Source organism: Nelumbo lutea, chromosome 5 (assembly GCF_056320005.1).
Source record: "Nelumbo lutea isolate HS-2025 chromosome 5, American lotus-T2T, whole genome shotgun sequence".
In the NCBI taxonomy this organism is placed as follows: domain Eukaryota; kingdom Viridiplantae; phylum Streptophyta; class Magnoliopsida; order Proteales; family Nelumbonaceae; genus Nelumbo; species Nelumbo lutea.
The window spans coordinates 32,373,002-32,490,480 of record NC_142688.1 but is presented as its reverse complement, the minus strand read 5'-3'; the positions used below and the strand labels follow the sequence as shown (position 1 = coordinate 32,490,480).

The 117,479-nt window shown below is 36.3% G+C and overlaps 4 protein-coding genes, 3 long non-coding RNA genes and 3 pseudogenes across 11 annotated transcripts; 6 read left to right on the top strand and 4 right to left on the bottom strand.

The window, feature by feature from the left end:
* Nucleotides 1-17,204: 17,204 nt before the first annotated feature.
* LOC148851515 (protein DETOXIFICATION 24-like) lies at nucleotides 17,205-24,517 on the top strand (annotated as a pseudogene).
* A 5,190-nt stretch (nucleotides 24,518-29,707) lies between these two features.
* LOC148851514 (uncharacterized) lies at nucleotides 29,708-32,091 on the top strand. Its single transcript, XR_016098817.1, has 3 exons — nucleotides 29,708-30,014; nucleotides 31,352-31,512; nucleotides 31,593-32,091. It is a non-coding gene; the product is annotated as an uncharacterized LOC148851514 (long non-coding RNA).
* Nucleotides 32,092-32,817: 726 nt separating this feature from the next.
* On the bottom strand, nucleotides 32,818-39,519 carry LOC148851513 (protein FAR1-RELATED SEQUENCE 5-like; annotated as a pseudogene).
* A 445-nt stretch (nucleotides 39,520-39,964) lies between these two features.
* Nucleotides 39,965-40,732, top strand: LOC148851512 (zinc finger A20 and AN1 domain-containing stress-associated protein 6-like). The gene has a single exon (XM_088943704.1). The coding sequence runs from the start codon at nucleotides 40,103-40,105 to the stop codon at nucleotides 40,592-40,594; it is 492 nt and encodes a 163-aa protein (XP_088799830.1). The 5' UTR covers nucleotides 39,965-40,102; the 3' UTR covers nucleotides 40,595-40,732.
* Nucleotides 40,733-47,084: 6,352 nt separating this feature from the next.
* On the top strand, nucleotides 47,085-96,042 carry SOL1 (carboxypeptidase D). Of its 4 annotated transcripts, none has more exons than XM_088943699.1 (15): nucleotides 47,085-47,383; nucleotides 47,651-47,717; nucleotides 47,821-47,916; nucleotides 50,710-50,740; nucleotides 50,861-50,917; nucleotides 68,331-68,426; nucleotides 68,853-68,975; nucleotides 69,127-69,231; nucleotides 80,868-80,914; nucleotides 83,318-83,443; nucleotides 83,746-83,848; nucleotides 88,191-88,253; nucleotides 88,680-88,763; nucleotides 89,296-89,359; nucleotides 91,043-91,471. In XM_088943699.1, exons 1-15 carry the CDS (start codon nucleotides 47,272-47,274, stop codon nucleotides 91,324-91,326), a joined length of 1,458 nt encoding a protein of 485 aa, XP_088799825.1. In that variant the 5' UTR covers nucleotides 47,085-47,271; the 3' UTR covers nucleotides 91,327-91,471. The 4 variants fall into 4 exon arrangements, with proteins under 4 accessions (XP_088799825.1, XP_088799828.1, XP_088799826.1 ...); XM_088943702.1 differs by lacking the exon at nucleotides 91,043-91,471 and adding an exon at nucleotides 95,785-96,042 and having other exon boundaries at nucleotides 47,208-47,383; XM_088943701.1 differs by having other exon boundaries at nucleotides 47,235-47,383; nucleotides 47,826-47,916.
* LOC148851510 (tryptophan aminotransferase-related protein 3-like) lies at nucleotides 93,000-101,627 on the bottom strand. Its single transcript, XM_088943703.1, has 5 exons — nucleotides 101,296-101,627; nucleotides 98,251-98,542; nucleotides 93,940-94,232; nucleotides 93,548-93,828; nucleotides 93,000-93,429 (listed from the first exon to the last, which is right to left on the bottom strand). Exons 3-5 carry the CDS (start codon nucleotides 93,987-93,989, stop codon nucleotides 93,218-93,220), a joined length of 543 nt encoding a protein of 180 aa, XP_088799829.1. The 5' UTR covers nucleotides 93,990-94,232; nucleotides 98,251-98,542; nucleotides 101,296-101,627; the 3' UTR covers nucleotides 93,000-93,217.
* LOC148851509 (tryptophan aminotransferase-related protein 4-like) lies at nucleotides 97,703-101,742 on the bottom strand. Its single transcript, XM_088945690.1, has 4 exons — nucleotides 101,738-101,742; nucleotides 101,296-101,508; nucleotides 98,251-98,542; nucleotides 97,703-97,825 (listed from the first exon to the last, which is right to left on the bottom strand). Exons 1-4 carry the CDS (start codon nucleotides 101,740-101,742, stop codon nucleotides 97,703-97,705), a joined length of 633 nt encoding a protein of 210 aa, XP_088801816.1.
* A 421-nt stretch (nucleotides 101,743-102,163) lies between these two features.
* On the top strand, nucleotides 102,164-103,423 carry LOC148851508 (geranylgeranyl pyrophosphate synthase, chloroplastic-like; annotated as a pseudogene).
* A 9,680-nt stretch (nucleotides 103,424-113,103) lies between these two features.
* Nucleotides 113,104-115,159, bottom strand: LOC148851507 (uncharacterized). Its single transcript, XR_016099032.1, has 2 exons — nucleotides 113,928-115,159; nucleotides 113,104-113,824 (listed from the first exon to the last, which is right to left on the bottom strand). It is a non-coding gene; the product is annotated as an uncharacterized LOC148851507 (long non-coding RNA).
* On the top strand, nucleotides 114,211-115,305 carry LOC148851506 (uncharacterized). Of its 2 annotated transcripts, none has more exons than XR_016099031.1 (3): nucleotides 114,211-114,349; nucleotides 114,517-114,679; nucleotides 114,854-115,305. It is a non-coding gene; the product is annotated as an uncharacterized LOC148851506 (long non-coding RNA). The 2 variants fall into 2 exon arrangements; XR_016099030.1 differs by having other exon boundaries at nucleotides 114,753-115,305.
* The last annotated feature ends 2,174 nt before the right edge of the window (nucleotides 115,306-117,479 follow it).

Sequence of the window (117,479 nt, the reverse complement as noted above, 5' to 3'; positions counted from 1 at the left end):
TCTGTTTCTTCTTAGTCCTAGAAACCTGACATGGGATGGATGGTTATCATGATCTCTTTGGATTTTAACTCTTAGCCCATCCTAGTAATCCCAACTCTATTCATTCTTCTCATGCTCAATGGGCCTCTTCTACAAGCAAACTCTAGCATATTTGTGTTGCTTGTGGGTTTCCCTTCACTAACAAGTTCAGGTGCAAGGAGCAAGGTAGCTAAGAGTCCCCACAATATGGGTTCTTTGATGATTGATGGCATGATCGTTTGCTCGGGTGAAGCCAAAGTCCCCAACTTTAACATTGAGGTCTGCATCTATGAGGACATTGCTTGGCTTCATATCCTCATGGACTACCATGTGGATGTATTCTTGCATAGAACATATGGGCTTGGGTGATGCCAACCGGGATTCTACATTTTAGTTCCTAATTGAATTGTCAATGTTTCCATTTGGGCCATAATTATCATTAACATGTTCATTATTCTTTCTCGGTCAGCCATGCAATTGCACCAAATTCCGATGTCTAAGCATTCCTACGTTTTGTTATTTCTTCAACTAATTTCATCAATACCTGCTTTGTATCCTGAGCTAACCATTTGATTTCCACTTTAAGACCCCTATTTGGGGATAATCCTCATTTCCCAATAAGATTCTCTCACCAATCCGCTTTTGGTAGCTAAGACCAAGAGCTAGGAGTATTCAAATCTGCTTGACTTGAACTTTCAAATCTTCCTGAACATTGTTGTGATGCTTTTCTTTTTTAATTGATTGGTGTTTTTCCATGTACTTTTTCCATTGCTCCAGCTGAAATGCACCTGAAATCACAAAGAAAATCAGAACCAGACTTCAACTGATGGAAAAATGATCTCCATCGTGGAGCCTTTCTTATGTACCACTTCTCTGTGATTATTATTTTGACAGTGTTCAAATCCTGCAGGAAGTTCTGCATACAAGACCCTCAAGACTAATGGAAAGTGGCAATGTCCTTTACACATAGTCAGACAAGCTAATCCAATCACATGGTCTCCTTGTTTACCACTTGATGTAGGACCAGCTCAGTTCTAATCCTTAAGAATGTTAAATGGTCTTTTTTATCAGAGTTTTATGGTTGTAATGGCTCCTCGAAGGAATAAGAAAGAAAGTAGGGAGAAAAAGAAGAGAGAAAATACCTGGAATCACTCACAGGGTGCCTAGAATCACTCTAGGGCATGGGAATCACTCACCATAACTAGCATAAGCTGACGAAAACTCAATATAATTCATTGCTTTTGTGAAAAACCTCCATACATATTTGTAGAGTATAAACTCGTAATAATCCTAGTAGTCAAACTGTTAGACTTAATAATCCTAGTAAGACTTAAACTAAGTTGTCATATCCTATTTCAATTCAAAGAAGACTCAATAACTCTAATCCTACTTATGCAATGACTCTGAAATTTTAAACATAAACAAACTATAACAAGACAATCAAACCATATTATTGGATTCTACAGAAAAAATATAAAATGGCAAAAATACCCTTACTATTCAATTTAATCCTAATCCTCAGTACCATCATTATGCCATATCAAGACCTGTTGTAAAGCCTTCTTCTTTCCAGAACAAGTCTTCAAGGGTGCTAATCGATTCCTATCATCTCTCCTCGGCTTAAAAGAACTCAACCCCGATGAGTTAAAAGCATGGTACCTTTCATAAAGATCTAGGTTGAGACGATGAATGCCTTCAATAGTGATCCAAGAACTCTCAGACATAGGCTTGCCTTTCCGCTTGACAAGGAAATTCTAATACCTTCCTATAGCACTAGATATTATTTCCTCATCTAAAACATCTTCTAGAATGTCATTTGGAGTTGCAATAGTTGGCAATTTAGGTATAGGAGTCTTAAAAGAATCCACATGTCCATGGTAACGAGTCAAAGTCCTCAACATTGAAGATAAGACTAATTCCCATGTCATCTAGCAACTCTAGAACATAGGCATTAGAAATTATCTTCTTGATGATTTTGTAAGGACCGGCAATCTTTGAGTGGAGCTTCTTGTATACACCATTAGGAAGACGTTCTAGTTGCATACGTACCATAACCATGTCACCCTCTTGATAATTTGCCAACCGTCGATGAATATCAGCTCTAGCCTTGTATAAATCATTACTCAATGCAATTTTTTTCTTAATATCATCATGTAACTCTCTTATGTGCCTAACAAATGCTTCTGCTTCAATGCTAGTACATGTATTTGGTGGTAAGGTAACTGATCACCAACTAGACACCATAAAAGATCTCCCAACCTTCTATTTACTACCTCAGTCTGACCATCTGTTTGGGGGTGAAACAATGTAGAGAATTTCAGTTGAGTATTGAGTAGTTTCCGAAGTGCCTTCCAAAAATAACTCATAAACTTGGTGTCCCAATTTGATATAATAGTAGAAGGTACTCCATGAAGTCAAACCACTACTTTGAAAAATATAGTAGCAATATGTGAAGCATCATGCATTTTGTTACAAGGTAAGAAATGAGCCATCTTAGAGAAACAATCCACCACAACATAGATTGTATCGTGACACCTAGCAATCTTGGGCAATCCAAGGACAAAATCCATGGATAGATCTTGCCATGGTTCATGAGGAATAGTAGTGGTGTATATAGCACACTATTCTACTTTTGTCCTTTGGCGAATTGGCATGTGTTGCATTGCTTTATTATACAAATAATATCATTCTTCAAACTAGGCTAATAAAACTTATCTTCCACCATAGCAATCGACTTATCTCTACCAAAATGACTTGCTACACCTCTAGCATGTAACTCTCAAATAACAAATTCCCGTAAAGAGGTATTTGGTAGACATAAGCGAGTATCATAAAACAGATAACCATATGCAAAGAAAAAGAAGGATACTCATCTTGCTTCCCAGATTATAAGTTAGTAGAGATGATGCTAAAATCCTTACAACGAGCATTATCTTGCTTCAATTGATCAAAACCAATGGCTTGGCCATTCATGGAATGAAGTATGTAAGCCATCTGACTTGGTGCTTAAGAACAAAGGTTTATTCTTAAAGGAACGAAACCCACTTCCCATGCCTATAGTTTAGTTTCTTTTGAGAATTCAAGTACTTTAAAGCTTCATGATTTGAATAGAGAAGAAACTCCATGAATATTAAGTAGTGTCACCAATGTCGTAGAACTTGCACTACTGCATATTGTCATAAGTTGAATATTTCTGCTTGGCTTCATTTAGTTTATGAAATGCAATGGAATGGATTTCTTGCATGAGAATCCTTCCAATTCTTACATCGGATGCATTACATGACACTTCAAAGACTTTAGAGAAGTTTGGAGATTGTAAAATAGGTGCCTTTGTCATTTTCTTCTTGATAGTTTCAAATGCCTTTATTGCTACCTTATTCCAATTAAATTCACCTATTTTCATTGCATCTGTAATTAAAGCCATGATAGTGTTGATCCCTCTAATAAATCTTCTATAAAAAGTTGCTAAGCCGTAGAAGCTTCTAACTTTTTTGAAGATTGGTAGGTAAAGGCCATTCTAAGATAGGCTTTACTTTCTCGGGATCAACACTTATGCCTTCAACAAAAACAACAAACCCCAAAAATATAACTTTGGGTGACATGAAAGAGAATTTCTCTAAGTTGATGTAGAGTCTCTTGGCATAACTCTCATCACTTGACATAGATGATCAATATGCTCTTCTGGACTATGGCTATATATATAAGAATATCACCAAAATAAACAACTAGGAAATGACCAATAAGGATCAAAGTACCTAGGTCATCATACTTATGAAAGTATTAGGGGCATTGGTTAGTCCAAATGGCACAACTAACCATTCATATAAGCCACATTTTGTCTTAAATGTTGTCTTCCACTCATCACCAAGCTTAACCCATATGTTGTCTTCAGCTAAGTCATCACTCGGGTCACCTACCGCTTATGCTTTCTTCATAAATGTTATTAAGGCTTTTGGTGGGACATTGGTAAGCTATATGGACCTTTCCTCTACATCGAAAGAAACTAGAATCAAGCTGTTTATTTTTTTTTTTAGTAACGCCTCTAGCAACTAATTTACTCTTATAGTCAGCCCCTTGATAAGGTCTAGACCCACTAGGGTTATTAAAGTTGGCATTAGAATATGATGGCCTAGAAGACTTTTCCCCATCAGCTTGCTTACGAGCTACGTACTCTTCGGCTTGTGATACAAATTGTCTTATATTTGTTTGCTTTAAACTCTTTTCAATTTTGATAGCAACTTGATAGATATCCTCTGAGTCAAAGACTCAAGTAGTTACCATCTCTTTCTTGATTTCAAACCTTAGTCCATTCTTGAATCGAGCCAAATTTTGCCTCTCACTTTTAGTAGTATCACATCTAATAGATAATTCATCAAACTTACACATGTACTCAACTACAAATAGCGCACCTTGCTTAAGGTTTTTCAATTCCTCATATAACTCATCTTGGAATTCCATTAGGAAGTACTTGTCTCTCAAATGTTTTTTTTGTTTCTGCCAAGTAGATAAGACCATCACCTCTATTCTCCAATCGTTGCCCCATGCTTCACCATACTTTAGCATGATCTCCAAGCTTCATATGTGCAAATCTAATCCTTCAATCATCAATCATGTCATACTAGTCAAAATATTCATCTAGTGCAACCAATCAATCTAAAAAAGGTTAAGGCTCTAAATCTCCATTGAAATAAAAAGTATCCACCTTTACCGTCTTGGTTATATCATCTACATAACCACCATGCTCAGCTTGTTCCATCATCTCATCAAATAGATTTGTGAGCGATGCTTCTTAATCAATCCCTTGATGGGTATTTCGAGTTCAATTAGCTTGTGCAGGTGGTACCCTTGTGCTGAGTGCAACTCTTTGTCTTCCTCTAAGATTAACAAATCCTTCATCTTCACCATTATCATCTTCATAAACAGTTCCCTTGTTTTTTCCTCCATCCCTTTCATTGATTAAATGTGCCTCTTGTTGGATTTCTCCTTCTTTATCTTCTTGAAATTCTTTTACTTGTGCTTCAAGGGTTTCAACTCTACTGCAAATGGTAGAAAATCAATGAATCTCTTTGTGTATCAGTCAGTCGACCCTTGTGCTACTTGCCACTACGTGTAGCCATGATGATAACAGCCTATAACATTGGCTCTAATACCAAACTGATGTAAGATTAGCTTAATTCTAGTCCTTAGAGAATGTTGAATGGTCTTCTTGATCAAAGTTTTATGACTATTGATGACTGTAATGGCTTCTTGAAGGAATAAGAAAGAAAATAGGGAGAGAAAAAAGAAAGAAAATACCTGGAATCACTCACAAGGTGCCTAGAATCACTCTAGGGCATGGGAATCACTTACCATAGCAAGCATAAGCTAAAGAAAACTCAATATAATTCATTACCTTTGTGGAAAACATCCATACCTATTTATAGACTCTAAACTCGTAATAATCGTAGGTTAAACTGTTAGACTCATAATAGTTTTTGGAATCAAATTGTTAAACTCAATAATTCTAATAGGACTCAAACTAAGTTGTCATACCCTATTTCAATTCAAAGAAGACTCAATAACTCTAATCCTACTTATGCAATGACTGAAATTTTGACACAAACAAACTATAACTAGACAATCAAACTGAAAAATTATAAAATGACAAAAATATCCTTGGTATTCAATTTAGTCCAAATCCCAAGTATCATCACTATGTCATATTAGGACTTGTTGTAAGGCCTTCTTTCTAGAATAAGTCTTCAAGGGTGTTGATTGATTCCTATCACCACCTCTCCTAATTTTAATTTTAACTTGAAACGTTATAGATTGAAAAATTTTAAGCCCCTTTTATGTTGAAAGAAATAGCACAAAGAACTAACACGTTTGAATTGCAAGAGTCCTTGACTTGAACATGCATGAATTATTCAAAGGCCTTAAAATCTCTAATATTATGTTTGATTTCGTAGAAAAATAAGAGGAAAATAGAAATTTGGGGGAAAGTTCTTCATAGTTTTTGTAGAATTCCTTAAAGAACTTTCCCTCAACTTTCTGTTTCACTCTTGTTTCTCTCAAACCAAACACAGCTTTAGGAGATGGTAAAACAGCCATTTCGTGGTCATGAGAAATAGCTTGCTAACTTGAGTTTCTAATTTAGCTTCGCAAGGTTAGGAGTGGAGTTAACAATCATATTGTTCTCGATGAGTCATAAATTAGACGTTTACAATACTTAATAAGTTCCTCATTTATTTAAGATTTACATAGAAAATATGAAAAATTAGATAAATGCATTACATTATTATTCATATTATTTTTTCAAACTCAATACATGACATCAATGAAAGTTAGAAATAAGAAACAAAGAAATTTGATTGAAATAGAGAAATTTATTTTGAAGAAGTCTATTAATTGACTCAGAAGAGTCAAATGACTCGGGCCATGGTCTTCTCTCTCTCTCTCTCTCTCTCTCTCTCTCTCTCTTAGTTATATATGAATGACATAATTTTAAATTGTCTAGACGTTTTTCATTAATTCACATTGTCAAGAGTCAAATGACTCGGGCCATGGTCTTCTCTCTCTCTCTCTCTCTCTCTCTCTCTCTCTCTCTCTTAGTTATATATGAATGACATAATTTTAAATTGTCTAGACGTTTTTCATTAATTCACATTGTCCCTTGGTTTAAATTCAAATAATCCATTAACTGAAGTCATAATTAACTATTGTAATTATTTATCAATTAAGTATGCATTAACTTATAATTAATCTCTGATAATAATTTTTAATTCAAACTTCTAATACCTAGAAGTAGCATTAATTCAACCAGAGTATAGGTAGTAACGGTTGGCTTTGGCACAAATATAGTTCAATCCATTTCCATTTACTTTTATTTAAATAGATAATTAATGGATTGGCAAATTAGAGGAATTTTCTTTCCCACTCTCTTCTTCTCTTACAAAAGAGGATACCAACATAAGTGTCTAGAATGCCAAGAGACAAAAGTAAAGCTTGTAGAGAAAGCTAAAGGACATTGGAGAGTGGGTCTCACCATCCACTAGAACTAAAGCAAGATAATTTATCTCATTCTCACTAATGAGATAATACCAAAAGTCTCAATTATATTTTTCTTTCTTAAGTCACTCACATATTGGCCAAGGCAGTCTAGCACATGAGTGAGTCCCACACCCACATGAGGAGGGAAACCCAACATGAATAACAACACACAAATACAAGAGATGCTTTGGTGTGTGACTGAGATGTATTGTGGTGTCTTGGGAACTCATGCCTAATGTCATGATTTCTACAATAGTCCTTAAATGGACCAATGTATTTATCTGTATAAATACATTTAAGAGGCTTTCCCATCTCCCTTTCAATCGACACAGGCCGATACGTTGTTCTTGCTTTTTATGTTTTATTTTTGTTTTTCAAAACTGGTTCAAATGGGTCAGTTTAAGTCTCGATTACCCTTTGAACCATGGTCTGACCCAATACAACCCCTATAGGGACGTATCGAGTATAAGACATCATCTTTACGTTTCATTGTGTACACCCACACTTTTCTAGATGCATCATCTATGAAAGTGAAAAAATAAAAGGCACCACCAATAATTTTGACTTTCATAGGACCACACACATCGAAATGAATTAGTTCTAACACTAATTTTTTTTTTGAAAGAATTTTTCTAAAATAAAGCATTATGTTGTTTTTCAACTAAACAATTAACAGACTTGGGCCATGTTTGAGAGTGCTTATGTTAAAAATAAATGCTTAAAAATAAGTGCTTATTCGAATAAGCACTTATTTGCATTTGGCACCCAACTTTTTCAAGTGCATATTTTTTAAAATAAGCACTTATTTCATATTGGGCATTTGGTAGTCTTTTTCTCCAATAAGCACTTAGATAAGCATTTGTGATTATTTTGTCTTTCATTTTCTTTCAAACTTTACAAAAGTTTACAAAAATACTTTTATGAAAACACATTTGTGAAAGTACTTTTATAAAAATAATTTAATAAAAGCATTTTTATGAAAGAACTTTATAAAAGTACCTTTGCGAAAGCACTTTTATGAAAGTACTTTTATGAAAACACTTTTGTGAAAGTACTTGTATAACAATATAAGTGGTATTTTAAAATTCAACTAGGGATAATTTTGGAAGACAAAAATTGAATAAGTGCTTATATAATAAGCACTTAAAAAAGCTAGAAATTTGGGCTTGAAAAATAATCCCTTATTTTTAATATAAGCACTTATTTTGGGCTTATTTCCCAAACACCAATAAGTGCTTAATGGTGTGGTCCTAACCCAATTAAGAATTTATTTGCAAGCACTCCCAAACATGGCCTTAGTAAAAGGTGTATCTATCATGCCGGGGAGGAGTTCAGTTTATGCTATAAATCTATTGACACATCGTTCATCTCACTACTATAAACATGTATTTGAGTCTTGTAGAAAGTACAATACCTTTTTCCTCTTCCTTTTACAACACTTGTTACCACTTCATCTATTTTTTCTAATAAAATTAGGTTAAGTCAAAGGTCTGGAACATGTCTCACCTCCTTGGGTTGCATTTGGAATCAGTGTAAAACATCACCAGTGTAAAAATACACTAATGGCGTTTTATGCTGAACCGACCATTGCTTTTTTGAAAATAATGATGGGCGGAACTTTACAGTTGATGAGGTTTTACATCGATTATCGATGTAAAACTACACTCCATGCAAACGCATGCAAAACTGAATCGGAGTGTAGTTTTACATCAACAAAAATTACACCCTCTTTCCAAATGCATACAAAACCAAACCAATGTAAAATTTACATCAGTTCTTGATTTACATCGCATCCAAATGCAGCCTTGAGAATCAATTTGCAACTAGAGTTTGTCTTCAATTGTACATCACCTTTCCCAACAATTTTTAATATACAATTGTTTCTCATCTTTACCATACCTAAATTAACGGATTTGAATGAAATATCTAAATCATTCATTGACGTAGCATGGTAGGTGGCATCGGTATCAATTACCCAATTCATATCATGACATGTGAAACTAATACAAGATTCTTCACAACTCAAGGAAATGATTAACTCTCCATCAGAAGAAACTGTAGTGGTTTCTTTTTCTTCACCTTTTTCATTTTGTTCATTCTTGAATTTTCTATAATCCTTTTTCATATGTCCTAGTTTCTTGCAATAGTAACATATAATCTCCTTTTTCAACTTAGACATTCCCTTAGATTTATCATTGTGTTGTGGATATCTATTCTTACTTCTCCCCCGATTTTCTATAACAAGTATCAAGCGCTTCACCTTGGGTTGAACTGGATGTCTTTCTTCTTGTTTCTTCATTCAACAAATTTGTTGTAACTTGACTCATTATAAAAACTCCATTAAATACAAAGTTACTTAGAGACACCACCAATGTCTCCCAACTATCTAGCAAATAACTAAGCAACAACAATGCTTTCAATTCATCATTTAGCACTATTTTCATAGAGGAGAGTTGATTCACAATACTTTGCATTTCATTTAAATGTTATGTAATTGATGTACCTTCCTTGAACTTTAAGTTCACAAGCTTTATAATTAATAAGGCTTTGTTTCCCGTTGTTCTTCTCATACAAAATTTTCAACTTTTTTGAATAGAGTTTGCTAAAATTTCTATAGAAACTTGGTGAAAAACACTATCTTCAATCCATTGCCTAATGACACCTACAACTTTTCTGTCAATTTTCTTTCATTTCTAAACGGACATCCCTTTTAGCTTGGCTTCTTCTCCTTCAATAGGTCTATAGAAATTCCTACAATTCAACAAATCTTCATTCTTGATTTTCAAATGGTCTAGTTTTTCTTACTCAGCACAACCATACAATTTGTACCAACATCTATAATTTACACACCCAAATTACTCCAACCAAAGCTTTGATACCACTTTCTTGGGATTAAAATCCCTTATTAATAGTGTGCAAATCAGCAATGTGAATGACAATGAAGAAATAACAAGTAATATCCAATGATAAAAATAATCAAAAACCACAAGAGAAATAACATAATAGAATTTTTTAACGTGGAAAACCTCACCAACGTGAAGAGGAAAAACCACGGTGCACTAACCCAGAAATCTTTCACTATTGCAAGAATATGAGAATTACAACTTCTCTAGTTCCAACTAGAGGATAGCAATTTCAAGAGACAAGAACCTCTCTTGATTGTAGAAAAATAGTCATCAAACAAAAAGTATTTCAATTAAAAATATGAGAAAAATATCATTAAACAAAGGTACCCAAGCCCTCTCCAAAACCATTATTGAAGAGCCAAGAAAACTCACCAAAAGCTTGATGGAATAAATGTAAGACATCAGTCAAAACATTTTATTGAAGTGCTCTTGTTCATATAGCAAGAAGCTTGAATATCTTCTTCTCTTGTAAAAGAGGAATTTTCTTTTCTACTCTCTTCTCTTTTTTCTCACAAAAGAGGATACCAACGTAAGTGTCTAGAATGCCAAGAGACTCTTCTCACCAAGACAAAAGTGAAACTTGTAGAGAAAGCTAAAGGATAGTGGAAAGTGAGTCCCATCATCCACTAACATGGAACAAAGATAAAATAATTTGTCTTATTCTCATTAATGAAAGAATACCAAGACTCTCACAACTGTATTTTTCTTTCTTAAGTCACTCTTGATTTGGCAAAGGCAACCGGACACATGCATGAGGTTGAGACATATTGTGAGATTGGTGTGAGGAGTATCCTGTGAAGAGCAAATGCGAACTACAATTTGAGAGGATGGCAATGAAGACATCTCATAACTTTCAAAAAGGATAAGACAACAGGTACTTTTATTGACAAATTGCAAGTGTATGGTTCTCTTGTAGATGAACTTAGATTCAGTCCTCACAAAATGATGCTCACACCATACTCATAGCCACTTGCAACTATACGTGCATTAGGAATATTTTCATACTTGTATGTTTTTATTCATGGGGAGATATTTCCAACGCATAGATACAAGTGGTTGTGAGTATCGTGTGAGTACACTGTGTCTAAATCCAGTCTGGTTAATGATGCATGGATGAAATGTCCCTCGCATGGGCAGTCATCCACTTTCATTAGCATTAGGGGTGGAAATTTCTCACCAAACTCGTTGAACCCACCCAATTATTTGGAGGGTTGGAAATGGGTTAATCATTCATTGGATCAATTTAAATGGGCTGGGTCAGGTTGGGTTGTGGATAACCATTGGGTTAACCACTAAAGATACAAGTATTAATTCCTTATCCTTTTTTTAATTATCTTCATTTTAGTGAAATAATTTATAATTAATGCATTAATTTTCTATTAATTATTGACTAAAATTATTTTTGCCTTAAATCAACACACTTCACTCAAATCAACATAAATCCAAATCAACCTGACCCGAGTCTAGGCCAGTTCAACTCGATCTAAATATGAACAAACCCAATCTAAATATGAACAAACCCAATCTAAATATGAACAAACCCAATTACCTTGATTTGGTTCGTTTGGGTCAACCAGTCCAGTTCGAACACAACCCAATCCAGATCAGACCGATTTGGGTCAACCCAAATCTTAAACGGTCCTAGACAGACTGGTTTTTTCCCTAACATGGCACCCAAATTCTAGTCGCTTGCTTGGATTCGATTCTGATCGCACAACCCCACCTGAATTTGGACCAGTCCGATTTGCTTCCCTTCACCCTCTTTGGGCCAGTTGGTTTGGTCCCAAACCCATGCACAACCTTAATGTGATTTAAACCACTCTTGATGTGATTAGTTCGAAGACAATCCAATTAGATAGTTCAAGTTGGTCTTACCGGTTTGAACCTAAGTAGTTCGACCAAACATGAAACCCGAACATAGTCAAATGGCTTTGCCACTTGTAAAAATAGCATGCATGTAATGTTATTTAAACTAGAGATGGAAATTTTCCCCATCCCCGACGAGGACCTGACTTCCCTGACACGATGGGGTCGGGGATGGGGATTAATAGGAATCCCTGATCGGGGATGGGGATTGAGGTCCCGGACCCCAATTATATATGTGTGTGTTATTTATATATTTACTTTAAGTAAACTTATTTAAAAAAAATAACTATTATCTAAAAAAATTTCAAGGATCGGGCATAGAGGACAAATTTTATCCTCGACGGGGATCGGGGATGGGGATGGAGGTTACTTTTAGAATTGGGGGCGGGGTGGGGATCAATGGGGGTTAATTTCAGAATTGGGGGTGGGGATGAGGAATCCCCATCCCTGCTGTCACTCCTAATTTAAACATTTACCACTTGTGTAAATAACAACTATTGTTGCTACCAAGCTTTGACCAATTTATTTGTCAAATAGGAATTAGGTTTTTGTTTTAAATGCATAAGTATAAGATTAATGGGTTAGGATAGATTGGATTGAGTCGATAAGGATTTGGGTTGAACTCAACCCATTTAATTTTATATAACTGGGTCATTAATGAATTAGCGGGTTAGATGAATTGGGTTGAATATCAATCCAAATCAAACCCAACATAATCTACCCAATTACCATCGTTAATTAACATTTCCGTTTTGAGACTTCGAATCTCCTGCCGACAAGAATTCCACCCACATTTAAACGTGAACAGAATTATTATGTTCTGTCACTATCTGCCTTAACTTTCGGATTTCTATCACTATCTGCCTTGAGTTTATATTATAGGTCCAGCGTAATCCTTGTCTGAATCAATTGTCAATGTCAAACGATTAATATGGAGCATTCAATGTTCTTTTATATATATATTATAATTTGTCATTGAAAGCCGATCATTCATTCTTCTTTTATATATACATAATTGTCTCAATCAGTTGTCAATGTCAAACGATTAATATGGAGCATTCAATGTTGTTTCATATATATATATATATATATATATATATATATATATATAACGTTCAAGAATGTTTATTCCTTCATTTTGGTCTTCTTTCCTTTGTTTTCACGTTCACTTTGTTCACGAAAGGGGAGAAGTTGTTGGTTATGATGCCATATGCAATGGTTAATTGGATTTAGCATTCTTGAACCAGAGAATTGAAACTTTAGGTAGGGTTTTGTGTTTTAGGTCATAATTTATATTTATTTATTTATTTTTCAATTAAAATAATTCTTTACTTATTTTAGATTCTCACTTGAGATGGAAACAAGCCAAGCGGAGTTGAATATTAGACCATTCAAGGTCGTCTTGGTAAAAGAGCATAAGGCTCAAGTTTCACATCAATATAGCTCAAATGTAGTCAGAAATAATGAAATGTTTGCTTAAATTTGGTTTGACCCAAAAACCCATATCTTCATATAAAAAATTAAAAATTATACATTACAAAAATTGTTTTTTATTATATATACAAAAATTAAATACATTATATATAAGAAAAATAATTTGTAGCATCGTAAGCCAAAGCTTTATATTATTTGAGTTTGGCTCAATTAGCAATTGAACGTATATATTGGACATAAGCTCGGTTCAAAGCTTGATTTAGAGAGAACCTAATTGAACTTTTTTGTAAGTTGAGCTTGAATGGGTTATGAATAGATCCGCCTCTAAAAGTAGGCAAAGTTTTGTATTTGGTGTGGATTTTTTCTTGAAGGATGCCAAGTATATATTTTTAACCTTCCATGTGTATAACACAACTAAAGAGAACTCTGAGCATCATCTTGTCATCAAAATACAACGATTCATTAATCCGGATCTAGAGGTCTCAAAAACTGTTCAAAATGCCAACAAAACATATTCCAGCCCTCTACCAATTCAATCTAACACCACACATCTCATCATGAGATTGGGATACACCACAAAAGTGGGATCTGTTATGTATAAGATATACCCTGTAAGATGATATTGATAGAGGGTTGGAATGTATTTTAATAACAGATGATCTAGACTCAAAAGTCCGCTTTATCAAGGAACATCTTACCTAACAGAAAAAAGCGATGCTTCAAACCCAAATATATTAAAATAACGTAAAAAGCTATACTGTATTTAAAACATATACTAAAATAACTGGAAGGTCCACTTTATGCACATATACAACCAACCCACCGACATTAATTGCGCTGATAGGTTTGTCTCACCGTCAACGGTTTAAGAATAGGCGGACCAAGTGACAAACCATCAGTCTTTGGATTTGGGCGCCATCTCTGCCGTTGATTGTGAAATTACTTAAAAATACGGCTGCAAATTTGGTTCATTTACGATTTCGAATTCAATGGACCCGGGTCAGAGCGACAATTCCCCCCTTTAACTTTGCCACAAATACTTTTGGGCTGTTAAGTCAATGGATGGAATGCATTAAATTATTAAAATATCTATTTGAATTCTTTTTATTTTTTTCTTATCTTTTTTTATTAAATCCTATTTTTTTCTTGTTTCACTTCATTGACATGACGATGTCTCTCTTTCATCTTAAAACGTAAAAACTATGTACTCCTTAAATAGGGTGGTTGTGATAAATTCATAATACCACGCCATCAATACTTTACCAAACTGATAACGTCAAAGGTAGGGCTGTTCATAAATAAACTCAAACTCATCAAACTGATCAATCCAGTCTAATCCAATCTGAGTTGGTTATTTTTTCTTTACCATCGGTCGGTTTTGGGTTGTAAAGATAAACAAATTGATAATTTGGTTCAGTTTCGGTTTTCATATGTGAAAAACTGAATCGAACCGAATTATGTGAAAAATATATATTCTGAAAAAATATCTGTTAAATATAGATATTTTAGTTTTAAATAATAAATATATATTTTGAAAGATATCAGATATATATTTCCAAAAATTAGAAAATATATATTTCGATATATCTGTATACATGTTTTGGTTTTAAATATATATTTCCAGAAAATATATTTTGAAATATTATATATAATATTAGCACTTTGACTTCATGTACATTGTGCAAGCTTGGCGTTGGTTGTAATCCAAACCGACTCAAATCGACCAAGTCGGTTTTACTTAATAGAGGGTCGGTTTCGGTTTGATCTATAGGTAACCCGATCAGGTCGGGCCGGTTGAAAAAGCACTAGTAAACTGACCCAACCTAACTCGTGAACAACCCTAGTCACAGGTTCAAAGAGATAACAAATCTATTCTACTTGAACTCTAACTTTGTATGTACTTTATGCCTATATATATTTTTTAAAATAATGGCTCAATACAATCATCGGAGCTTTCTCTTGAATTTTGTCTTATTAACTTTTATACTAGCTTTAAGGCCCCGTTCGCTTTTCGGTAAGTTATTTACCCGGGTAAATACGCTTACCCAAGTAAGTCTTTCCCAGGAAAGATTTACTCGGGTAATTGCATTTACCCATGTTCTTTCATTTCCCATGTAAATAAGGCAATGACCATTTTATCCATAAAATTCAATTATTAAAAGGGGCATTTTTCTCCCATTCAAGTGTTGGCAACTTTCCCCAGGTGGGAAAGTTATTTACCCACCTAGGAGATGGGGGTAAGTGATACCTAGGAAAATGAACTTTCCCTGATCCCCACATAAATCTGAAAAAAGAACATGAGTTTCTTGGTCAATAGGAATCAAAATCCCATTGACCAACTTCCCCCCTCTCAAAATCCCAAAAATGAATGCCCCCTAAGAGACAACTCAAAAGGCTAAGGACATCAAGATTTTGATCAAGTATTCAACTTAAGAAACCAAACGTGGGAATGATCTAAAATTCATGGATCTCCATGCTTGGAATATTCTAAGGCTTCATTTGGCATTCCTTATTTTAAGCACTTACCTCCTTTTTGCTGTTAAAAATTTAATGCTTATAGGGACATTTTAACAAGAAGGAATGCCAAATTTCAGTTTTCATAAGGAATTATTTTAATAAATCCTTAAAATAAGGAATGCCAAATGCAGCCTATTCCTTATTTTAAGGACTTATATCCTCTTTTTGCAATTAAAATGCATGCCCTTATGAACACTGAGTTTTTAACCATAAGGAGACAATTCTTTAAAATAAGGAATGCCAAGTGCAGCCTAAGTCTTGCTATTTGCAAATGACTTTTTATATTATTTTAGAAGGTGTATAAATACAAATATGTAGAGTATGAAACCTTATTTTTTATATTATTCTATATGTATTTACACTGAACATATTTGTATTTGTACACCTTTCAAACTGAGCTTAAAGTAACATGAAGATGAAGGGACATACATGGCCTTGTAATAACTATGAAGTTGTATTTGACATTCTTTCTTTTCTTTGCTCAATGGGAAAGATGGGAAAGGGTGACATTGGGTTTTAAAAGTTTTTTAGTCACATTAACGTCACAACTTGAGAATATTGTACTCTTTGTCAGCTATTAACTTGCTAATTAAATTCGAGTTTGGAGGGTATTCCTTTTGAGTAGGTATGATGTATTTGGTGAATCATATTCTCTTTTTGGCTGTAAAATTGTCTGTAACTTTTTAGACTCAAGAATCTGATAGCCCATGAGTTAGCTTGTCGGGCCAAGTCTTTTGTGAGAAGGTGGATTGTTGGATCGGTGCGTAGTCCTTTTGTTTTCATAATTTTATTTTATTTTTATTTTAGGGGTTGTTTGACAAGTTTTTTTTGGAAGATCTTTTGATAACTTTGACAATTAAAAGGCATAGTAAGCTTTTGCATTAATATCCTGATAACCTGAAGGTCATTTGGTTTAGGTGTGTCTTTACATGTAGAGACGAATAAAAAAATACTGAAAAGTTTCATTTGGAGCTTCCTGAAATCAGTCTAAAATGGGCTTCTCGTGTCTTTTTGGAACACGATCTTTCGGCAACTAAACCTACATAAAACCAAATAGAAAAGACTTAAATTGTTATCTGCCAGGCTTGTAAATAGCTGACAGACCATATGGAAAGACATGCCAAACAAGGCCTTATTTTTCAGTTGAATTAGTGAATGAAAATTATTTTCTTTTATAAAAAACAAATACTTTGACAAATGTGCAAAGGAAGTGAGGTCTTTGTCCATTCTGTAAAGAGGGGAAATTTTGAGAAATATCAAAGGAGGTTTAAGTCTTTTACCATTAAATAATAAAGAAACATGTCACATAGAGATGGTGGACTATAAAATTTTCCCTTAAGGCTGTGTATGGTTGCAGTGCAATTATATTTGTATTAATACAAATGTATGGGAGTGCAAATGAAATTATTAATTTAGTTTTGTAATGCAACCACACAATCATTTATGGGACATATTGGTCAAACTGAACTTGCTTCATATGCAGTGGTCCAAACTACTCTTATACGATTAGTAACTGGATTTCTGGTATGCTTTATTTAATTTCCATCACATTCCTTTTGATTTTGCTCTTCAACTGGCTTTGTTTGCAGCCAATCAGAACTTCTATTGTTATCATTTGTACTAGTACAAATAAAATTACATTGCAAACTATCTCTTTCTTGATCGTTGGTTTGGTTCTATTTCCATTACACAGTTTGGAATGTCAAGTGCCCTTGAAACTTTATGTGGTCAAGCATTTGGAGCAAAGCATTAACCACATGATGGGTATCTACTTACAGCGGTCATGGATTATTATGTTTATCACCACACTCATTTTGTGCCCTATTTTCGTCTTCACAACTCCTATTATGAGACTTCTACGTCAAGAGGAGAAGCTGTCACAAGAATCAGGCAAATTTGCTCTATGGTTCCTTCCTATCATGTACTATTACCTCTTTACCATGTCAATACAAAAGTATTTACAAGCCCAATTGAGGAACAGTATAATTGGATGGCTATCTACTGCATCATTTGTAATTCACTTGATCGTGTCCTGGCTTTTTGTGGACAAACTGAACTTGGGGGTGCCTGGAGCCATGGTTGCCTTGATCATCTCTTCTTGGTTTCTGGTTATTGGAGAATTAGTCTATATTTTTGGTGGTTGGTGCCCTCAAACATGGAAGGGATTCTCTAAACATGCATTTTCTGAACTTTGGCCAGTTGCCAAACTCTCTTTTTCATCTGGTGTGATGCTCTGGTAAGTTTTATCTCTAGCTAGTCCTCCCTTGATCAGAACTTATAACTACATAAAACAAAACATCATAAATGCTATACCATGCAACCTTGTGGTTCATGCATCCACCTTCATGATCACAGTAGATTTTTCTTTCTTTCTTTCTTTTCTTTTTTTTTTTTTTTCTCTTTTGTCCAAACATGATCTGATTAAGTTCGATTTTTGGTTGGACCAAGTTGCTTAAACAAGACTATGTTGGTAAGGTCTAATATGATTAGAAGGAAATTTTTTATTATGGGGTATCAATATGTTGGAACGCATAGGTGCAAATGGATGCATTCCACTTTGGAAAGGGATAAAAGAGAAGAAATTTACAAGGGATTTATATATAAAGATAGGCCCACAACCTTAATATGTTAAACTTTTGGGTTAAAGGTGGTGTTCTAGATACTGAGAGTGTTTCCGAGCATTTTAAGATTAATGATGTTATTAAAAACATGGTGAAGGATTTTTCCTTATGCTTAACTGATCGTGAAGATGGCTTATTTGAAAAAGTATTGCAAACGGGCTACACAGTGTAGCCTGGGACATGGTAAGAAGGAGAGTTGAAAACGTCCCCTGGTTTAAATTCACATGGTCAGGTTTGCCTTCAAAGGAGTCTATATCACCTGCCAACAAAATACGTTTCAATACCCTCACAACATGATCTTACAATGCACATCTCATTCATGGCAGGTTTCACTTTTATGATGAGTCCCATTCTCAAGGTGAGGTGTGTGGTGTCAGCTCATGTTGGGAGGGTGTTGGAACATGTTTTGTTGGTAGGTGATCATGTTGAGATTCTTTCATAAATCTATAAAATATAAATGTGGGTGGTGCTATAAAAATGAAAGGAATTTATTTGGTTGGTAGGGATCTACCAAAAAAACACTCCTAACATTCTCCCATTAAGTCAATCCAGTGCAGCCATACATTGAGAACATCTCCCTTGTCATTCATGGAGAGATATGGACCAAATACTATGGGTGCACGTATTAATTCTTGGATTGTGGACCTTAATGTGTTGTTGATTTTTTCAAAATCCATGATCCTACTAATTGTTGAAGAATGTATATATGTTTTATTTATTTATTTATTTTGCTCCAAGGGGCTACACATTGGAGTAGCAAGGGTGTAAACGGATTGAATTCAAATCAAATCAGGCAATACTCGAATTTGAATCCGATTAGAAAATTTGATATCCGAAAGATATTAAAAATTAATATCGAATTCAATTAAATATTTGAATATTCAATTCAATTCGAATTCAACCAATTAATTATTTTAGGTAATTAATAAATATATAGAATAAATATTTATTTATATAAAGTATATAAGTTATTAATATAATTTAACTATTCTATATATTATATAAAACATTTAAATATCTTACATATTATATATAAGAATTAAATAATCAATGAACTTCAGATATTCATTGAATCAAATCAGGTCATGTCCAAATTCGAATCCAATTAGTTAATCGATATGAATAAGATATCCAAATTCAACCAATTAAATATTCAAATTATTTGAATTCGATTCGGTTTATATCAAATCTCGAATTTAAAATCAAATTTTTGAATACCATTGACACCCCTATGGATAGCCCATCCTCCAAACTCATAAACCCCTCCGACCCAGGTGCAGGTGGGATTTGATCCCAAGTCAGCAGGAGACCTTACCAACCAGGTTGGCACCTTGCGCCAAAGAATATCTATATTGGACAATCTGACAATTCCCCTATGATAAAATAGAGAAAAGGCCCACTTGTCAAAGCACCCATGGGCCAAGATAACGGGACTGACCCAACCCATACATTAACATGGTGGACATTTTAAACAGTAAGAGCAACAGCATTCCTTGCAAAGTCTTCTACCTCGTTGCAAGAATAAAGTAATCTATCCAGTTTCTAATCTATTGTTCCAATTAAATGTATAATTCATTATAATTGGATCCATCAGGTCATACCCGATTGTCCAAAGAATCAATCAATTCACTTCCGGTTCTGGGTCTAAGATTATATATCGTATAGAGTTCATTGATAAGATTATAAGGACCGTCTCTCCATTTAGAATAAATTTTGAGGTTAAAAAACCGATGGTGTTCACTGCTCTTAGGTGGCTATCCATCCATCCACACTTGGAGTAAATTTTGGAGTTAAAAATAAGGGAGTGTTCAAATCTTATTTATGACTATGTCTTTTGTATTTGAATGGATGTGACAATTAACTGTTCACTTGGTAACTTAACAATCTTATTATTTTTTGCTTAAAATTTCTTCTCTTAAACTAGCGTAGAGATATGGTACACCGGAGTGCTTGTCTTGGTGGCTGGTTACATGAAAAATGCTGAAGTTGAAATATCTGCTTTCTCGATTTGGTAAGATTACTCTATTTGCTAAGAATCTTTCTTCTCCTTCGTTAAAAACTTGACTTAATGGCAATACTTGGGAGCTTATGATGTCGTATGGTTTCTATCCGGGAACTAGGTATGGATCATGGATTTCGTTTGTGTCTCAAAGCCAAATGTTCTTTTTTCCCCAAAATTACTATGGCCTGTTTCTTTGCAACGCAATTTCGTTGTTACTGGACTGGTGCACAAAGTTAGGGAATGCAAATGATTTGATTCAAATTCCTTATTTTTATTTCAGCTCTTACCCTATTTTGTTTGATTGTAGTGTAAATTAAACCAAGTAGTATAAAATATATAGCAGAATAAAGTAAAATCGAAGTTGAAAGTCGACCAGAATTTAGGGTCTGTGTGGTTCATGGGAATAGAGGTCTAGTATGAATGGTTCATCCCGATTTCAATTGTTTCATTGGTCAGAATCGGAATTTCATTTCTATTTTTTGGTGGAATGGCATCCTCTCATTTGAGCAAATGACCATTCCCTCCCAATGCTTTTAACCCACCATTGACCCAATTAATTGAACCGCTCGAACCATTATCTGGTCAAGATTTTGGGTCCAATTTTAGGAAAATCTAATAGATGGTTAAAAATCATTTGATCCAACGATTGGACCGTTGATTCATTCGACCTGGTAGCTGAGTCATGGATTGCACACTAAATGTGTATGTAAACTTTGAGAGGCCATAATTTTGCACTCCAATGTTCAATTGAGGTGTTTTTTTTTTTATATATTTTGGGTAGCTTTTTGACATTTATGCGTCCCAAGGGACATGGGCACCTTGCCCTGCTATTTTTGTCAAAGAGACAACCTTTTTTTTGGCCTCAAATTACAAAAATTAAAAACAGAACTAAAAAGTATAAGATAATATATATTACATGTATAATATAATTATATATTATTTATTAATAAAATACATGTTTATAAATACATACATACATATATATATATATATATATAATTGTATTATTGACGTAGCACAGTCTGAACCATCCAACTTGGATAGTCGAACAAATGATCAGTGAGCTAGAGGCAAAAACGATTCGATCTCCGGGTTGATTTTTAAAACACTGTTCCCCCCCTCTCCCTTCAAGAATAAGAATTCATTCCAGGTGATTCAAATTCCAATTTCAATTCCCATCTGAAGCAAACAGGCAAAAAGAATAAGACCATTCAATTGAATTTTGATTCCGATTTCAATTATAAACCAAAGAGGCCCTTACATTATCTTTATTTGTTCTCTCATGCATTTGTATCATTGCAAATGAATTGCATTATCACATCTATTTGTCCATTCTATTGCAGTGTACGCGTTGCAAATGAGTTGGGTAGAGGAGACTCAGAAGCGGTAAAGTTCGCTGTCAAAAACAGTGTAATTATTTCATTGTCGATTGGTACTATATTCTGGATTCTCGCTTTGGCCCTTGGTCATATCCTATCCTACGCATTTACAAGTAGTGTGGAGGTTGCGAAAGCCGTGTCAAGCCTTTCCCCCCCTTTGGCTTTCTCCATCTTGCTCAACAGCGTTCAACCAGTCTTATCAGGCAAGCATCTCATTTTCTTTATTTCCTATTTTGAAGGGCTATAAAGACTATGGTAGATTAAAAATGGGACTTGGGTTGAAATAATAAAAAATAATTTAATAATGGACATGACTTTAAATAGAAAAGTACGACGAAAACAGGACTCATATGGCCGACTCCATAGTCAGAACAAGGTTTGGATGATAAAAGATGATTGATGAGATGATGAACGACACAAAACTGAAATATCTACTTCTTTCTGTGTACAGTAGTGGCTGTGGGTGCAGGTCGTCAAGCCATAGTAGCATATGTCAACATCATCTGCTACTATTTTGTGGGATTTTGCTTGCTTATATTGCTGGTCTCAAAGTTGAGGTAAGAATTAAAGTCCTATTTGATTCGTGAGAATAGGGGTTTGGAGGTTTGGAATTGAAATTCCATTTGAGAGAACAGTCATTTCCTTTCCCTTTCTTAAAAACAAAATCCCATTCTAATTGATTCTAATTCCCATTTAAATTCACGTTTAGACCAAATACCAAATAAATTATGGAAATAGACCATTCCCATTCTGAATCCCATCGCAAACCGAATGGACTCTAAACCATTTACAATTTGATTGCCAAATAACAGTAATATGAAATTATGACTGCAGTGATGTGAACTTATCGATCGGTACCGTTGTTAGACTCGGACCGCACCAAATAGTCCAGTGACCGAAAACTCATTCCGCGTCGTGGTTAAATAAGAGTTTTTACAGTTTGAACAGACTATTAATTTATTGGCTTATTTACTCAGTATCTGGATTGGAATGGTATGCGGAATAGGAGTACAAACACTTGCGCTTATCTATATCACCTGGAAAACTAACTGGGATGATCAGGTAAGTAAACAAAATATTTCAACATTTAGGTCATGTATGGAATACTTATGTTAAAAGTAAATGTTTATTGAATAAGTGCTTAAAAATAAGTGTATATTTACATAAGCACTTATTTATATTTGGCATCCAACTTTTTCAAGTGTTTATTTTTTAAAATAATTATTTATTTTATATTAGGTATTTGGTAGCATTTTTCTCTAATAAGCATTTGTGACTATTTTGTCCTTCTTTTTCTTTCAAATTTTATAAAACCATTTTTATAAAAGTACTTTTGTAAAAGCATCTTTACGAAAGTACTTTTATGAAAGCATTTTTATAAAAGTACTTTCACAAAAGCACTTTTACTAAAGTACTTTTATGAAAGCACTTTTACAAAAATACTTTTATAAAAACACTTTTACAGAAGTACTTTTATAAAAGCACTTCAATAAAAACACTTTTACGAAAATACTTTTATAAAATTCAACTAGGGATAGTTTTATAAGTGGTATTTTAAATTTTAACTAGGGATAATTTTGGAAGAAAAAAATTGAATAAATGCTTATTGTATAAGCACTTAAAAAAAACTGAAAATTTGGACTTAAAAAATTAGTCCTTATTTTTAAAATAAAAACTTATCACGGGCTTTTTCCCAAACCCCAATAAGTGCTTAATGGTGTCGTCTCGGCCCAAATATGCATTTATTTTTAAGCACTCCCAAAGTCCCAAACATGGCCATGGGAATAGTATGAATAAGAAAAGGAATTCGTCACTAATTTAAGGAAAGTCTACTAAAATTAAAATGCAATTGTTCATGTCAGCTTATTCTCTCTCCTCCTCATATGCTTTCCAACCCTCTTAGAATTTTTTTCTAAATTAAAAAAAAAAAATGAACATAAGGCTATTTAAATTCACCAAACAACCATGCATCTAACTGTTGTGAAAGATGTTGATGCTCTATATGAGAGTGATTACATTCAGTTCACTCATATTCATATTGAAGGAGATGCGCAGAAGATAACAAATATCCTATTAGATGCCTCTCTAAACGGCTCTTGACAACTTCACACAATTTACTGCTGATTGTAGAAATTTTCTGCAAGATTTTCAAAGTGTTTTAATCTCCTTCATCCCTTGTTCAGGAAATAAGGTTGTCCATGAAACTGCAAAATTTGCTCGTCATATTAGTAGGATCACTACTTGGTCCTTGCCTCCTAATTTTCTTATTCCTATACTAGAAGATGACTTGTTGCCATGAATTTAGCCTAAGGGCTGTTTCAAAAAAAAAATGGTTGTGGGTGAGTTTAAATGGTCCCATATATGGTTTTTTTTTTTTATGTTTTACAGTTTCATAATAAAAAACCGCAAATTTCTAAGAGGACTTGGGAGCAATAAGAGGATAGAGAATAAACTGACATAGACAACTGCATTTTAAGTATATAGATATATAGATGAGATATTTGCTTCACCAAATTGGATTATGTCATTTCATTCCCAACATAGGTTTACATTTGAGTCGTTATCAATTTTCATCATTTTCAATATCTTTAGTGTATTTATGTTTAAATTCCCATTGGTTCTTTTAGATGACTGGTATATGTTGCAAACTTATAGGTGAAAAAGGCATCCGAGCGTCTCAACCGATGGTTATTCGAACCTTCTCATGAGTCTAATGGGAATACACAAGCCCTACAGTCTTCGTGATTAAAGGAGATCGTTTGTTATTTAATTGATGAATGAATAATGAAATTCACTTATATAAAGTGAATCACCTTTCAGGGGATTAGTAAGTGTGAACGTGATGATGATGATGATGATGATGGTAGAAATAATATATCCAAAATTATCTATAAATTTTATATATTTTTTTGTTTTTTATTATTAATTGGATGCAGATTGAAAAATCTAAATCTAATTATATAAACATCTCATCTAAATATGTGATAATCAAATTGAGTTGTGAAGTTTGAAATATTATTGACAGGCCTACCTACTTGGCTAGACTCTTCTTTTTGTAATGTTTATCTTTTTTTCTTTAGTTCATTTATTAAAAAATATATATACGTAAGAATTAAATAGAGTGACTAAACTCAAAAATGGGTATTTTAGTTAAAAGAAAGTTCTACAATTTTATTCATATTTTTAATAGTAACAAAGATATAGAATTATAGATGTATTCAGTTTTTTCTATAGTTTTTTTTTTTTTGTTCTTTTGAGTGTAAAAGTAATTTTGATATGTCACACTTATTTTTTGTTTGATATGATAAATATATGATATTATACATGTTTCCGGATGCTCTTTTTTTGTAAAATTTATTTATTTTTATATTTTATTAATGTTATTATGCATTTATTTATGACTTTAAAGGTTAACACATTTAACGCAAAAGTTGAATTATTTATTACTAATTTTTTATATTTCATTTTCACTATCAATAACAATATTTTCTTGTTTTATACACTTATTTTTTAATTTGATCAATAAAAATATCATAAATCTATCTATTTTTTTCTACACTTATGTAATATTCTATATTTATTTCTATTTTAAAAGTTTATTACCTAACTATGACTTCATAAATTTATCAATTTGATTTGGATGGTTGAATTGCTTATCCACCATTTCCATAAATAATGGTTTTGTTTTTAAGTCATTTTTAAAACATATAGATTTATATTGTTAAAAATATTATATTAACACAAAGTTGATAACAATGGCCAAAATCTCCATAACTATAATCCCATCTACGACAGTTCCCTCCAACTCAAAAGTTGTCATTCTTTTTCACCAATTCCAATTCAAAGATTAGCAACTAAAGCTATGTTTGGTTCAACTCTCATTCTTTTTCATTCTTACCCATTATGAAATTCTAAAATGGAAAAGAATGGATAAAAATAGGCAAAATGAGAAAATATTGCAATGAATCACACTTTTTTCCTAAAAATGAATTCTTTTCAGACTATGTTGCTCATTTTTATTCTTCAAAAAAAAAAAAGAAATTGTGCCAGTATTTACAAACCACTATCCTAAGTCTCCAATAGTCAATGTTTACCAATTGGCATAGATGTTTTGTAAAAGTACTTTCACAAAAGTGCTTTTATAAAAGTACTTTTGTAAAAATGCGTTTACAAAAGTGTTTTTGTAAAAGAGCTTTTATAAAAGTACTATCCTAAAAGTACTTTTGTACTTTCACAAAATTACTTTCGTAAAAGTATTTTCATAAAAGTACTTTTATAAAAATGCTTTCGTAAAAGTACTTTCATAAAAGTGCTTTCGTAATAGTACTTTCGTAAAAGTGCTTTCGTAAAAATACTTCCATAGAAGTGTTTTCATAAAAGTACTTCCATAAAAGTACTTTTGTAAAAGTGCTTTCATAAGAGTACTTCCACAAAAGTGTTTTTGTAAAAGTTCTTTTGTAAATATACTTTTGTAAAAGTGCTTTTATAAAAGTACTTTCATAAAAATGCTTTTGTAAAAGTGCTTTTATAAAAGTACTTTTGTAAAAGTGCTTTCGCAAAAGTAAACATATATGGCAACAATTTTATAGGTAGATTTTCCTCAAAGAATGAAATGAGCAAGATGGGGCATGATTATTTTTCATGCTTGAGGCTAGTCAATTTTTGTGCTATGGGGCTTATTTTCATTTTAAAAAGAATGTGGCCTTAGGAAAGAACTAAGAATGGGAATGTGCTCGAACCTTCTCTATTGGAGGAGAAGAACATGCTACAAAGTGAGTGAGAGATACTTGTAAGATGAAGAATGGGAAAATGTTCGTTCAACTTCACACTGAGAAAAAAACAAAGGGGGTGTTCTTTTTTAGGATTTTGAGAAGGGGGAAAGTTGGTCAATATCCCATTGACCAAGAATCCTATGTTCATTTTTCAGATGTGATACCCATCTCCTAGGTGGGTAAATAACTTTTCCACCTAGGGGAAAAGTTGCTAATATTTGAATGGGACAAAAATGTCCCTTTTAATAATGGACTTTTATGGCTAAAATGGTTATTATCTTATTTACCTAAGAAATAAAAAAACATGGGTAAATGCACTTATACGGATAAGTGTTTTCCAAAAAAAACTTATCAAAGTAATTAGATTTACTTGAGCAAGTATTTTCCAAGAAAAATTTATTGGCTAAAATAGTTATTACCTTATTTACCTAAGAAATGAAAGAACATGGGTAAATGCACTTACCTGGTAAATAACTTACCAAAAAGTGAAAAGGGCCAAAGAGAAAACCGATGGAAAACTAACAAAGCAACTTCACCTGTACCTGAAGCATTCTTTGTATTCTGATGTGCAAAGTCTAAAACCGAAAAATGCAAAATGAATGAGAGAAAAAGAGAAGAGGAGACGATGCTAAATGATAATAAGATAGAGGAAACCGGGAATGTGTGTTGGTTGACGTGTAACTTCTCATAGACTCATACGAGTACGTTCCATGAAAGAAGGAGAGTGCATATGCAAGCATCGTGGATATGGGATGGGCTTGCATCTTTTACCCATTTTTTAACAAAAATCAAGAAAAATATAAGAAATAATTTAACTTACCAAAGAAGATTGGAAGTGGCTATATTCAAACTTTTTTTATGATAAAAAGCCAATAAATTTGAGAAAAGCAATGAAGTCAGTCTTGCCCTGCTTTTGCACAAACTAAGATACATCCCTCTTAAAGCGCTCTCAGCGGTCTCTACAACTGAACTCCAATCAACCTTTGTTGAACAAACTGAAACTTTAGAGTTAATCAAAACAATTGGAAAACAAACACATGGGATCAATTAATTGTTAGAGAAAAACAGAGATTGATATGAATGGTTGGAGAACAGAACAAACAATTTTTTGTAAATATCTTCACGGTGGGGAAGGATAAGAAAAAATAGAGAGATTGTGATTTAGAAAAAAAAAAAAATAGCAGGTTAACACAGTAGTTCAAGTTAGGGAGGGATAAGAAAAAATAGGAAGTTTGTTATTCAGTCAAATACATCATCTTGCCAAATAGAAAACTTTTTTTTACAAAAAAAACCAACAATGGAGAGAGACAGAGAGAGAGAGAGAGGGTGATGACTTGGAAAGTTGGGAGTAGTAGGAAGGGGAAAAAAAGAGAGAGAATTAAAGATAGAGTAGCATGGGGGAGCTCTCACATCTTCTGCACCCATGGGGAGAAAATTTTCTGCAACCGTGAATGAAAAAACTCACTCCCCCTTATTAATTACAATTTAACGAGTTCAGACCGCTAACGGGGGTATGGACTCAAAAAAAAAATTATAGTTCTTTTATTCCTCTCTACATTCTCTCGCTACTTCTCTCTTTCCCCCCTCCTTCGTTCTCCTTTAACCCCAACACTCATAGCCCGAAGGCCCCGAACCATTGCAACTGCAACGGCCAATGGTTGGGTTATAAGAGTTCGGCTTTAGAAGTTACTGGAGGCATAAAAGTTAAAGCTAATAGGGACGAGTCTTCACCATACGCAACCATGCTTGCAGCACAAGATGTTGCACAGCGGTGCAGGGAGCTTGGTATTACTGCTCTGTATATTAAGCTTCGTTCTATTGGTGGAAACAAAACAAAGACACCTGGTCCTGGTGCCCTATATGCATTTAGAGCCCTTGCTCGGTCTGGGATGAAAATTGGTCGTATTGAGGATGTGATCCCACTACCCACCGACAACACTCGCAAAGGGTAGCAAAAGGGGAAGGAGGTTGTGAATTATCTTTTCACAATCTCGAATCAATTGTGGGGGGTGGGTTATTTCAAGAGGGTGACCTTCTTTCCACTTGCCCCAGTAGAAGGTCATGCAAATCATCTTCGCTAACTTTCCTTTTTTGCTTTGGTGATGTGAGATTAGATTGGGAGATGGCAAACCTGGATGGATCACCCGTCATACCACTTATTTTGCCAGAGAAGCAACAGGAGCGACAAATGCCTTGGATGCAGGAATCTTCACATATCCCATTCTCTTACCTTTAGCAATATCGTCATCACCATCGTCAAAGAAATCATCACTGTTGCCTTAATATTCACAGATTTTATACTTGTTTGTGATCAACAATGGCGCCAAGTAAATTGTAGCAGAGGTCAAAGCCCCACAGTCGACACCAAAAAGCAAAGCAACGATGACGCTAAGAATGCCTTCAGTCTGTTCACGGAGCTAGCTAATATCGAAGGTTGAAAAAGGAACGGGACGGGGAGACATGTCGAACAACACGCGAATACAGGAAATCAAGGCGGTCGATGAAGAATTCAAAGGAATGGAAGAAGTTGGGCTTTGAATCGAATTCCCTAATCTCACTAAAGACAGCAAAGAAACCAGAGGCATTTGGATCAACAGAGTTAGGGTCTCGCAGGAAGTCAAGGGAATTAGAGGGTTTTAGGGAGGAGATTGTGTAGGACATGAAAACCAAAAAAGAAACGCTTCTGTAGTAAAAGGAGGAGGACCAACTGTGGTGGTGATTCAGTTTGAACAACAAAAAAACAGGGGAACCTTGTGGAGGAGAATCAAGAGAGAGAAAAACAAGAAAGGGATAGAGAGAGAGACTGAAAGGATGAAATGAGAGAAAAAAGAGAGAGAATGATAATGGTAAAACTGTCGTTCGACAATGATAGAGGAGACTAGAACAAGAAGAAGAGTGAGAAAGGTATTTTAGGAATTTTTAAAAATATATTAATCACGTAATATCACAACACTCCGGATTCGGTGCGTTTGGAGTCGAAGGGATTTTCTCTTCGAATCTATTAAATTTTTGACACGTCATTCCATGCTCCATTTATCATTATTTACAACCTGTTGAAAACGTATGACTGCCAAAATTAGTTCGGAGAATACGGAAACACCCGATGCATAATCCTGAATTCCAGCCCCCCTTACTACTAGCCCTCTCCCCCTACATAAACCACATCCTATCCATGAATTTGGCATCAATTCATGGTCAGGATGCATTCCCCTGTACTATAGAGCTATAAAATTCTGATCTGGGCTGATTAGTTTTAAATAAAAAATTGATAACTAAATTAAATTATTGACAGAAAATTTCAAAGCCCTCTCATTCCCAAACTGTAGCCTTTCTCCCCCAACCCCACCATTAATAACAACAAGCCTTCGTCAACAGTGTCCAAACCGCAATAGAACGACGACTGTGGATTTTATCGGCAACGGCAATGGTGTTAACAGAAGGTTTTAAGCATCAAAAGTATTCGGATGAAAGTTGGTATCTGTGTCTAGGGTTTTTCATATTTCCTTCTTGAGTGCTGATGACATAATTTTTTTATTTTCTTTTTAATTGCAGCAGATAGTAATGTTGTATGAATGTTTCTAAGTCTTTTTCTCTTAATTTCTTTTGTATTTCTTTTTGGTTTTTTGTCCTATTTTACATTTGTTGTTTGTGCTAACCTGTATTAGTTGGTCAGAAAACTCCAACCATTAATGGGAAGATAAAGCCTTTCTTACAGTTGTGGCTTTGGATTTGCAAGACAAGCCCAAGATACAAAGCTGTCTTTTTCTTCTTCCATGTGAATCTTGTGCAAGTAAAAACAAATCCAAGACAAACCAAAATTCATCTTATCAATTAATTTTGTAATCCGTGATATTTTAAATATTTTCTAGTTTCTATCTTCCATGTTATATTTTGCTTTGATGAGATCGTTGCAATTACCCCTACAATCTTCATCCTTGGCCTCTGTAGGTGAAGAACAATTGGAGCCCCCTATCATGGCTGATATTTATCTTTTAATACAAACATATTATGCTTAGATTGATGCTCTGTTCCAATCACCCTCTAAAACTTTCTTCCATTTTGTTGACAAGCCTAATTGAGATTGGGTTATGCTCAGTTCCAATCATCCTCTAAAAACTTTCCAAAAAGGTTCTCATACTGCTACTTCCAAACTTGTTTCCTTTCTCTGTTATTAACTATTAAGAATGTGTCTTTGTTAGTATTTGTCTTCTTACTAACTCAGGCCAAATTATGATAAAATGTCTATCGGGTGTCTACTTGAGGAAGCCGAGTAGCAAAAACTAAAGTTATCAATGGAGGCCTTTTGAATGCAAGGAAACATAACTTGCATTAGAAAGCCATTTTTTATTCCAATTAGTCACTCAATAGTTATTTTATTTGTTTTAAATCATAAAGCTTTTTGTTTTGGTAGTTTGAGTTTGATTTATATACTCAGCAGTTAGCCCCTCAAAATTTCTTGGTTATAGTCATGTAGAGGTAACGTGATTATTGTTGAATGGGAAGATGATGGTGAGACCAATATATTTGAATAAGTTGCTTTTAAATATTATCTATTTTTCTATGGCTTTTGATGGCTTTGAGCAAATTTTACTCTATTATATCTATAATCTTTTAAGAATTTATTTTTGTGTTTGAACATGATGCTTCCCAACTTTGGCCACAATTTGGATTGGTTTGTATCAAGCCCTTTCAAATGTGGCAACTAAAGTACAAATGGGTAACTGTGTATTAATTTTTTAATCTTTTGACCTTTTGCAAAATAATTCTTAGTAATATTTGTAATTCTTTTACAAAAAATTATTCACAGAGGGTTACAATTATACCACAAGATCAGCCTTGCATTGGTTCAAACAATTCTCTAGGTTCTTGTATGAATTGTACCTCACCCACCAGAAGTAGTGGAAACTCACTCAAATCAAAATAAGAGGGGAAGCTCACATTTGGGCATGTGTATCGCTGATATAATAGGTAGCAGTAGTTCTTCTTATTGACCCTATAAAAGACATGATTTATTGGTTACTAATTATAATTTTGTTTTTTATTCTCAGGTGTTTCTCATGCATTCTTGATGAGTTACCAATGGAAATCATGTGGCATTTTCCCATGTCATTTGTGATATGAGAATAACTTTTTTCCCTCTCACCCAGAAATAAAGTATTATTTTGTTCTAAAAAGAGGATCAATGTACAATCAAGCGTTTTTAGATCACTGTGTTTTCAGGTGGATTCCAATAAACTTGACCTCAGTAGCAATGCTCTTGCTAAATCTATGATGGGTAGGGACTTATTGTACAGCAATGTACAATATATCCTTCTGTTTAGTATCTGAGGATGTATTTCTTTTACATCCTATATATCCTTCCCCTTTCTTTTTAATGAAAATTACCCTTTCTCAAAAAAAAAAATATACAGTGGAGTGTTTTGTTGATTGATTTCATGCAGCTCTACTTTTAGATTGATTTCGTTCAGCTTTTGGAGGTTTGTTTTTGGATTTAGAGGCAAACATAATTTCTTGAAATTCAAAGAAAATTTGAATTGCCTTTTCAAATGTCCACTTGTGTCATTGTTTCAAAGTCAAGTGTGCCATTAAATGTCAATCAAATGCCACGGAAACCTGTAGAGCTTTTAGAGGCCATGCTATTAATCTATTTAGAGTTTTAACTGAGCTAATCATGAAAACAAGAGAATCTTTTTTTTACTTGCCATTGGACAATTTGAAGGGAATCACAAGAGGTGGAATGAATTGGACAATTTGAAGGTGCCGTTAAATGTCAATCAAACAAGATAATCTTTTTTTACTTTTCATTGAACAATTTGAAGGTGAAATGAATTGGTTCACTCTGAATTTATTTTGGACTCATTTGGACGTTTAAAATTGGCATATATAGTTAGTCTAAGTAATGGTAAATTAACTAAGTAACTAACTTCTAACTAGATAAAGCTCAACTATATCCTTCTCAAGCATTGACAAAGAGCAAATTTTAAGCTCTTACATGGGTTATACTTTATAAAATGTGGATTTATTATTGCTTTGTAAAGACAATTCATATGGAATTGAACCAACATTGTGTTAAGTAAAAAAGTTAGGCAATTCATATGGAATTGAACCAAGGCTGAATATCCTATCCAAGTTTATATCAAGGTCAAACCTAAAAAATCTAATGGAAATTGATTCAAGACGTGTATGCCTATCTTTATCAAAAAAATGTTCAAAACTTTATTTACAAAGTTGAATTACCCAAAACAAAAAAAAAAAAAAAAAAAAAAAAAAGATTTAATCCATATTATAAAAAAAATATATTATTTTTTGTGATGGCATATATGAATTTGATTTACGCCTTGATGAGGGCTTCTCATACCAACTTTTTAACCTTTTATTGCTACCACGAGAGCATCCCTCCTTCTTAGCAATCCCTTGGATTTGTACATATTGTATATCCTTTTCAACATTCACATCAGATGTGTTCTCACCTCTGGATTGCATAATATTAGCGTTCTCAAATAGGGATCATTAACAATAAGTTGGTTCACATGATTCATCCAACTAGTACAACGCTTTAAAATATATTTAAATGCTAAACCAGACTCTGTTGCCCTTGCTACCATCTTAATTACAATGGGACACAAAATTTGGTAGCGACTTGCCACTCCAACTTTTGCAAGTCTTATCCATATTTTTAAAATATAATGCTTTGGGATTACTCTTGCATTTCTAAAACTCAGCACTTTTAATGCATGGCAACATAAAATCCCTGCAAATTGAATTTTTTTGCAACTACAATCCAAACTCATTTGATGAATCAAATGTAACTAGGTACTCACGTTTCCTGCATTCAACTGTAACTTTGTATGTGAAAATTGTACCAAGCTCCCCACAACAAATACAATTACAAGCCAATAGTTTAGCATATTCATCTTGAAACATTTCAAAAATAGCATGTGTATAAATAGAGGCCACTTCAGTTAACATTATCACATTTTCCATTAACTTTGGATAACTTTGGGCAACTTCAAAATTAGCCTTTAATTATGCATGGCGACTATCTTCTACAACTCTCTCAAAGTGATTCAAGAATCGCATTAAGTCCAAACGGTTATTTAAGTAGCTTCTTAATACACTATTCATGCTTTCACTTCGCTGAGTGTTCTTCATATCTGCACAAAATGTATTCCTCCCATAAGCCATGGTCCACTTTTTTTTAATAACAAACTGCCTCTGCAACCAAGTATTGCCCTTTAAATCATGTACTTCAAGCATATCATTCCATGCTTGCAAAAACTTCTCCTCCACGTCGGAAGGCAAAACTAATTTTCTTCAATGTATTTTGAAACATGTGCCACACACAAATTCGATGACATGTATCTGGCAAAATTGACTTGATAGCACTCGCCATGGCAGCACTTCGATCTGTAAGAATAGTCTTTGGCCTCTTTCTTGACATTGCCTCGATAAGTGTATGAAACAACCACTCAAATGATTCAATGGTTTCATCATATGGTAGAGCACCCCCAAAAACTATAGATTGTTTATGGTGATTTACACCAACAAACAGTCTAAATGGTCGACCTTCACGACTCGTTCTATATGTCGTGTCAAAGCATACTACATCACCAAAATATTCATAATCAACAATCATTTGGGGATCAGCCCAAAATATATTTGTTATCTTTTGTTCCACATCAAGTTGTATGGCATAATAAAATGATGGATGCTCTTTTTGTTTCTTTTGGAAATAATGAAGCACTGCAGCTGTATCTCCCAAATCTAATGCCCTCTCTAGTTTTGTATGCAAGTAGTTCTTATAATCTGATGGAAGGAAACCAAGATTTTCTTGACCACCTGCTTGTTTACCCATGAACTCAATTGTGGCTTTAGGAGTAATTCCTGAATTATCGGCCAAGTCTGCTGTGACAGCTTGTGCCTTTGTGAATTTTCTTTGAGACCTCAAAAATATACTTCTCTGTGGGGTAACAAGATCATGATTATGACCTTTTTCCAAATGGGTAACAATGTATTTACCATTCTCCTTTATGTTAATGGTCATGAAAGCAGGACAACCACACCTTGTTTCTTTCCTCCACTTCTTTACTCCCTTATCTCACTTATCTACCTTTCTAAAACCTTGCTTGCCACAAAAATACCTCCTACTTGTTATCAACCCTTGCTTGTTTTTATTTCTCCAATCTTTTCTAATAGTGAACCCCTTTCTTTTAGCATAGCTATTATAAAAACAATATGCACTTTCTTCACTTTCGAATTCCATATTGACTTATGGCGACTTAAGATGAGGATTTGGTTCATCCAAAGTTTCAAAGTTTTCAACCTCATCATCTTCACTTTCAAACTCTAATTGGCGTGCTACTCCACCATTATAAATACTATCCATATCAAATGAACTGTCTTCTTCTCCACCACAAATTGTTTCTTTTGACCTTTAATAAAAATAATAATAAATTTAGGAGTTCCTTTATAAGCTACTTAAACATACCAAATAAATATGATTAATTGACATTTAGATATATGAATAGTGAGATCTGTCAATACTAGGAGAGAGTGATTGGTAGTTCAATGCAGGTAACTTGATAAATTGACCTAATGAATATGAAAGAAAATATGTCAAACCCAATTTTCATAAATGACATATTGAAAATATTTGAATGAAATGAATCAGTCATATATTGCAAATGAGATACATAGCAAGCACAAAATAACAAAATGGACCAATGATTTTACATCCATCATTCTTTGTTTTTGTTTTGTTTTCTAATCTTCCTTATTAATAATTAAAAGTTGGGGATGCCATCGTTTTTCGTTTTCTAGAGGTGTTTAGAGAATATTTGAGTAACAACTTCTAGTACCAAGATTATTGCTTTAAGAATAGAATATGTAAATAAGACATTATTAGTTGGTGAAAAAAAAAATTTAACCCCGGTATAATATATATAAGATCAATGATTGTGACACCTTTTCATTATTTGGATGGCAGTAGACTTGGGTTTAATAGTTGATTTTCCACATGAGCAAAAAGTAAATAAATTTTAGTGCCAACATCAATTATGCAATAAAAAACAAAAAATGAACATACCTTGTTTTAATTTTTTGAGTTAGTAATAAAATACAAGATAGATACATATTTGGAGTTGACTCAGCAATCTCCCATCCATAAAATGGGAAATAAAATTGTGGTTTTTTCTTTCCATTGTTGTTTGTCATGTTATATGGGAGACATGTAATAATTAGATTTTCAGGAATACAAAAAAAAAAAAAAAAAACAACTTTTGAATTTAATAAAAAAAAAACTCAAGAATTGGCAACTGCTTGGGGAGAAATGTTTCATACAACATTACTATCTACTAGAATTAAAAAGAAAATAAAAATAAAAGATTATGTCATCAGCATTCAAGAAGGAAATATGGAAAAACCTAGACGCAGATACCAGCTTTCCTTTGAATACTCTTGATGCTTGAAACTTTCCGTTAACACTGTTGCCGTTGCCGTTAAAATCCACAGTCGTCGTTCTGTTGCGATTTGAACACCGTTGATGAAGGCTTGTTGCTGTTAATGGTGGGGTTGGGGGAGAAAGGTTAGAGTCTAGGAACGAGAGGGCTTTGAAATTTTCTATTCATAATTTAACTTAGTTATCAATTTTTTATTTAAAACTAATTTTGACAGTCATAACATTTTCAACCGGTTGTAAATAATGGTAAGTAGAGCACCGAATGACGTGTCAAAAATTTAATGAGCTCAAATAGAAAATCCCTTCAAATCCAAACGCACTGAATCCGGAATGCATGTAAATGTAGTGTGACGAAAAGTTAATGACAATAGGAGGTTTAGACAATTGTCAGAAAACTTAAGGATATTTTAAGACAATACGTAAATAATAGGGGTAGAGTTGTCTTAATAATTATTTATTAAAAACAATGGCGTTCAAAAGAAGGGAAATCATATTCAAATAATCCATTTAACTTACATTATTGAAATATGCCAGTATTGTAATGAATCAATCCATTACAACTGTTTATCGTCATGTTACATTCCAAATAAGATTATACAACAACATAAAATCCAATTGGACAAAGATTCAAAACCCAATTAAAAGTAAAAAGATCTCAACTATTGATCAATATGGATCTCTGACTTTTTTGGAACTGATGGGATTTGATTCTTTTAATTAAAGTTTTTTGGTTGTTTTAGTTGAGTTTGTACAGAAGAAAAACAATAGATTCGGTTTTGGGCAAAGGAAGAGAGTATGAGGAAGAGATGAAGAGTAAAAATAGGATGGGAAGAAAAAAACTACAATTATGGGATTCTTGGACTATGCGAATTAAAAGATAAATGTCAAAACTATTAGCCTAACCACGGATTCAATTAAGTAAACCACACATGAGAAGACCAAATAGGTGGCGATCAATCATTGGGTCTATAATAGATCCAACTTCAACATCATGGCCCCTCATATTTTGATAAATTAAGTGGGTGGATTCAAATTAATATGAAATATTTGACTATTTGAGTTCAGCTCAATAAAAAAAAAATGAGGTTCAAGTTCAAGTTTGAGTTCGATTTGAACTAAAGATTTAAACTTGAATTCGCCTCAATTCAAAAGTTTATAGATTTAAGTTCAGTTCAATTCAAATTCAACATTAAACTAAACTCCACATAAAAATAAAAAAAAAATTATACATATAAAAATTATTTTTTATTATTCATATAAAGAATTAAAAATATTTTATATAATGTTAAGTTCCACTCGCAAGCTTCATGATCCAAGTTCCATTCAAATCGGGTTTAGATTGAAGCTCTATTATACCTAGCTCAATCTTCGCAAGTTTAGTTTGAAGATCTATAATGTATATAAAAGTGTGAATATAGTGTGAAACTTTTTTTTGGACTAAAATTACCCTCTATTTCTTTGTTCAAGAAATGGTATAAAAGTTATTTTATTATAGCTTTAGTGTTGGCTTTAATGGGTACTATAATGACCATATTTGTGTATTTAATCTACATCTAATTGTAAGGGTTGAAAATGTAATTTCAATTATTACTTTTGACCTTATTTAATCCACTCTCATTAAGTCTTATACTTAAAGGTATTATCTCCCACTTTCTCTTATTACATCATATATTTAAGTTATTTTTCACCAATAAATGATACTAATTAGATCTATGCCAAGATTTTTAACAATATATATAAATTCATATATTTTAAAACTGGTTAAAAAACATGAACATTCTTTATCTAAGTGGTGATTAAGCAATTCAACCATTTGAATCAAATTGATAAACCTATGAAGTCATAGTTAGGTAATAAAATTTTAAATAAAAATAAATATAAAAAATTACAAGAATGTAGAAATTAAAAAAAATAAGTGTAATAAAAAGAATTATTTTTATTAATAATGAAAATGAAACACATACTTTAGAATTAACCAAAAGCGAGATTATTTTACTATTTGTCAAAGATCAATAATTCAACTTTTTGGTCAAATGTATTAACATTTAATGTCATAAATAAATAATAAAATTTAATAAAATAAAATACAAAAATATATAAAAAAAACATAAATGTTGCAAAAAAAAAAAACATTTAGGTTGCGTTTGGTTGCAATGCAAATGCAATTATGTACACTACATATTTACCCTTTTTTCGGTTCATGAATGCAAACATGGTTCACATTTTAAACCGTTTTGCACTCATCTTGTTTGTTTGAAATCGGTGCAAAGTGTGGGCCCATCATTAAATGCTCAAAATATCTTATGCTCCAATGCCTAAACTTTTGTCAAAAAGTTAATTATTAAAAGAAAACAAAATTATATCCAAAAAATAGGTACATTAATGCTCTCCTATCATAGTACAAAAGTGTTAGAAAATATATTTTTTATCTGATAATCATTACTTTTTTATATATCAAATAAACGACCACAAACGTGAACATGGGTACATAAATACCCTAGTTTGGCATTTGTATCACAAACAAACGGAGCCTTAGGTACATCATGTATAATATTAATTAATTATCATATTAAAAAAAGGTAAGTGTGACATATCAAAATTATTTTTACATAGAAATATAAAAAAATATGGAAAAAATTGAACACATATATAATTTATATTTACACTACTATTAAAAATATAAATAAGATTATGAAGCTTTCTTTTGATTATTTACTCTACAATTTAAATTGTAAATTGAACTACTATTTTTCACCTTATTCAATCCCTTATATTAATCTTACATCTTTTGACGATTGAATAGAAAAAAAAAAACATCAAAAAAATAAAATATTATAAAAGGAAAAATCTAACCAAATAGGTAGATATGTCAATGATACTTGAAACTTCACAACTTGGTCCGATTATCACATATTTAGATGAAGTGTTTATATAATCAAATTTGAATTTTACAATTTACATCCAATTAATAATAAAAAACAAAAAACATATAAAAACCAAAAATCAAAACTATATTTTGTAGAACTTTTTAGATATATTATTACTATCCTTATGATCATTTACAATTATCACGTATTTTTACGTATACGATTATTATTATTTGTGAAAACTGAGAAGCTTATGATACACCCAACACAGACAAGATGGAATCAGAATCCAGCCCATAATAAATGTATTCAAATGGGTATTAGACCGGGCCAACCCATGTAGACCGCTATCGGTCCAACATGCAACCCCACGTGCGAGCAGGCATGGTGATGATGGCATAATCATTGACGTCGTACTTGTACACCTCGTCCCTTTCCTTACCGTTCGTTTGTTGTGCCCTGTATTTCGAAGAACGGCCGCGTCAGCTTTACGTTGCCATGGGCAGCGGGCAGGGGTGACCGCGAAACTCCAATTCTGGATACAATCTCCGCCTCCTTCCCGAACCCCAGTAGTTTTCCTGTGTAGCTTCGACTCTTCCGGGGAGAGGATCTCTGATCTCTCCTCTCTTCCGATCTATCCCTACCGTCCATCTCCACAGATTGGTCCAGTCAAGATCACCTGAAATAAAGGAAGAGAAGAACAGAGGGGATGGTGGAGATCATCGAAATCAGTCTGGTTCCATGACACCGACATCTTAAATTCAACTGTTGGATTCTCCTCGCGATAAAGTTTCGATTTTTTTCGTCTTTTGCTATTGCTTTTTCTGCTCTTTATTTACTACTCGATTAGGGTTTGAGAATCCAGAGATTTCGAGCTTCGGTTCTCGTCTCTGGATTGATTCCTCTGCTCGCTTCAGGTAGAAGATGGGGTTTGAAGCTGAATCAGCTCGAGTTCTCGTTTCCACTTCCGGTCATGGCCAGCGGTGAGGCATTTATTAATATCCTGGTTGGAAATTTAGCAGCTTTTATTTCTGTTTTTGGGTTTGTCTTGATTAGGGTTTTGGAGTTTTAAGGACTGCCTGTTCGTTATGTTTCTGGATTAATTCATTGGAGGATTGAATTTGTACCTTTGAATTGAAAGTTGTTTGGGTTTTTATTTTGCTGCTGGAGAGAGGAATTTAGAGTTTTTATTATTTGTTAGTCGATTGAGTTGGCTAGGGTTTTCTTCATCGATATGGAGCAAGAGGGGCAAAAGAGAGAAGTTGGTGAGAATGGATGTCAAACTCCAAATGTTCCGATTCTTTGTGCGAACAATTGCGGGTTCTTTGGATCTCCCGCAACCAATAACCTATGCTCGAAATGCTACAGAGATTTCTTTCTAAAGCAATCCAAGGCTGTTGCTGCTCTTACTGTAGTTTCGGAGAAGGTTGATGAATCTATCGTGGAAACAAAAGGTCAGTCTGGAGTTGGGCCAGAAGCTAAAGCTAGACTGGTTGAGGAAGGAACCACGTCTGGGGATCCCGGGAAGCTGCCTGCCAATCGTTGCAGCTTCTGTAAGAAGCGTGTGGGACTGACGGGTTTCAAGTGTCGCTGCGGCCAAACGTTCTGCTCTCTGCATCGCTACTCTGACAAGCACAACTGTCTCTTTGATTATAAGACTGCAGGCCAAGATGCAATTGCGAAAGCAAATCCTGTTGTGAAGGCCAACAAGATTGAGAAGATATGAAGCAGATGGCGGATTAGAGAAATCTTGTAGCAGAATCATGATTTGCTAATGGGGGAGGTCATGAGGTCTTTTTGCTACATGAATGATGGTATCAATTATTCAGATGCTTCTTGAAATAAATGGTTCTCTTGATGATAATTACTATCTCATTTTGTACAGTTTGGTTCTATGTTTTGTGTTCCAGTGCCATTGGAACTAAAAACTTTGGTTCACTTTGTATTCTCTGCTTCCTCTTGCAAAGTCTAAGTCTTAATATTGTGTACATCCCTGCCATGAGTTTGCCCTAAGTCCACAAGTACTAGTTCAGTTCTCTTACCTTACTTGGTTGTTCATAACTTCATATATTATAGTATTTTGTGTTTGCCCTTCTTCAACTACATGTACTTGATAGTGTGATCATGTACTTGGAATACCAATAGTTGTCAAGTTTTATCATCCATTCCCTCACAAAAATTCTAGTGTCCCTAAGTTTTAATGAAAACAGTAGCAAATATCAACTTACTTAGACTTTATTGATAATGAGTGCTTTCTTTCAAGTGTCTCCCTGTGCTACTTGCAGGGATACATGCATTAGAATATGATCTTATTTCACTTGGATAAAGCTTCAGCTCCAGTTTTATTAGACTGACCTGGATTTATATGACTGACTTCACACGACTTTGTAATCTTTGATCAGTTGGCATCTGATGAGGGAGGAGTAGAAGATCAATGTTTCTTCCTTTATTCGCTATTTAACAATCAACATGTGATGCACATATTTACTATTGTTTTTTTGAAGATAAATAAAGAATTAAATTTATTAATGGAACAGAAAAAGGAGGATACAACCAGGTGATAAGACGTCACCCAACCCAGGAAAAACTATCAACTTAACCCCTTAGACCTTAAAAAAACAACCCTAAAATAATCAATTACATTTTGAGATCCCTACCCCAACCAAAACTGAAAAACCCAAGAAACACATAAAAACCTCCTTCCATTGAACTCATAAAAGCAAGCAAAACTGCTCACTCCCACCTAACCTTTTATCTCAACCTTAAAATAGAGACACCTACCGTGAACCCAGAAACATATTCTGACGAGACTCAAACATCACACTTTACTCATTTCTTCAGTGCTTCCGTTGTCTGAAACCAAACTTTCTTTTCTTTGTCTGAAACCAACCTTAAAATAGAGACACCTACCAGGCTTTCTTTGTCTTCTTCCCCTTGCACTGTTTGATTAGTTTTCTGTCTTCTAAATCTCCTTACTGCATTAGGAATTCTCTCGGTTAAAAATGTGTCCCTGTCTGCATTGATCCTTTCTAATTCAAAAATTGCATTCTTTACTGTTATGGCTCCATTTGTTTCACTGTGAAGTACAGAAGATCTTCTATCTGTAAAATTTCAGTTATACATTTGGCCCTTGTATGACCAAAACCTTGTTTTATGTCCCTTACACATAAATGAATACAGCCTCAACTACTCAACTCAATAAAGGCTTGCCCCATCTATATGGTATCAACTACATGATGCCTGTTCTGCCATTCCATGCTGTTTAGTAACATATTTGTTGTTAAATTATGAACCTTCGTCCTCAGACCATTTTTAACTACTTCAACCTATATACTTTTTGGCCTGCCCTTAGCTCATCTAGACCCTTCAACTTGCAATAGATAATTTCTCCTCACTGATGAACTTGTGCATATTTTGAGGATAATTTCTTTTTATGTTTAGGCATGGATTATGTAGATATTATAATTGTTTTCCTTTTTGTCCAACAACGGCTTCCATGTACATGTTAAGATGAATGGTGCTATTCAACCAGGTAAATATCTGAACTCTTTTCTATTCACAAAAAATCTAGGAAATTCAAGGTCCATTTTGGAATTTTGTAGCATATGTATCAATCACAAATCAAAAGATTCAAAACCCGTGTGCAACACTTACTCTATCTGATAGGCTGATTTCTTGGCCTTTTTTGTTGGGAGGGGGAGAGGAGGTTAGGACAAGTTGACTGCTGAGAAAATGGATTAATGGATGCTGATGGTTTTATTGTTGGCCATACCTTTATCTTTTGATTATTCTCTTTAAAATGAAAGCTCAGCTTTTAGAAGTTCATGGCTGCCCTTAGTTCATTGCAACTTCATTCTAATATTTATTATTGGCTACCCAAAATAAGTTTTAATATTTATTATTGATTCCAGAGCCCAACATTTATATAGTACAACATGAATGATGTGATTTTTGCAGTGCAATCAGTTACAGAGACCCATGGAATCTGGGGTTGTAGAAGTATTTAATATTAATCACATGGGAATGTTCTCAATCATATTCACATAGTACAGCATATGCTGTAGCATGTATATGCCTGTATGGTTTTTGTCATGCAAAGCTTTCTATAATCTATTATATGTGAAACATAATAAAATTTTGCTTTTGCTTTTGATTCATTTCTTGTTCAAAGGCGTTAGTTGTGTTTATATGATTTGTTCCATTAATTGGGATTTGTCTTATTATATCTTCTTATTTTACATGGAATATGCTCAACAGTTTTTGAAATAGGGACGCAAATTAGGTTGCCAGATTTGAAGAGTTTCAATTACACCAGACTCAGTCACTTAGGTTCAGACCCATTCAAAATTTAACAAATGCTCAACCCACGTGACTCAAGTTACACCCCAATTAGTACTGTTTTTTGTATCTCATTCCAAATAAGAAAGAAAGAAACCACCAATCCAATATTGATATATTTGCTTTGTATATACCATGTTCTGGTCGAAGCAATTGAAAATTCTAAGTTTCATTGCATCTGAATTCTGAAGTGATTTGTACTGACAAGTTCTTCCTAACGTGCTTTATGCTGGCAAGAGACCCTATTGTCTGGGAAGTATAGGCTTGAACAAAGGGGATCAGATACTTGCTTTCTCTGACATGGGGTGTAACTTGTAAGTCAAAATTCTTTCCAGGATATATGAAGGTGGGAGTGTTACAGCAGCGTTTTTTTTTTCTCTTTTTGCATGAAAAATTTCGAACCTCTGTGATAGTGAGAATAAAAGCTGAGAAAATGGAAACTTAGTTGAAGTGATGATGTTAAAGCCTCTAGCTAGGTGGCATATCTCACCTGCAAGTAATTGATAGTCACCTTGTTATGCATGGGAAATCTCATAGGGAAAGAGAGGGGAGTTACGTGAGTTGAGTCAATGAGAATGGTGATATGGGAAGCAAAAGTTGAACCTAGGAGCCGATTAGCTCAACTCTCTTTTTTATTACAAGGATGAGTATTTGTTTCTTAGAAACTTGAGAATAATCAGTGCACTTATTAATCTGTACCTGGACAAAAAGGGAAAAGAATCACTTTGCTCATACTTGAGAAGATGCCAACTATTGACTAGTGGTCAGGTGGTGGCCATTGAGGACCTGACCACCATGCAGCAATTTGGTTACTGCTAAAATCGATTCAAGCAAGCTACCTGGATATTGACATTGTAGAGCCCCATTGATCAGTTTGCCTTAGGCTTCATTTTTCCCGGAGAAATGTTTCTCTGGAGGGTCCCTCCTTTTTAGGTCAAAGAATGATAGAGGGTTGATGTTCGAGGCTTTGAAGTTTGACATTGACATGTATTCCAACTTCCAAGTGCCAACCCATTGTCTAGACCCTATGATGTGAATCGTCCTCCACAAGATTATTTTTGCATTTTTCCAGATATATGCTAATTGAGAGTTTGAGACATTGAATCATGTTTGTCATAAGGCTGTGTTTGGTTCGAAATAAATGAAGGGGAAAGGAAAAGAAAGGAAATTGGGTCAAATACAGTAAAGGAAATTGGGCCAAAGGGCTAAAAACGGTTAGTTATGCATTGGACTTAGAAAGTCTAATTCTTCAAAGGGCTAACTGCTAGGTTTTAAGTTTAAACACATTTATTAGGCACTTGGTTGATTCACATTAGAGAATGGAGGGTGAAGCATTCTTCAAAGAATGAGACAACCTACTCAATGTATTTGATTGGGACACTTATAAATGTACTAGTAAGTATATACGTGTTTTGCATATGGCAATTCTAGATAATGATAATGATAGTAATAATATATCCACAATTTTCTATAAATTTTATGTATATATTTTTTGTTTTCATATTTTATATTTTTTTAATTAGAAGAGATTAAATGAGGTGAAAAGTAATAATTGAAGTTATATTTTGAACCTTACAATTAAAGATGGATTAAATACATAAATATGGGCTTTATATTAGCTATTAAATCTAACACTCAAGCTATAATAAAAAATGACTGTTGTACCCTTTCTCAAATAAAGAAATATAAGGTAATTTTAGTCAAAAAAAACTTCTACTTCACATTCACACTTTTATATATAGTATAGATAAAACACTTGACAAACAAGATTTAGGGTCCATTTGTTTTGTGGGAATAAATCAGTTGGGTCGGATCAGAATCTCATTTCTATTCCTCTTGGAATGGCATTCCTCCATTTCCATTGGGAATGGGAATTCATTCCAGTCAATTCTGATTTCGATTTTAAGTCCAGCCTGAACCAAACAGTTGAGGGGGATAGATAATTTTGATTTCAATTTCAATTCCAACTACGAACCAAACGGACCCTTAGTAAATTAGTCTCCATTGATACATATTACCATTAGGTGATGGATTGAAGTTTTGGTAAACTTCTATCCAAAACCAGGAGCAGTGAAGCTGTTAGTGGAGATTGTCCATCTCTCGCTAATCTCTATCTAATGATTTTGCACGATATTAGGGGTCTGGAATCGGAATCAGAATGGGTTATTCCGATTCCAACTATTTGGTTGGGCGGAATCGGAACCCCATTCTCATTCTTGCTGGAAAGTCTGGAATAACATTCCCTCATTTGAGGGAATGGCCATTCCTTGATCCCTGTCCCTCCCTTGGGAATGAAATCTCATTCTAATTCCCGTTTCCATTATTGTATGAACCAAACAGATTATAGGAATAAAGTCATTCCGATTCCGATTTCCAATGATTTTGATTCCAATTCTGACCACGAACCAAAACGACCTTGAAATGTTTAAAAATGACCCATGTTCTTTTTTTTTTTTAGCGATAACAATAATCTTTACTAATAAGATTTGTGAAATTTTAATTATAGAAAGGGGGAGGTAAACTATAACTCTCCAACAACAAAAATGACCCATGTTCTTTTAGTTATAGTGCTAACATCAGATGTTATACAATATGGATCCAGAGCTCTGCTCTCTTCCTAGTTAAAAAGGGGCCATGACTCTAAAGGGTTTGTTTGGTTCATTGGGAATAGAGGTCTGGAATTGGAATTAAAATGGTCCAATCTGATTTTAACTATTTGATTGGGAAGAATCAAAATCTCATTCCCATTTTTGGTGAAATGAGATTCTTCCATTTGAGGGAATGATCATTACCTCCCCCTCCCTTGGGAATGAGAATCCATCCCATTTGATTTTGATTATTATTTCTGTGTAAATCAAAGAGACAGGAGGAATAGACCATTCAAATTCGGATTCTGTTGAATTTTTATTCCAATTCTGATTCTGACTGCAAATCAAAATCCAAATTTGATTTGTTTTTATTTAAACTTGCATTGAATCTTATCCATCATATTTATATTGGACTTGAATGAATTTGGATTGCAATTGGATATTGAAATGATATATTAATATTAATAATTAAACTAGAATGGTCAAAGTATTATAAATTTTTTATAAGTGAAAATATTATACATTATTAATAAAATGAAATAAAAAATCACTTTTATATTATATTTCACGAACAATTTGAAAATAACTTGTTTGAAACTTGAAACTATGAACATGTATATCTATTTAAATCAAATTTAGTTGAGGTGGATCCGTATTTGATTTAGTTATAAATGGATCAAGTTCAATTACTTTATTTTCTGGGCCGTGAAAAGGGACACCGCTGTGATCACATTCGGTAAGCACTCAATAGATGTTAAGGGTACATCCCACCGTGGCGCCTCACACCGACTTTACAGGAACATTCCACCGTGCATTAGAAACATTTCCTCTGGTATGTACTGTGAATTTCGCTAGTGTGTGAAGTGTCAGAAAATTTTCTGACTGCTTATTCAATGTGTTCATCTCATTTACCTGACCTAATCTATATTCTTAGAAAATCCGATGGATTCGATTTCGAACAGTATCCGATTCGAATCCCATCCCACCGTTGCATCCCTGGTTTGGTATGGTCCGACCGTCCGATTATAAAGTTCCCAAATTTCAAGCCAATTGCTCGGGCCGAGATAGCGAGGACCTGGGCGAGTGAACCTATCAAACCAGATATCAATTGGACCGGGACTGGATTCACTGTTTGACCCATCATGTTCTCTCCGCCGAGAGCTTTTAATTGAGAAATGCACTCCAGGGCCCCTCCCGACCGAAGCTCAGGAGCACTGGTTTCGGACTTCAATGGAGATCTTGTTCTCTCCTTCCTTCTATACCCGTCCGATTATAAAGTTCCCAAATTTCAAGCCAATTGCTCGGGCCGAGATAGCGAGGACCTGGGCGAGTGAACCTATCAAACCAGATATCAATTGGACCGGGACTGGAGTCACTGTTTGACCCATCATGTTCTCTCCGCCGAGAGCGTTTAATTGAGAAATGCACTCCAGGGCCCCTCCCGACCGAAGCTCAGGAGCATTGGTTTCGGACTTCAATGGAGATCTTGTTCTCTTCTTCCTTCTATACCCTCTTTCTTGCCTTCTGCTTTTTCTCTTTGGCTAGTACTGCAATAGCTAGAGGCGGGGAACAGGCTTCAAGTTTTTCAGGTCATTCTCTCTCTCTCTCTCTCTCTCTCTCTCGGCCTGACTCAAATTTGATTTCAGAATTCTCTTGCTATCTTTTCAATTGCTGCGTATCTAATATTTGACGCACTTCTTATTTCAATTCGATATTGACCAGTAATCACGGTCATTTTGACTCTAAAGATTGAGTTTTTGATCTTTTGGGTGGAATATCGACCTATAATTTAAATTTAATGGTGTGGACTTGGCCGTTTGAATACTGATCGTGTTGGTGGTTTCCGTCTTTATTAGGTTCTACGGATCACGACCATGATTTCCTCCGCCGACGTTTGTTTGATCAAACAAAGTCTCCACCAAGGTATTTATTGTTCTTTTCTTTTCATTTTGTTTTGTTTTATTTTATTTAAGTTTCTAGGTATGCACTATCTTCGTAATAATCGTCGTGGCACAATCAAATTCAGAGTAGATTTAGCTCGCGGGTATATGACAAACTTCGAACTTGAAAAAGCCGTGAAGCAGTTTGGTCGAAGATGTAGCAATATTTCGAGGATCTACAGGTGTGTTTTAAGGAAAACTTTTTTTTTTTTTTTTCATTTTGAATTCTCCACTATTAATGGTAGAATCTAATTTATGAACGACGATTGCGTTTTTTTACCAGTAGGAAATAACTGTTGATTCTATATACACCTTAAAATGTTAAGGAACATAAATCTCTATTGCCTGTGGAAATACTTCAATGGGTAAGGAAGTGGGGTTGGATAATTGAGCTATATCTGACTCTTGTATAATAAGAATCCAATTCGTAATATTGGATGTTGAACACCAAAAGAACAATATCATATGGGAATATCCACCTGGGAAGTGGGAACTTACCCTGGTAAGTGCATTTGCCCATGTTCTTTTGTTTCCTAAGTAAATAAGACAATGATGATTTTAGCCATAAAAAGCCATTTTTAAAAGAGACAATTTTGTTCCATTCAAGCATTGGCAACTTTCCCTCAAGGAGATGGGTATCACTTACCCGGGTAAGTGATACCCAGGAAAAATGAATTCCATGGACCCCAAATAAATCTGAAAAAAGAACAAGGGTATCTCGTCCACTGAGAACCAAAATCCCATCGACTGACTTCCCCCCTCTCAAAATCCGAAAAACAAATGGGCCCCAAGTAAAATGTGAGAGAGATCTTTGTTCCTAATTATACTAAAGTTGAATTTATGAAAAAAAATCCAATATAATAAGACAGACTACACTACTATATATATATATATATATATTGATCAATAACAGGAAACCATTAGATTAATAAAAAATTTAGTTACAACACTCCAGAGAGAGATAAAAAGGCTTAACTCTCTCCAAGAGGACAGCAAAGAAAAAACTTACATAACGACCCAAAACATTTGATCCCTTCCCACCCACTGGTTTGCCAAAGCAACTGCAAATGCATTTTCTGTTCTCTTAACCCACTGAAATTGGATTTCCAGCCCCCTAGTTAGCCATTTAATCTTCACAGTCCACCTTCCTTTTGTAACCAGCTTAACACCAGCTTTGAGTCCACTTCAACGACTAACTTTTGTAAATTCAGTTCCTTAGTCTTCCTTATATCCTTCAGTACAGCATAGACTTCAGCTTTAAGAGAGTCCTCAACCCCAATGGGACCTGAATACACTGCAAGCACCTTCCCATCGTCATCTTTGAAGACCCCTCCTACACCTGATGGACCTGGATTGCCCTCGCTACTACCACCAAAGTTTAACACTATAAAGCCATAGCCTAGTGGTGACCACAAGGACAAACAGAAGAGCGAGCAGGAGCAGAATTAGCCACCTCCATCCAGCTATTCAACAACATATCCGTAGAAGCATCATCAAACAGGTCCAAGGATTTTAACTAGTGCACCACCCTAATTGTTATTACTTCAATTTCTTTACTTCTTTCATTTTCAGAAAAAGTTCTGGCATTCCTTTCCTCTCATAGAGTCCAGAAAATAGAAACCCTCACATACCTCCACATAATCCTTCCCCTTTCCTTTGGCCATTGAAGGAACAAAGAGCTAAACAAGCTTTGAATATTTGGTGGTGGGGTCCACCTGCAACCAAATAAGGAAAGAAACCAGTCCCAAATAACAGCAACAAAGGGACAAGAAAATAATAAGTGGTAGGAGCTTTCACCATTAGCCTTGCAAAGAATGCACCAATTCGGAGTCAAGTACCAAAAGACCTTTTTCTTTGGAGTAAGTTACAAGTATTACACCTTTCTAGGAAGGCTTCCCAACAAAAGGCTCCAATCCTTGGAGGAATCCAGCTCAACCCAAACATCCTTTACTGCAACTTATAGTATACTATTCAAGAAGAAATAATGAGCTTACTAAATTGCCAAGCTAATCATTCACTTACTATTTAGTATAATGGATCAATTTATAATTTAGTTAGAGAAAGAAAACAACAACTTTATTTACAAAGATAATGACAACTGTAGTTTATTCAAATATTTTTGATAAGCAATTTCAAAAGTGCATTCTTGAACAAAATGTTCATTTCATAGTGATAATTGAACAGGACTCGGAGGTGGTGGTAAGATGGCTAAAGGAAGACAAGACTGCTATGTGGAATTACAACAATGAAAGGAAAAAATTTAAATGGCTGGCAAAAGATATTGAGATAAAATTCAGTTGGGTGAAGAGATCTGCTAACTAATTTGCGGATGGGCTAGCAAAGCAAGGGGTGATTAGGATTCTTTGTTTTGGGCTCATTTCTAATCTTGTAATTTTGCTTTGCTGATTGCAGGGGAGTTAAGATTGCTTACCTCCCTCTGTTTGTGTGTATATTTCTTCTTTAATCTTAATGAAATTCCTTGTTATTTATCCAAAAAATAGTGATAGATGGATTACCCAATCTTCTAATTGCAACAATAAAATCGGTAGCTATCACCATGTTAAGCATATAGGATGGCCATGTTTTAACAGCTTTTGAAAAAGATTGAACTTCATGCGTTCCTGATGTCTTCCATCTGCAAAGAATAAATTTAACTCACAGTTGCACCTGAAGACTAATACCATCTCTTTATTGACATCAACTAGTACCTGAATTTTTTTTCCACCACTCAGACTGTTTTTGCATCTATATCAATGCAAGAGAACAAAGCACGGATTCCAAAATGAGGCCATAATGATGAACAGTCCTATGTTCAAATTGCCACCTAAGTTAACTTTTCTTGGGAATAATCCAAGTAGTATCTAGTTTTATTTAAGCATTTCCAACATTCAGTGTTTTTATTATGTGTTGATGTGTAAAGTTGCTGACTTGTGCTCTGTTTCTCTCTTTGAGGGATTATTGCAATCAATAATCAGCATTGGAAAGAGCGTCAAAGGAATTCCCCTGGTAATTGTTTCATCCAACTAATATCTACTTTTGTCCTCTAATTATGAGTTATGCTATTACCCATCAATAAATGTTGACATGTCAAATTTGACTAAGAGATATCTGGTTTATTGCCTTCAGTGGGTGATGGAAATATCTGACAAACCAGGGCAACAAGAAGCTGAACCCGCCTTCAAGGTGAATGGCCCGATTTTATTTTTATTGCATTTGTTTTAGGCTGGTATTTTCTACTGGGAAGTTTCTGAATATGCCATATTTAATGTTTTTTTTTTCCTTCTATCAAGGGAGTGGGTTGAAAGTCTAAATGCAGGAAATGTGTTAAATTTCCATATGGTATTGATGGGTTCATCATATTTTAACTGAAGGACATAGATGTCATGTCTGCATAAGTGGCAGGGAGAGCAATTATGAGAGATTGCCTGAGGATTTTCTTGTGCCTTGACCATAAATTTTTTCATGCAGGATTCTGGAAATCCTTTTTTTTTCCTTTTTGTGGAGTCTCATCTTAAAATGCTGTTATTCTCCATGATCATACACTTACAATCAGTATATGGGATTCTATGTGGAGTATATGGTGGGTGATGTTTGATTCTAGAGTTTTAGGATTCAAGAGTGGATTGAAGTCTTTTTTATTCAGTAATTGAAATTTATCAAGGATCCATTTATTTGCAGTTCAAATCCAAACCAGGTGCAAAGCTTGCACCCAGTTCAGATTTGCAATTGTTTCTTTGTTGTGCCAATTTGAACCCCTAGCTGGGGTATTATGCACCTATTTTTGACATAAATTTGTATCCCTTTCTATGATTTTCATTCTCTCCCAAATAAAGAGGGGATCACATTATTTTGCTTCCTATTTTACTCCTCCCACACAGACTAAGCAAAGTATGAACAAAAGGTTGACCAAAACTTGCATTCCCATGCATTTGTGCCACTCAAATGAAACTGTACTGCAAACAAACAGAGCCTAATGACTAAAAGAGCAAAAGGGCAATTTGCAAAGAAGGGAACCTCAAACTAGAAGAGTTCCTACTTAAAAATTAAAATACAATATAAAAATCCTATGGCAACAAGCACAAGAAAGCATTCATAAGGATAAAAACTAAAGCCGATTTGGCCATGGAATTAGCAGCTCTTAGGTCCAGTGGAAGAAGGGGCTGTGGCATGTCAACAATGATCTTGTCTCTTTGATGGGATTAGGTTTAGTCTCCAAAGGCAAGGAGCATGGCCCTCAATGTTTAGCTACACAAAACTCAAAGAAAAAGGAGAAACTGAGCACTTGGAGCAAAGAAAGAAGTTCTACTTTATTCGGTTTTCCTTCCCTCACTCGACTAGATGAAACATGTGAGTATGAAAAGTTGTATCTAGGGGTGGATTCGAGCCAAGCTAAGCCAAATATTTGGCTATTTGAGCTTGGCTCGCCAGAAAACCATGAAGCTCGATCTCGAGCTTGATTGTGAGCCAAGCTTCCTATAAAATTTGAAAATTATAAATATACAAAATATATATATATTTTTATTTTACATAGAAAAATTTAAGAATTATAAAAATCTAGGTATTATTATACATATAAAAACTAAAAATCTTGTATATATAATATTTTTTATTTTTTATTTATATATTTATGTATATTATTATTTTTATATGTATAAAAGCTCGATTAGTCTCATGAGCCTTACGAACCAAGCTATATTAGGCTTGAGCTCGACTTGATTATGAAATGAGCCTTAGCCTATATATTGAGCTCAAAGCTTGGTTTAGACCGAGCCAAGTTCAAATAGCTCGTGAAAGGCTCGATTCGTTTCCACTCCTAGTTGTATCACTTGGGAAGCCTCTTAATAACTTACAATGCCTGAATGCCCATTGTTACATAGAAAGTGCCCATCCCATTAGTCTTGTTCATAGTCTTTATAGAATCATTGCCAAGGTGCTATCAAGAAGAATTAGATCAGTGCTTCCTTCTATTATTTCTTTAAATCAAGGGGCCTTCGTGTAGGATAGGCAGATCTTGGATAAAATTCTTATTGCCAGTGAGAGTGTGGAGGAGCTAAAGTGATATGGAAAGAAAGGATTGGTTTGCAAGCTTGATTTAGAGAAAGCTTATGATTTGGTGGATTGGGATTTCTTTAAATTAAGGGTTGCATTAGTACCTGTCATTACTCACTCTTGGTTAATGGCATAGTGGTTGACCATTTTCCAGCCATTAGAGGAATTTGACAGGGGGATCTTCTTTCTCCTTTCTTGTTCACTCTAGTAGCAAAAGTGGGTATTCTTTTTCAAAGAGCATATTTGAGGGGTTTGGTGAGAGGTTGGAGAGTGGGAAGAGAAAGAGTACCTATCACTCATTTGCAAGTCACCTGTGAGGGAGGTGATTTGAGTTGGGTGAGGAATATGAAGGAGGTGATACAAGTATTTGAGAAAATGACAAATCTGAAAGTCAACTTCAATAAGACTTGTGTAGCAGGTATCAACATGGAAGATGAAGTATATGAATGTGCAACAATTTTGGGGTGTGAGGTATGCCAATGGCCTATGACTTATTTGGGTTTACCTTTTGGAGTCAACCCTAGAAGTGTGAATTTTTGGAACCCGGTGGTGGATCGATTTTCAAAAAGGCTTGCCTCCTAGAATAGAAATTATCTATCGATGGGTGGGAGAATTACTTTGATCAAATCAACATTAGCAAATCTGCCAGGTGAGGAGAGGAGTTAGGGGGTCTAGGAATTGGGAGTATTCAGAAGAGGAATACAGCCTTACTGGGTAAGTGGCTATGGAGATTTCCGGTGGACCAAGAAATTGTGGACAAAAGTGATAAAGAGCATTCACGGGCTGACGGGAAATGGTTGGGATGCTGGAATTTCGGCTAGAGCTTCAGCAACAACACCTTGGAAAGCCATCCATGCTATTCTTCCTTGTTTTCTACCCTTCTTCATGTACAATTTGTGTTCTGGAATCATGGTGAGATTTTGGGAGCATGTGTGGGTGGGGGAGACACCACTTAAAAATCAATTTCCTTCCCTTTTCTCCCTTTCTAGGTACAAAACTTAACTGCCTCATCTTTAGTTTCTTCCATTGGTCCAGGACTCCAGATTAATTGAGATTTGGGTTTCAGAAGAGGTCTTAGAGATTCTGAGATGGATTTGGTGTGGTCCTTGATTCAGGTTCTCCAAAAGGTTTTTTTAGATCTGATTAAGGGGGATTCCCAAATTTGGACTCTCTCTTCTTCTGGCTCTTTCAGTTGTCCCTCCTTTTTCAGTGCCCTGGCCCACTCTTCTGTTACTTTTGCCTTTCCCTTCCCTTCTAAATAAGTGTGGGGAAGACCGGTCCCACCTAGGGTTGAAGCACTCTGCTGAGAAATAGCTTTGGAAAGAATTAATACCTTCGATCTCCTACAAAAAAAGAAGCCTTTTTGGTGCTTGTCCCCGCATTGGTGTACCCTTTGTAAAGCTGATGGTGAGTCTTGTTCTCATTTACTTATATCCTGCCCTTTTATTTCTTCTATTTGGAAGTGGTTTCTCTCTTTATTTGGTTGCAGGTGGACTCCTCCATCAAGCATCCGTAGCCTCTTCACTTATGTAGTTGGTTGCCGGATCAAAAAGAGGGGAAAAATCTTTTGGAGATGCACCAAGGCAGCAGTCTGTTGGACGATTTGGGAGGAAAGGAACCAAAGGATATTTGCTGAAGAAGAAAGAAGTAGGGACACAATTATAGAAGTAATCTCATTGAGAGTAGCACAATGGGTAAAAACAATGAATCTTTTTGAGGATGTTTCAATAGAGGCCATCATGAATAATTGGCAGGGGATAGCAGTCTCGGCTCCCAGTAGACTGAATGTCCTTCCGAAGTGGATCCCTTCGATGGAAGGCTTTATCAAACTCAACTTTGATGGGAGCAGTGAAGGAAACCTAGGGCCATCAGGGGTTGGTGGTGTGTTCAGAACAGAGGCAGGTTCAGTTATAGTTCTTTTTTCTGGACCAATTGGAGTTGGAGACTCTTTGAGAGCAGAGATTCAGGCCCTCCTGAATGGATGTGCTAATTGGCTGGATAGGGGGTAAAAAGGGCTAAGGAGTTGAATATAAATAAGTTGATTATTGAAGGCGATTCGCAAGTGGTAATTGGCTGGATAGGGAAGGCAAACAACGGGTTATAGGCATGCATTAATGGAAAAAGGCATTTCAAGTGGCTAACCCAAGGAATGGATGTGCTTGTCCGGTGGGTTAAAAGATGTGATAATTCATTTGCAGATGCTTTGGCCAAACAGGGGGTGGGAAGAAGCCATTTGTTTTGGGCTACTATGTAATCTTATTGTTGGGGGGTGGGGTGGTAAGAGGGTTTACCTCCCCTCACCTTTGTATTTTAATCTTCTTATAATTTAATGAAAGTTTCCTGTTACTGATAAAAAAAAAAAAAAGAAAGTGCCTTTCTGTTTTACATCAGCCTTTTGATTCTTTTATTGGTAAAGCATTTATTGAAGCTGAAAAAAATAAAGGACATTAATAGGGGAGAAACGGAAGGAAAAACAAGGAAAACCTTCCTTAAAAATTACCTAGAGGACCCAAGATCCTTAGATGTATAATTTCCACCCAAACATAAACCAGCAACAACAAAAAGAATTTTACTTAGGAAAGAGAATCTGGATATTGTTCTTTTTTAAGAATCTAAGCTGTTGTTGTTTGATGACAGTTGGCCTAGAAATATTATGAGGGCTAGGGGTATAAGATGGGCAATGTCTTTGTCATGGGGTTCCTCGGGAGTATTAGTGGTCATGTGGAAGAAGGTTGTAGTGCAAGAAGTGGAGGAACTGGTGGGGAAATTCACGATGTCAGTTAAGTTTCAACAAGTAGACGATGGATCTGAATGGATTTTAACAAACATTTATGGGCCTAATGGATATATAGAGAGAAATGAGTTGTGGAAAGAATTAAAAGATATACGGGGCTTGTATGGTGTTGTATTGGAGGGGACTTTGACGTAATAAGATTTGTTGAGGAATCTAATAAGGAGAGGCAAAGGATTACCATCAACATGAGGAAGTTTAATGATTTCATAAATTCTTGTGAGCTGAAGGAGTTGCCCCTATTAAACAACTTTACATGGTCCAACCTGTACACAAACCCAAATTTCTCTAAATTTGATAGATTTTGATTTATAGTGGATTGAGAGGAACATTGGGGAGTGTTGGTTTTGAGGGCTTTACCAAGAATAACTTCTGATCATTGGCTAATCTGTTTGTCACTTTGTCCAAGGACAATTTAAGGGGAAGGGGTCTGGCTCCTTTCCAATTTGAGAATATGTGGCTTTTTCACCTAGGATTCAAAGAAAAAGTCAAGGAGTGGTGATTGGGAGGGTATGAAGTTCCATTGGAAGTTAAAAGAGTTGAGAACAAAAATTAAGGATTGGAACATTCGACATTTTGGGAGACTAGAGGAGAACAAGCAAGAGGTAATTGATCAAATTGAGATCTTGGACAATAAAGAAGTTGATGGAACCTTTCGAGAAAGGGATAAATAGGAGAGCGGGACTTTAGGGAAGATATTAGAAGACATCTTGTTCAAAGAAGAAATAAGTTGGAAACAGAGGTGCAGGCAGAAGTGGATAAAGGAAGGGGATAAAAATACAAAGTTCTTCCACACTTTAGTTAATGATAGGAGGAAATTCATTTCTAAATTAGAGATTGAAGGTGAAACAATGGATCAAGAAAGTAAAATTGCTAGAGCTTTTGTGAACCATTTTAAATCAATATTTAGAAAGCCCCTTACTGAGAGGTTAAGTCTGGAAGGGTTGGATTGGCCACAATTGTCGGGAGATCACATGATTTGGTTAGAAAGGAGGTTTGATCTATAGGAATTAAAGGAAGCGGTTTTCTCGATGGATAGAGTTAAAAGCACCAGGTCTAGATGGGTTTATAATGGATTTTTACCAAGACTGTTGGGATATCCTGAAGGAGGATAATCTAAGAGTTTTCAAAGAGTTCTTTAATAGAAGGGTAATAAATCCAGGGTTGAACGCCACATTCATTGCTTTGATTCAGAAAAAAGTTGGGGCAAGTCAGCTAAGGATTTTAGACCCATCAGCTTGGTTAATAGTCTATATAAAATCATTGTTAAGGTGCTGTCTTGAAGAATTAAATCAGTGCTCCCTTCTATTATCTCACCAAATCAGGAAGCTTTTGTTATGGCCTTATTTGCCAAGAGAGTGTGGAGGAGGTAATCATTGTTAAGGTGCTGTCTTGAAGAATTAAATCAGTGCTCCCTTCTATTATCTCACCAAATCAGGAAGCTTTTGTTATGGCCTTATGGTAGGCAGATCGTTGATCAAATTCTAATTGCCAAGAGAGTGTGGAGGAGGTGAAAAGAAATGGAAGAAAGGGCTTAGTTTGTAAGCTTTATTTAGATAAAGCTTATGACTTGGTGGACTAGGACTTTCTTATTGGAGGTAATGAGAAACTATATGTTTGGAGATAAGTGGTGTAAGTGAGTTCAAGGTTGCATAACTACTTGTCATTATTCAATTTTGGTAAATGATGCAGTTGTGGACCACTTCCTAGCTATCAGAAGCATGGTTTTCAAAACTGGACCGTACCGGAAAAACTGGGAACCAATCACATGATTGGTTCTGTTTTACCCCAGAACTGTCTTTTGGCAAAAAACCGTTGATTTGGTCAGCAAACAGCTGACCTGGGCGGTGAAACCATCTGAACCATCCAATGGTTTTTGGCATTTTTTTAAATTTTTGTCAGAACAGGCCGTCCGTTCGGTTTGAATGGTTGGGCCATTCGACCCAGGATTTGTTGTCCAGTTCGGTCTTAAAAACCTTGATCAGAAGAATTAGACAAGGGGATCCCCTATCCCCCTTCGAATTCACCCTAGTAGCTGATATGCTTGGCATCCTAATCTAGAGAGTAGATATGAGGGGTCGGTGAGAGGCTGGAGAGTGGGAAGGGAAAGACTGCCTATCACTCACTTGCAATTTGTTGATGACACCATATTATTTTGTGAGCGAGATAATAGATGGGTGAGAAACTGAAAGTGGTGATCCAAGTGTTTGAAAAGATGTCAAATCTGAAAATTAATTTCAATAAGAGTTGTGTGGTGAGGATCAATATGGATGAAAGAGAGGTGTCAGAGCATGCAACTAGTTTGGGTTGTGAAGTATCTCAGTGGCCATTGAGTTACTTGGGATTACTCTTGGGAGGAAACTTGAGAATGCAAGTTTCTTCTTCAACACCGCTGGTCTCCTGCGGCAACTAGATTCTACTAGAGTCAGAAACAACAACACTCACCTTATTTTCCTGTTGCTTCTTCAAAGTAGGGGAAGCCTGTGACTGAAAATGCACTGCCATCCCTCTTTGACCAGTATCAGAAATCCCATTACCTCTTCCTCTCTTTCTTCTTTAAACTCATTTGTATTTTTTTAGGTCCTGCCCCTGCCACGCCAAGTTTTAATCTTGAAAAGACCTTTGTCACATGAAATATATTGTGAGATCTCAGGTTGCATGGTTTCTTGCTGATTATTCTGTTACTCTGATCCTTGATCTCTTCCAGATTGCTCCTTTGATCCAGATCAACATCCAGCCTTCCAACCTCAACCTCTTCAAAACACAAAATATCTTCCACATTTCTTTCAGCCTGTTCTTCAGTGGACTCATAAGCACCTGAAACATTTTCGACACTGGCACTCGAGTTCCTATCCGAACCCGTCTCCTCCACCCCTTCTGGCCTCTCTGTTTCAGCAGAGACTAAATCCTCCGAGAGCGGCAAAGCTTGATTTTCAGAACCACACCTGGTCTCTGAAGATGTCAAGCTTACTTCCCCAAGCTTGGAAGATTCACATAGCCTATCGGATCCCCCTACGTCCTGAGATAATGGAGAGTCGTTGAGAGTCACTCCTGAACCACCAAAGATATCCTTCTCACCGCTTTTGTCAAACTTGGCAATAACCCAGACCCACCTCTTTTCCATTCTTTTTCTAGCCTCGGTTGATACCCTCCTTCCTTCATTTCTCTTCAGCTTTGGTTTGATCGGCCCTAGCAGCTTTCTCCTGTTATCTTTCCTATTTCTCAAACGATATCCCTTCCTCCCAAAATGCAGTCCAATGTTTAGCTCCTTAACACCGTACGCCCTTCCTGATGAGTGAGGCGAGAACTTCATTTGAGAGCCCTTCTCTTCAGTAGCCACAAGAGCTCTTACACTGCAAGCCTTGGCACCATCCTCCACTTGGAAACCTGTTCTAGATAGAATTGATAAAAAATTGGCGGGATGGAAGGGGAAATTTCTCTCTTTTGGGGGGAAAATAACCTTAATTAAGAGTGTTCTTTCAAATCTTCCAATTTATTATTCCCTCCCTATTAAAGGCTCCTTCTACAATGGTGGGAGGGATTTAAAGAATGCAAATGGATTTTCTTTGGAATGTGAGGGTGGATAAAAAGAAGTTTCAGGTTAAATGGGATTTGGTGTGTAGACCTAGAAAAGATAGAGGCTTGGGAGTGAGAAGAGTGGGTGTTTTTAACAAAGCTTTGTTGGGGAAGTGGGTTTGGAGGTTTGGGAGAGAGAGGGAAGCTCTTTGGAGGAAAGTGGTGGCTTGTGAGTATGGAGTGGTGAATTTTGGGTGAGATGTAAGGGAGGTGAGGTAATCTTATGGGGTGAGTGTTTGGAAGGAGTTTATGAAGTTCAACTCTTTGTTACCTTCTTTTTGCTTGTGGAAGGTGGGAAGCGGATCTAGTATTAGATTTTTGGGAGGATGATTGGTCTGGAGGTGCTATGAAAGTGGAAAGGTTGAGGGCATGCAAGCAAAGTCATGATAAGTGGAGAAGATGCAAAAGATGAATGTAAAGGCTCTCGTGTTAGTGTGGCTGACAAGTGTACTGCAACTAAACAGAAACAAGGTGTTTCAGCAAATGGGCTTTCAAATGGACTAGGGCCCAATTTAGAGCTGATATCTACTGCAACTAACTTTGGGCCTAAGGTGTGTTCGATTAATGAAGGAGCTGGGCCTTTGAAGATTTCAGAACAAGTTAAATCTGGCCTAAACCGAAACAAGGTGTTTCAGTAAATGGGCTTTCAAATGGACCAGGGCCCAACTTAGAGCTAAGGTTACATGCTTCTTTAAGTGACCACGTGATGAGAGAGGCAAAGAAAATAGGTGACGGTAAAACAGGTCTATCGTTGTCCCAAGCTCAGCCCTGTTCGAAGGTTCCCACTGTTAATGCTGCAGAAAAGCTGTCTTGGAGACCGAGGCTGGTCTCCTACTCCACCAGCTCTGAACGACCAAATCCAAGGTATAGCAGAAGCAAAGAGGAAGAAGATGAGTTTGATTCAGATTGGGTAAACTATGAAGGGGAAAAGACTAATGAGGAAATTTCTGGAGGTTCTAGTATAGGCAGCGCCAAAAGTAGGTGTGTGTAGAGAACAGTGATGTGGGCCCCACAGCTGTGGTCCCACTCTGTCCGTAGGGTAGAATGTAGCTAGTCACAGCTGTGGTTATTTTTCTGTTCTGTTATCTCTAGTTTCAGTTTTATATTGTTTGTTATTTGTTAGCAGTTATGATGTAAACACCAAGGGCAGATATGTCATTTCATGTAACTAGCATAACCTATATATACTAACTTAAAGTGGCGGCGGCAAAATATTGACATTCTGTTCTTCTCCTAAAATTCTGTGTTCTATTGCTCTTCCACCACTCTTTCCTCTACATCTTCTTCACATTCTCTTCTCATCGAACCTGAAATCTCTTAGTGATCAAGACTGAATAATAGTCTTGACAACCTACAGTGTGGAAAAAGTTTAATGGAGGAAATGGAAATGGGAACAAGACTGCTGTTCAAACCTTCTTCACCAGCCCCCACTGGACTTCCTTTGGACTCTTAGAAGTGCTACAGACCAATATACCTCGGTTAGAGATGGAGCAGATCCTATCCTTGTCCAGAGACAAAGCCAAGTTGTTTGTAGAGGGAAATGACATTGGAAATGGACTTCCCCTACAGATGATCTTGACCTTCCAATTGCAGTCCGTAAAGGGAAACGACATTGTACCACATCCACAACTCACTGTATTTCCCATTTTTTATCCTATGATCGTCTATCTCCTACCTACAGGTCCTACCTTAGCTCCATTTCCAATGTCTCCATTCCAAGAACAGTGCAAGAAGCCCTATCCATCCCTGAATGGAAAGATGCAATGCAAGTTGAGATGGATGCTCTATTGAAGAACAACACCTGGGAGGTAGTTGATTTGCCAAAAGGAAAGAAACAAGTTGGATGTAGATGGGTATTTACGGTGAAGCATAATGCAGATGGATCTATTGAGAGGTACAAAGCTCGGTTAGTTGCAAGAGGATTTACACAGATTTATGGCATAGATTACTTGGAGACATTTGCACCGGTAGCCAAGATGACTACTATTCGAGTTCTCTTGTCTCTTGCAGCAAGTCACACCTGGCCTTTATACCAAATGGATGTGAAAAATGCCTTTCTGAATGAAGATCTGCAGGAAGAAGTTTACATGCGTTTGCCTCCTGGATTCTATGATGCAGAAGTAGGTAAGAAGGTCTGCCGACTCAACAAGGCTTTGTATGGTTTGAAACAGTCACCTAGGGCTTGGTTCAATAGATTCAGACTAGCACTTGTGAAGTTTGGATATATACAGGCCCAGTCAGATCATACCCTATTCATCAAGAGGGTGGAGTCCTCTTTGACACTATTGGCAGTATATGTTGATGATATTGTGGTCACAGGGAATGATAGCCATGAGATTGAGTCTCTTAAACAGCTTCTTCACCAAGAATTTGAGGTGAAGGACCTTGGTGTACTTCGGTATTTTTTGGGTATTGAGGTTGTTAGATCCAAACAGGGGATCTTTATATCTCAAAGGAAATATGTCCTAGACCTGTTGGCAGAAACTGGAAAGTTAGGTGTCAAGCCTGCAGATACACCAATTGAACAGAATCACAGGATTAGTGCCGAGAGTGGGGAGCTTCTGGAAGACAAAGTTATGTTCCAACAACTGGTAGGAAAGCTCCTATATCTCTGCCTCACTCGGCTAGATATTACCTATGCTGTTAGTGTTGTCAGCCAGTACATGCATTCTCCTAGAACCACACATCTTCTTGCGGCAGAAAGAATCTTAGCTTACTTGAAGAGATGCCCAGGTAGGGGCATACTTTTCAAGAACAACAATCACATGAAGGTGGAGGTTTATACTGATGCAGATTGGGATGGGAGTGTTGATGACAGAAGGTCTACCTCGGGATATTGCGCCCTTGTGGGAGGAAACCTTGTCTCCTGGAGAAGTAAGAAACAAAGTGTTGTCTCCCGGTCAAGTGCTGAAGCAGAATACAGGTCCATGGCCGTTGGAGTGGCTGAAATTCTATGGCTAAGATCTCTACTTGAGGAGTTGGGTATTGAGTATGAGAAGCCCCTGATGCTGTACTGTGATAATCAAGCCGCCATTAATATAGCACATAATCCAGTACAGCATGACAGAACCAAACACATTGAAGTTGACCATCATTTTGTGCGAGAGAGGGTCTCATCTCAAGAAGTATGCCTCCCTTACATCACATCCAGTATGCAACTAACAGACATTCTTACTAAAGCCGTATCAAGAAAGAAGCTAGAGGCGGATCTATCCAAGTTGGGAATGATGAACATATACTCCCAACTTTAGGGGGAGTGTAGAGAACAGTGATGTGGGCCCCACAGCTGTGGTCCCACTCTGTCCGTAGGGTAGAATGTAGCTAGTCACAGCTGTGGTTATTTTTCTGTTCTGTTATCTCTAGTTTCAGTTTTATATTGTTTGTTATTTGTTAGCAGTTATGATGTAAACACTAAGGGCAGATATGTCCTTTCATGTAACTGGCGTAACCTATATATACTAACTTAAAGTGGCGGCGGCAGAATATTGACATTCTGTTCTTCTCCTAAAATTTTGTGTTCTATTGCTCTTCCACCACTCTTTCCTCTACATCTTCTTCACATTCTCTTCTCATCGAACCTGAAATCTCTTAGTGATCAAGACTGAATAACAGTCTTGACAACCTACAGTGTGGAAAAAGTTTAATGGAGGAAATGGAAATGGGAACAAGACTGCTGTTCAAACCTTCTTCACCAGCCCCCACTGGACTTCCTTTGGACTCTTAGAAGTGCTACGGACCAATATACCTCGGTTAGAGATGGAGCAGATCCTATCCTTGTCCAGAGGCAAAGCCAAGTTGTTTGTAGAGTGTCTTCCTCATCTCTGCAATCAGCAAGCAAAGCTACAGATCTATCCCCCTCCCCGGCTTGCACTTCAAAGGTTGGTTTGGAGGAGAATCCCTGATTTAAAAGCCCTTTAGTCCAGTCTTCTGCGGAACTTAGTGCAGACCCTTTGAAGCCTGGTATGTTGTGCCAATCCTCTTTGGTTCCTTCTTGTGATTTGGCTAATCCTCCTCTCTCTCCTGTTGTCTTGTCTGTGCAGCCTGCAGGTGTTTCCAGGTCCTGCCCAACAGCTTCCATTCCTAGCGACTCGGTAGGAGTAACGGAAGAGATAGGGGCTGGTGAGGCTGTAGAAGGGTCTAAGGAGGAATGGGAGTGAATCTGGGAATTAATAGTGATCCTTTTCGAGCAGTTGGTAGAGGTGGAAATTAATTCCAGGTTGGGGTCAGAGAGGGGGCTGAACTTATTGGGACTACTTCTAAGGAGAAAGAGAGGGAAATTAATAAGAGTGGTGCTGGAACTAAAAAGGCAATTAACAAATTTAGCAAGGATTAGAAAAAAGGACAAGAAGTAACTCAGATAAAAGCTCCAAACAAAGGGGAGGGAGAGAATTAAAGAAGAAAAAAATAGATGAGTGAAGTCAAAAGATTTAGGTGGTGTGGATTATGAAAGAGGAGGCACAGTAAGGAAGGAGAGAAAGCTGGGTTAAATTAAGCTGAGTCTTTGGGCCTTTTTGCTTATTTTTCCATGAAGATAATCAATTGGAATGTGAATTGGGGAGTTCAAAAAAAAGAAGTGTAAATAGGGAAGTCCTTAGGAAAGAGAAGCCGACCATTGTCTTAATTCAAGAGTCAAAGCTGACAGAGGTGGATAGAAGATGGGTGAGGAGTGTATGGTCAGCTAGAGGGTTAAACTGGGCGTTTACACAATCATGGGGAGCATCAGGGGGCATCATTATAATATGGAAGAATGAAGAGATGGACTGTACTGAAGAACTAATTGGCAATTTTACAGTAACAATCAAATTGAGAAGGAAAGAGGATGGTTTTGAGTGGGCCTTAACCAATGTCTATGGACCTAACTCGTATAGGAAAAGGGATGATTTTTGGGAGGAGCTTGCAGCCAGTAGGGGTCTTTGGAATGGACCGTGGTGTTTGGGGGATGATTTCAACGTCATAAGATTCCTAAGTGAAACTACCAATCCAAACCATAGGGTCACCTCCAGCATGAGAAAGTTCAACCTATTTGTGGATTCATATGAACTGAGAGAGCTACCCATGTTGCAACCAAACCTCACTTGGTCCAATTTCCAAGAACCCTTGTGTTGTAAACTAGATAGATTCTTTATTCTCTTTAGATTTCAAATTTGCGTGGAGGGGACTGGCAATAAGGGCTCTCCCTAGACCTACTTCAGATCATTTTCCAGTTAGGTTATCCCAAGAAAACTTAGGAGGGGGGCCATGCCCTTTCCGGTTTGAGAACATGTGGTTGCTTCATCCTGATTTTATAAAAAAAGGTTCAATTGTGGTGGGAAGAAGGAGGTTTTTGGAAGAGTGGAAGAAAGAAAAGAGTGGGTTGCCAATAGGATTCAAGAAATTGATGGAGGTGAGGCAGAGAGGAGATTGATAGTAGGAGAGAGGGAAGAGCGTTGGAAGCTGAAACAAGAGTTGCAGGAAATCGTTAGGAAAGAGGATAAGTTTGAGACAAAAATCTAGGTGTAAGTGTCTGGAGGAGGGAGACAAGAATACTAAATTTTTTCATACCTTAGCAAATGGAAGGAAGAGGAAGAATGGGGAGGCTGAAATGGAATGGGGAAGTGATTACATGTGAGGAGATAGCAAGATCTTTTGTGGAGCATTTCAAATCCATTTATGGCAGCCCAAGAAGAGAGAGAGAAGAAATTTCTGACCTTGATTGGCTTCCAGGGAATAGAGTTTTGATGGATCAGCTAGAAAAGAATTTTGAGGTCCAAGAAGTAAAAGATGCTATTTTTTTCAATGGAAAGATCTAAAGCCCCAGACTCATATGGTTTCACGGTGGTCGTTTACCAAAATTGCTAGGATATTATAGGTGATGATTTAATGGAGGTCTTCTTGGAATTTCTTTAAGAGAGGTAATTAAGAGAGGTAAGATAAATTCGGATGCCAATGCTACTTTCATTGCTCTGATTCCTGAAAAGGTAAATGCAAACCACCCAAAGGATTTTAGGCCCATAAGCCTAATTGGTAGTATGTATAAGGTAATCTCAAAGGTCTTGGTAGAAAGAATAAAAAAGGTACTACCATCCTTGATTTCTCCGAACCAAGGGGCATTTTTGTCAGGAAGACAAATTATTGATCAGATCCTTATTGCCAATGAATGTGTGGATTACAGAAAAAGACAAGGAGAAAAGGGCTTGATTTGCAAATTGGACTTAGTGAAGGCTTATGATTTGGTGGATTGGGGTTTTTCACTAGAAGTATTGAGAATTAGAGGATTTGGAGAGAGGTGGTGCATGTGGGTTAAGCGTTGTATCTCTTCATGGCACTACTCCATTCTAGTTAATGGGGTAGCGAAGGATTTCTTCCCGATAAAGAGAGGATTAAGACAAGGGGACCCTCTTTCTCCTTTCCTTTTCAGCTTGATAGTTGATGTGTTGAGTGTCCAGATTACTAGAGCCGATGCTAGAAATTTGCTTAGAAGGTGGAGAATAGGGAGGGAGGAAATAGTTGTAATCCACCTTTAATTTGTTGATGACTTAATTCTTTTTTTGTGAAGGAGACCTGAAGGAGTTGGAAAATTTAAAGGTCTTGGTAAGGAATTTTGGAAAGGTCTCCAACTTAAGAGTAAATTGAAATAAAAGTTGTGTAGCTGGAATTAATAGGCAAGAAGCAGAGGTGGCATCTTTGTCTAGATCTCTAGGTTGTGAGGTAAGTGATTGGCCTCTTAAGTATTTAGGCTTACCTTTGGGAGGAAACCCGAGGTTAGAAAGCTTTTGGTACCCAATTTTGGAAAGATTCTCAAAGAGACTAGTGGGTTGGAAAAGGAACTACATCTCTTTAGGGGGTATAATCACTTTAATTAAGTCAACACTAGTAAATTTGCCAGTGTATTTTTTGTCTTCCTTCAAATTGTCTGTTAAGATTGCAAACTAGGTGGAAAAAATAATGAGAGATTTTCTGTGGGATCCTGGAGATACTAAAAAGGATCATAGGGTAAAATGGGAAGTGGTGTCTAGAAAGAAAGATAAAGGGGGCTTAAAGATTGGAAATGTTAGAATAAGAAGCATAACTTTGTTAGGCAAATGGTTATGGAGGTTTCCTAAGGAGCAAGAGAGTTTATGGCATAAGGTGATAAGAAATATTCATGGAATGGCGGCAAATGGATGGGACACTGGACTTGACCCAAGGGCTTCACGCTTTTCCTTGTGGAAAGATATTGTTGGTATCTTACCTATCTTCTTTCCTTCATCAGGTATGATGCTTGCGTGTGTAATAAGATTCTTTTTTGGGAGGACTTGTGGATTGGGGAATCTCCCCTTAAGGATAGATTCCTGAACCTATATTCCCTTTCTTTGAAAAAATTTTGATTTATCTCTTCTTTTTGTGTTTCTAGGATTCTTGGGATCTGGGACTAAGGAGAGGTTTGAGGGACTCAGAAGTGGGTTTGGTAGATGATCTTTTTTCTCTTCTAAGCTCACTTTTCTAGGCCACTCTTCTCCTGACAGTAGAATTTGGACTGAAACTTCTATAGGTAGTTTTTCTTGTTCTTCGTTTTTCAATGCTATGGTCCTTCCTCTTAACCCAGTTACCTCCTTTCCTATTAAAGAAGTATGGAGCGCTCTAGTACTCCCAAAAGTAAGGTCTTTTTGTTGGGAAGTGATTCTCCAAAAAGAAATCAATACCTTGGAAGTGCTTCAAAGAAAGAGACCAAATTGGTGCTTGTCCCCTCATGTCTGTAGCCTTTGCTTGAGGAATGGTGAGATGGTGAATCACCTATTAATTTATTGTCCTTTTAGTGCTCTTATTTGGGATTGGTTCTCCTCTCTCTTTGATTGTAGGTGGACTCCCCCCACAAGCGTAGTGGAATTATTTGACCCTAGCTTTTTCTGACAACCAAAGAAGAAAGGAAGGGTGATGTGGAGAACAATGAGGGCAGCTATCTTTTCCAAGGGAAAGAAAAATCAGCTCCTGAAGTTATTGAAGGGATCACCATCAAGGCAGTACATTGGCTGAAAACTCGACTTGTTCAAGGATGTCTTCATAGATGATTTGATTGGAGGCTGGAGTATTTTAGCAAGATCTTCTATTTTATCACCTACCATACAAGCATTTTGGTCCCCTTCTTTGCAGTGTAATGTCAAACTGAACTTTGATGGCAGCTCTCTTAGGAACCCTAGACCTTTTGGAATAGGGGGTGTGTTTAGAGATGCGGAAGGAAAAATCCTAGCTATGTATTCTGGTCCAGTAGGTTTAGGGAACTCGCTTAGAGCTGAAGTGTTGGCTCTCCTCTAGGGGCTCAGATTGGCCAAGCAATTGGGCTTTCAACAGTTAGAAGTGGAGGGAGATGCAAAATTAGTAGTAGGTTGGCTGCAATCAAATAGTTTGGGAACATGGTCCCTTACACAACCTGTAAGGGAATTATTGAGCCTCATAAGGGAGCTGGGTGCACAAGTTTATTGGTCTAGGAGGTCAGCAAATGCTTTAGCTGACAACCTAGCAAAGCAAGGGGTGAATCAGGAGGTTTTGTTTTGGGCAGTGTTGCAAGTTATTTTTCTGTTCAGGGGTCACTTTCACTTTAGAGTGTGGCAGTTGTTCTTCTGTTTTTAGAAGATTGTACAATTTGTGTGAGAAGGAAGTATCTATTTCTAACTACTATGAGGTTAATAATGGTGCTGTAGTCTGGTGTCCAAAATTTAGAAGACCTTTATTAGATTGGGAGGCAGAAGAATGTGTGGAGCTGTTGTCCAAGCTTCAGGAACTGGAAATTGATCCTTTGGCTGCTGTTATCAAATGGTGGAAAAATGTAAAGATGAGAGATTTACTGTCAAATCCATGTATACTGCTTTAATGAGGTCCCAGGTAGAGGCTGATGTAATTAAAGGAGTATGGAGGAGACCTGTCCCCCTAAGAATCAAAGCTTTCGCATGGCTGATTTCTAGAGGCTGAATTCTTACACAGGACATATTGAAGAAAAGAGGCTATCGATTCCCAAACAGATGTATACTTTGTTTTGCTGAAGAGGCTATCCATCAATAGATCCATTAAAATTGCAGCTTTTCCTTTTATGGTTCAAATACATCTATGCAATAACTTGTTTGGATGTTCTCTCTTTGCAGATCAAATTATTTTGACAACTCTTTCCTTTGATAATTTATGGTTCTTGAAAGTTCATGACGGAAATCAATTTGCTTTATATTGTAGTTCATTGGAAATGTGCATGGAGATGAACCTGTTGGCCGGGAGCTACTGTTACTCTTAGCAAATTGGTTATGTGATAACTACATGAAGGATCCCTTGGTACTACCTAATTCCTTACTGGAAAACCTTCTCCATTACTTTGTACTTGAAAAAACTTAATGAACTATTGAACTTTTTGACTTGTAGTTTTAATTCCTTCATAATTCATGTTGTTGCTCCTATTAAGATGCCTTTCTTGTTGCCTATTTTATATAAGACTTGAGGTTGGTTAGATGCATATGTTTTGTTATTATTATCATTATTTGCATAAGTTTGTTTCAGTTCATGTACAGTTGATCTAGTAGGGTTTGATGTAATTTCTTATGGGAATCATATAACCTATTAAAACTTCTTAGTATACCAACTGGAACGTGACCTTGAGATGTAATTTATTTGTTTTATGGAGATGTTCTTTTTACCTTTTTTCTTTCTTTCTTTCTTTTTGTAGCACTGCCATCATTTTAAATTTGGTTTTGGTTCTTACAGGCAACATTGATCATAAGAGATGTTCACCTCCATATACTTCCAACAATGAACCCTGATGGGTTTTCACTTAGGAGACGTGGTAATGCAAACAATATTGACCTAAACCGGGATTTCCCAGACCAAGTCAGTATCATTTTATGCACCAGTGGTTGAAATACATACCTTTAATCCCCTCCCCCTACTTCCTCTCTATGTATTTGATCTTCTTATCCATTGATTTTTCCCTCTTGGACTAAAGATCAATGAGCAATATTGGTTGACTTGAAATTCACAGTTCTTTCCCATGAACAATGATTTGAATTCACGGCAACCTGAAACTAAAGCAATTATGAATTGGTTGAAAGAGAGACATTTTACAGCATCAGCCAGCTTGCATGGGGTAACACTTCTTTTCTGTTTCTCTACATATTAACTTTAATAAGGCAGCACTTTTGTCATTTGATAGCTTTAGCATTGCATGGGGTAACACTTCTTTTCTGTTTCTCTTCATATTCACTTAGTTTCATATAAAGGGATTTAACTGAAAAGCTGCCGGAAGCATCTCATCTCCATCTTCTTGCATATGTCACACCTGGTTGTGGAAGATTGTTGTTCAACAATCTAATCATGGATTCCAGCTCTTCTATTTAAGTTCCTCTTAAAAGAGGGACTCCAGATGACTTTGCCACCAATAATTTCATATAAATTTTCCACCCTTGCTTCTTTATTTGCCAGCATAAAAAGAGTTGGGAGTCTGTTTGTTAGAGCTCTGTCATCGCACCAGTTTTCATCTCCAAAAGCTAACTCTGTCCTAGAGCCAACCTAAGAGCTACACCCCGCTGAAACTTCTCTTGGAATCTTTCCAAACCTCTCCATATGGAACAGCCATAACAAAGAAGAAACTAATATATAAACCTACAAAATGGATATTTTAGTTTAATAGTGACTACTTTGTTATTATAATTACAAAAAATAAAGAATACAAGAGTATTTCACAGTGCCATGTCCAAAATAGCTAGGGGATTAAACAAGGTGACCCTCCATGGGCGCCTTGACAAATACATTTATACACCTAAAAGTACAAGATGTAAACCAGTCCTCAAAAATAGGTGTAAACTTGAAAATTAGAGAGAAAAAGGAGGAAGAAAAGTAAGAGCAGCAGTACAAGAGAAGAAGATGGAGAAAAGAGGAGGAAGAAGAAGAAAGGTTCAAATAATCCTTCCCTTTCTTCTCTAATCCCTTTTACTAAAAATTAATGTTAAAATAATTACAAGTATGCCACTTAAGTGGGTGGCCAGCTAGGCAGTAACATAAAGAGATCAAACAAAAAAGAAATAGCAGGCCTGTTAAGAGAGGCCCATTAGCTAACAGGAAAATAGAAAAAAAATATTACAAGAGAAGATACTAGGACCCATTCGGCCTAGTCTCTTTACACTCCCCCTCAAGCTGAGCATAGATGTCAATCATGCCCAACTTGCTTATATAGTGTGTCATTTTCCCTCTAGGAACTCCCTTGGTCAAGATATCAGCCAATTGTTCGTCTGATGTGATGAATGGCAAACAAACTTCTCCTGAGGAAACTCTTTCCCTTATAAAATGTCTATCAACCTCAATGTGCTTAGTTCTGTCATGTTGAACAGGATTATGTGCAATATTGATAGCTGTTTGGCTGTCACAGTAGAGCATCAGTGGCTTCTCATAGTCAACCCCCAATTCTTCTAAAAGGGATCGTAGCCACAGTAATTCTGACACACCATGTGCCATTGCCCTGTATTCTGCTTCAGTTGAGAATCTAGCAACTACAGACTATTTCTTACTCCTCTGTGACAATGTTCCCAGCGACCAGAGCACAATAGCTTGAAGTGGATCTCCTATCATCAATACATCCTGCCCAATCAGCATTAGTGAAAGCTTCCAGCTTCATGTGTCCATGTTTGGCAAATAGAATACATTTCCCTGGAGTACCTTTCAAGTAACACATAACCCTTTCTACAGTAGCTAAATGAGTATCTCTGGGAGAATGCATAAATTGACTAATAACACTCATTGAGTAAGAAATGTCCGACCGAGTCATGCAAAGAAATAACAACTTCCCAAGCAGTCTCTGAAACACTCCCTTATCAGATAAAAGGTCACCATCTGTAGCAGAAAGCTTATGATTGGGATCAATAGGAGTGGAGATTGGTTTAGCTCCAAGTTTACCAGTCTCAGCAAGGAGGTTAAGGACATATTTACGCTGAGAAATGAAGATACCATCCTTAGATCTAGCAACTTCAATGCCCAAAAAATACCGAAGATCTCCCAAATCCTTGATCTCAAATTCAAAGTTAAGAAATCTTTTGAGTTTACTGACCTCTTGAGTGTCATTACCCGTGACCACAATATCATCAACATAAACTATCAAAAAGGTCACCAGAGAGCCATTTCTCTTCAAGAACAGGGTATCATCAGATTGAGTTTGTGTATAACCAAAGGAGACAAGAGCAGCCCTGACCCTCTCAAACCAAGCCCGAGGGGAATGTTTGAGACTATAAATAGATTTCTGCAGTTTACACATCTTGCCTTGCATTTCCTTCCCATACACCCCTGGAGGCAAAGACATATAGACCTCTTCATGTAGGTCTCCATTCAAGAAGGCATTTTTAACATCAAACTAGTGTAGGGGCCAATCAAAATTAGCGGCTAGAGATAACAAAACCCGGACTGAGGTCATCTTAGCTATAGGAGAAAATGTCTCAAGATAGTCAATACCATACATCTGACTGTAGCCTTTAGCAACCAGCCTAGCCTTAAACCTCTCAATAGATCCATCAGAGTGATATTTAATGATAAACACCCATTTACAGCCCACTGGTTCCCTCCCTTCGGGCAAGTCAACAATATCCCAGGTATGGTTCTTATGCAAAGCATCCAGTTCAACCATCATAGCATCCCTCCGTTCAGGCTTAAATAAGGCTTTCGGTACAGACCTGGGTATCACATGGGAAGAAACAAAAGCAAGAAAAGAGTAGTAGGAAGGAGAGAGAAGGTTGTAAGACAGGTGTTTGGAGATACAATGTGTTGTACACTTTCGCTTGCCCTTGCGGAGAGCAATAGGAAGGTCAAGGTCTGGGAAAGATGTAGATGAGTCAGAGGTAGGTTGACCTGTTACCTCAGTAATGATGAGAGGAGCAAGAGGCTCTTCTGTAGGAGTGGAAACAACTTGCCCATGTTTGAATATGTGCCTTTGGTACCACCTTTGGAGAACAGGATGAGGAGGAATTATAGGAGAATGAGGTGGAGGAGGAGGAGGAATAGGAATATTGGAGGTAGGTCTAGTGGGAGAAGTGGACACCTCATGAGAGGACTCAAGAGGAATGGGAAGAGGAACAACTAGAGTCATAGCAAAGGATTCTTTAGATTTCTCCCCCTTAGGAGAAATACTAAAGAAAGGAGTCAACTCAGCAAATGTCACATCCCGAGATACAAAGCGGGTGCCACTAACTGGATCAAAACAACAATACCCCTTCTGTGTGGAGGCATATCCTAGAAAAACACATTTACGAGCCTTAGGTTCAAATTTGTGCCTTTGATGGTTGTGAACATGTACATAGCAAGTGCACCCAAAAACACGGAGAGGAAGAGAAAAAAGATCCTCATCCGGTAAGAGAAAGCTAAAGAGGGGTTTGAAGTTAAGAACCCGGGAGGGCATACGGTTGATAAAAAAGGTAGCAGTAAGAACAACATCTCCCCAAAATTTTATAGGAACATGGGATGCAAACAGGAGGGATCTGACAACTTCAACCACATGTTGGTTCTTCCTTTCCGCCACTCTGTTCTATTGTGGAGTGTAGGAACAAGAACTTTGATGAATAACCCCAAAAGTTTCAAGATAGGTGAAGAGGGTTTTCTCAAAATACTCCTTAGCATTATCAGAACAGAATGTTTTGATCCGAGTGTTAAACTGGGTGAGGATCAGTTCATGAAATTTTTGCACAATAGCTGGTACTTCATCCCTGGATTTCATGAGATAAATCCAAGTTTAACGAGAGTAGTCATCAATAAAAAGGATAAGGTACCTGTAACCCCCCATAGTTGGCCCACACATCAGAGTGAACAATATGAAAAGGAGAAAGAGATCTTTTATTGCTTATTGAATAAGAATGTCTACAATACTTTGCCAGTTCACACGACTCACAATGAAGACTCGATAAAGACACACCCTTAAACATATCTGGAAACAAATGACTCAAAGCAGAAAAAGACAAATGACCCAACCGAAAGTGATATAACAAGACTTTGTCAATAGACTCTGACAAGACTGACTCTAAGGCAACTCCATGAGGTGGTCCAAAAGCTCTATTCGGTGTGTCCAGCAAGTATATTCTGTTTGCCTCATGGCCACTCCCAATCGTCCTCTGAGATTGCAGGTCCTGAAAAACACAATGAGTGGGAAAAAAGGTTATGCTACAATTCATGGATTTAGTTAAGCTACTAACAGATAAAAGGTTTGTATTAAGTTTAGGGACATGAAGGACAAAGGATAAATAAAGGATGTTAGAGGTCTTTATATCCCTTTTACCAAAAACGGGAGCAAGAGACCCATCAACAAGGGATATTTTCTCTTTATCGGAGAGAAGGTGGTATGAGCAGAAGAAATTAGACAGGTTGGTCAAATGGTCTAATGCACCAGAATCAATAATCCGAGAGATTTTATGATTACTTGAAACTGAAGCATGATTTGCAGAAGCACGAATACCTAAGTGAGCAAATGCAGATGATGATGATGTGTTGTTGGAAGGGTGAGATGAAGAAACAATAGCTTCCAAGTGATTTAGCAGCCTCCCATACTTTTCAAAATCCGCCTTCATTGCTGCCAACTGTTTAATGGTTGATTTTTCTTCACTCTCCTTATTTCCTCCTTTAGGTACTGTAGCAACATTAGTTGTCTTAGGCTTTCCTACCTGACTGCCCTTCTTAGAACTGTTGTTATTCTTAAACCTACCAGGATGAAGCTTCCAGCAAGTGTCCTTTGTATGCCTCGGTTTCTTGCAATATTCACATATCTGCTCCTTTTTCTCAGTAGGACCCTTTGGCTTTATTCCAGCATGTGCAAAGTATTCTGTAGGTGGACTCTGTAACTGAACCTGCCACCTACTCTTCTCACTGCTTATCATAGTGTATGCCTGGGAAAAAGTAACCACATCTTTGGCCAGGATATTTTTCCTAATGATGTCAAACTCAGGGTTGAGTCCAGTAAGAAATTCAAACACCCTATTTCTTCCCACCAACTTCCTATACATTTCAGCATCATTCTTACTCTCCCATACAACTCTCTCCATAACATCAATTTCTTGCCATAGGGATTTTGATATAGAATAGTAGATTGATACACTCTTCTCCCCCTATCTTAGGTTCTTCATGCCACTTTTCAACTTGTAGACTCTGGCTACATTCAACTTTTGTGAATAGGTCTCAGTAACACTATCCCATATCTCCTTAGCCGAAGACGTCCAGGGATAATGCTGACTTATATGAGGTTGCATAGAGTTGACCAACCATCCAATTATTGTATAGTTCTCCTGCATCCATTTCTCAAATTCTTAGTTTGTCCCTTCGGGTTTCTTTACTACCTGTGAGATACCCGAGTTTTCCTCTACTATAGACATAAATTCTTATAGATTGTGCCCAAGCAAGATAATTTTCCCATCTAGCTTGATTGTGGTCACACCAGTCAAAACGGAATCTACCGAGCCAAGGCCGGAAATCGGCACTTGCTTGAACTCACTTCTATATGGCTCCATTAATCAAACGAAAATCAAAGAACCAGAAATTTGGTCTATATAAACTTACTTGAAGTCAAGCCAGAACCTAGATGCTTGAAAACTAGGGTTTTACTCTGTCCAACTGTTAGGGAGGAAGAGAGAAGATGCAGTCGCTCCTACCAGAGCTTCCCAATCTCTTCCAAACCTGATCCACCCTCCTTTAGGAGTCAAAAGACACCTCCCAAGCATAGAGCACCACACCCAAAGCTTCACCTTTACCTGTACCTTCGAAAATCTCTAGTCGGCTAGGGTTTTGGGCAGCAACAGAACAACACCACTTCTTAGCAATATCCAACCAAATTTAAACTCTCCAAACCCTCTACCAACTAGGCCAGAGATCCTCTAAGCTATAGGGAACCTATCTCTCCATACACTCTCTTAATCTAAGAGTGTATGGGAAAAGATGAAGAAGAAAAGAAGGAAGAAAGAAACCTGCTCTAATACCAAGATGTAAACCAGTCCTCAAAAATAGGTGTAAACTTGAAAATTAGACAGAAAAAGGAGGACAAAAAGTAAGAGCAGCAGTACACGAGAAGAAGATGGAGAAAAGAGGAGGAAGAAGAAGAAAGGTTTGAATAATCCTTCCCTTTCTTCTCTAATCCCTTTTACTAAAATTTAATGTTAAAATAATTACAAGTATGCCCTTAAGTGGGCGGTCAGCTAGGCAGTAACATAAAGAGATCAAACAAAAAGAAATAACAGGCCCATTAAGAGAGGCCCATTAGCTAACAGGAAAATAGAAAAAAAAATATTACAAGAGAAGATACTAGGACCCATTCGTCCCTGTCTCTTTACAGTACAATATTGCATTTCCAATAGCAACAAAAGTATGCATGCACCATGCATGTTGTAGAATGCTGATGGCGCTAATTTCCAGCTGCCTCGTTCACTTAGTCTACTTCAACAATCCCACCAAAGGATACTAGTAGCTCACACAGAACTGCAGACATTGACTTGCTTTCCTTCAAATTCCAATATACTTGCAGCTTCTTTATCATTTCTCTTTTGTACTCTTTTTTATTTTTTTGATCAGTGAATTATCAGATTTATTAAATCAAAGCCAAAGATGGTACAATTTAGGGAGAGGCACGAGATGCTACCTCTCCTTTAAGGAGGGGAGATGGAAGAAACCATCAACCCTTTGGTTAAAGAACAAAACAATGGAAAAAGAAAATTATAGAGAAGCCCAATACAATGAAACCCGAGTAGCCCCTTGTTTAGCAAGATAATCGGCCAAGGCATTGGCCGACTACCCAACCATTGAACTCTAACTGTCATGCCCCTCAATAGCCATTTGACAGTGACAGTACCCTGGTCAACCAACCATCCTACTACCACCTTGGAGTCTCCTTCAATTATTAAGTTTTGCACTCCAAGTTGATAAGCAATCTGTACCCCCTGTGCCGCAGCTAGGAGTTCAGCTCTCACAGAGTCTCCTATTCCCGCCGGTCCTGAAAAAAAGGCAATGATGTTGCTGTTCTCATCTCTCAGTACACCACCAATCCTAGACAGTCCTGGGTTACCCCGACTACTCCCGTCAAAGTTCAGCTTAACAAAACCCTCCAACGGCGGAGTCCAAGTTACTTGAACTCTAGGCTTCCTAGAGGAAGTGAGGGCAACTACAGATCAATTCCTCATTAAATCCTCAAAGGAATAATCTTCAAAGAGTTTTAAGGATTTCAGCCACAAAATAGTCCTTGTAATAATACACTCTTTGACCTCAAGAATGCTTCTTTCCTTCTCCTTAAAAAATTATGGAATTTCTCTCTTCCCAAATAGTCCAAAGGAGAGCTGCTCTTATACACTTCAACATGATTCTCCCTCTTCTTGTGGTCCACACAAAGGTAGAAGGGGAAAACAACAAATTTACCTCAGCTAGCAAGTCCCACCTGCACTCAAACAAATCAAATACTCAATTCCAAATGGCTGCAGCAAAAGGACAAGAAATCAATAAGTGGTAACAGTCCTCATTCTGCGCTTTACACAAATACACCAGTTAGGGGATAAACACAAGAAAGGTCTTTTCTTCTGCAGGTTATTCATTGTATTGATTTTACCATAGTAAGCTTCCCAACAAAACACGACTATTTTTGGGGGAGTAGGCCTAGACCATACTTCCTTAACTGGGAAAGCCCAAGGAGAGGAATTGGAGCAAAGGGAATTAAAGAAAGAAGCACAAGTAAACGACCCTTTCGGAGTCAAAGTCCAAATCCTCCTATCAGAAATGAGTGGGTCCAGGCAAACAAAATCAAGTAGCAATAGGAGCTCAGAAACTTATAGGGATTCCTCATCCCTCAACCCTCTACGGAAGCCAAGGTCCCAATTTGTCGGCAAGGGGGGTATACGGGGACAAAAGAAAGGAAGACACAGGTTCTTTTTTATTAAAGGGAAATAGAGAAGAGAGAAGGGAATAGATCCTTAAGGGGCAAATTTCCTACCCAAGTGTCTTCCTAGAAAAGAACCCGAGTCCCAAAGCAAGCATCATACCTTACAAAGTGTAGGAACTGTGGGAGGATGCCATGAATTACGTTCCAAGGTGTTGCCAGAGTTGCCTGTCTGGATACCCCTGCTTCACAGCCATGGATACTTGTCACCACTTCATGCCATAATCTCTCCCTCTCTAAAGGCCATCTCTACAACCACTTAACTAGAAGAGCTACATTCTTAAAAGTAATATTCCCTAATCCTAATCCTCCTTCCTCCTTACTTTGACTAACTAACTCCCATCTAATCAAATGATCGTTCTGCTCTTACCCCGGCTCCCACAAAAAGTCCCTCATCGTCTTCTCTATCCTCTTAGCTTCCCTAGTAGGAATCTTAAAGACAGACAGAAAGTAAACCGACAAATTAGCAAGTGTGGATTTAATCAAAGTCGCCCTACCCCCCATAGAGATATAATTCTTTTTCCAGCTTGCCAACTTCTTTCCAAACTTTTCCACAACAGGGATCCAAAATCGACTTTCCTTTGGGTTAGCTCCTAGGGGAAGACCTAGATAAGTTGAGGGCCAGGATGAGGTGGAGCACTCTAAGCAACCTACATCAGCCTCTATTTCTTGAGCATCCATATTGATTCCCACCACACAACTTTTTTCAAATTTGATTTTTAGATTTGAGGCCTTTTCAAAAAAAGTAATTAGGTTCTTAAGGTTCCCAACCTTCCTCAAGTCACTTCCTTCACAAAAGATTATAGTATCATCTGCAAACTAAAGATGAGTCACAGACACACTATTTCTTCCTATTCTCCAACCACTCACTACCTCCTCCCTATCTGCTTTTGAAATCAATCTACTTAACACATCACCAACAACAGTGAATAAAAAGGAGGAGAGTGGATCACCTTATCTTAGGCCTCTACAAGCTGGGAAGAAGTCCTTAACTACTCCATTGACAAGGATAGAATAATGGCAAGAAGTGAGACAACCCTTATTCCACTTGCACCATCTTTCCCCAAACCCACACTTTCTTAGCACCTCTAAAAGGAAGCTCCAATCCACCAAATCATAGGTTTTTTCAAGATCCAATTTGTAGACAAAACCTTTTTTACCTGATCTCTTCATCTCTTCTACACATTCATTACCTATCAAAATCTGATCTACTATTTGCTTGTCTTGTACAAAGGCACCTTGAGCTTGACTAATTAGAGAGGGGAGTACCACTTTGATCCTCAAGGATAAGACCTTAGCCAAAATTTTGTAAACACTAGTCACCAAGCTAATTGGTCTGAAGTCCTTAGGATGCTTAGCAACAGCCTTCTTGGGAACAAGAGCTACATAAGTAGCATTAACTCCAGAGCTAACAACGTAATTATCCTCAAACTCCTTGGAGACCTCAAGTAAATCATTTTTAACTATGTTCCAACAATCATGATAAAAGGTCATCGTAAATCCATCTGGCCCAAGAGCCTTAGATCTATCCATTAAGAAAACTGCTTGTCTGATCTCTTCCTCCTCAAAGTTTCTTTCAAACCATATCCTCTCCCTCTCAGAAAGACTTAGCCAATCTAGACCATCCACTTCCACCCTACAATCAAGAGGTCTTCTCAGAATTGACTTAAAATGATCTACAAAGCATCTGGCTATCTCTTCTTGAGAGGAGATTTCCTCTCCATCAATCTCAAGTTGTGCAACAAAGTTTTCCTCCTCCTCCCATTGGCCATCGCATGAAAAAATTGTGTTCCCATCTCCTTTCTTGATCCATTTAAACCATGATTTTTGCCTTCATGAGATCTCCTCCCACAACAGGACCTCTTCTAATTGCTTCTTTAAACTCCACCTCAACTCTCGTTCTTGTGCATTCATAGTCCTTTGGGATTCCTTCTTGTCCAATTCTTCAATCTTAGTCAACAAGGAAGATTTTAAATCCTCTATCGTCTCAAAATGGTCCCTATTTCAAGCTTTCAATTTTGTCCTCAAATTTCTTAGTTTTTTTATAAAATCTAACTCCTTTCCACTTCACCCCCCTTAGCTCTTCACTCCACCAACTCTCAACATTTTTTACAAAGTCTGGGTGAGACAACCACATATTCTCAAATCTAAAGGGTCTAGGTCCAGAGTCTAAGGGTTCCTCTCCTAACTGAATAGGGCAGTAATCCGAAGTAACTCTAGGTAACCCTTTAGCCATCAATCCCCTCCATTGATTCTCCCGGGCTTCATTAAACAAGAATCTATCTAACTTCGAACATGTTGGGTTTTCCTGAAAGTTGGACTAGGTAAAATTGGCTTGCAAAAGAGGAATCTCCTTTAGCTCATAAGAGTTGATAAAATCATTGAATTTCCTCATACTAGTTGTGATGGATTGATGAGGGTTATTTGACTCAGTTGTGAACCAAATAACATTAAAATCTCCACCTAAGCACGAAGGACCTTCCCATAACCCTTGAATGCCATACAACTCCTCCCTTCATTCCTCTCTCTGTAATTATTGGACCCATACACATTGGTTAGCAGCCAAGTAAAGTCACCCTCCACCATTTTGAATTTCAGAGACACAGAGAAGTTACCCACTAATTCCTCAACCCTTGAATGTCTCTTTTGTACTCATTTTTCTGATATCGATAAATTTTCATTGATCTCTTACTGATTAAAAAATGTATCATTAGATCCCACCTGACTAGACAAGAAATTGCCTCCGGTTGGTCTACTACTTCTAAGTCATCAACTAGGCTAAGCTTTGATGGTGATCTGTTTCGGGTACCTTGGTCCTGTGACTGGGGGAGTCTTCAGAAACAGCTTTCAGAAGGTGTTAATGTGTCGTTCTGATTTCTACATTATGGTGATTAAGTGAGATCTTAGCTCATTTCCCTCCCCCCAGACCTTCAACTGGCCTATTCTCTGGGCTCTAAGAAACTTCTCATTGAGGATGATTCGTAAGTACTGATTGCATGGAGGGAAGATACCTTTCCATATATGAAGGGACCCGTTTATTAGTAATTAGACAAGTATATAATTATATAAAAGAAAATGAGATGCAATGAACAGCAGAAATTTATAGGGGTAAGTGATGCTAATTCAAAACCCTGAAATCCCTGAAATTGATTGAGACAAGGATCTCTTCCCATGTTGACCTAAAACCCTGAAATCCTTCACATTAAAACTCTTTAGTCTGTCCAACAGATATTAATATGTTGTTCTGAATAAAAGGCTATTATCCAATTCTAGTCCCACCTATTATTCAGGTCTTGGTAGGGGTACTGGATACAGAACTCCTGAATTTTAGCAGGAAGTGGCATCTGTTAAGTTCAAACCGGCATTTTCATGCTTGTCATCCGGAGATTCTACAACCAATGAAGCAGTGGCCCCTTTTGCTATCATGTAATATCTAATAACGTTTTTAGATATAGTAATCAAGCAATCCAAGTCTGACCTAGGTCTATTCAAGTTTGTTGTGTTAATGAGCTAAGTTAGCTGAGCCAGTTGGCAATTTCAATGACACCCATTTAAATCTTCATATTGAATCTTGTGACAATGTAGTCTGCTTTTCCTTTATTTTGGTTTTCTCTCCACCTGATTTTTATTTTCTGCAAGGAACTAATTTGAATCAAAACAACCATATTATACTTACTGCCTTACTGGAGCTGGAACCCATGGAACTATGTTATACAGAATGTCATTACTTGCTGTAAAGGTTAATAATTTTAAGATTTTTGAAAAGTTGATGGTTTAGTAATATTGTGATAATGTATAATATAATCCCTTCTTAATAAAGCGGCTACTATTGATCTCTGCTTCTGCAGGGTGCACTTGTTGCAAATTATCCTTGGGATGGCTCTGATGACAAAAGGTAAGCATTGTCCATTCTGGATCTGCCTGCTAACATATTAAACAGACTGAACTTGGAGATTTATTACTAAATAGTGTCTTATTTGATGTTCAATCTTCTTTTCTAATAGATGTACCTTAAGTAATTGTAATCTTTAATCTTTTTTTATCAATAACAAGCAAAATTTTATTAAAAATTGCAAAGATAAAGGAACAAGTTCTTTTGTAGAGATAAGGAGTCTTATCTCTACTCTTTAATTGTCCTTTTACTTTTTACAACTGTGCCCAAAGCATTAATTCCCTCTATAGCCCTTGCTTTGCTATAGTATCTGCCATGCTGTTATCCCTTGGGAATTGGGATTCAAGAGGCCCTGACATCCATGTTTCTAGACAGTTACCTGAATCTTTTCACTTAATTACCGTAGCACCACAATGCAGCCTCTCTTCTGAAGCCATCCAACCTCCAGTTTTGAATCTCCTTCAATAATCAATTTTTCCACATTCATTTCTTTTGTCCTCTGCACACCTTCCCTAACAGCCATAATTTCAGATCTTAAAGGGTCTCCCGTTCCAGTGAGGCCTGATAATAAAACAACAATGTTACCAGCCTCATTTCTGAACCCCCCCACCTGAATTCCCTGGGTTGCCCCTACTACTTCCATCAAAGTTGAGTTTTAAGAACCCTCTATCTGGTAGCATCCAGCTGCTGTAAACTGCAGTCTTTTTAGAAGAGCTCACCGCTTCACTTTCTTATATTGCCATCTGTTGAGAAAATTGAAATGATCTCCATTGTTTTAGCCCAACGAGCCACCCTAGCTGGAAAGCCTGTAATATACACTCAATGAATGCCTCCTGGCTCCTTTCTTTTTTCATCTATTTCTTTGTTCCCATATTGTCCAAATGGTTGCAGCCTGCAACCCTAGTGCTCCTCCACAAAATTCTTCCCTCTTCTTGGTCTAACTAAAGAAAGTAGGAGAGAATAATCTGAAGGCTTTAGGAGATTTCCACCTGCACCCAAATAAGGAAAGAAACCATTCCCAAATACAAGTTACAAAAGGACAGAGATTAATAAATGGTATCAAGTCTCACTATTTGCTTTGCAGAGGACACACCAATGAGGGGATAAACAGCTGTTAGGTAAGGTGTGGCCACGAGCCGAGCTGTTCACAAGTTGTTCGAGCTCGGTCTAAACCGAGCTTCGAGCTGAACTTGAGCCTAATATATGGGCTCGTTTGCTAATCGAGCCGGGCTCGAGCTTAATACAACTCCACTCGTGAAGCTTGCAAGCCTAGTTGAGTATATGTACATAGGGTGTCACCTAGGCTCAGGCCACTCGACTACTGAAGGAGACCTCGGCTCGGCACCTCATTGGTTGAGGGAGACCTCGACTTGGCACCTTGGCAACTAAGGGAGACCTTGACTGCTAGGGAGGCCTGCAATCAGAGGCATTCGAGCTTGAACTTCCGAGCTTTTGACTCAATCTGAACTCGAGCTCAAGTCACTAGTTCGAACTGAGCTCGAGATCGAGCTTGAGCCTAATAATTTATGACCGATTCGAGCTCGAATAGCCAGATATTCAACTCGGCTTGGCACGAACCCACCCTGAGCCGCTAAGTCTTCTTTTTTTAGGAGTAGATAACAAGCATTAATTTTCTCATGAAGCACCTCCCAATTAAAAGCTCCGACTTTAGGTGGGATAGGCCCACACCAAACCTCTTTCACAGGGAAAAGCTGCTGAGGAGGAGTGGGTTGGGATAGAATATTGAAGAAAGAAGCACAAGATAGACCTAGAGGGGGTGGGAGTCCAAATTATACAATCAAACCAAGAGGTGTCCAAAAACACTCTTCAAGAATTTGTAGGAAACTAAGAGCAATAGGGAGTTCAGAATCCCGTAGACCCCACCTACTTATGTTCCCAAAGCTTAACACTATTCTCAGAGGATGCATCATATCTATTATCTAATGTGAAGGAGAAATAGGGGGAGAATGACATGAATTGCCTACCAAGGTGCTGCTCTTGTATTCTCAAAGGATGCATCATATCTATTATCTAATGTGAAGGAGAAATAGGGGGAGAATGACATGAATTGCCTACCAAGGTGCTGCTCTTGTAGCCCTTGCGGACACTTCAGCACCCCACCCATTTCCTGTGTAGCCATGTATTGTTGTCACCACTTTATGCCACAATTTATCTCTGTTCAATTGACAAATGGAAAATGAAAAAAATAAAAAACAATTTACTTTTTTACCTTGATGAGTTAAACAATGAGATAACCCTTGCAGTTTCCTATAACTTTGATTTGATAAGCCTGGATTATATTATCCTTGGATTTGGGGTCTCTGAAGTCATAATGTTGACATTCTTTTGATTTTAATTTATATTATGTTCTCTGAAATATTCTTGCCTGACATGGATGAATTTCAGGAGACAGTACTATGCTTGTCCTGATGACAAAACATTCCAGTACATGGCAAGTATCTACAGTCACTCTCACTATAACATGTCGTTGAACAAGGAATTTCTCGGAGGAATTACAAATGGAGCTTTTTGGTATGAAAAACTATGACTATTTTTATTGGAAACAGTTGAACTTTTATTAAATGATAAAAAATTATAACCACATTTGCTTTTACGTTAATAAACTAGACAAGTCCCAATAGGTCTAGATTTTCTTAAGCTTTTCTTCTCCTGGACATTTTTTTAATTATTTTAAAATGACAAAATATTAAAAAGCCACAAATTCTTCCCCCTTTCCTTTCTTCTCCCTCTTTTAATTTTCATTTTAAATTATTAATAGCAAAAATTCTTACATTACAATGCTCCAAACTTGAGTGAAGAAAATCTTATTGCAGGTACCCTATATATGGTGGCATGCAAGATTGGAACTATATACATGCTGGTTGTTTTGAATTGACCTTGGAGATTAGTGATAACAAATGGCCTGTGGAAAATGAGGTCAGATTCGATTTTCAAGTCATCTTCGTTTCAATGCTGCTCAATGTTGGTTATCATCTTTGCCCAAATGCTAATAGTTGTGGATCAAGACCTGCTTTTGTAGTTTTCCCTTTAGGAGATTGTTTAAGCTAAATAGAAATATACTAGAAGTGTTCTTTTGAAAAGTATATAAGAATTCTATTAAAAATAAAAAGAGAATACAAAATAAATGTAATAGTATATCCCCTGAGAGAAGAAAAGACAAACTAAGACTCAGCTTTCACAAAACGTCAGCCACTACATAACTTTGGCATAATAGAGACCTAACACCTCCAGGACCAGATCCTTAGACAACTCCACAATCGATCACCTACGACACGGACGAGCCTAGCAGAAACAGGACCCTAATCGTCCCTTTCAAATATCTCCTCCTGCTGATCATCATCTTTGTCCCACATCCCTCCAATTGCGCCTTTCTTTAAACTTTCTTCCCTCTTCCTCTTCTCAAACTCTTCAAAGGCTTTCTTGGCAAATTCCTCACCACCCCAGAAGAACAAGCCAAGGCTTTTGCCAGCCTCTACATCATTTTTAGCAGCTTTCTCAATAGAAATACTTCTAGATCTCTCCAGCTTTTTTCCAAGGCTCTTATCAAGATCTCTTGCAGTAGAAACAAATCCTCTCTCAATTGCTTCTTCATGCTGAAGAGTCCCCAACTGAATACCCAAATTAGATACAACCCGAGAATCCTCGTCATCAGCAACTGTGCTTGTCAGCATAGTAGTCTTACCGCCCCTTCTCTTACACACCCTCTTGTAGTTCTTTGTAGGACCAGCCCCCACAAATCCAAGTGCAAATGAGAAAAAACTTTGGTGAAGTGAACAGTATGTGAATATCTTACTCCAGTAACTCCACGATTTTTTGGAGGTCATTGTTTCAGCCACATCTGAATCTTTCTTAGCCTCCTCCCCCCTCCTACCCAAATCCACACCTATCCTTCTAACCACCACCTCCTCAAATAACTGGTGATCAGCACAAAGCCCTTGGTTTGAGGCAGGCCAGAGTGTCTGCGCCAAAGATACCACTTCCTCCATCACCAATACCACGATCTCCTTTTTCAGCAAAGTCCTCTTGAGTCCTCCACTCCTCCTCCCTCTTCTTTAACCCAAACTCATCTGCTTTAAGGATCTCACTAGTAACATTAAACAAAACTTCTTTCACGATAGAAATAGAGTCCGTAGATGACATACCACCATTCTCCTTAAGTGTTGCGGCTTCAAAATCCTCCACAGATTTGCTCCTATTTCAAGTGCAGCAAACAGGAGCATCATTTCTATTTCCATGGATTCAGACAACATCACGATAAGTACACCCCTCAACAGACTTCACATTGACATTCTCCTTCTTACCTCTATCAAATCTGAAGATTGCCCCTTCCCAACATACATCTTTTCCCCTTCGATCTTTATCCAAACAAGTTTTACTCAATCTCCTATGCCTAAAATATTTTGAACATATAAAAGTTACTAAGGTCCTTTTTGCTTACCCTCAGACTGAACAGAACAATAGGGTTCCTCACAAATTTTGGTTTAGACGTTGGAAAGTGGGCCCTAGAAGCATCCCAATTCCCGGCACAAGACACCTCAAAATGCAACATTGAAGGCTTTCCATTTCCCTTGCCAGACCCCAGCCCCTTTTGCTCTTGGCCTACTACATGCCTCTCAGCCTCTGTCTCTCCTGTGACGTCATTAACCACTAAATCAAGCGGGCCTGCCTCATTCTTTTCTTTAGCCGACTCTGTCCCCAATAACTCATGGACAGGGACCGTACCAGATCAATTTCTCGTCCATGCTTATTTTTCATGGATGGTCCCCATCTGCTGGTGGACAAAAAGGGGCATGTGATATTATACATCACATGCCTCAGTATTTTGTTGTTTTTTTACCATTATACCCCCAAAGCTATAATTTGATGATATATGTTTTAATTTTTTAGCATAAGTTCTACTATCTTTATTGAAGTTTTAAATAATTCAATAATTGTTGATTGAATTATTTAAAATTTTTTAATAAAAAATATTTTTGTTATTTTTAATTATTTTCTCATTTATTTTTGTTAAAATAAAATTTTATTGGTTAATATGAATTTATCGATGATATTTCCAAATTAATTTGGGTTATTCGGTATAATTACTTATTTATATTCAATTGTGTAGCTATTTTACAAATTGTATGTGAGATGTATAGAATCAAGAAATGTGGTGTGGACTGATTCACACCACACCTACAGAACACAACTGCAGGTATGGACTGATTCAGTACACAGAGTTACGAACAGTTGTGGACTGTGGTGTGGGGTGGATTGGTCCCTACCACAGTGGTGTGGTGTGGACCAGTCCACACTCATCAATTTCTCATCTATGTTACAGAACACCCCCCAATTTCCACCTACTCAGACCAGTCGATGATAGAAGATCCACTCTACTCCTTCCACAAAACCAAGTTATCAATCCAGCCACCAAGGAAGTCCCATCCACCACCACTCTTAAAACAAAAGATGCTCCGCCAAAATGAAGCAGCAAGGATGCTGGAATGAGATGAATTTCCTCTACTTCAATTAAGATACACGCGCTGACTAGATTCTTCCACACAATGGTTCTTGAATTGACAAACCTGAACCTCCCACATGCTTCCCCAACATCCCTGAATGTATGAAAGCTCCAGGCATGTAAAGGAATACCAAAAACGTTTATCCAGATGAAGCTTGACAGCCCCACGTTTCTCAAAGCCCCAACAAGGGGGTTCCACCTCCCCAACCTTTAATTCTGGAACACGTATTTGATCTTGTTCACATTTGAGGATATCCTGATCTTCATCCTTACTGCTGAAAGAATAAAGAAAGAAGCCTGCATTGAGTCTCCTCACCTGGAAGGAACTACTTCACTGCCATTCAGCCACTGCCCAAGTCCACACATCTTCGACATCTGGATCAGAGTTAACTAATTGTCCAACCAAGCATCTGTTTAGCAACTTAAGCCAATCAAAAGAGCCAGCAGTCAGGCTAACAACCACCTCTTTCATGTGTATTACATTAACATGTAACGGAGAACTTGGATAGAGAAAAGTATTCTCTTTTAACTTCTACAAGTTTATTCTGATGATGATGAAATGAAAGAAGTAAAAACAATTAAGTTTGATGCACTTCACATGGTTTAAAATGGAGCTGTTTGTTCCACCAGTAATAATTAAACAAAATGCTATCACTGAACATGTATAAAAAGATGAATATATTGAATTGCCTGGTTAAATATCTTTAGTTAATTGTTAACATGAAGACCTTTAATTATTGTGTATCTGGGTGCTCTATTTTTCTTGGAGTTGTTAAGTTCTTAGAACTTTTACATGGTTCTTGTTTATCTTTCTATATCATTTTTTTCCTAAAGAAGCACACTTTTAGTTCTGCTTTGCTGTACAATTATTACATCATTGTATATGGGCCATAGAGTGTATATCATGTCTCTTTTGTAGATCTTTAGGTGATTTTTCTCATATTAATACAGATTCTATCCTTATAAAAAATATCAAAATATCTAACTTTGAAGGCCTTAATATAGGTTTTTAGTCACAATGTTCCTTTATTTTTTTAGCTCAGTTCCTTTCTGCGGATATAGGATATCGTATTTTGAGATGTTATAGTTAGAAACAACATGTTATGTAGAACTACAATTCTTTGCATACACATTAGATGCTTCTAATGCATGTTCCTACTTGATTAGTATACATTTCAAATCAAAATGTTTGGGGCAGGGGAGGGCAGATAAATCTTTTTGTAAAGGGATATACTATACTTGATCATACATGAATATGATTTATTAATATTAAATCAATACAAAACTTTACCTTTCTCTCAAGAACAAGTTTGACAACTCTTTTTTATGTTTTGAGCCAAGTTATTAATATTAATATTAAATCAATACAATACTACCTTTTTTTTTTTTGGGGGGGCGGGGGGGAGGGAGGGGGGTTCTATCTCAATTCTCAACTTATTGTTTCCATTTGATTTCTGTATGCTTCTTTTCCTTTGAAATGCCTCACTTTTTAATTTGCGTTTTTTCTCCTTTTTACTATCAGTAATAGAACTTTTTAAAATGACCATTAAAAAGTGGATACCCTAATGACTTCTGTTATTAGCTCTACTTTTTTAATGATATATTAATATGACTTCTATATTTTTTCAATAGCTCCACTTATTTTGTTAACAAATGACTTCTGTCATCCTAGTGTATGTCATTACTTTATTGATGTATGGTATTATTCAAACTCACTTCATATTTTGATATTCATCCCCATATTCTGCAAACTCACAGATTCCTATTCTTTGGGAGTATAACAGAATGAGTATGTTAAATCTTGTTGCAAGCATTGTTAAGGTAAGCTCTTCTACCTCTTATTTCATGTGGTATTATTTTGCTGCTCCATGTTTCATAATAACCTAGACATAATTGGTCAAGGTTCTGAAATAGCTTTATCTGAAGATTAATGGGATCCACACAATATTTGAGCAATGATTTCCATTGTACAGAGCTTACTTTCTGACAAGCTAATAATGGAAAATCCATACTTCTCAAGAAAGCTACAAAGTTATGAAACTTAGGGCAGAAATTCTATAATTAGAAAAGATTGGAGGATTATTCCATTAGTTAAATGCATTTTTGCATTTCTTTATCTTCTTGTTTCCCAGGTAGAAGGCACCCTTGTCCCCTTTGCATGTTCCAACAGTTAAATAGCCATTAAATGTTAATCTGATATTGCTTCTTTTATTAAGGCATTCACCTATTTGATGTTAAACTGTATAGACAGGAGTACATGGAAGGATCTTATCATCAAAAGGTGGACAACCTTTGCCTGCCTCTATTGCAATCAAAGGAATAAATTCCTCGGTTTGTTCCCTAACCATTTTGTGAAGTTCATATTTACTCAAACAGTATGGGTCCTTGCTATCATATTATCAATTTGTTCAACCATATAGTTCCTTTGCAGGTGGTGGTGGTTGAAAATAATTGATTTCTTTTTCTTTAAATCTTTTTATAAGATCATTTGGCCAGATTTTTGCCTGACACGTGTTCAACCCTATATTAACAGAATAACAGCCTAAATCCTCAATACCTTTATGATATTGCAGTCTAATTTCCAATTAGACAGTCTGTCGCCTGACCTTACTCTTTGAATGTGGCCCCTCTACAGAATTATAATTTCCCATCTTTTCTCATATCATGAGATGCCATATTCCATTCACTACATTTGAACTTTGTTTAAAGCTAATCCCATGATATATACTTCATATATAATTTATTTTAAGCACTATCTGTCTCTGCAAATCAGACATTGCATCTGTGCCAATTCAGGCCTTTCTCTGATGTGTCATTGGTTCTTTCTCAACATAAACTTGGATGATGATTTGCATATTAACAGGTTGAAGCTGGTGGACTATTTGGTGATTACCATCGAATACTTGCCCCTGGAGAGAGTTATGAAGGTATTTATATGTTATTATTTTCATCTTTCAATCCTCTAATCTTAAAGTAATCATTTTTTGCCACTTTATTCCCTCTTCTGTTGAAAATGAAAATACTTTCAAGATATAGTTTTTTACTTTTTTTTGTTCAATTTCAGCTCTGGAATATGAATGTTTTAACAATGGCAATGGCATTAAATAGAATGGAATGGCGAAATAGGATTCATGTAGCTGGCCCCATATAGTTAGGATAAAGGCTTCGATGAAGACAATGAACTTCTACCTTCTGTTAATCAGAAATTTAAGTGTGGCTTTAGGATTGAATAACTACTGTATTAATTTTTTTTCTTCCAATATTAGCTGCAGTCTTGCAGATAAGTATTACCTTGTAAATAGGAATAAGAAAAGTTGCAAAAAAATAAACTAATAATAATAATAAATTTGTCAAAAAAGAAAAAAAGAAAGTGCCCACACGATGTGAACAAGATGCAAGAGTGTGGTCATAATATGGCAAAGAAAAAAGAAGTGTATAAGTTGTTTCTCAAATCCGTGGCTGTCAAGATATCAATAAAAAAATACATGGCTGTCAAAATTCTTTAATCTAAAATGATTATAGTAGTCAAGATATCAATAAAAGAATACGTGGCTGTCAAAATTCTTTAATCTAAAATGATTATAGTAACCACAAGGATGGCTGGCACATCTTTCAGCATCAGAATAAATTCCCTGTTTAACTTGAGAAAATCTTATTCAATGTAATTGGCTGCACTTTGTATAGAAGAAAAAAATAACTGAATCCATTTGGATCATGGTCATATTGCTTTTATAAAAAATAACCCATCTTAACCCTTTTCAGTGATTAAATTCATCTAAGGTTCTGTTTTACCTGACTGTTAGGCTCCATTGACAAGTTTTGATGAATAGTATCCTTTTTTGAATCCGTGAAAATATCAAGAAAAAAGGGATTTATATCCTTACATTAGTAGTGAGGCAGAATGTAGAAATACAGGATCAAGATCATTAACAGATCAGAAATAGTTTTATTAAGTCATATTATGTGACAAGGTACAGCAGATCAGGGGCTACCAGCCCACCCCAGGGCTGTATGACTCAAATAGCTCGAACCTTTGTGCCCCTTTCTAGTTAATTCATCTGCTAGAGTGTCAGAAGATTTCCTACATGTCTATTTTCCTTGATCTCTTTCAACTAGTTGCAGTAACGATTGCCATTTAAAGATCAAACATGAGACTGCATTCAACTAAGAGCTGATTTTTTGGGCATAAAAGCTTCTGCAAGGTCAATGATACATGGGAGACCCTAGGATAAAGTTCTTATTCAATCGACCATGGAAAATTTTTCTCCTATAAACCCTGTGGAAATGTTTGATCTCTCCATGATTCTGGAATCTAAACCAATGCATTGTGTGATACCCAGACTCTCACTTTGGTCAGTTACCAGGGAACTTCAGTGTTGTTGACAACTTTTATGGCCATGTAATGAACCATGTCTATGGCATCTTTATCTCTTGCCATTATGCTCGGTGCTTCATCTTTATACATGCCTACTTATGTGAATAGACATTTTTTTGTTGGGTGGGGATGGGAGGGGATTTGATGTGGCTGTACAATTTGTTTGGTTGATATATTTTTGAGGATGGCTTGATAGTTGATATTCTGACATGGATCTAACAATTGTGACTTATAGTTATGGTTTCCATGCCTGGTTACAAATCAAAGACTACACGTATCCTGCTGGAAGAAGAAGCTATGAGTGTGGATTTCATTTTAGATCCTGTAGAAAATCCACAGCTGAGGAATCTAGTAGGAAGCGCTTGTGACTGCAGCTGTGACGATAAAACCAACTTTGAGCTGGTGAAGTATTTTGGAGTGACTTACTTGGAGATTTCTTTAGTTGTGGCTTTTATCCTGGCATTCCTCTGTTTTCTGTTAAAAAGGAAAATGTCATATAACCTACCAAAACATAGATAATTGTCAGGGCAGAGAAGGGAACTCGCAGTCTGAGTCTTTTTTATCACTCTAGAAATTAAATATTGTATATCTCTAACAAGTTTCCTCAGGATTGTACAAACTCTTTCTCTAACATAAGCAGTGTTACAAGCATCTTTAGCTCTCATTCTCTGACTTCTAACCAATTATTCTGTTTTCATCATTGTTGAGGCAGGCATAAAACTTGCAGTGATCAAGGCGCCCCTTTCCCCAAAAGAAATTTCTTCTTCTTTCCTCCCCAATCTGATTGATTGGTTTTCCTTTTTCATTTAGGCTATGTTTGGTTTGAAGGAAAAGGTAGGGAAACCTATACAAGGTTTGTAAAGGTTTCCCTACCTTTTCCTTCAAACCAAACACAGCCTTAGTATCTTGAAATCCATAGTACCAAACCTTATAACTACGAGCAATTAGACTATTGCTCTGCCTTTATTATTATCAAAATGTTAATTAGGTAGCTACCAGGAAGCTATAAACAAGGTATTTTTTCTGGAAAAAGGTAAGGTAATTTTATTAGAGCCAGAAAGCCAAATACAGAGAGATCTCAAAAATCTTAACACACCCATAAGATCACAAAGCGTCTGACACCACAAGGAAATAGATAGTAAAACATTACAACTAGGCTGCTGGGAATGACCCGTGGTCGCCGCCACCTAAGAACTTAAATCTCCCCACGGCAGCATTAATCAAATTCCTCAGTCTGCAATTGAACAGCTCAGCTCTCTCATGTTGTTTGGACATACACAGGCCAGATTTGCAGATTTAATCAAGTGAAGCCAGATCTCATACTCCTTTGAGCAGTGAATGAACAGATAATCTTAACATTCACCCCCGATTACAGAAAGGGCAGGCTTGGTCTTGAACTTACATCCCTCTTCTACTCAAACTGCCTTTGGTTAAAGTTAAACCATTTCCAATAGCTACAGTCCAAAGAAATATGTAAATCTTTGAGGGAATTGTACTTATCCAGATCGAGTTAGCATTTGGTTTATTAGGTTAAAAAAACTGAACCAAATAAACTGAAATCTAACGAAGGCAATACCAAATATATATATACAAGGTTAATTCGTTTCTTTTTTTGGTTAACCAAGTTATCAAATTTGAAAACCAAAACCAATAATCAAAATACCTTAAAACCGAAATAAACGAATTGATCGATCAATTAACTCCGAAGGCCTGAACAGTTGAGAAAAGGTTCTTGGACATCGTCCCTCCCCCTTCTGATGCTTTGATTGCTAAGCAGATGCAACAACTCTAAAACAGAATCAGTAATCTCCCAATCTTGTGGATTTCTCCTTAGGCTAGGGGACCAGACCTCTACCTCATTCTGCTACTCATAAGAATCGGCAACCAAACATATTTCCAGAAACACAAGCTGCCCCATCACCTCCTTAACTCCCTTGAAGTTGATGCCTTGCTGAAAAGCATTATAGTTTTGCAAAATGCCTTTCCACACAGACTGGCATAGGAGGGAAGTGTATAAACAAGCTTTATAAATGGCGTGTTGTGTGACCAACACTAAATTCTTTTAATACCCACAAACTAGTTATTACTCTAGACACAAAAATCTGAACTTTATGTTATGGACCATTGAAACAAGGGAAACATTCATGGAGTAGGACATGGAGATAAAATATATCATTGACATTGCACATGCATTTGTATATAATCAACGGATCATTGATTACAGATCAAACGTGTATTACAGATGCATAATCAACAGACCTTGAATTTGTACATAATCAACATATATTCTTTCACTACCCAATTCATAATCAAACATGTATTACAGATGCATATTTGATGTTAAGCAAGATGGTGTGATCAGGTTATAATAAACAGACCATTGATCATAGATCACTTTGTCATTCTTCAATTAAATGCTTCTTGGACCATCCTCCTCGGAAACTAAGCTCTCTATTCGCTGCATTAATAAGTCGAAATCATCTTGGCTCTTGAGCAAGCTGAGGCGTACATAGCGGCTATCTGCACCAAACACAGCCCCTGCGCGGCCAATAATACCAGCAGCTTTGAGGACTGCATAGCAGTCTTTGTCTTCTTCATTTTCACACTTCAACCATGCATAAGCTGCCATGAACACATACAACTTATAATGTTTTTTTCACTTACTTTTTTAATCCACAGACGCACCAGAAACGAGTCTATACAAAATGTCAACAGTAGCTAAACGCTGAATGAAACTCACCTGGAGAAGGCCCGGTGATTTTCTGAAAATAAGTACAGTATCGAGGTGCGAGTTTCTGGACAGAGAAACGTTTTGATGCTGAAACCCTCTTGCTTAATTTCTCCCAGCGTTCCCTAATTGTTTTGTATCCGAATTCAAATAGTTCTTTTCCTCCATCTTTTTGAATGGCCTTGAGAAGCTTCAAAGCCCTGAGCTGAGTATCATGAGAAACACCCATTGAATCCAGGGTTACACAAGTTATCATTCTCTCGTACACACGTTCATCCTTTATCAGAGCCCACCTGCAAAAGATCAAGCCATGTGATTTTCTAAGAGTAGCACTGATTGTTACAGTAAGAAGCTACAACCACTGCATGCAATATATGGGCAGGGTGATGATAGATTTGTAGTACCCAAATCTGCTGCCAGCATGACCAGTAATCTTAGAGATCGTGAAGATCATCAGGTCTTCATTTGCAGGGGCTGGTATTGCTGTATAATGAGGCCAGTAATAGGCGTGATCGTGAACTGTCTTGACATTTGGGCCTGAAAGAACTGGCTCCCTTAGCTTGCAATCTGGGTTGTTTGGTGAAGTTACAAATTCTATTACATTTGTGGAGGGATTTGAAACGTTCTTCCACTGGGCGCTATCTCCTTGTCATTTGGAGTTCAAAGAGTCGAAAAGATTAGTCTGTGTTTCATACACCTGTGATTTTTATTCAAATAGATAGAAAATCAGTGTTCTGCATCAGTTTAGGTAAGAGACCTCACCACAGGCCTCCTCTCAATTCTTATACAATGCACCTAATTAAATTTGACAAAGAATATTAAAAATCATAATTAATTCTTATTTAATCATCTAAATTCAAATTTAAATTTGACAAAGAATAACCTAAATTATTCTCTATACGTTACACCATATTCACCTAATTAATCCTTCCTAATTAACCACTTAATTAATTACCATTAGTTTCGCTTAGTTTCACTTTAATCCATCTTATTTAATCACCTAAATTCAAATTTAAATTTGACAAAAAAAAACTAATTCCCACCACCTAAATTTGGAAGTCTTGATAGTCTTTTAGGTCTCACTCTCTTCCTTTGTCTTTTCAAGAGCCCCCCATGCTCTCTCTCTCCATCTCTCTAGGGTGCAATGGATCGTATCCACTCCGAAGTCCAACCGTATATTTTCAGATTTGGATAGCCCCACTTTAGATATATAGATCGGATCGGATAATAGGATCTGATAAAAAAGCATATTGAATTTGAATCACCCCCTATCTGATCTTAGAAGATTTAATCTGATATATATATATATATATATATATATATATATATATATATATATGTGTGTGTGTGTGTGTTATTTATTTATTTATATAAATATAATACATACACACACACACACACACACACACATATATATATATATACACACATATATATATATATATATATATATATATATATGTTATTTGTTTATTTATAAATATATTATTTATATTGCATTTTTGTAAATTTGTTATATTATTTATTTTTTATTAAAAACATGTATATATATGATCAAAATAGTTGGAAAGATATTTGTATTTTTTGTTTTTCTTTATTTCAATTGTTATATTTATTTTTCTTTTAATAATTTATTTATTTAAAAAACAAATCGGATTGAATCAAATCCGAAGACCCAACTGCTTCATCGGATTCAAATTCAAATCCATATTTATGAGGTTGGACCGGATCTGCAATTAATAATGTCGGATTGGATTCAAATATACCCTGATTCGAATCCGATTCGACCCATTTGCATCCATACCTCTCCTTTCTTTTTTAACCTTTTGAATATTATAATTTTTTATCTACTATTCCGTCTATTAGTATCAATGCTTACTCTATTTATTTATTTTTTTTCTATTTCAATGGAAATGGTGACTACTCTCTTATTAGCTCAAAGTAATTATTGCTACATGAAACTTGCTAGGTAATTGCTAGAGATTACCACATATCAACTATCACAATAAGTTTCGTATCTTTTTTTTCTTCATGGAGTCATTGGCTACCCTTTATTGTTTCAAAGTGATCTTATAAAACTGGTTACTTTCCCCCTTTTTCTTTTAGTTTTTCCCTTAATTCTTTCCTTATTGTTAAAAATTAGGACAAGTTATTCAATTCCAAAGGAACCTATTTTAATATAATAGAAACTTGTCTCTTAACATAGCTTTCTCTTTCTACCTATTAATGGTTTTTTTTTTTTTTTGTAGGGATCTATTTTCCTTTATCACCCTGTTTGTAATTGGAGGTTCTATTGATCTTTCAAGAGGCAGCCAATGTACTAATTTCTTCATTGTGGTCTAATCCAATTTTCTACAAGGAGGTCTACACTGATCCATCCACCGGTGTGGTGTTTTTAGTTTTTGTGATAATATTGTTCATTTAATGATAATTTATTTGATATCCCTAATTTAATTTATTTTAATTTAACGTAAATATAATAAGTTTGATTTCATTTCATTTGTTAACTCTTTCATTTTTTTCTCCCTTTCATGCATCGCATGAGCTTTTCGCTAGTTTACAAATAAGACAATTCTTAAATCTCTATCTCTCTCTCTCCCATAACCTTAATAGTCAATGTTTGTAACATCTTCCCTTCCCATTAAATCTTTGTTTTCCTCTTAAATATCTCTTAGTACCTTTTGACTATCTCTAATAAAGTATAGTATAAATTAGATGGGTTGGGTTAGGTGATGGGTCAAACTAAATATGAACCTTAGCTTGAACCCAAATTAATGTCAAAAACCCACCCCAAATTTGCCCACTAATACATGGGGTGAACCAATTAGGGAAGTCAATGGGTCGGATTTGGCATGGGTTTGCCTCAACCCTAACCTGACCCTATAGTGCCTCAACTCGACCCCGACCCGCCTTATAATACATAATTTCTGAATCTGACCCGACCCTATAGGGTCTAACCTGATACCAACCCAACCTAACCCGTAGCATTTCAATTGTATTTTTTAACACGTTTTTGAAGACCTAAAATCCATTAATTTAAGTGAAGAAATTGTTTTATAAAATCTAAGATGTCACTTTTCCCATTTAAAAAAAAAAAGAGAAAAAAATCAAAACCAGCATGTAAATAAATCTTATACTTTAAAGGTATAGAGTTAGAAGTCAAAAAGTTACAAGAATACTTTGTATATATGCAGGGTATCATGACTCGGTGGGGTGGGTCAGCCAAAACCTGAACCTGACTCGAGTTGAATAATCAAAACTCTAACCCGACCCTAAAGCCAAATATATTGACCCTAACCCAACCCTATTGGGTTGGATCAAGCCAAGTTCACCATTTAACCCAACCCATTGACATCCTTAGAACCAATCTAAACAAATCATTGCTCATTTCCTTGGGTTATCAGGTTTTTCTTCTGTTTTGCTCATTAGGTTCAGGTTTTTTCCTTTGTTTTTATTAATTTAATTTAGCGTAGATTTGATTCATGAATTGTTCTAATCCAAAAAATAGAAATATATAAAATACTTTCATGAATCACTATTATTTCATTTATCTCCTTTAAAAAGTATATTTTTATTTTTAAACAACATCTCGTGCAATACAGGTCGCCGCTAGTTTATGTCAATACCATGGTTTTTAAAAATGAACCGGTCAGGGGTCCGGCTCCCAGTTCAAATGGTCTGACCGTTTGACCTGAATGGTTGGCCCATTTTGACAAAAAATTTAAAAAATTGGAAAACAATCAAAACCGTTCGAATGGTTAACCGGCTGATTCAGCGGTTTGCTGACCAAAATCAACAATTTGGGGGAAAAAAATGGTTTTGGAAGAAAACAGAACCGATCAAGTGACCGGTCCCGATTTTTCTGATCCAACCATCCGGTCCGGTCCGATTTTGAAAACAGTGGTCAGTACAGAGAAAAGATGGAGGCCTAGAGTCTCCTCACCTCAATGCTCTCCTCCTCCTATTTCTCTAATATTATTTTCTCTAATAAAATCATCTTTAAAACTAATTCTCTCCTATTTTTTTTAATGGGCTACACAACTATAGTATACAGGAGAAAGCTCATCCCATATACATAACCATCCGCACATTGAAAAGTGGGATTTGATATCAAATCTCCACTACAACAAACCAAGGACCCTACCAATAAACCCAATTTCACTCTTCCTAAGAAGGCAGCTCAGATATAAAGTAGATAGGTGAAGTCAGGTTAGGGGATTTTGGCCTGCACCCAGATTCTGATTTCCTGCACACAACTCTGTAGCCACAGTACACTGCAGCTACATTGTCCTACATTGCCAATCCAAACCTAAATTAGTAATTATTATACAAAAATAAATAAATAATCTTCTATTCAACCCCATGCCTCATGCCTAGGTTTATTTTAATGTTTTTGAAACCGTTATTAACCGGAATGTTCGGACTATTTTGTCCCAAAAATTGTTCAAGCAACTGATTCCGTTTCATCCTAAATCTAGTCTTTAATAAAAAAATGTTAACTTAATCAGTGACCTATAGGCCCAGACAGTTGAACCGTTTACCTGTTTGACCTAATAAATAATTTTTTTATCGTTTTTCCATTTCAATTTTTTTTTTTTAATTATAACAGACCATTCATAGAAACCCAACAGTCGAACCGCTAACTAAAAACCGGCAACCAAAACAATCCCAGTTTCAGGTCGGTTTTTAAAGTTGAGGCTGGGTGTAGGACAAACCGGGTAAAAAGGAAAAGCTGTGACGACGCTAGCAGGCGAGGGTGAAGCATCCCTGGAGAGGGCATTAACTGCTGCGTAGAGGAGTTGTGTGGAGCCTGTGCCGAAAACTATGAATCTTCCGGTCGTGTTTGCATTCCCAACCACTGCATGCAGCTGAAGAATTTGCTTCTGGAGCTCTGTTGAGATGGTAGAATCATTGTAGCGATAACTCATTCGATGATACCCTGCCACAAGAATTGCACTACTTGCTGCATGTCGCATCCAATATGGCTCCAAGAACAGTGGATTCCCACTACACACATTACACAACAAAAGAAAAAAACGAAATTCATTGTGGCACATACACTACGCCAGCTTTCAAATGAAAACTTTTCAATTTCAGACAAAACAATACTACTGGTCGTGGGTCGTAAGAAAGTTCTGCTAAGCACATGGAGATGTTTTCTCCTAATGCTGTGTTTGATTGCAGTGTAAATTCATTTTCACTAAAACAAAATTATAATAGTGCAAATGATTTATATGCAAACTTTGATTTATTTTTGTTTCAAATTTTATCTTACTTTGATTACAGTATAAATGAAGTAAATTAAGACCCAGAACAGAATAATGCAAAATTTAAAACAAAACTAAACTGAAATTTACACTTTTGATTTGCACTCCTATACATTTGTACTAATACAAATAACATTGCATTGCAACCAAACACAGCATAAAGTTCAAACATTATGGCATAGATTTTCCAAGTAGTTGTATCCATCACTTTATCCATCCTTTGCAGGAAAAAAAAGGGGCAAAACAAGTCAATAAAATGGGCAAAATGAATTTTTATAAAATCCTCCAGAGTCTTATTATTTGTGAATAAAGAATTTTTTTTTATAAAATCACTTTAAGGCTTTATATTGTATGGAATAGGGTGTTGAACAGTTAAGAAAGTAGCACATTTGTAAAAGAATGTGGCAAAGCAGATACATGTATGATTAGATGAATGAATGGTATAACAAGAAAGGATAGGGTAATAGCTGAAGTCATATAAAGAAAGCCAGAAGTAGCTCTAATAGATAATAAAATGAGAGAATTACATTTTATTGAATTTACATGTTAAAATATGGTATAATTTACATATCATATATAATGTCAAAATATTTATCCATAAGGCTTTAAACTTTTTTATGGCTAAAAGATGGGTTGTAAATACATTAGATTTGGATTTGATTGGATGCAATCAAATTCGGATTTAATCCAACTTTTCCTCGTTTTTTAAAATAACAAAAAATTAAAAATCAATTATTTTTAACTTATATATAATAAATTAATAATATAAATATCAAATTTATTGTATATATGCATATATATATATATATAATTTGTTTTTATATTAAAATTAATATACATTATTATATAACCGGATTTAGATTGTAATCAGATGGAATGCAATTAAATTTACATCCGCGATCCGACACAATTGTTAATCAACTGAGAAATATAAAATCCAAATATGATTCGATCATGTAAATAGAGCATCCGAATTTGAGATAATAAGATCGGATTTCAGACTCTTTGAGTCAAAGGCTCAGCTTGCATTTTGTATTGTTAAACCTGTATGTATTTGGATTTTACATATTTGTATTTAGTTTTTACATTCCTTTCAAATTGTTAAATCTTATCTAGCTATTACAAATAACTCTTTAATAAAAGAGAAAAAGATTTGAAACAGTTCATTTTTTGTTAACGTTTGAATGGTTAATAAAGAAAATTAGAAGGCACTAATTAACGATAGATACTAAATTGGCATGTTTTGAAAGTTTAGATATTAAATTATTGCACTTTAAAGTTCAGAGACCAAAGTAACACTAGACCCAAATTACAGAATCCCTAAAAAAATAAAAGGATAAAATTACAGATATTCACCCGGCACGGCTGCATAGGTGTTGTAACAGTCACCCCTGACTTTTTTTTCTTTTTGACAAACATACTTTTGAAGCTTTTAGAAGGTTGGAAGAATTAAAATTTTAGAAATATTGTGAGACAAAGAATTTGTTGAAATAAAGTTGAAAGAAATACGTGAGAATTAAAATTTTATAAAAACTGAATTGAAAAGGCAAATGGTCTCAAAATTCGGGGTAGATTGGAAATTTAGAAATGCTTAAAGCAACACTCTATCTACGAAGGTACTGAGAAAATGCCAAGGTGCTGGGAAGAGAAATCATCTATTCCACTTGGAGTAATAATGGGCTAAAACTATTAGGTTATGGTCTTTGATGCAATGATATGGCCTCGCTTTATTCAATCCTCACAAAATTGTCCTCAGTCATCGTCAATTATGCATCAAGAACATTTTGATAATTTTATCTTTTTATTCATAGGAAAATGTTCCTAACATACGGTAAAAAGACCATAAAAAGGGTTGTAAAAACGGTGTAAATACCAATTGTGAGTACCAAATTCAAATTCCTTTAGATAAAATAGGATCTCCTGCCTATAAGAACTATGTCCGCGTAATATCTCAACCTTCTACATAATATTATACATGCTTGAATATAGTGTATGGTAGATAGAGTTGACGTGGGCAGGAGATCCGGAGTCCTTTTAACCCGGCCTTATTCGGTTATTCCACAGAGTAGATATTTTTGAACAAGTGCTGGCATCCAAAAGCTCAAGAGAGTAGTCTTTGTGCAAAACAAAATTTGTGGGGTTGGGCACCACCACCGGGTAAAGGGTGGCTGGTTTTAAAATGGTACGGGGTGACTGTTTGTAATTTACAATATTTAGTTTGGGAAAGACTATCGGTAAAGGTACCGGAAAAACTTGCAACTATTCAACCGTACGTTATCATGAGAGTGGTAACCAAAATTCATGAGGGGAGGGTTCGGTTGGTCCTCCGGTATCATACGTCACCGGCCGATCGAGATAGAGCAAGAATTAGTGGATCGAGTTACAGGTTCCAAGAAGAAAGTTTTCCGGACTAAGTATACTTCTGTTCTTAAGACATAAACATGATTCTCATTAGATCAGAGAGAGAGAGAGAGGGGGGGGAAGGGATTTTACCTATCAACGTCTGCAGGACAGCCGGGAGAGAAATCTGAACAATCAGGGCCTTCATAACAGGTGTGGCACAAGCAAACAGGTTTTCCTTGAGAAACCAAGCCGTCTAAGTAGGCCCTGCCATGGCCAGAACAAGAAAGAGAAGCGATGGCTTCGGCTTCTCTTGCCGCTTCTCTGCTCCAAGTAAGCCTTGGCTCTCGAGGACGAAGAAGGAAACTGAGGAACAAAATATTAAAAAAGATTGAAGAAGACAAGCACAGCGTATACTTCCAGCCAAGTTTAGCCATGAATTGACTTAAGAATTAGAGAGAGCCTTGTTATATACAATCAATCATGTAATGGTATACTTCCTACTCCACATATTTATTCGCATGTGGACATTGTAACAACCAGCAGTACAGTCTCACCATTGGATGGGACACCAAGGATGCTGACATGCGCATACCTCATTAAATGACATAATTGATTAATAAATTAAGGGCAAATTTTTTAAACTATTTAACCTCTACTTTTTAGTTAATTTACAAACTATACACTTAAATGTCTTAAACCACGCCTACTGACAATTGACTAGCTCTATTTTTGTCGTTAGCATTGTCTTAAACACACTTTAATGCTTCATCAAAGTGTCTATACATGTAACACCATGTAATGTATAAAATTTTTTAAATCTCGATATTACCCTTAGTCCCTGTGACGGCAACCATGTTTTGAGGAGACAAAAAGCTTTGTCTCTGGTTTTAGCTAGGACCGAGCCAGCAAAAGGCACCGTCCATTTATAGAGGGAAACCCTAGAAGTTAGGTTTTTAGCTGACTTAATGGCTAGAGTAGCTAATCTCTCAGTTTTTTTTTTTTTTTTTTTTTTGCTACTTTTGTTGCAGGCTAGACAAGCCTAAAGACAAGAAGGATACCCGCCTCTTTCCTACCTACAAGGAGAAAATGATGCATATTATGTCTCTATCTCTGTCGTGCATACTGCAAAGGAGGAGACTGAAGAAAAAGCCTAGGAGACCACTTCTCAATTTCAAGGCTTACATGCTTCAAAAGGCAAATTTCGTTAATCAAGCCCTCAACAAGGTTGTTTCCTCAAAGACCCCATCAAGATCCACGAAGCCATGCGCTAATCCCTTCTTGCGTGACGGCAAGCGTGTACATATGGTTCTCTGCATTGCCGCATGTGAGCTTGTCGATGGCCATGCCATTAGCATGTGCCGTTGAGATAATTCACAGCATGTCTCTGATTCACGATATCTCCGATGTGGGAAGCCAATGAACCATAAGGTCTTCAGCAAGGATATGGCAGTCCTAGCTAGAGATGCTCTTCTGGCCTTTGATTCGAGCACATCGCCACGGAAACCATTGGGGTTTTGCCTTCAAAGATCATTTGTGTGGTCAAGGAACAAGTAAGAATGATTGGGCCAGAGGGACTGGTTGCTAGGCAGGTTGTTGATCTCAGGTCTATTGGACTATCTAATGTTGGCTTGGAACAGCTTGAGTTCATCCGTCTTCGCAAGACCGCAGTGTTGCTGGAAGGATCTGTGTTATTGGGGCAATTGCAGGAGTTGGACCAGAAGAGCAAATCGAAAAGTTGAGGAAGTTCACGAGGTACATTAACTTCTTGTTTCAGGTGGTCAACGAAATCCTCAATGTCACGAAGTCATCACGATTGAATCAGATAGTGAGTTGGTATTCTCCCATGCATCAATCTCAATTGGCCTTTTTTACAATAGAGTTTAAATCCGCCGTTGCAACGAGTTGCAGTAGCGGTGATAAAACAAGGGAAGGGAGTGAAAGAGAACGACAGGGAGGGAGGGAGGGAGGGAGAGAGAGAGAGCTCAGAAGTGGAGGGGGTAATTTCATTGCCAACCGTCTCAGGAACTTCTAGAGATCTAGCATTGCCACCTGTCTCTTTTCGATTTGCCATCGTTCAAAAGAAAGGGGAGAATGAAAAGTAGGTTTTTCGAATTAGGTTAAATGAGAAAGAGACCAAGGGAAAAAGGGATATTTCATCTTTTCTCTTACGATTTTAATATCGATATCAATTGTTAAAAACAATAGAGGTGGTGTAAGATAATAGTTAATTACATGTGTCACATGATGTTATTAGATTTTCTTAATTAATTTGTAGCAACATTCAGGGGTTGTTTTGGGTTGCATTGTCATTTATTTAATAAACATTTTACATGGCATTCATCTTGAAAAACAAGAAAATTTGGTTGAAAAACGTTTTTTGATGTTTTTTGCCAACTAGGCATCATTAAGCATCATATAAGTTGAAAATTGAAAAATTGCCGTAGTGTTGAGAAAAATATTAAAAATATGCTTCCCGCAACAAAGATGGATTCCACAAAAACCAAGACAAACATTTATTTGATAAACAATTTAACCAAACAACATTTTAGGGAAAATGCCTATGTAGCACTGAACTAGCATCATTTTTCAAGTAAATGACAAACAGAATCAAATACCATTAGAGGTGTAAAACAGGTAGTGTTGGGTCGGCACGACACAACCCGTGTGCAGCCCATGCTAAGTGCAGGTAGGGTCGGGCCAACATGCGGGTCATCTCATGTCGTGCCTCCCTCTCTTAGTATATTTTGGGGGCTCGGCCCAACACGGCCTATGTGGAGCCATGAGCCAGGCTGGTCCATGGGTCGAGCCGGACTGTGAACCAAGCCAAAGTTATTTATTTGAAAAATTGAACCAAACTAAATAGTCCAATTGTTTGACCTGGGAACAAATCAAGGTTTTGGATCCAATTATGTCTAGGAGCACTTTTTTGATAAAAAAAATGTTGAAAATGTCAAAAAATCACCGACCTAAATGGGTCAACCCCTGACCCAAATGGTTCAACCATTGAATTGTTCAATGTGAGCAGCAATTCATGTCACTTTTTAAAATTAATTTAAAATAAAAATAAAACCCCCAAATCTCTCATTCAATACTTGAATGCCTTGATAGTTTTTCATTTTAGGGCTTACCCTCACAGATGAGTCTCAGTGTCACTATCTCAGACTTTCAACCACTTAATGATGACCCAAGGCTTGGCGATGAAGGACAAAAGGAACCAAGGAGAGGAGACCATTGCACTAGTGACTCTATCTCCACTCTCTTGTTTCTCTATGAAGTCTAAACATTATGCTAGCAGCTACCATTTGTAGTGGCAACCCAGAGCTTGGACTAGCAATGGGGGCCTAATTCTTATATGAAGCCTCAAGTTTCCATTTCATTATTTGTCTTTGCATTGACAACCCAAGATTTGCAGCAATAACCACAAACGATCCAAGGTTGTAGTGACTTATGAAAATGACCATGGATGTCCTCTATCTCTTGTTCCGGTGACTGTTGTTAAAGAGGAAAATATTTTCATCCTTCTAATTTCCTACAAGGTGAAAATAGTTGTTTTTAGTTTTTTTGGAAAGTAGACAAAGGAAATATAGAGATTAATAAGAGGGTAAGAAAGCTAGCTCAATCATTTAACAAACCTAACAATTGAGGTCTCTTTCCGTTAGATGTGTGCTTTACATTTTTTAATGGTGTAGAGAGACTAGACCGAATGGGCCCTAGTGATTTATTTTTATATGGTATGGTTCTCTTATATTGTTTAGCTGTTATTGGGCCTAATTCTGGTGGGCTTGTTAATCCATTTTTTTATTTCTTTTAACAAAGTGATGAGTTGGCCGCCCACTTAAGGCCAGATCTATAATTAGTCTTGATTAAACATGTTTAATAAAAGATTAGAGAGCTAGGAGAGAGGGATTGAACTAACTCCTCCTCCCTTTCTTCTCCATCTTCTTCTTCTTCTCTCTTCTATTTTCTTCTCTTTTCTCTTTTCTTTTCTTGCTAAAAGTTGAGTATTATTTACAAATTTATTGATCTGAATCACATCTTAGTATCAGAGCACATCTTGTTTTCTTCCTCCTTTTCTTTTCCTTTTTTTCAATACACCCTTTGATTAGAAGAGTGTATGGAGATATGAGTTGCTAACTATTTAGAGAACTTTAGTGCCTAGTTGATAGAGGGTTTGGAGAGATAGAATTTGGATATAAATTGCCAAGAAAGTGAGATTGTTGATTTTTTTCCCAAACCCCTAGCCGACTAGAGAGTTTGCAGTTATAGGGTAAGAAGATTGTTTGGGTGTGGTGCTTAGTGCTTGGGGAGTTCCTTTTTATCTTCAGAAGAGGGTGATTGAAGTTGGAAATAGTTTAAGAAGCTCTGGTAGGAGAGATTGACTCTTCTTCGTGTTCTCCCATGGACTAGGTATAGTGAAACCCTAATTTTGGGACATATAAGTACTAGACTGACCTCAATTAGGTCCATGTGGACTAAAATTCTTGTTTTTGGATTTTTGTTTGGTCAATGGAGCAATCTAGAAGTAATTTGAAGCATATTCCAATGTCTAGGATTGGTCCAATAGATTCATTTTCTATTCAAGTAACCACAATTAAACTGGATGGAACAAATAACTTGGCTTGGGCATAATCTATAAGGATTTATATTTGTAGTAGAGGTAAAATAGGGTATCTCATAGGCAATAAGAAGAAATTGGAAGAAACTAATCCTTCACATGAAAAATGGATACATGAGAATTATATAGTAATTGGGTGGTTAGTCAACTCTGTGCAGTCTCACATAAATTAGCATTACCTCTGGATGACTCCACCCAAGGACATTTAGGATGGTGTTATAGAGACATTCTCAGAAATTGAATGCTTTAAGAGCTTATAAGTTAAAGAATCATGTGAACAATTTAAGACAGGGGGAGAAGAGTGTAGTTGTTTACTACTCTATGTTGAAATCATTGTGCTAGGAAATTGATGTAATGAAGATAGTTGTATGGGGGAGAACCAAGGATGTAGAGACATTTAGGAAGCTGGTAGAAAGAAATAGGGTGTTTGAGTTTCTTACAGGACTCAACCCTGAATTTGATGTTACAAGATAGAACATTCTGGCTAGAGATGAAGTAACTCTTTCTCAAGCATAATCTATGGTGAGCATTGAAGAAAGTAGGCAGCAAGTACAGTTACAAGGACCACCTCCAAAATATTATGCACGTGCTAGAATAAAACCAAAGGAGCTAACAAAAACGAAAGAGGTAATATGTGAATATTGCAAAAAGTCGAAACATACCAAGGACACCTGTTGGAAGTTACATCTAGATCTTCTTCAAGAGGTTTTGGAGCAATAACAATTCTAATAAGGATGGTCAAATTGGTGGTCAAATTAGGAAGCCTAAGAATGCAAATATTGCTACGGTACCTGAAGGTAAGAATAGGAAAATTGAGGAGAAGTCTTCTTTGGAGCATCTAGCAGTAGTGAAGGCAAAATTTGAGAGGTATAGGAGCTAATTAATCACCTGAAGACTAGTATTGCAACATCCAACTCCTCAAGCAACACCATTTCATCTGCATTTTCTCACTCAGGTGTTCGTTGCTTCTACAAACCATGCTACTATATCGAGTAATCGTAAAATCCCCTTGGACTATTGATTCTAGTGCATCAAACTATATGACCAACATGTCTAATCTTTTTTTGTTAATATCAGCTCCTTTCTAACCAAGAAGAAACATCCCTTGCTAATAGGTCTCTTGCTACCATCTCTAACAAGAGGGATATCAAAGCCTTTGACTCCCTTATTTTATCCTATGTTGTTTATGTTCTCAAACTCAACACCAATATTTTATCTGTTATTTTGAATAAATCCATGAATTATAGTATAATATTATTTCCTATTCACTGTGTTTTTTAGGACATGAAATCTCAAAGGACGATTGGGAGTGGTCATGAGGTGAATGGAATATACTTGTTGGATACACCTGATAAATAAATGTCTTGGACCACTTAGTAGAGTAGTTTTGGAATTTGTTTCATCGGAGTCTATTAATAGAGTCATGTTATATCATTTACGTTTTGATCATTTGCCTTTTTTTTGCATTAAGTCATTTGTTTATGAAAATGTTTAAAGGAATATCTCTATTAAGTCTTTATTATGAGTTATATGAACTTGCAAAACGTTATAGATATTATTATTCAATGAGTAATAAAATATCAATTTCTCCTTTCTATTTTGTGCGTTCTAATGTGTGGGGGCAATACCATTTATCTTCTATGGGGGGTTATAAGTATTTTTATCCTTTCCATTGATGATTTATCTCGCTATATTTGGACTTACCTTATGAGATCTCGGGGTGAAGTACCAACTATTGGGCAGAACTTTCATGAACTTATTTTTACTCAATTTAACACTCAAATCAAAATATTCCGATTTGATAATGCTAAGGAATATTTTGAGAAGAACTTTTCATCCTACTTTGATGCCTTTGGGGTCATTCACTAGAGTTCTTGTTCCTACACTCCACAACAAAATGGAGTGGCAGAAAGGAAGAACCGACATGTAGTTGAGGAGGCAAGAAGTCTCCTCTTTGCATCTCATGTTCCTATTAAGTTTTGTTCTTATAGCTACATATTTGATAAACTGTATATTGTCTTGGGTTTGGGGTTTTAAAACCCTATTTAACATTTTCTTTCATGATGATGAGCTCTTTTCTCTTCCCCTTCAAATTTTTGGGTGCACTTACTTTGTCCATGTTCACAATCACCAAAGATAAATTTGAGCCTAAAGCATGAAAGTGTGCTTTCTTAAGGTATGCCTCCACATAGGAGGAATATTACTGTTTTGATCCAATCAGTGGCACCCGTTTTGTATTTAGGGATGTTACATTTACATAGTCTATTCTTTTCTTTGGCACCTATCCTGAGGAGAAGCATTCAAAAGAATTGTTTGCTATGTCCCCAACTGTTCCTCTTTCAGTTCCTCTTGTGTCCTCTGTTAAGTCGTCTATTTCTATTGGGTCTCCTTTCGTTGAGTCTCTTTCACATGTTTCAGTTCCCCCTCCTCATCCGGTTCATCCTCCAACATTTACTTCTCATCCTATTCTCCAAGGGTTGTACCAAGGACAATGATTAAGGTGTGAGTAAGTTGTTTCCCCTCCTTCAAATGAGCATCTTATACCTCCCATTACTACTGAGGTAATAGATTAACCTCTTCTACCCCTCCTAATACATTCCCAAACCTTGATCTTCTTATTGCCCTTCGCAAAGGCAAAATGAAGTATATAACGCATTGCATCTCCAAACATCTGTCCTACAACCTTCTTTCCCGAACGTATTATTCATTTTTTGCCTCTGTTTCTATACATACTATCCCTAGGTTTGTCTCAAAAGATTTATCTAGACCTAAATGGAGGAATGCTATGCGGATTGAACTAAATGTTTTGCATAAGAACCACATCTTGGGATATTGTGGACTTGCTTCAGCGGAATGAACTAGTTTGTTGTAAATGGGTGTTCACTATCAAATATCATTCGATAGTACTATTGAGAGGTTCAAGACTCAATGGGTTAGTAAATGTTATACTCAAATGTATAGTGTTGATTACCTAGAAATCATTGCCCCTACATAAAAAATGACTTTAGTTTGAGTTTTGTTATCTCTTATTGCTACTTTTGATTGGCCTCTTTATCAATTTGATGTTAAAAATGTCTTCTTGAATGAAGATTTACATGAGTGTCTTTACCTCTAGGGGTGTATGGAAAGGGAATGCAAGGGAATGTGTGTAAATTGAGAAAATCCTCTTTATGGCCTCAAATAGTCTCTTGGAGCATGGTTTGAGAGATTCCGAACTGCTTTTGGTGCCTTCAATTTTACATAGACTTAGTCTAATCATACTTTATTTATTAAGAGAAGAAACTCCCTGGTTACCTATCTAATTGTTTATATTGATGACATTGTGGTTTCTAGTGATGATACTCAGGAAGTAAATAATCTCAAAAGACTTCTTAATATTGAATTTGAGATCAAATACTTAGGTGACCTCAGACATTTCCTGGGAATTGAGGTTGTTTGATCTAAGGATGATATTTTCATATCTCAATGCAAGTATGTCCTGGGTTTACTTGCAGTAACTGGCAAACTTGGTTCTAAACCAGCTTCCACTCATATTGACTTAAACCATAAGCTCCTAATTATTAATGGTAAACTATTGATTGATATGGGAGTATTTTAGAGACTGTTTGGAAAGTTGTTATATTTCTGCATGACTCTGCCAGATATTTCCTATATAATAAGTAGCATTAGTCAATTCATGCATTTTCTCAGAGATACACATTTGTAGTTGTAGAGAGGGTTTTGTGTTACCTTTCAGGTAACCAGGTAACACATGAAATTGAAAGCATACACTGATGCTAATTGGGTTGGATGTATTGATGATAAGATATCTACATTGGGATATTGTGCTATAGTAGTAGAGAACATTATTTCATGGAGGAGTAAAAAGTAGTGTATGGTAGTTGGATCCTTAACTGAGTTAGAGTACATGGCAATGGCACATGGAGTTTCAGAACTATTGTGGCTTAGGTTACTTTTAGAAGAATTGTGTATTGATTGTGAGAAGCCAATGTGATAACTAGGTAGTTATTAACATTGCACATAATTCGGTCCAGCATGATGGAATTAAGCACATAGAGGTTGACAAACATTCTATAGAGGAGATAATTGCTTTAGGGGAGGTCTATTTGCCATTTGTTGCTTCCGAAGAATAGTTGGTTTATGTTTTGAGAAAATGTATTCCAAAAGGGAAGCTGATACATTATATAAGCAAATTGGGCATGATTGATATCTATGCTTAGCTTGGGCCCTAGTGATTTATTTTTATTTAGTATTGTTCTCTTATATTGTTTAGATGCTAATGGGCCTAATTCTGATGGGCTTGTTAATTCTTTTTTTTTTATTTTTTTTAAGTGATGAATTGGCCACCCACTTAAGGGCAGATATGTAATTAGTCTTCATTAAACAAGTTTAATAAAAGATTAGAGAGCTAGGAGATAGGGATTGAACTAACTCCTCCTCCCTTTCTTCTCCATTTTCTTCTTCTTCTTCTCTCTACTATTTTCTTCTCTTTTCTCGTTCCTTTTCTTGCTAAAAGTTGAGAATTATTTATAAATTTGTTGATCTAAATCACATCTAATGGGATATTATCTAAAGCTGACCATGACTTTTCACATTTCTCTTAAATTCATCATGACTTTTCAAAACCTCTAGAGAGCCATTGTCATTGAGTTTTATTGTCCAAAACTCACCTTCTATTAAGATTTCTATAGATAATCATTAGTGACCATTAAGGTTGTGTTTGGGTGCGATAAATACAAAAGTACACCAATGTAAAAGGAAAAGGACCAAACATGTCAGCCAAAAGATGAACTGGTCAATGTTTGGTTTTACATTGTTGTGTGTTTGGAATCAATGTAAATCATGAGAGAGAATAGAAAATGGGGTGACACAGTCCGAAACAACAATGGAGTCGGAAGAGAAAATAGAGAATGTGGAGAGAGAGAGAGAGAGAGAGAGAGGAAGAGAGGAAGAGAGGAAGAGAGAAGGGGGTCGCATGAAGTCTGAAGATAGAATAGAGAATGGAGAGAGAGAGGGGGGTCGCACAGAGTCAGAAACGACAATGGAATCGGAAGAGAGAGAGAGAGAGAGAGAGAGAGAGAGAGGGAGTGGAAGAGAGAAGGGGGCCGCGCTGAGTCAAAAACGACAACGGAGTCGGAAGAGAGAACATAAAGGGGAGAGAGAGAGAGAGAGAGAGAGAGAAGGAGGTCACATGAAGTCGGAAACTATGATGGAAAGAAGCTCGACGTATTTATTATAGATAATTATGTAAAACTTATAAGTAATAAATCCGGTATTTTATCTTTATATGTATAAGTTAAAAAAGTGGTTTTTTAATTTTATTAGTTTTCTTTATTATAAAGACATTGAAACATATTAGAATTGAATCAGAAATATGATGGGATTCCAAATCAAAACCCCTGAATCTGATCGGGTTTTGTATTCGGATTATTGATGTTTCTGATAAACAGAATTGGATTTAGTTGTAATTGCATACAATCTGAATCCACCCCAATAGTAGGGGTGATAATGGGCTGGGCCAAGTGTGATAAGGGCTATATCCTAGACCTGGGCCCGGCTCTGCCCTAGTTCCGGGATTGAAAGAGTAAGCCCAGCCTCAGGACTAGGGGTCTGATTTTGGGCCTATAACTTTTACCATAAGTACATTAATATATATAATATTATATAAAGGCCCTGTTCACTTTTCGGTAAGTTACTTATCCGAGTAAATGCAGTTATCTGGGTAAGTTTTTCCTACGAAATACTTATACAGGTAAATGCATTTATTCATGTTCTTGTATTTCTCATGTGCATAAGGCAATGACTATTTTAACCATAATAATCTATTATTAAAAGGGACATTTTTGTCCCATTCAAGTGTTGGCAACTTTCCCCCTAGGTGGGAAAATTATTTATCCACCTAAGATATGGGTATCAGGAAAATAAACTTTCCCTGGTCCCAGTCCCTACATAAATCTGAAAAAAAAAATAATAAATATACGGTTCTTGGTCAATGAAAACCAAAATCCCATTGACCAGCTTTCCCTCCTTTCAAAATCTAAAAAAAGAACACCCCCAAAATATAAATTATATATCATATTATAATATTTGTATACAATATATAAATATTATAGCCTAGGTTTTGGGCCCAAGACCAGCCCAGAAATTTGTAAACCTGACTCAGTACAAAGCTTAGGCCCAAACTCATAATTTTCATGCCAGTCCGAAAATGATGACCCCTACCTAGTAGCCCTACTAATAATGCATCTTGAACCGAAATTAATTTCCATATACTATGTGAAACCCACTTGACCTAAAAGGGTTTAGATCTGAAATGACAAAATGCTCCAAATAAATGATGTATTATCATAGTACTACTATCATACACAAGCAAAAAAAATTGTATTCATAGTATCACGGATCTTTATCTATAAATTACGATAAATTGGATATCCCATTTCACAGGGGCTTAACAATTAGTCCCAATCACAAATTCGGATATTGCACAGGTGCTTAACAAATTCGGATTCAATCCTCACACCTAATTGCAATTGTTTATTGATAATATCTCCGTATTTATATGTTTTTATTCATAGAGAGATATTTTCAATAGACAGCTGCAAGTGGTTATGAGAATGATGTGAGTACTATTTTGTAAAAGACTAAATTCAATCTTCTCAATAACCATTGCAGTAATGCTTTGAGTACATCTTTTTTGTCCTTTTATGATGAGATGTTTTGATATATAGCTGCAATGGTTGTTGGGACCAGTTGTTGGAATCCTCTATTGGGATCAAGTCAGGATTCCTTCTTCATTGTAAAATACAAATGCACATGCCTTGCCAGCTTCATAATGAACAATAATGGGGTAGGAATCATATTCCCCATCCTTGACCCCATTCCCATCAAGGATAAAAATGACCCTCCATCCTTGATCTCCGATTGAGGAAAGTTCTTGATCAGAGATCAAATTCTCAAAAATTTTAAATTAAAATTAATTAAAAATAGATTTACTTAAAATAAGAGAAAATTTTTAAAATATAAAATATTAAATAATATTATATATGTATGAGTTAATATATATATATATATATATATATATATATATATAAGGGCGGGGTGGGGATTCACTCCCCATCCCTGCCCCTGTCCCTACAAGGAAATCATCATCCCTGACCAATGTATCTATCAATATTGCTGCAATTGTTATCCTCATAATTGGCTTAGAATCTCTCCAAACCCAAGTTGTTGGGATACAAAAATAAGGTAATAAGGCTATGTTTGGATGAATTTGGTGCAAGGCAATCAATCAATGCTCTATTGACCTAATAATCGAGCCACAAAGAATTGTAGAAAGCATTTGATTAGGACGCCAATATTAACTTTCACTTCCCGTTCTCCCAAATACAAATACAATCAAAGGGAATTATAAATTAATAGTAGAACTAATAAATACAATGTAATTAAAAATACATTGTAGTAGAACTAATAAATACATATATATTGTTACAAAATTATGCTGCGTGGACACTTGAGCATTCAATAAAAGGATTAAGGCAATTTTTAGACTTTAATATCAATAAAAATAATATATTTAATAAAATTTTAAAAATAAATTAATTTTTTTAAAATAATATAAAAAAGGGCAAAATTACTGTCATCATCTTATTGATTCATCAGAGTGGCCCGCCACCACCTTCTACACGTCTCCGACTGTCGTCTCTGCCTCTGGTTGTCGTCTCTGACAGCCACCTCCGACTATTGTCTCCGACGATCGAGAAAGCGTCACTGATAGTCGGACACCGGCATCGAGAAAGCATCTCAGACCAGTTTAAAATCCGACTTGTCATCTCATCGGTTGGCTACTGTTGCTCATCTTCCTCCTCCTCTATCTTCATGCGAACGGTCTTTTTTGGAGCCTTCACGATCTTTTCCACCTCTTTCGTATTTCAAATTCCAGGAATTCTCTGATTTTAAACTCGTAGCATTATCAACTGATATCTTTTCTTCATTCTTTCCTCTAACGGACGAGAATTGACTATGACGAATGGTAGTTACATTTGCAATATGGTTGAGCAAATGCTTCTGTTTTCCAGAAGAAAAACAATTGCAATATGAGACCCAGTTGAAGAATCAAAAAGCCCAACACAAATTTATAGAAAGGCAGAAGATTCGATTCAGACAATACTGGAATGAGAACTGAAAATGAAGATAAAGATGTAGCCTTTGTCCTTTGAAGGCAAGATGAAAATCAACACAAGCTGGCCATGTGAACTGCTTGTCATTCCTCTTGTCCTGATTCCCTCTGCTCTTCTTCTCCCTCCAAAGTCTTTGTCCATCACCACTGCCAAAAACTCTTGCATGTCAACCAAGAAAGCGACCTTTTGCAACTAAGCCTACTAGGTTCCAATCTCCCCTCTCTGCCAACAAGATACATGTTCTCGTGCTCCCTGTTCGTCAACAAAACTGGAAAGAATGATTAGCCGCTCCAAGCTTCGATAAGCTTATCTCTCCAAACCCATCGTTCGTCCATTCCGTCATTCTCGATAAGATCGCCTCAAGAATGAGGAGTGGCTTTCTCAGCAAGCTTCTTCCTTCTCTGAGTCTCATGTGACTCCCCACTCCCCCCTCTCTCGTTTGTGCTCTTTTTCTCTTTAGGTTTCGTTCTGTTATCATCGGAACTCTAAGAGATGCACAGGGTTTATAAAGGCTTTCACTATTCTTTCTCTCCTTATTGATGTCATTCTAACCTTTCTTGTTTTCCTTTTTCGTTGCAGCATGATTGATGATAAAGATGGCTTTCCTCTCTTTCTCGGGTTTCTACCAATCTGCAATCATGTTGCTTTCGAACAAATAAGGTTTTTTCTTCAATGGGTGAGCAAGGAGTAGAGAAGACTTCAATGGGCAAGGAAGGAGTAGAGAAGAAATAAAAACCTACTGGTTTGAATAATAATTTCTTATTTTTTGTTGAACAGTTTCTTATTTTTTCTTATTTTCCAATGATTGATTGCAGATTTTCACTCCGATAAACAACTCTCTGAGAGGATTTTGCTTTACTGTGCTTTATTTCTCCTAAAATTTCTCATCAAGAGCTTCTCATCTTTTGTATTCAAGGTTCAATCATGAAGGTTTAGGGTGTAGGGCAATCAAGCATGGAGGTCCGACCAAGCATGTAAAGAGAGAGAGGGCCGGAACTTGCCGCTGCTAATTCGTCGGATGAGTTGTAGTGGCAAGAGAAGAAGGAGAAGAAAGGGGAGAGATAAAGGGAGGGAGGGAGGGAGGGAAGGCCGGCACTCGCCGCCACTAATTTGTCGTCGGAGTTGCATTGGCGAGAAAGAATAAGAAAAAAAAGGAAAGAAAGAGAGAGAGAGGACTTGCATTGGCCCATGTCTTATTATTTTAGATCTGAAAATGATTTTCAGACCGAAATTCAAATACACTTCCAAACATCTATTACTTCTAAAAAGCAACATTTTGAGACTTTTGAGTTTGGTTGTACTGTAAATTTATTTGTACTTATGCAAAATTATGATAGTGCAAATAATTTGTCTGCAAGTTTTGATTTATTTTTGTTTAAAATTTTACCTTGCTTTATTTGGTTGCATTAAAAATGAAATAAAATAAGACGTAAAGCAGATTAAAGTAAAACCCAAAACAAGATTAAACAAAAATTTGCATTTATTTTCATTCACACTCTCACACATTTGTATTAGTGCAAATAAAATTGCACTACAACCAAATACGGCATAATGTTCAATTTGGAAGGAGTATAAATACAAATATTTAGAATGCAAAATCTTGTATTTTATATTATTTTGTATGTATTTGCATTATACTTATTTGTATTTGTATTCTTTCAAACTGAGCCTAAGAAACAATATTCATGGTTGTGGTTTTTTTTTTTTTTTTTTAAGTATCTCTACAAATGTTTTAATGCTGCAATTTGGGTAGGTTAGGGTTGAGAGTTTGTCAAAATTTGAATGGACCTCACATGAAACTTGAGCTTGAAGCAGTATAAAATGTTATTTTTGACGAGACCAAATCAGCCCCCCACAACGTCCCACAACACATTCCCACTGTATATTGGGAACACCTCCCGATGATAATCCCAGAAATGATGATGTCATCATCGGGAGATGTTCCCAATACACGACCAGGATGTGTTGTGGGACGTTGTGGGGGTGATTTGAACTCATTTTGGACCAACCTGAGTTGCATCTGTAGCAATGTCAGTATACATATACAATTTCTCCCGGACCTTGATTTAAGGTTGGCTTAACCCTGGCCTGATATGATTGGGTAAATGCAATTGATAAAACATGAGAGCATTGAAAGAAGTATATGATTTCTCCCTAATCCTCTGTTGCATGTAAAGCATACACAAAGTGGAGAAAACCCTAGTCGAGCTCTACCTCCTTCATGACTACCAATTCAGCCACTTGAACTCTCCTTTCATACTTGGCATCTACTGAAGTAATAAACTCTAGGGATGTTCATGGTTTGGTTTAGAGAAGACGACCTCAAGCCAAACTAGTAGATTATGGTTTGGTTTAGAGAAGACGACCTCAAGCCAAACTAGTAGATTATGGTTTGAGAATTTTTCAAACCAAACCAAACTATTTTAGCACAGAACCAAATTAGATTAAATTGTAATAGAATAGTTTGGTCTAATTTCTAATATGGTTTACCATCTATTGGGCTTAACCCAATTAGAAATCCCCAACAACATACAGACCTTCATAAATAACAAATATAATTCAAATCAAGGTTCAAAGTATTGACACGTATTGGGCTATATTGGTCGATATGTATCGTATTGGGAGCTTCCTGATACGTTCCTACAGAGGGTGTATCAGGGTTTTGGCCGGTTCAGGGGGTGGATGGACCTTAAACCGGCCCCTCTGAATCAGATATGGAAAAAACTAAAAAAAGCTACTAATACTGCCCAATATGCCTCTACTGGCATATTAGATGTATCGATATTTTGAACATCGATTCAAATATCAAATTAAAATGTAACAAGCACCACCTATTATTATTGTTATATAACACACATTTACATTTTCTCAAATATAAACAACTCCTTCAGTGTCAAGCTACAGTTAACAATTGAAACAAACAACAATAATGTATGAAATGTTTGAATGGTAATAGGTTTAGTTTCTAAAATTTAGAAAACTAAGACCAAATTAGAAAATTACGATCTAAGGAATTCTCAGACCAAATCAAACTGTTTTTAGGCCTAATCAGACTAAACCACCAATTTTATTTTGGTTTGATGAGACTTAGTGATTTAGACCATATAATGAATACCCTTAATAACATCTATATCAGCCCCTTCTACTTGATTATATGCTCAGATTCTATAGTTTATAGCAAGTAGTAAAAGACAATGCTAAATTTCCTCATTGTTCATACATGAACATATATCACCAAACGTTAATGAAGAAACAACGAAAGAGCCTCAAATCTTACCATAAATAAAAAAAAAGTCACGAAAGATCATTGGTGAAAGCAATGTTTGAATATATAAGAATTCCACTTGAAAATTTTGTTTGAAGCATGATTTTTTGAGTTTACATATGCTATCCGCACCTATGCACAAGACATTTAAGAAGATGTTCCCAATGTGCAACTACAGTGTTTTTTGTGGGGATGAGAGTGTGTTTTTTATTCCTTACAAAAAGAAAGAAAACAAAAAAAAAACATGTTGATAAACTACAACATTTGTCCACGATAT

Bases quoted from the DNA above. Each gene is read 5' to 3' on its own strand.
- LOC148851512 (XM_088943704.1), top strand. From the start codon at position 40,103: ATGGAGCAAGAGGGGCAAAAGAGAGAAGTTGGTGAGAATGGATGTCAA.
- SOL1 (XM_088943699.1), top strand. From the start codon at position 47,272: ATGGAGATCTTGTTCTCTTCTTCCTTCTATACCCTCTTTCTTGCCTTC. The intron at 47,718-47,820 runs GTATTTATTGTT...AATCAAATTCAG, and splicing joins CAAACAAAGTCTCCACCAAG to AGTAGATTTAGCTCGCGGGT. The intron at 47,917-50,709 runs GTGTGTTTTAAG...ATCAATAATCAG, and splicing joins AATATTTCGAGGATCTACAG to CATTGGAAAGAGCGTCAAAG.
- LOC148851510 (XM_088943703.1), bottom strand. From the start codon at position 93,989: ATGATCTTCACGATCTCTAAGATTACTGGTCATGCTGGCAGCAGATTT. The intron at 93,829-93,939 runs GTACTACAAATC...GATCTTTTGCAG, and splicing joins CATGCTGGCAGCAGATTTGG to GTGGGCTCTGATAAAGGATG. The intron at 93,430-93,547 runs GTGAGTTTCATT...TGTTCATGGCAG, and splicing joins AATCACCGGGCCTTCTCCAG to CTTATGCATGGTTGAAGTGT.
- LOC148851509 (XM_088945690.1), bottom strand. The intron at 98,543-101,295 runs GTAAAATCCCTT...TAATGTGTGTAG, and splicing joins TGTCCTGCAGACGTTGATAG to TGGGAATCCACTGTTCTTGG. The intron at 97,826-98,250 runs GTTTGTCCTACA...TTGGCAATGTAG, and splicing joins CAGCTTTTCCTTTTTACCCG to GACAATGTAGCTGCAGTGTA.